We start from the raw sequence: 143,558 nt of genomic DNA, 5'->3' as shown, positions 1-143,558 counted from the left end.
CAGTAGACATTGACTGGAAACGGGCAAATGGCCAAGTATCTTGTTCAATTTGGAATAAACACAAAAAATAAACAGGAGAAGAAATGTGATTTAAAATCAGAAAGAAAGGTTTGTTTTAAATGATTTCGTAGCTCAGGTGGAGAATGCTAACTTCTAACTGCATATTTTTTTTTTGAGCGTGATTTCCTTCTTTAAGCATGTATCTCATCTCTGCTGTCGTGTGGAGTTTGGGTGAGCGCGCGTGTGTGTGCGCGCGAGCCTGTGTTCATTGCAGGCTGGCTCGAAGCCATGACAGCTTTATTGTTCATGGCTCAAGGGCTCGGAGCAATTACATAACACTCTGCAGCAAAGAAAATACAGGCTCTGTCCCCAGCACTTGACTGGCTTTCAACTTCTCATTCAGGTGCTTGGCAAAACCTCCAAACTCTTCCTTCACCGAAGCCTGACGCGGTTGGTAAAGAAGGGGTCAGGTAACCTTCCAGGCAACGGTAGCTGGGCTGCTGCAGAGATGGTTGGATTTGGGGAAGGGCTAGAGACAAGAGTAAGGAAAAACATCAAGTCATATGATAGCTGTTGAAGATAAGTAAGCCCCTGACCTGTGAATTCCTTATAGAGGGAAACCTTTTTTTTTCCCCTCCCCCATTTTCCATGCCCTGTGGTTTTTTGAATGTGTTTCTCATTACTTTTTATCTCAAAATCAGTCTCGTCCAATGAATTATTGATGTGGGGTCACTTGTATTTCTCCAGGAATTGCTTTCTTTAACCGGTGATCCCTCCTGAATCTTTTTAAGCAATCCGTTAGCTCTGCAATCCAAACAAAGTTGACGGTTTCTAATTTCAGGGTTAAATTAGACTCGGCTCTTTGAAAAGGTGAGGAAGGAAGAGGAGGGCAGAGGGGAAGGATGATAACGTTCTTTCCTATGTCAGGATATTCCCTCTGCTTGTTCTTCTCCCTCCGCCCCTTCTCTTTGAGATCAAATATCTGATTCAGCCTCAGTGGGACTTAAGCATATTCTTAATGTTAAGCACATGCTTAAATCCGTTGTTGAATTCAAGCCCTATCGACCTGCAGGCATAGTACCAAAGTATCGGGGAAGTGCTTTTCTTCTCCCTCAGATGCTCTCTTTCAGCATACCAAAATAAGAATTCAGCGGTTTGAAATGCTGCTGGAGGCTGGTTGGTCCCTTCCTGCTAGGAGGGAGACTTGATCTCCTGAAGATAGGAAACGTGTGTGTGTTGCAGATGTTTAAGCCTTGATTCAGCGAAGTTTATCAGCAATGTGTGACTATGGGATAGCGCTGAATCTGGTAAACCTGCCGCTTCCAAGCGAAGCGTGCATGCGTGTTTTACTGGCTTTTCAGCAGCGAATTTTCTTGTCTCCTGTTCATGGTAGAAGCTGCTGGGAGGGGGAGTGCTAGTATGAAGCTGCAGTCTCTCTGGGAATATTTACATTCAGGAATTTGTCCGGGTCTGACCAAAACCGAGGACATCTCTTCCTCGGCCTTGAGTGGAATTACCTGGCTCTGAGAGGTTAATGCTGCAGACTGCCTCGCTCACTCGTGCCACGCGGCAGCCGTGGCTTGCAGGAGGCGCACTTGGCTCGGAGATCCCGGAGCGCCCTCTCGGAGCCGCCGGGCCTTGGGAGCGTGTGCTTGGGTCCCAGCCAGGGCACCCTCCCAGCCCTGCGCTGGCCCTCGCAGCGGGGAGCTCTTCCGACTCTGAAGGCAGATGGGTTTCTAGCCCCTCTGTGACCCGCAGATACAAGGCTTGCCTTGCCACCATGGGTCCCCAAGCTCTGGGGGCAAGATTGGTGGCTTTGTGCCAAGCTCTCTGTGGTGCAGAGTGGTGGGCAAGCTGAATCCTACCTTCACCCCTGAAAAATTTCCCCATTTCCTTCCCCCACTTCTCTGGGGATATTTTTTTGCCCCCAAACTTTTTCCTGCGCTGCGGTTTTGATCAAGGCAAACAGGAGCCCGGTTCCTGCAGAGGGGTTTGAATGTGTATTTTACAGTGAGGCGACTGAAGCTAGCAGCAAAAAGCAAGCATAAATATAGGCTCCCTCGCAGCACTTTTATATAATCGGAGCGAATGATGTCATTGGGAGGCAGAGAGGAGAGCAGGCTGTGAAATTACAGCCCTCTGCAGCCAGGCAAAGCCAAGTGCAAGGAGGGGCTGCGTGGAGCAAGGGCCAGGCTCACCACGGTGCTACTGGCTCAGGACAGAGGGCCAAGGGGCTCAGGCTTGGAGGAGGATAGTGGCGAGGAGACAGGAGATAAATAATCCGAACACAGTCCAGCTGTCCCACAGGCATGAAGTAAAGAGAGGAGGGATGGTATATGCACAGCATGCAGCAGCAGGGCTGCCGTTTCAGAGGCTGGCACTCTCTTCTACGTGGAGGCACCTGCAGCTTGTTGCATGTCGGCCGTCAGGGCTGTGGAGCTGCTGGACTTGCCCTTCGCTCTTCTGCTCCAGTCTCCTGGCCCTGGGTGCTGAGAGGCCAGTGCAACTCTTCCCGCATCAGCCCGTGGCAGAGGGGAGAGGGGGTTCTTGCTGTGCTCTCCCTCACATCCCTGAGGAACTTGCATCTAGGCTCCTTTTGGCCCCTCATCAGGGAAGAAGCAGTGAAGGCAGAGAGCCCCTGTCCTAGACAGTCCCTTTAACTCAAGAGTGGCTGGGCTGGACAGGATAAAAGGTGGTCCTCAGCTCTGTGTAGCAGAAAGGTGTGCGTCAGGCTCTGGTTTCCCTCAGCCGTTTCAGGAGCTTCACTCCGTTTCTGCCCACCCTGATGCCCCACGTGGGAACCTCAGCAGGAGCCTTCCCCCTCCCCAGGCTGAACAGAAGCAAAGGCACCGGGCTGACTCCTTGGGAGAGGAGCCCTGCTCATCAGAAGTACTCCCTGCGTCCTCTGTATGTGAGGCCGACGCTTCAGCATATCCAGTACTGTCACGTGCTCAGGATAGCATGTGGAAGCCTGTTTTTCCTGAAGCCCCTTAGACATGAGGAAGGGCTCTGGCTTCTCCCATCTCCCCTGCAGCAAGTGTACAAAGCTATGGCCTCGGCTAAAACTGGAATTCTCCTTCTGTGTTGCCCTCTATCTTCCCTGGGATCAAGACAGTGAGGCGTGTCAGCCCCTTGCACCAAGCCCACGTTGTTTCTCTGTTATATAACAACATGGGCATTTAGACTTGTTTTTCCAGATATTGGCAGGTGTGTCAAATATTGGCATAATCCAGTGGTTTACAGGGAAAGCTGTCTGGCTCTGTCTGGAGCCTGCACAATGGTGGTATTTTCATTGAATACAAGAGCCTGCAGCATCGTCAAAACCACATTGCAACAGAGTCCAGGTTAAGAAGGGGAAAAGACATTTGCATCATGGCCTGACCTGTGGGATTACAGCTGTCCAGGTAGAGCTCCAGGACTTGATAAGAAAGAGCAATAGGTTTGTGATTCCTGTCTCTCTGGAACAGTGTGTTTTAGCTCTGTTAAATTTCTGGTGATGCTTTTGAGTTCTGATAGAGTTTTATTTCTGTGTTTTACTTAAGCCCCGATCAGTGAGTCAGACCTGCCTTTTCAGTCTTTGGTTTAAGAATGCATAATGGTCAGCTTGGGTCGCTGGAAGTTGAGAGAGGTTAGGGACTGTGGTCATGTCACATTGTGAAAGGAAAAAAAAAAAAGTATTATTTGAGGAGATGGGTCTTGAACATAGTGTTCTGTGCTGACTTAGGAGAGAGCTGAGGAGGGTGTTTGGTTTGATTCTGGTAAAGGAAGGCAACGTGCTCATGTGCTGGGTCAGTCTGCAGGCTAGGTAGCTCTCTGCTAACCTGACAGCATTGGATCAGGGAGTGACTGAGCAGCTCTGCCAGCATGGAGTCCTCCAGGAGCAGGAGGTGAGTAGGGCTGAAGGCCTGGCAGTGCCCAGTCTGGACCAGCCTGCACTGAGCTTAGGTCCACAGAGGTTGACCTGTGCGCAGTGTAAAGCCCTGTACCTGTCGCTGGGCTGCTGGGGTTGGAGATGTGCATGGGCTCGTGTTTGCAGTGGCAGGAACACTTGCTGTGGATCAACCCACAGCTGATGCAGCACCAAGTGTGTGGAAAGTCCAACAGTTTCTCCCAGTGGGGCAGATGTTCCCTTTGGGACCACACGTGCTGGGGAAGTAACTCTGCCTGTGTTTCCAGGGTGCTTATGAGGACAGGCTTTTTAACTCTTATGCCATCTCTGCCCTTGTCAGGGTTTGCAGAGTGCAGCTGCTTTCCTTGGTCTGCCATGGTCCTTGAGCGGAAGGGGAAGTGTTTCACTTGGTGTTTTAGTGTCTGTGATTTTTATTGTGTGGCTGGATTTTTGCATGTAGCTTTCAGCTGCTTAGCATGGTTGCTCTCACCAAGTGTATGCATGACCTAACTTTTGACATGGCAGATCCTAGTGCCGTCCTTTCAACCCAGAGCATCTCTTATGCCCTTTTGGTTGTCTTGGCAATCCAGTCTGCACTCCTTCCTGCTCAAAGCTGATCACTGGTCCCAGAAATCACTGTTCCTGGTGCAAGGCCTGTCCCTGTTCTTGATGACCATAAAAACGCCAATGCTGAGACTCAGCCCAAGGATTAGGCTGGAAATGCCTTATGCATTTCTTTCTGCATTGAGGAGGGTGCTGTGAAACGTCTGACATCAGTCATTTTATTTTCTGTTGCACACGTGATGCAGTTGCCACCATGGATTGGGAGCTACATCTTGCCCAGTGGGGTAGGGGAGGGTCTGCAGCACCTACCTCTAGCTAATGCTATATAGCAAGTCCCTTCTGAGCACAGAGCTTGGTGGATCACAGGTCAAGAAGTGCTTATGTGGAATCAGCCCTGCCCCTAAATCCCCAAATCTATGCACAGCATCCCTAACTCTGTTCAAGCTGCGTTTTTAACTTGGGCTCATCCCATAGAGGCAATGAAGCGTGGTTAGTGGTTGTACTCATGCTGTGAAGAGAGAGATGCAGCTCTGTGCTGCTTCTTGATGACTGCGCAGTGACAGCTCTGACTTGGTGAATGCTGCAGTGAAGACAAGCACCAAATGACTTGCCAGTGGCCATTCGGGGAATCTGTGGCATAATGAATAATCAGTTCTAAGACCGAGAATGGCCTTAACTGCAAGACCCTCCTCTTCCTCTCTAGATGCTAGAAGTCAGCATCCGGTCTCCCATGGGATGACATGAACTGTAGTGCCACTGCCAACTGGCAGCGCTCTTCCCTTGCTGTCCCTACAGGTCCTCCTGAGGCGTTGGGCAAAGCACCTCTAGGGGGTGTGCCCAGCTCCTGTTGATGCCTGGGAAAGAGCTGTCGGTTGAAAATGAGTCTGCAGGTAGTACAAAGACCCCATGTCAGCTCTGCGGATTAAATGTCAGTGGAGTTTGGCTGAGAATGAGCTGATGGAGGAAGAGATGAAATTGATATGGCGGTTGGGTTGTTGTTTGTTTTTGTTGTTTGTTTTTACCCAGTTTGATTTTTCTTTTTTTTTGATTATGGTTCCCTCCTCCCCCCGGCAAGTTATTAAACGTTTAATGAAAACCACGCGTTCCTCAAGGCTCTTCCTATGTCTGTTCCAGACAGGATGATGGTCCCTTTGTAAAGAGATTTATAATAGAAACACTGAGGAGCTTAGAGCTACGGCACTGCTAGTGAACGCTCCTCTGCACTGACAGTTCATCAGCAAAACCCCTGACCCTTCCACCCTTAATCATCCTTGCTTGTCACTGACATAATTGCCTGATTACAGACTCCTCTCCCCCAGCCCTTTCAAACGGGGAGTAATAGTGAATTTGAAAAACAAGATGGAAATGAACTGTCCATGCACCTTTCCCTCCCCCCCCCCCTTCTCTCTTGGCATTGAGATGGATCAGGCTAAGATTCAGTTTCTTTGTGCATAAACAGGGGCTGGGATAGGCTTTAAGGACGCTTTTGCACCGGTGTTTCTTGCACCGTGAGTGGCTGGGGGTGATGTCATTGTTATTGACTGGGATGACAAGTTTGGACATAAATCATTAATGTCTGGGAAAGAGAGGGGGGGAGGGAGAAAGGCAGCTCACACTTGATAGTTTTGCATAGATCTGCTGATCGTTCCTGCATGCATGATACAAACCAGGAGAAAGCAGGCGCAGTTTTCCTGTATGTGAGCATAACACGCTTTGCCACTGCTGCCTGAACCATTTTCCCCAGGACGTGTTGCCATATTCTGTAGAAATGATGGCTCAGAGCATCAGCAGTGCTGAAATACTTGACTGTCTTTGTAGATGTGCTCCAGGGTCAAAATTTTTCCTGTGGTTAGAAGACAGCTTAGGAAAGAAACATTGCTTAGATCAGTTTGTAGCAAATGTCCCTGAACCAGCAATGCACGCACATGCACAGGGTATTAGTCATTCAAAACCCTTTCATGTATGCTCTTCTCAACACAGCAGACAACAATGATGTGAAGCCAAGGAGACTGTGTACCATTTATCTCTGTGCCTTGTCCTGCCCAAAGTTCATCCAGTTGAGTCAGATTATCAGTTCAGAGGGCAAGGATATAAACAGTGTCTGTCAGAGGTCAGCAATAGTGCTAGTATTGGTGAGCCCTTGGTGTTTGCAGAGCAAACAGTTGAATGGCAGTCTGTCCTGGTACCTGTGGGAGTCCTGTGATGTGTGGGAAGGGAGGGAAGCATGAAAAGCGTCTGGTGGGAGGGAAGCAGAAAAGGAAACGAATTCCCTTTCTGAAAACATAGCTCTGATGCTCTGCCTCTCGCCTTGCAGCCGAGCTCACCTCCGCCTGTGTCTAGAGCGCTTAAAAGTTCTGATACCGCTAGGACCAGACTGCACCAGGCACACAACGCTGGGGCTGCTGAACAAAGCCAAAGCACATATCAAGGTAAGAGCTGCTTTTCCCAGCTGCTTTCTGGGCTGTTGGAATTGCCACTCCATCACTCACTCTTGCTGCCTAGTGGTAAATCTGAGTTGAAGGAGACTAACACCTCTTTTTTTTTTTTTTTTTTTTTTTAAACAAAGGGAGGAGGCAAAGAAAGCATTGCCCCCTTAGTAATGGTAAAATGATTAACCACAAGCCGCACTGTTAGAGTCTATAATGAAGTCTGTTAACGACAGAAATGATTGATTGGAGAGCAGGGGTCTTGTTCTTTCTTGTGATCGGTTGTTGACGGCAGCAGCTCTTTAAAGATAAACGTGTCTGCTGTGGTTGACACGTCTGTGCGTTTTGATGTGGTTGTGCGTTTTGATGGGAAATGCAGCTTTTTCTGATGTGCTAGTGAGTTTCCACTGCCGAAGTGTTAATCCAGACCGCAAGAGTGGTTGGCTTCTTGGGGTTTCATCTATGATCCTGCTAGCTACATTCTTTTTGATTCACTTCTGGCAAAGTGAAGCATTAAGAGAATGCAGCATAGTCTGTATCGGGAAAAGGCTGAAATCCTTTGTCACAGCTCGGGATAGTGGGAGGGAGGGAGGATGGTGAAAGAGAGAGAGCACTGCCGAAGGGAGACAGGGTTAGCCTGAAATGACTCCCTTCTTATGCAATGTGCTTGCCATAGAAAACAAAGAACAGTGCCCTGGTAGATTTCCCAGCTGTGATCAAAGAAATCTGTAGTATGTTACATAAATAACTTTAAAAAAAACCTGTTTCTGAGAAGTCCTACTAAACCATGCAGCAAGGAACGCACAGCTCCCAGGACATGTTTTTGTGTTACGGTGGATCATAACAAATACTGAATCAGTTTGCATGAGGGAATTGAGGGCCCCTTTGTGGACAGATTTGGTATCGCAGCTGGCTAACCCACGTGGAACAACCCATGTACTGCTACAATTCAAGTAGTTTACATTAGAGATGCTGTGTCCTCAAAGCCTTTTTATGCCAATGCGTATGACTTAGCAGGACTTGTGGAACTGGCAAAGCTATGAGGAGATGGCATGGTCACTGGACACTGGAAGGCGGCTTGGTTCAGTGATCTTTTGCAGCATAAATCCTTCTGGAACCTGGGAAGGTCTAAGCAAAGCATGTGGCTGGGCAACGGAGGTGGGAGGGAAGGAGAAAAGGATGAAAATAATTCTTGAAACATATTTGGTCACGTCAGAAACTTGAAGAGGCTGAGAGGAAAAGCCAACACCAGCTTGAGAACCTGGAACGAGAACAAAGGTTCCTAAAGAGAAGACTGGAGCAGCTACAGGGTCCTCAGGAGATAGAGCGAATACGAATGGACAGCATTGGATCTACCATTTCCTCTGACCGCTCAGACTCGGAGCGAGGTGGGTATCACTGAACTAGCAGCGAGTCTGCAAGACTCTGGGAAGTGGGAGCATGAGATCCGTCCATTTTCTGTCTTTCAGCTACCCCCTTCTCTGTGGACTTTAATTACTATTTAAGTCACTGATTTTTATGTATGCACACCCATATATTTTATTCTTATTTTGCATCAGTTCTGATTAAGTCTGGAGGAAGTGTTATTGTTGACTCAAGCTTATTCCTGTGGCATTTAAAGTGACAGATTCTCTGAACAGCTCTCTAAAATACCAAAATGTAAGATAAGAAAAATAACTACCTGTGATCACGAGTTGGTAACTAAATACCTAATAGTATCCAGGTATTCATTATCTGGTATCTGTTATGCTCTTTTGTCTACTATATCTCTCTGCAATATAAAGAGAAAGCAAGAAGATATTACTAGTTTCTAGCTCGAAAATAAAGGGCGTATCTACATAAGTGTTTTAGTACTGATCAAGAGTACGCTTTTGAAATGAATCTCCTGATCACCGCCGCTTTGGCTGACAGCATGGAGGGGTTGTAAAGCCATTAGAGGGGGTTCTTTGTGGCCGAAACTAAATTAGACATGCTCAATGTGCTGAGGTACTTTCAGTCCACAAGACCAGAACAGAATCAGTCCAAAGTAAAACCCTCTGAACTGGGGACACTGGGATCATGGCACCAGTCGTTTCAGCAGGTAGAGCCGTGCTACTTGCTAATGCAGGCATGGCTGGGATGTGGTGTTCCTCATCCTGGATACCCTCTGTAGAGGGTTTAGATGGGAGTGGAGCGGATAGCGCAAAGCAATATCCAGCTCTCCATTCTGTCCAGTTAGTTTCATGTATTGGGCCTACCATGGTATAACCAAGCGAACAGAATCAAGCAAATTGCCTTTTAAAATTCCTGGAGTCTTTCTGAACTCCCCCGTCCCTCCCCAAGCTTCCCAGACAATTGTTCTCAGTTAAAACCAGATAAAGATGGTCTGGACAGCTAGTAATGAATTCAGATTAGTTTCTCCTTTTGAAACATCTCCACTGTAGATCCCAGTTAGGCACAATAGATGATTTGATATTTACTAATAGATGCAAGGGTGTTCCAGGGTTTGGGTTTGAGTCTGCAGGTTTAAAAAAAATCTTTTTGGAAAGTTCCTAAGTGCCATAGGAACCAAGATACATTGACTGAATAGATCTCTGCTTTCTAAGTTTTGCTTGAAAGTAAAATTTAGGCTCTTAAGTCCACTTAGCATCTCTTGCAAGTAGTCCCATTTCCCCATGGTAATGCATTTTAACGCCCCATATGAGTGATCCCAGCTTTGGCAAAGTGGTACCACGCCAGTAGCATGTTACAAGCATAACTTCATGCTGTGTTTTCTCTACTCGCTGTTTTATGAATCTCTTCTTGTTTCCATCACTGGGGTAATGGAGCTCCAAAGAAAGAGGTAGAGTGACAAGTTCAGTGCGTGGTGTGGCACACCCATGCTGGCAATGTGGACTGCATGCTGGAGGAGTCAAAACCCTTAGCCGAGTCCCTAAGAGAATCTCTGAGCTGGTATCTTGTCTCTTTATAAAGCGTGTCCACAGTTTATCCTGCTTCAAGGGAGATTGCTGAAAGCCGTTTTGCCTGTTTGCTGCTTCGTTCCTGACCGGGGGAGTCATGGCAGCTCAGTGGCTTGAAGGGGGCAGTTGGGTTTGGTGGTACTAACCTCTGTGTGTTTCTCTTATTTCTCTTTTTAGAAGAGATTGAAGTGGACGTTGAAAGCACAGAGTTCTCCCATGGAGAAGTGGACAATATCAGCACAACCAGCATCAGTGACATTGACGATCACAGCAGCTTGCAGAGTATTGGGAGTGACGAGGGTTACTCCAGCGCCAGTGTCAAGCTCTCGTTCGCTTCCTAGAACCAAGTGAGATGACAGTGCAGGGTGAATGATTTCACTGGGGTGATCGAGCTGGGTCCTAGATGCCGGTATCCTCTTTCAGAAACGACATATTGGCCGCTAGTCCTGGAGAGACCTGTAAATAAAGCCTCCTGGGTAAAGGAAGCCTCCACAGAAACCCAAATACGTGTTCATTTGGTCATGTTACCAATCCCAATTCCTGCTGGCAAAAAGTTAGACCAAACCCTAAGTCCCTTTGAAGTCAGTGATGAGCTATCCATTTGTTTCTGTGGGACCTGGATTTAGACCTTAGTGATGAAACACTTTGTTTTGACTTTATTTGTTTGAAAGAGGATACTAGAGACTCATCCCTCTCTTTCTGTCATGAGATCTGAGAAATGTCACAATTTCTTGTATTGCATTCAGATTGAACAACCTAGTTTAGGCCCTTCTGAAGAGTTTTTGTGGTCCTAAAAGGACCGTGTCCTACAGTTTATCGCAATCCAACGCTGTTGTAATTTGTTAGGAAGTCTATGAAGGCTTATGTAGCCTAGGAGTAATAACAGTAATGACTATGGTCTTGTTTTGTGCCCAGAGAGAGGGGCAGCAAAGAAGTATGTTCAGGAGAGAACACCATTCAGCTCAGCTTTCTGTTGGACATCACTTAAAAAGCAAGTACCTCTGATGCGTGGCTAAAGCAAGGGGTACAAACTTGTAATCTACCAGCACATCGTGGGCTGTGTCATGGCTCAGACTGACACCGACAGCAGATCTCCCGGTAGACGCGTGCTCATACGCAGGCACACAAAGAACGGAGGGCAGAAAGAAACCAGCACATAGGAGAGTTGATATGCCAGAAAGAAAATGCCCAGATACTGAGCCACTATGACCTTTTTATTTGAAGACATGTTTTGATAAAATGTTTGTAAATGTGTTGGGAGGGAAAACACCCCAAGTCTGATGCATCTTTTTAGAGCTCGTCCATACAAAACCGTAGATGTCTTTTATATGAATTAACGCCATGAAAAGATCTTTGTTTTGATGAAGCACTTGACCCAATGAAACGCAAAGATGTTTTGCCATACACGCAATGGATGAAGGCTCTGCTAGCTGGAAAAGGCCGAGTTTTGTGGGGGTTTCTTCAGTTTTCTTTTTAGAGTCATTCCCTTTGCTGACTTTTGAAGTTCCAGTCCAGTAGTTAACCTAGTGAAGCTCAGCACGTCTCTCACGTTAATGTAATGTTTAGACTGCACGTCCTGTTCCCAAGGGCCTTGTCATCTTACCTGTGCAGGTGGTGTTAAGAGCTATTGTATCGAATGTTTGCTAATTTTCTTGGAGACGAGCGTTCTAACCTGCACTTTGAGGGCTTTGCTTTTTTATTTTTGTCTTTTTAATGGCCAGGATTATTTTGTTTTCCAAGTTTTAAAAACCTTAATAGAGTCCTCAGCTATGGCATTGTTTGAAACTTTGTATATCTTTTAAGTAATTTAACTACCCCTCATTACTAAGGAAAAAAGAGGAAAAAATGCTTTATAAAGTTCATAACTTATTGCTGATCTGAATGGGTTGTTAATTTCAGTCCTGTAGATTTTATTTTATTGTTTTAGGTAAGGTTGGGCAAAAAGAGGTTTAAAAAAAAAAAAAGAGAGACAACCATATTTAGCAGTGCAGTGGAATTGTGTTTAAATGTTAGCCGATGGTTCCCCATTAAAAGTAGCACTTTAACGCCATTAAACATTTCTGTATCTGAAATGAGTTGTGTTCTTCCATCTTGGTCATTCGTATCACTCTAGCCGACGCTTGTTCTTCTTGTGCCTGGAAAAATGTGTTGCACTTGGATCCTGTGATGAGAAGATCCTGAATGATTCTGGTGTGGAGTTTTGCACTGTGATAAGTTAACTATGTTTAAGTATTCTGATGTTACTGAATCTCCCTCCCCACACTGTCCTCCAAAATGTGTCTTTCCCCATGAAAGACAACAGATAACCATGGAGTAGAGGAATAATGTTTCCATGGTTGTGATGAACTATTTCTGTTTTTCGTTTTGTTTGTTTTTAATTTGTTTCTTAAGCTTGGATCAGGTTGCCGCTGTTTTCACTTGTGCGTATGTAATACAGTGGTTCAGTACATCTCTTCTCCTCCCTTCTGGGAGGTGACCTAGCAGGAACAGGAGCCTGCCGCAGACTGTCCGCGGTTTGCCTCACTCAACCACTAGGGCCTGAGGGTTTTGGAGGAAGAAATGCCCTGGGTTTGATCTTTTCTAGCAAGGAGGGAGCTCGTATGTGTGGAGCTGTAGCTTGCTGCGCACATTGTCAGTGACTGCTGCCCTGAGTAAGAAGTGCCCTGGCTAAGGGATGAGCGCTGGTAGCATGACTGTCTCCATAGCTACCAGCTTTGTTAGTTCAAGGGTTTTAAGCTGCTTGGATTTATTTTTTTTTTGGGTCCAATCTGGATGACTCAGGCTTGGGAGGTCTTCTACTGCAGCAGTGAAATATGGAACACTTTACCTCTAGCAAGGTCTGACTGACTTACTGTTGTTGTTCTCCTCGAAAGTGTTGACCACTGGCAGCCCTGGTGCTGAGCAGTTGAATACCAGTGGGACTTTTTTGTTTTCTTCTTTCCCCCTGCTCTTCTGCAGCTGTCCCAGCACTGCCTCTTTCCTGTCATTCCTGTCTGTTTTAAATGGCCTCTTGAGAAAGAAATAACACAACTGTGAAATACTTAGATTCGTGGAGTGGGGAATGGCTCTGTTCTCCTGGTTGGTATGTAAATCATGTGTATGTGGTTGGAATAAATGTGTCTGAAAGGAGTCTAGGAGTCCAAAATGCAATCATTTTTATGCTCCAAGACCAGTTTGAGATCTTCTACCTTTTCTAAGATAAGGAACTTGAAGGTTCTGGAAACATCAAGTCCAGATACTAGAGGAAGCTGTTGCAGGGAGAGAGATGAGCTTCCACGATAAGCCACTTCCCTACTGGAGCACTGATGCTAGTGGGGCGGTAAGGCAAGAGGACTAGAATTAAAACAAATTTAATTAAGAGCCTTTGTAATAAATCTTAAAGAGAAAAGAGTGGTTGGTCTGGCGCTGGGGGGTTTCTTTGTGGTTTCTTGTATGATGGAAGCCCTTCTCCAGCTTTTTGAGGTTGTTCTACACTGCTTTATTACTACATTGTATTCTCTGACCTTTCCGATCAGCTCACACCTCCGCGCAGTCTGAAATGCTAGTCACGTTTCCATTTGTTAGTCTAGACTGTTGCACTGGAATGGTCAAGATGACTAATTGGCTCCAAGAAGTCGCTTTAAATTGCGCTTAGATGAAAGTACAGGCCAATTAGTTAGGGTTATGCAGAACATCAGTTAGATGATCATAATAGTTCCTTCTGGTTAAAAATGTATGAATCTTGTGAATTGTCCCCATTGTGACAAGCCAGAACAGTCCTATGTACCAGATCTGCTTTAAGAATCGCATCAGCTTTCAAAGTTGCATCAAAGTTTTTGCTAGCCTCTCTGAAATTTTGCAGAACAGAATGAGCCTCCAAAGATGCAAATCTTAAACCCTTAAGGGCCAAGTCTTGTTTATCCTTTGGAAGCTGAGATGGTCCCTCGTGCTCTGTAACTCAAAAGAAGCAGTAAAGCAAGTCAAATTTACTCTTTCGTTTCGTGGAACTGAAAAGCGCTCACAGAAGCTTTCTCTCTCCCTCCTATGTCTTGCTCTGATGCTACTCTGGGAAAGAAGTAACTTTTCCAGTAGTAATGGAAGTCTTTTTCATTGTTAACTGGGAGTGTTGTCTACACGTGTTTAGTTTTACCCAGAGGGGAAACCTTTAGATGGGCATGTAAAGAACATAAACTGAACACATTGGGAATCTTGGCATACACATATGGGCCACCACTGGGTGAGGATCTAATAAGAAGACACAACCTGGGTCAGAGGCGTATACCTGGATACCAGCACACCTTGCTCCTTTATCTTGTTCCACCTCCCCATCCTTCTGCCTCTCTTTAGGGGGGTTAAAAGTGGAAGATGTTCCAAAAATATTGTGTGCATTTATAAGAACAAGAGAGCAATGTAGAGAATGATTGCATAGTTTTTATGGATTCGTTGAGCCTGTAGGTATAGTCTAAGGCAGAAGGCTAGAGAGAATCCATGCTTGTATGAGTTTCCATAACCCAAAATTTAGGATTATTTTGTCTCAGTGTTGTCCGAAGAAGATAAAATAAAAACCAATTCTGAAGGCGATTTATAATGTTGGGGGGTTGTTTTTTGTTTGTTTTTTAAATCCACTCTGAAAGATACTGGAAGAATGTTGCTGTTTAGTGCCTGACTCTGGAAATTTTTTAATATGCAGCTCATTGAGTTGAGATCAAGCCTAGATTTCCGTGCTAGTCACGGTAGCCTGAAAAATGTCAGGGTGTACTGGGCAAGTGTAGTTTCATGATAAGGCCTAGGTCCTTACCTCATCAGAGCATCTCACAGAGACAGCTTTGAATTTGCTGAAGAACCTTCTCTTTTGCACCCGTGTGGCCCAGGCTGTGTGCCTGTGGGCAGGGATGTTTTTTGGAGGGGACACACATTTCAGCATTGCCCCTGGAACTGGGAAAAGCAGGAAGTCCTGACGGGCAGCTTAGTTTCAGAGACTGAAAGCTTACCTAGCTCATGAGAGGTTGGAGACCAGCCCTTGCTACATCTGATTATTCAGCCGGAAAGCCCTTTCTGCTGCCATAAGTCCAATGAAAGTGCAGCTTTGAGCAGATGGCTGTTACCTTGGGGATGTTCTCCTGTGGTGCCCTTCAAGGTACCCTGCAATCCCTGTGAAGGAACTGTGCAGGGCATTTGTGCTGCTGCAGCCTCGTTCCACTCTTCTGCAACTGAAACAGTTCACTTTTGTCTTCTCTGCTGTGGCCTTAGATGTGTGCCCCATGAGATCAGCTCTAATTTCATCTAGAATAACGTTTGTTCTCACCGTGTGGTAATTTGAGCTTGGAACCACTTTTTTGGTTTTTCTTTGCAAAATAGTGAGTGAGATGTGATTTTTTTTTTTTTTTTCCCCCTCTCCCCCCTTCCCAGGTTTGCTTTGTGCACGCTATTATTTTTGCGGTTTATTTTTGTGTTTGTAGCATAACAAAAGCCCTAAATCTATCTTCTGCTTAATTTTACAAGAATGCGGTGACTTTTCTTGTAAATAGAATCTGATGTTCTTCCTTTAGGCAGTTTGGCCCTATAATAAACACACACACACACACGCACACACGAATGCGCTCATGCACCCACAGCTCCCTCATGAGCTCATTCTGGCAAAACCTCCCTCTCTGTAAATTAGATCTCTGATGGGCCCTTTTGCTACGGGCAAACCCATTAAAAAGACCATCCAGCATTTTCCTTCTTTTGACACGAGTGTATTACAGTATGTCATCTTGCGTCTGCAGACAAGGTGGAGATGACTATCTGGCTGCATTTGTCATGCTTATCCTTTGGCGAGTTGTCACTTGAAGGTCATTTTAACGTCCATTCTATTAGAGGCATGTCATTGACGGAAGGTGGTCGCAAATTGGTCTGTCTCATGAAATCTGTAGGTCACTAGAAATGGGGTTAACTGTACATACATAGTTTTTTTCCCAGATTCTGTCATTGGTTTTTCATGTTGTTTGTTTGTTTTCATCTGTTTGTGGACTGTGAGCTCCAACCTGCTGGCTTTTCTGCCCTTTGTCCTCCTCTGCTTGCTGCTTCCTATTTGTACTCTGTTTTCATGTTACCCCATTGAAATGGATGAAATATTTGCTTTTGACTTCAGTGGAAGTGGCATCAGTTGTGTGCACTAAATGCAGAAGGGTGGGTGTTTTTTTTGTTTTCTTTTTTTTTTTTTTTTTTTTCCTCCTCCAGAATCATAAGTTCTTGTTCCATGTTTCCTGGCACCAGCCCTAGGCTATCAGAAAGAGAAACTTGGGTAACTTCCTGGAAGATAATGGTAAAAGCCAAGACTTCCTTCTGAAGGTTAGGGAGGTGGTAAAAAAAAAAATATATATATATATATATATTTTAAATAATTCTATATGTCTGGTACACAGGTTCTCTGGTGAGTGATAAACTGAGCTCTAAGTAGTGACTGAAACTTCTCAGCATCTGGAAGGTGTTCCCTGAGCTGTCCTGTGGGACCCCCAGGAAAGAGGAGCACGTCTCTCTTCCTCTCTGTGTTCACCAATCTGCACAAAACATGTGGAAAACTACTGACTTGGAAACTGCTGACCCACTGTCGGGTTTGCTTGAAATTTGCTGACGGATCTGAGTGATTTGGGGGAGGACGATCACAGGGAGGAGAGCGTGGCGTTATACGCTGTGTCTTCCTCTGGAGCTGCGTGTTACAGAAAGGCAAGCTAATTGCGAATAATGCACGAGGCCTGACCCCTGCTGCTCTGCTCCTTTCCTCCTGCCAAGCGGATTGATCCATTTAACTATTGGGCAGAAGCAGGAATAGAGAGGGTATCGGGTACTATGGCTGTGCTACTAAATACTTGGTATTTAGGGTTCCTGTTGTGATGACGCTGCGTTCGACCAAAGCTGAAGTCGCATCACAGCTCCGAGGATGCACTTGGGAGCACGTTCACCCATCAAAGAGCGGCTTTGCCGCTAATGCCGAAGGGGCTCGGCAGAGACGAGCGATGGTCACCTTAAGGCCCCTCCAAAAGGTGCCAGGGTGAGGAACTGCTGAGCAGCCTCTCTGAAGGGTGGAGGTGTCCTTTACAGCGTGCCCACTTACAGAATCACAGAATGGTTGAGGTTGGAAGGGACCTCTGGAGATCATCTAGTCCAACCTCCCTGCTCCAGCAGGGTCACCTAGAGCATATTGCCCAGGATCACATCCAGACGGGTTTTGAGTATCTCCAGGGAAGGAGACTCCACCACCTCTCTGGGCAACCTGTTCCAATGCTCTGTCACCCTCACAGTGAAGAAGTTTTTTCTCAGGTTCAGGTGGAACTTCCTGTGGTTCAGTTTGTGCCCATTGCCATTACGGCGCTGAGAGATTGAGCCGGCCTGACTGACGCAAAGGAAGGGGCCTTTTCTGGATGGGATCTGCAGGCTGGCGAAAGGTTGCGTTCGACCGGGTGAAGGAGGGGCGTCTGGGAGGCAAGAGTATGCTGATGTTGCCTGTAGCGCTTGGCTAGTTGGGTCTGTAAGAGATGTTTTGGTAGGGCAAAGGTGCAAAACGTCACTTTCTTTCAGAAATGCTTTCGGTGTTAAGCACGCTAAAAGGGCCGTTGGTAGCATTTACATTACTTCCTCCTACAGCGCTGGCAAAATTCCACCCCAGCGGTGGTGGCGGCACCCACGTGAGGCGCAGAGGGAGGGCTGCCGCGGGAGGAGGCAGCCGCTCCCTCCCTTCGGCGCTCAGGGAGGCAGACGGAGCTTCAGGCTTTGCAGGCCGCTTTCGTGCGGCTCCGTAGTGCTGCGCTTTTCCCCCGTGCTGCTGGATGTTGCCCTCCTGGAGCGCAGCAGGGGAGCTGAAGTGTGAGCGTGTGAAGGGAAGGAGGAGCGGGGTCTGGCAACTGAGCTCAGACTGCAGGGCATCGTTTGGTAAATACTGGCTTACCGAGGAAGGGGCTTACATGAACTCTTGTCTATTGGGATTCTCTGCTCTTAAGTAATTAGGCCAAATGCTAATCCATGCAGCTGCTTAATGGGACTCTGCGTTGACTTCACTGGGACCACACAGGCAGCAGAACATTTCAAAACGTGGCCTGTTGCAAACCAGGGTATTCGAAAGCGAAGCAGGCTTAGTGGGGTGAGCTGATTAATTTGTCTTGAACAAGTCACTCCACCTCTTGGTGCCCCTATTTCCTTACACCAGACTACAGTCCACATTTTACAGGTGCTACAGCCATGTGGCAAGGCTTCCTGTTAATATGGCACTTTCAGCAAGGCACAGGATTAAATTTGGTTTGTTTTCAGCTAGCCAAGGGAAGGTAGGTGGCTTCAGGACACTTCTAAGGAGTGTAGAATGGCCCTGGCCAGGGCTTTTAAGGCCATGAAGGTGCTCACATGTTGGAAGCAGTGTCAACTGAGCAAAGAAATCAAGCAGAGAGAGGAATGAGGAGTCAGTGGCTCTGAGCACTAGTAATAATGCTAGATCTCACCTCAAGGGTGCTCCCAGCATGGAGTTTTCTGTCTACGATTATCTGGGATACTCCATCATATTGAGCTGAGTGTAGCATCTGTGGATCTGGAGGGCACTATGGCACTTCCTGCTTCCTTCCAGCAAGCAGTGGCTCAAGCCTGCCTCCTCCACAAGGTGTTAATTACAGAGGTAGTTTGAGAGAAGCCAGATTTAGCATTCATCTGTTCTTCCCCCTGTGTTTCCCAGTGAAAGAAATGTTGGCCAGAGAAGCCACTCTTTGCATGCACAGTTAGCTGTAGGCCAAATTCACCCCTTTTGTAACGTCCCATTGAGTTCATGAACATTACAACAGGGCTGCATTTCAGCAGGGATTAGTTTTTCTCTTGAGGGACACTGCAGCAAAACAGGCTAAGCCAGCAAAGTAATTTAAATCATTTTATGGTGGTTTTAACATTGTGGTTGCTAGTCAGAATGTATACAAAGTTGTATCACATTAAGGAATACACTTGGGCTACCAGGGATTTAGCTAGTATTCAGTGTAGCTAAGGCTAGGAAACTTTCCGTTTAACTCCTTTCCCCCCCCCCCCCCCCCCAAAAGACTTGTGTTAATGAGTTTGGAGATCTCCTCCTCTCCCCTTGGATGGACTTGATTGGGAAACTAAAAGCTGTCACCCCCCCCCCCCCGAAGCAATGGGCAACTGTACAATATAGCACTTACTTACTACCTTACAGAGCACATGTTAAAAATGTAGTATTTAAAACATAGCATGAATTGTGACATCTTCCAATCTAGGCCAGAACAAGACATTTCCAGGCATATTCTGTCAGCATGCATCCTAGGAAAGCTTTGTACTTCTCAGTGACCTGGGGAATCCTTGTGAAGTAAGTTCAGCTTAAAAGGATGATTGTTTTACAAAAGGGAATAATTTGAATGCTTTTGTGTAGCACAGCCTTCAGCTTGACTCTAGGTTTTGACATTTCAGTCAAAAGCTGCTTAAACAGATCTTAATGGGTAGCTAGTCCAGTTCTGTGCATTAATGTTTACTGTAGTTCTGATGCAACTGCCTCTCCCTTGTTATACTCCGAGTTGAAATGAAGCTTTGTAGAGCTCAGATAAAGTCTGGACAAATCACAATTGAAAGAGCGACACCAGCTGCAAGGTACTGATACTTCAAAAGTTGGGCCTGGCTGGAGCACGTTCCCTGGTATCCCATGCTTGTTGTGAGCATAAGCAAAAAGCTGCCAAGTACTGATTCAAGCTAGTAGAAGAACATCAATGGGAAATGTATGTTTGCACGTTTGATTTTTTTTTTTTTTTTTTTCCCCTCTGGCCTTCTAAACATCTCCGGCATTGAATTGTAATCTTGTAAATTTGAAATCCTATGTATTTACAAATCTCTTGGGTGTCAAGCAGCTACAGAAATGCAAGTTAAACAACAATCTGAACTCTGGTTAAGAGAAGGCAAAGGAGAAATGGATTTTTATGCCATGAAACGTGTACTTGCCAGTATAGTTCCTCTTTCCTGTTTGTATACAGTGCCTGAAGCATCTGATAAAAGCTAGTAATCTGTTTGGAGCAAGGACAGATGTGACAGCATGATTCCAGCACTTACAGTTGTTACTCTTAAGACTGTTCAGATGTAAATACTTGAGAGTTTTACCAGTTACTGAGCAATCTCAGATTTGTGAGTCAAGTTTGTGCTGTTACAGTTTTCCCAACAGATTACAATTTGTGTGATTGCTGCAGGAACTGGATCATCTAGTACAGCCTCCATCTGCTTTGAGGAGGAAACAGGCCTCACTTGCTCCCTATCTTGCATAGCCCCCTTCTCTGAAATAAATTCTGTATTCTTTGACAAAAGAAATATTTTTTCTAAAGTGTTTCTAGCTTAGTGTGAATTTATTTTTGTTTTTTTCCTCTCTTCCGTATCAGTCTTTTGTAAGCATCCTTGGTGTTTTCCTGTAGTGAACCCCCCCCCCCCCCATACATGCTGCAGCTACTTGCTGCTTTGAGAAGCAGAGTAAGACACATACTGATTAGCACTCTACCTGGCAGAAACTTTTTTTTTTTGGGGGGGGGGGGAGGGGGGCCACAAAAGTCTTGGGCAAGTAAAGTACTCAGAGATGATGGCTCATTTTTCCATCATTTGAAGATGAGTGTTTCCTGCTGTGGATAACTGTAATTTTGTCAAAAATATACAAATAAATTTTATGAAATCTTATATAGATCAAGTAGGTTTTATTCCTCTGTATTTATCTGATTTCTGAGATACTGAACACTTCCCCCTTCATTTCAGTGTTTCTGCTGTACTGTCTGCTTTCTAATGCAGTTTTGCTAGCACTGTGGTAATGTTTATTTTGCTTGCAGAGGGAACCCAGAATCAATGCAAAGTGTGATTTCTAGAGAATGAACTCTCTTGTTTAGACCAGCTAATAAAAGTGGGAAAGAAGGGGGGAGGAACTCAATCCCATACTTCAGGTTCCTTCAGCTGTTGTAAAATATGGCTTGTTGTTGTTGTTGTTTTGGCAATCACCAGTAGTGCTTAGTACTCGCATGTTATATCTTATGTGACTTTCCTAAGACACCTTACTAAGGCAGTGCTCCAAAGCCAGACTACACAGTGACCTCCCCCCTCCTCAAATGACATGAGGAATAGCTGCATAAACAAGTTCATCAATCAGTTGGGGTTTTTATTATTATTATTAAACAGTGGTCTAAAAATAGTCCTTCCCATAGATTAGACCACCACAGTTACAGTGGTTTTACAGTGTCACAACCTATTCCAGGTAAGAAAAAAAAAATCTTGTATCAAAGGTTTCTTGCAGCAGTGTCCAACAGAAAATTACAGCTGTGTTCATTAGGCAGTCCAGTTTAGGAGAGAGGTCACTAATAGATTAGTCAAAAGAAATAGCACTCTTCCTTCAAAAAGCCAAAACAATCAGCTGTGTACTAGTTTAGCAAAACTTTGATCCCTTCCCAAAACAGAGCCCCAGGAGACCAGCTATTTTTACCTAGGGCTAGACTGAAGGCTCCCCTATCCAGTTCTGTTCTGGCAGCTCACTGTACCTAAGTTCTTTCCAGGACTAGTGAATGAGCAGTCCTGTGATAGACCGCTTATGACAGTGAAAGATGAGCCAGCCTAAGTGCATGTAATGCACGGTTTAAGTAAGTCTTTCTCAGAAGGCTGTGGTGGTGGTGGTGGTGGTGTTGTTTTAACACAACTCCTGTCACATGAAGTTAAGGGACGTCTCACCCATCTTTCTCAAATTCCAGTTTTGTATACTTCCAACGTGTTTCCTGTTCCAACTTTGAAAAGATACTGCTTTTGGTTAGTGACAGTGCTACAGTCCCTCAGCCTTCTGCCAAAAACAAATACTTTCCTCAACACACAGCTGCATGTGTTGCCAAACTCGCACCTATTTGATGCCGCTGCTGAGTTACGTCTCTGTAGGGTGCAGGCTGTAGTACAAACTCCTTTCAAAATGCAGTGGGGTCTTACAGTGAGCTAGTCTGAGGAAAGTTCGAGTCGGTCTTTGCAAAAGAAAGTTTAAACCCCCTGCTACCAGTGAAGATCCAGGACTCAGGCAAAAATCTATTTAATTTTGCAATGACAGTGAAGAACTTTTGCTTCATTTTGAGTATCTCATTCTATATATCCAGCATTTTCTGTCTTTTATCCCATCAGAAAACTCTGTACTTACTTACCCTTATCCTGATCACTTACTGTACCAAGCCACGTGCACTTTTACTTTGCCAAATATATCCAGGAGATTTTAAACACTTTTATTTAATAAAAGTTAAACATACAAAACTGAAATTAACACACTTTGTATTCATAAAAATCACCTTCTCCCATTAATAGGGAGAACCATTTTCTATGTATGGATTCTAAACTACCAGTTGCAGAGTTTAGCTTGAGTTGTGACTCAGGTAACTGATGGATATTTCCACCAATCAGTGCATCAACAATTGCTGACGTGACCTGATCTAGTTAACAAATTACAAAATGAGCTACATTAACATAATATACAGGGAAATAATGGTCAGGGTTAATGGACAAGAAACACTCTTCAATTACTTAATGGGGGTATATAGCCAACGTACTCTTGTCCATTAACTCAGCCCTAGATTTTACAAAAATAATATCTACATTGTATACAGGGCTACCCATTAACTTTTTTTAAACACATTACGGATTCAGAGATGGCACCGCTACCGTAAGTGAGAGACAAGTAGTAACAAAGGAAAGCAGATCACATATATAAAATACAAAAATGCAAGAGCTTTTACACGTGGTTTCCTGAATAAAATTGAAGGGGCTCAGCAGCGCTTTAATACAGCTGAAATTACAATGAACACTAGGGCCAATCAATTATTTTAGGACAGACACTTCAGACTAACCTTTACTTACTCACAACTACGTAGTATCTAGGCATTCTTATCAGCTATGCTTCAGTTCTACTTTACTGGGTGGAAAAAGCCCAGACACAAGACTTTGTGTTCAAGATCTGAAACCACACCAAACCTACCGGTTCAAGACCTACAAGAGGTGAGATGATGACTCATGTCCAAAGCATAGTCACCTGAACTTTCCCAACTCTCTGATCCTCGTGTTTTTGATTTTGTTTTTTAAGTACAATTCTCTACTTTGAAATTGGACTTTAAATACCTTGTCCTATGGTCTTCTGATTACATTTCAATAACCTCCTGTTAAAGTTTGATGAGTATAAAAAAAAGATATATCCTCTGTTTAACTTCTAGCACAGGAAATTCAGACTGGAATTAAAAGTCAGATTTATTGTTTCTAGCACATGAATCATCATTAGTAATAAAGATTATCGGCCCTGTTCTGCCCTCATTCACAGCTGTACAAATCTATCTTCAGTGGATTTGTAAGGGAGTAATTTAGAACTTCCTTAGCAATTCCATTTGACATATAAGCTATGATGGAGTCCAGCTCTCTCTCCCAGAGCTGTACCAGCTCTGTAATGCTAAATTTGTCACTGAGGTGAGCAGACAGGACTGTGACTACAGAAACAAGAGAGAGGCTGTTAAGGTGCCATTTTTATACCACCACTTTTCTTAAAGATAAGGAAAAAAAAAATTCACTACCAGTATGAATGGAAGATTCTGGAGAGCAAAGTTTCAGGTAACTACTGCTTTCAGAGTAACAGGTAACTGCAGTTCACGAAAGCATTTACCTGCAGAATGTATTCTAATGCAACTACAAAAAGTTTAACAATTAGGGGAGTCAAATCAATAGTTGGAGATTTAAGGCTCGTATCAGCTGAAGCCAAAGTGATGGTGACAAAATGGACTACTCACGATGTGTCAACAAATAATTTACTTTTAGAAAAATATAATGATAAAAAGATAAGTGTAAAGCCCTGCAGAGATGAAGTTTCACCTTTTCCCCTCTGTTACTGTGGCATCAAATGCCTGACATTATATTTAGAGGTATCTTGATATTGTGTCATAGGTTTGTCTGCAATTCCGCATGTTCCAACTCCAACCTTGCCAGTTACACTCTCAGGGGAAGCAAAAATACTCCTCTTTACCTGCAAATGAAACAGAAGACAACACTCCTAGTTAATTACTAGCTTGCTTTTAAAAACGAGCAAATATTAATGTTTAAAAACTTTCAAAATCCTCAACATCTTACTCTATAGACAGGCAGGCTTTCGCAAGGCTAACTTATCCGTGGCACATTATCAGCAGGTGAGACAACAGAATTGAGAAGTTCCTGGCACCCAAGTACTGGCTGTGATTGTAGCACTCAGGACTTTGCTTAGGCCCAGTGATCTGTGATAATGAATAAAATTCACATTCCTCATACAATGATCTGTGGTAATTGTTCAAGAGGAGGACTGAAGTTTTAGCACCATCTCCAGCAGACCTTGTTCAATCCATGACAAAATGATGAAGTAATGCTTTAAAATGTCTCTGCTACCTTTTTTGCAATGTGCTTACTATTCCAGGGCAATAATTTAGTGTTGCATCTACATCATGAACACAGCCAAAAGCTGGGCCTGTTGGTCCAGACAGGCTTTCCAGATCTAAGCCCCAACAAACACTACCCTGCAACTCCAACAGCAGACCCAGTTCGCCAAGGTAAGTGCAAGCTCAGACTCATTAAAAAAAAAAAAAAAAAAATTTCTCCCAAGCCATGCAGTGCAAAACCAGGCCTTTAAAGCGCACAAAATACCAACATGCGCACTTCAAAATCCTGAAGGTGAACGTGTTACTTTTAAAAACTACTTTCTCCTCTCCCTCAAGTCACCAGACAAAATTCCGTATCTCGCTATTATTCACATGTTGACAAAACATACAAACCTGGCCTTTTTTGTTTTTAGAGTAGGCTCTGTTGTTGAATTGTTGCCACTTGACTTTCTGGTCCTCTCGTTCCTGTTCAAGTTCTTTAATTCTCTGAGCTTTTTTCAAAGCTTTCTTCTTTTTATACTCTCGTTGCTGGGCTATCATTTCTTTTCTGGAGGAAGGAAAGGAGACATTCTATGTTTGTGCTTTTTTCCTTCTCACTAATTAGTTTTGAAATTTACAGAATCATGCAAGAAACAAAAATCCCTGTAAGACAGAGACATGTACAATGGTTTTTCATAGGTGACAAAAATCAAAGCTTGTAAATATTCTCCACTTCTAGGGAGGGAAAAAAAAAACCCAAGTCTTTCCATGCATAAGCATTACATTGCTCTTTTATACATCTGAGCATAGTAATAAAACTGATTGAGTCCGTGTCAAATGCAGCAAGCCACGGGCTTGCAGATAATTCATTTCTGAAACTCAGAACGTACCTATCAGCACTTCTAAGTTTCAGAAATTTCTCTTTTTCAAGCAAACATTTGAAGATATTAAAGAGATGCATAATTTGTAAAAAGAGATTCTATTTCATTAACCAGTTTTTATATAGTTGTAAAGAAAGAAAAAAAAAAGCTTTCAGGTACATAGCTGTATATCACTTACTTGGACATGGGTTTGTTGCCACTGTCCTCTTTTGCTTTCCTTCCCTCTTCCACAGGCTTGAGGTTGAACAAAGGTGTAACTTCAGCATTGCCATATCCAGCAAATGTGACTGCAGCTGTTCCATTCTCCTCATCTATTTCTTCGATTTCAGCTTCATAGCACCTGTAAAGATATCATGGCTGTAAGCATGTGAGTAAAGGTTTAATAAATACTCAGCCCTCCAACACCTACACTTGACAGCCAGTTAATGGCATTAAGTAAAAAAAAAAAAAAAACAAAATTGCAAATATCAACCTCCAGTTTTAGGGACAATATACAAATCAAACCAAGAGATTATGTTTTAAGGTCAGGAGTACACAAGTACAAAGACTGGAATCTGTCACATTTGGCCTTTATCATCAAGAAATAGTGGTCTTACAGTATCAAGACTAATAATAAATACTTGAGCAATCTAATTGGAAATCCTGATTATGTTTCTATGTTTCTATGTTTCTGGCAGGTCTATGGGATTGATAAATGCTCTCATCAAGATACTGCATTCACAGAATGCAGCTTTCAGGGAAGTCAGTGAGGGGTTTTACAAAACGTCTGTCTGTGACGGGAAAGGTTTGGTCCTTTTTCTCCATAGGAGAAAGAGTTAGGAAAACAAGCTGAAGCATTCAAAATATTCTCCTTGTAACATGTACAAATAAGACATTTTATTTTCTGATTCAATATGGCAATTCTGAAATTTCAATGTAACAGAAATCAGTCCATGTTTCATATTTATGCATAAAACATTTTAATCAACAAAACTGGCCTCATATTGAGAAAAGGGCAAAAAAGACAAATGGCATGCACTGCCAAAAAAATGTAATTGTTTTGAGTCTTGAACTGAGAGGAAGAGGACAAAGCTCTCTACCTCTGAGGGGAATAAAATTAGCTTTTTACAGACAATACTCCAATTAGCATCTAGTAAATTAGTTTCTTGTGTAATTTTAGAAGCCAACCCCTTGAGCTGAGCTAGATGTTAATGCTTTGCACTGTATGAAAATAGACAAAAGCCCAGCTTGAATGTGGCATGAGGCATTAATCTCTGACTAGCTGTTCATGAAATACTTGTCATTTTAGAAATGTTATAGCTGAAGCAGGGAAACGAAAACAAACGCATATCACCACCACCACCAAAAAGATGCACTACAAGCGAAGTCCAGTACCACATGCCTGATCTGCCAAAATTAGAGGCACTTCAGTGGACACTCCATTATGTCCTTTCCTAAGCTCTGGTTCTCTAACGTGGTGATCAGAGTAAGAAGAATGACCCAATAGTGATTTAAGATAGTAAGATTTATTTTGAAATTCTTACAAAAAAGCATTTTATTTATTAATAATCAGTGGCAGAAAAACTGTTCCACCTTCAGCTTTGTTTTCTATTACGGCATCAACAGTTACGTCAAATTTCTACATGGTACTACTGTGTTAGTAGAATGTTCTTGAACAATAAAACTCTTCTGCCAGTGGTACTGCATGAGGTATTAACCCAGTGTGAACACTGTAATTAAAAAACTTGGGATACTTATAAATTTTGCAATAGGGAAAATAATTTTAGAATATTTATTTCAAACATTATGAATTCAGAATGAGCTCCTTTGGTTCTCACAAATTCCACAGGTTAATGCAATTAAGACTAAATCCAAAAGGTTCATTAACTTCATAGTTACATTAGATAGCCAGCTCATTCACCCAAAAAAACCGTTTCCAATTAGAAGCTAACTTCCCATTCGTGTCACAAACTGAGATGCTGCAGGCGTTTTTCTTGAAAGTGATCAGCTACAAATATAGGAATATAATGATGAATTATTCTATGTTCTGAAACCTTTAAGAAACACTGCCTGAACAGATCAATTCGTGAAAGCCTGCTATTTATTACATTAGTAAATGTTAATTTACCAAAGCTACCCTAGTTTTATAAGGTTAGTGACTAATAAGACACTTCCAGAAAGTGACCCCAGATCTCTTTAGTTTTCATCTACAATACTGACCTTTAATAAAGGGAATACAATGATAGCTACTATCGTATTTTTTGCCTCATTTCCTTTTGCTGTCAAGTTGCCCTAGTGGGCGGTTCAAGCTGAATGAAAGTCTCTTACCATTGTACTATTTCATGTAACTGTTAGAGAAGTTTTCTACACTTACTGTCCATCTTCACTCCATATTGCCATGCATCTATCCCCAACCTTCCAGGAGTGGCTGGGCAGAGCAGAAGCAGAACTGTCAGAACTGGCAAGAGTCTCTGAAGGTTGTGTTGAAAGGAGATCTTTGGTTAATTCTATGACTTCCTAAAAAAGACAAACAAAACACAAAGAATAATCTTTCAAACTGTTACTGTGCATATTTTTACCCAAGTTTTTTGAAGTTACTGTACTAAATACATAGCTGATGTAGACTTTTAAGCTTTTTAATCATTTAACTAAACTTGCTCATTGCTGATATAGATTAAAAAAAAAAGTATGCTGTTCACTGTATTTCAGTGAAGTTAGCTGTACCCCCACAAAAATTTTTTTAAAGTTGTTCATTATTTCTATAGAATATCTTCCTAGATGAATTGTTTATCCACAGGCACAGAAACACAGCTAGATAGTCGCGGGGGGATGGAAGGGAGGCAGGGAATCAATGATGCGACTCTTTGTACATGCCTGCATCCGATGCTTTGTTACTAGCCAGAAAACATACAAGAAGCGGCAGAGCAAGTAATCGGTGGTATAGTGCTCTGAGGAAGACAAAAGGTAAGAGGACATAACAATTTTTGTTCTCTGTCTGTCTGGCAGCTTCTTGCATCTCTTCCCATTTGGGACTGGCTGGCAATATTTATACATAATAACCTACAAAACGCACAATAGCTGCAAGTATAATTGGAGCGTCAAAGCGAGGAAACATTTTTCAGTTTACTCAAAAAGCATGCATTGGTGAAGCACCTAGAGACAGGGTGGTAGAACACCTCCCTCTTCCAAGACCCCCCGCTTGGTAAAGCGCTCTTCTCTAAAGAGCATTCAGATGCATATGAAAGAAATTGACTTCCTTAGTCATTTTGATTTAAGCGCTTGTTTTTGCCTGAATCCTCTCAAAATTTCAGGTCAGGTCTTCCCTTGCTATTCCAATAAGGCAAATGAGAATAAAAAACGCCTTTTTTTTTTCCGAATGCTAAACAAATTCCTCCAGTTCTTTTGAACGTTATTCATTCATAGACAGGAGCATGCAAAAAGCCCACTGCAAAGGTCTCATCCACGTTATATTCCTATCTTCCAACATCAACACCACTGATTTTGACTACTGAAAAAAGGCAAAATATGTAGGTGCCAGTACCTAAAAGGACATTTGAACTTTCTGCATAAGGCAAAGCAACTCTGCAGTTCTCCAAGAAGAAAAATTTTTCAGTGCTTAAAGAGTATCTCAGTATGAATTGTCATCACTCTCGTAACTAAAGATCAATATTTAAATCAAAGGACGACTACAGATAACCAGTGTTCAACTGCAGCTCAGTGGAGCCTGAACTTTTCTCACAGCCTCACCTCTTAGTTCAGCTAGGGGCTTACAAAGGCAAGACAAGCTCAGGAAAAGAAGGTGGTAAGTCTTCATTCCCCAAGAACCTAAAGGATCACAAGCAGTTCCCAGACAGCAAGCTAATACAATGTGCACTTATAATGTGTTTGTATTTGACAACTATGCTACTGAGACAAGCGGCCTAACGATTTGTTTCTCTTGCAGTAGTTAACATCCAAATTTATCAACAGCTTCATAAGAAAAGTTCTGCACATGCTTTGTTCTAGAGGAGCTGCCAGTGACTGCACAGTAGGTTTGGGAACCATGGGTTTTGATCTGTCTACTGCAATACTACACGTGAATCAGAATTGATTTTGATAGCAAAGTTACTTAGTTTGAGGGAGCTCTTCAGAATACACTGCATTAGCCTAACTCTCCCTCCCAGATCTGAAATTCCAAACAATTTGTCAACATAATAATATTCTGCAAATCCAAGGGGCATCACAGTTTGAAATAGGCATCTAACTCAGCAGGTCAAATACAGCAAACCAGACAACAGCTACCTGAAAGAGAGTGTTTCAGTTATGCAGGCTACCATTGTAATATGAAACTTATTGTTGACTTATTCTTGCCTCCTTCATAAATGGTTTATTACAGAATTCAACATGAATAGTTTCAGACAAGTCTGCCAGGAGTTCTTCGGCTTTGATAAAGTCACTTAAGCAGCAAACTAGAAACAGCAAACTTCTGGTAAAAATCTTCATTTGATATCCACATATCATAATGCTAAGCACATATAAAAAGACAGAAACATTAATCTTATGGCAATTCACAAGATAATTCTAAAGAAGTCTTTAGGGGAAGCTGAGTGGCTTAGTGAAAGGAAATTTCTGAACAAGAGTTAGGCTACCAAGAAAATTCAATACAGCCAACCGAGTTATACAGTATGACTTGCTGCCACATCCCCTGTGACATGGAAGTGCAACCCACAGAGAACAGCAGTTTGAGTTTGCCAAATTTTTTCCTTGCCAACTGGACTTTTCTCGCTCAGACAGAGCTGTGCATTCTGGAATGCAATACCCACAATATCATCTCCAGTTAAAGAAGATGACAGCTAAGATCAACTCTGGTTCACACAAAAGTTAAGTTTGGCCCTGGGCTGCATGGACACTATCCTAGAAGTGTTTCAGCGAAACAAAAGAAGAAAAGCTAAGTATTCGGAAACATTTCTTGTAATGCTTATTTTGATCCTGTTACTCAGGAATAAGCTGAGTATACTAAATGCACCTCTAGTGCATCATTTCTGACACCTGCATAGTGCATCACTTATTTCTGATTAGAAAAAAAAAGTTTCAGTTACATAGTAACGTTCTTTTTGAGCAGACAAAAAGCTATGTAACTGGGAGGCTAAAGACTTAGAAACATTTTTACAATAGGTTGGTTGGCATACATTAACTTTGCAAAACATTTTCTATGTCATTTTCAAGGTGGAACATACAGATATAGCAAACCTTTTGGGGACGAAAGTGTAAACATCTTCCCCATTCTGCGCAGAGAGCTTTTATAAAAAAGTTTGCAAGTTGTCCTTTCACATCAATGATCTCTGTATATCAAAGCCGAGATCGTGCTGGTATCGGAAATGTGATCCCATATGGGTTTTGCTGTGTATTTTAAAAATATAAAAATATACACATGCTTTTAACAGTGTACAGCGAAGTACATTAGATGATCTACAAGGTGCCCTATGGGCACAAAGCCTTTACAATTTAAAAGGAATTCTAAAGATGACTGATTTGAAGCACTTGTATTTTGGTTGAAGTATCATTTCTATTGCTGTTATTTCCATTCTGAATAGTGGTTACGGAATTTTGTACTGGGCAGTTTTATATATATTTTTTAATTCTGATACCTAAAGCAACCCACAATAGAAAAGCAGCAGCATTTTTGCACTGACATGCCAAATTTGTACTGTACTGCTGTTTTCTTATATGCCAATGTGTCTAGTATACACATAAGAATATAAAAGACTACATATCACCTTATAATTAGCCTGGCAGTCTTCCTATCACTGAACAATATCCTAAGGACCAGAAATGAGTTTTACTTCTTGACAATGCAGTAAGTTCGAATGGTTAGGAGCTGCAGATACCAAATGAAGGACAAATCTGATTCTCCCTTCTCATATAAAAATCTTAACACAATCAAGGCTTAGATATACAAGGAATACAGAATTACACTCCAGAGCTTGTATAATTGTAAACGCATGTAACAAATAAACAGATTCCGGATCAAATGAATTTGACAACTCAAGAATAAGTAGAAAGGTAAAATGTTAAGCCCAACCATTAGGCTTCAACCTAGTAGAAATAACAAGAATAACAACATTGTTTAATCACTGCATAATTTTATTTGAACATTTTATCCCTCATCAATATCTAAAATTTAGTTTTCCTTATTTTTGATTTATCGCAGTTCTGATACTATCTCAGCCAAAGGTTAGCAGTTAAAGCGGAGAGAGATCATTCTAAGGAATGTTTGGAAAAAAAAAAAATAAAGAATGAGAGAGAAAGAGACAGCACTGGCATATCTTTCATCGCTCTCTCACTCCCTGGAAGCTAAAAAACACAATTGTTTCCACCAACTTTTTTCTTGTCCTACTGACTTCTAGGCAGATTTTCAGCTTTAGTGATGTTCTAAAGAGAAAAGTTATTAGCTGTATACAACCTTTGCTAAAAGTTTTAAGCAGAAGGGTTTGCTACAAATGATAGTACATCTTTTTGAGTATCCGGGGAGACAAGATTTAAAATAGGCCAAACTTTGTTTTTTAACAACCATACCACAACGCTAGCAAATTATATGAAAAGAAAGTAATAATCCCATCAGGTATTTATTTTTATTGCAGTGCGAGCATCTAGGAAAACAATCCCTAAAGACCTAGAAGTTTCAGCTACTCATGCCCTTAAAGTCTCACCTGTAAGTCTTTCTTCAGTTTTAGCAGGTCTTCATTTTCGGCATTCCCAGATAAGGCAGCCTCCACTTGCTGAAGCTGAGCTTTGTAGCTCGCTAACTGCTTAGCGAGGTCTTCCGACATCTGCAAGAAACACGCATCGCGAACAGGTTTACCCTTTCCTAACCCACGGTCCGGCAGTGCCAGGGAAACGGCGCCGAGCGGACGCAGAAAGCATTGGAAACGCAACTCGCCGAGTTTGGATAACGCGCGGTTCAACCGCCGCAGCCCCCGCGCCGAGGCTGCCCCGCCGCAGGCCGCGGCGCCCCGGGGCCGCGAACAAAGGGGGCGGCGGAGGGCCCGGGCCGGGCGGCGGCTCCCGCCCGGCGGCAGCGGCGGGAGGGGAGGGAAAGGGGGGGGGGTCTCACCTCGGCGGGGCCGGGGCGGGGGGCGCCGCTCTCGGTCCCGTCGGGCCGCGGCCGCTTCCGTCTCGCCTGGCCTCGCCGCGTCGCCTGGGCCGCAGGGAGGGGGGGGCGGGGGGAGGGGCGAGGCGCTCCGGCGGGCGCCGACGCTCGCGAGAGCGGCCACGGGTCACGTGCCGCCGCCCCGCGCCGTTGGCCAGCGGAGCGCCTCGCTGCGTCACGCGCCTCGGTCACGTGAGGGGGGGCGGGAGGTTGCAGAGGGGGGGCATCTCGCCACCGCGTGAAGAAACGAGAGCGGGGCGGGGCCAGCGCGCAGGCGCGCCACGGTTCATCCGGGCACCTGCTTCGCCGCGGCGCAGGCGCAGTGACGCGCGGCGGGGATGGAGGGAGCCGTTGGGCCCGGCCTGGAGGGGCGCAGCGAAGGGCGCCGTTGGCCCGGGCCCGGGCCCGGCCCGGCCCGGCTCAGCCCGGCCTGGCCCGGCCCGGCAGGCGGCGGCGGTGGTGGTCCCGGTCCCTGTAGTGCCTGCCCCGCGGGGCCGCGCCCTGTTACTCGGGAGCGGCCGGACACCGGCTGAGCGTTGTTAAACCGCCGCCCGGGCGAGGGGGGGGGAAATAGGCGGGGTGTATTGCGCATGCGCGCTGCTAGCGCCTAGCGGGTGCGGGCTGAGGCCGGAGGGCGGCCCAGGGAGCGGGGCCGGGGCCGGGGTCGGGGCCCGGGCCCGGGCCCGGGCTGGGCTGGGCGCCTCGGCCTTCAAGGCCCCAGCCCGTCGCCGGGGGTCGGCACCTGGGGCCCGTGAGCGCCGCTGGGGCCTGTGAGCGGGACCTTGAGGGTTGGGGCCCGCTCCGAGGCGGCGCTGGGAGAGCCGGAAGGAGGCTTTCTGCAGCTTGGGGGGCCTGTGCTTGGCTCTCGGTTGTGCTGTTCCTGTGTAGCCAGGTTTTTCCCTAACAACGCCCCTACCGCATTCAAATCACGTGGAAAAGAAGGTCAGCAACATACATGTCCTCAGACAGAGCCGTGGCCCTCCCCGTGCTCTTTTGCTGTCTTTGTATTGTTGCAGCTGCAGTTCCTTGGCACAAGGCGTGTAATTTTCTTGGCTCCCTGTTACACACTGTAGGTGCAGCAGGAATTTTAAATGGATAAATGTCAGCTGAAAGTATGAATTTCATGAAAATCTTTTTCTTCAGGACAAGGCTCAGCTGTTTGTTCATGAACGAGTGACCTCAAATCTCAGGTCTGACCACTAGCTACTATAAGAGACAGCCTGGTATTTGAGGTTGCGTGCGCGTGATAGATATTCTGTTTTGCATCTTTATTTTAGACAGCATCAAACACATACTTTCAAGATACTTAACTGATAATTAAAGCCATGCAGAATTCAGTGCTAAACAGTCTAGAATAGGGAATCAGAGGGAATACCATATACTGTTGCTCTTTGGAAGGAGTCTGTCCCAACTTGTCCTTAATAATATGCGTAATCTGAAAGTTACTGTAGTGTATAAAAGATGCCAAAATATACTCACAGCTGCTTTTCATGTTCTCGAAGGAAGATGCTGAGATGTGCTGGGACACTGGCTCCATCAAAGGATTAAGTGAAATGCTACTACTACTATGTTGTCAAGCAGTGTACTGTACAAGCTTTCTAAAGTTTTTACAGTAAAGTATTCTTTAATCCAGTGTGAGAAGAAGCGAAGACTGAGAAATACCAGGTTAGAATGAAGCCTGCGTATTTTTAAGAGCAAGGGTGATCTTTCAAAGTATTACGGCATTTTCTCCATTTTAATGGCCATCTTAGTATTCAAAGTGGTTATTTGTCCTAAAAGAGTTGTGCTTTAACTACAGCATCTCTTAGACTAGAAGCTGAAATTAAATACGGGAAGTCTTACGGCTGACGTGAACGTTTTTCAGAGTAACGACTGCAGTCTTAAGTGAGCTCATCAGAAAATCCTTGTCAATTATGTATTTATTTTGAATAATAATGCCCAAATGAGGTTAGGAATTCGTTTCATTGGGCATTTAGGACTAGATTGGCTGGCTTTTCATCTGGTAATTGTAGATAGTCTTGCAATAGGTATTTTGCTTAACAAAGTATCCCTTCTGCTCACTGTAACTAAGAAAATGCTAAGAATAGAAGAGTATAAATACGGGAAAAGAGTCTAATTGGCCTTACAGCAGGAGAGGAAAGGGGAGATAAAACTCAGTGACCTCTTCAAGCCTGCTCCAGGAAAAAAAAATTCTTGATGGAAATCTGGTGACTAATTCAATTTTGAGCCTGTGAGCCAGACAAATTAAGCATGCGCCCCAAAATTTTCTTGGTGTTACCAGGAGGATTAGTGTCTCCTGCCAACATCCTGTCCTACGGTATGCAGTGCTTCACAGGAGGGTGGCTTGGATGCTGTTTGGGTATGCTAAGGGGGGAAATCTGTCTTCTGCGTTCTATGATGCTCGCTTTAGGTCCTCAGAGGATATCCTGACAGAATATGAAAGAGGTTTCTGTACTGTGGTGATAATTAAAATACAGAATTTATTGTATGCTCTTTGTAGATAAGACAAAGCCTAAGAGAAACAACAAAGTTAAAGTACAGTCTTTAATATTCGGGAAATATATATAAAAGCATTTGCTGATAAGACTTTGTGAACGATTTAGTAATTGTTGAAAGGTATGCGCGAGTTTGTTGATACAGAGCAATCTTAGTGACTTTTTGAGCACACCTGTCAGTTAAAATGCACATTAATACAACTGAATGCAACTTTACATCTATGAACAAGAAATATGTAGGCCATATCTTCAGGAATGAAGTGACGGAAGAGGACTGAGGAGCCATGTAATGTGCAAATATCTCCAAAGGCAACTAAGTAGGAAAAGAAGAAAATGTCCGTGGTTGTATAAGCAGAGGAGCAAGAGTAATGAGATTATTTTACTTCTATAAAGGGCGTGAGTGAGAATAAATACTGAAATACGGTATATGGTTCTAGAGTCTGGAGTTTTTTTGCAGTCTGCAGACTTCTAAAAAGGGCCACCAGCATTGTTCGGTGGCTAGAGAAAATGTCTCTCAGTGGAAGACTAAAAGTACCGAATCTGTTTAGCTGGTAATAGGACATTGAGAGGTGACTTGATTATAACACTGAAGTACTTTGAGAGGAAAATAGTGTGAAGTGCTGAAGACATGAAAGCATAACAAGGTCCAGTGACTGAAAGCTAAAGCTGTACAGAATAATTTTAGAAAATGGAAGAAATAAGGACAATTAGACCTATTTTGGAACTAATTGCTAAGGGAAGAAAGGTAAGGCAGAGGGGATGTTTTGTTTTGTTTTGCTTTGCTTGATTTCTTCAAGTCAGGATAATGCCTTTCTAGAAGCTACTTCAACACGTGTTATAATTTGAGCACATGCTATTACATCTATGAAGGCTAGGCAGATCTTGAAACCTCTGATCTTTTAACTCTTCCAAACTGGAATTGTATTCTTAAAGCTGGATTTAGCTTCACCCAGAAACACAGATATTTTTTCTGTGCTTGCCAGTAACAGAGCTTCTGTAATAATATTGATGAAAACCCTAAGCAGGACTTAACTGTACCGTGTTATAGAATCCAAATTATAAACAATAGGTTGTAGAAGAACCTTCACAAAATGGTCTATGCTTGGAGGGATAGCTGCATAATTGCATATTGGCACTATGTAAAACAGTGTGTATCCAGCTGTTGTCAAGAGTTTGTTCCTTCTGCGTTTGTTATGAGATCAAAGCAAGTTCAGGCATGTCCTTGCTATGTTTGGAAGTTTCTAACTGCATCCAGTATTTTCATCTATATATGGGCAACAGAGTAGCTACCAGAAAAAATGTATCAGTTCATAAATCCCTACTTTTTATGAGGTGTTTGTACTTTGTACTGCAGTATTACAGTGTACGTGTAGAGATAAGCCATATTCATACAGAGTCTAAAGATGCACTTCAGTTATAGTGTTACATACAAAGTAAACTAATCTAATACTATGTTACTGGGATTTTGATACAGCCTTTTGTCATATTTGTTGCATAGGATTTTGGTGTCGTTTATTGTAAAATTAAGACATGTAAATTTAAGACTATTCTTCATCACAAATGCCATAGAGATGGTTCCTTTAGTAAACAGCAGAAAGAAAAAGGAACTTAATTAGTTCTTGTCTTAGCCAAACCTACTTGCTGTTAACATTGAGGCTTTCAGCTAGGTTTCCTAATAGGAAGCTGCTGGATAAATCTTCCAGTACTTTAGGAACAGATAGGAAAATTGCTATAACTAGAGACTTCCTTGCAATGCTGGTGCTGTCTATTAGGCAGCAGTTAGCGTAGTGGTAGCGTAGATACTCTGTAAAGAATGGCATCAGACAGTTTGGGGGGATTTTACTGAGAAGATAATGTTTTTATTAACCAGCTGATGTATAGTTGGACATGCTTTTGGGCTTATAACAAAGGGCCTGTCTTCTATACATGCTAATTTATAGCTGGAAGAGACATTGCCGCTTCTTGCAACTGTGGTTCCATTGTCCAGTAGGTGGTAGTGGTGCTGCATAAAATGTCTATATTGTTGGATGTATTTAAATAGCAACACAATAAATGATTATTTTGCAAGAGCAGAATTATGTCTCTTCTTACAACCAGAGGCATTATTTTTATAGCTAGCGCTAATAGGAACATACACTTGAAAATATTTCATAAGATAAGTGGTTTCTGTCTTTTAAAACGTGTATGAACTATGTCAAATAAGTGCAGTTAAATCATCGCTATTCTGCAGTCCTTAAAGTTACACTCTAAAGCAGTTCAGGGTCAGATGGAAGGCGAGTGAAATCTGGCTGCTCCATAGCAGATAATGCTGTAAAGACAATTGTGTCCAAATAGTCTAATTTTCCTGGTTTTGAACTTCCTCTGCATGGATAGACTGTTGTGGTCAACACAGGACCTAATAACTAAAAAAAATTGGCTTTTACAAACAAAGCAGTCCAGCCTCATAATGGAAATTGCAATCCAAATCTAGGCCAAAATGGAGATACTAGACTTTTTCAGGCATATCTGGTGGGCTGCCTTCTGGCAGGCATTGTCCTGTCAGTAGGGCAGTACTTCAGGCTTGAAAGACATTAGTATATTCATTTGGATTGAACCACCAAGCGAGTATCATATGAATACTACTTTACTTTTTTAAATACTTATTTATGCAGAAGTTTGCTTGGATGCAAAGTTAGGGACTTGAGAAGGTTGTTAGACTCTACAGCTCTGGCAGCCAGCACCAATTGTGGTGGTAAGCAATGAAAATGAGAGCTCAAACATGTTCTGTGCTCTGAGTGATTACAGTAATTATGCCCCATCAGTGAAAAAGGCACAGTGACTAAAACTGAGGAGTAAAAATGACTCAGAATTGGATGAGGACTAAGAGACGGGGTGGGGCTCTAGAAGGAAGGAGAAAAAGTCAGAATTGAGAGGAGTCAAAAAGTCTGTATCCGTTAGGACATCATCCACTTCAGAAGAGTCCGAAATTCTTGGATTTCCATTCCCTTGCCAGTGACAACTTTGTGAAACAAGAAAAAATGCTGTCTGACCTAAGAGATGACAGCCTACTAATGTGACCGTTTACTTTATTGATGCAAGTGGCAGGTCTGTTGACGAATCCAAGCCAGGCCTACACAGTCTGCAGCTTGTCAGTTATTTTTTTTCAGCTTGACATGAGTCTTTGATTTGAAGGAGTATGCCGTGTCAAGGTGCAACTTCTTTGTCAGAGGCATTCTTCCATCTACGTCAGTCAGCATGTCAGTGCAGATTGCCTAGGGACTTCAGAAGTTGGCTGGAGACTCGGGTCCTTCCTCTCAGGGTGCTGGGAAGTCTGTGGCTGAGACTCTTTATGTCTAGAAGAGTTTTGAATTACAGAAAAGTTGGGAAGATGAGGGGAGCTTGGAAGGCTGGGAGGAAAGGCTATTGCAGTGGGCAGTGGGGCCTGGGGTGATTAGGAGAGGAACTTGAACTAGTGAGCCAGAGGTGTGGGAGGTCTGGGAAGCAGGAACTCAAAAGTTAGTATGGGAACAGCGTGGGGGTATTTTATGTTTGCATGTGACCTGGGAAGTAAGGAACAGGGAGTACTGCTCTGATGAGTGGGATCATTGTGGGATTGGTATGGGAGAGAGGAGATAAGTACTGCAATAGTGAGAGTAGACAGAAGGGGCAGTATTTGTGTAGGGGAGAGGGAAAGTTGTAAGGAGTAAGTGAGTGGGGGGAGAAGGCGATCTTAGGCACAGCTGACAGCAGTGATGGCTCTGAAGATAACTAACTGCCTTTTCCCCAGTAAGGAGTTAGTGCCAGCCAGGTGCCACGTGCTAGCTGGCTTTGCAGCAGCTGATGAGCCTCTGCAGATGGCAGCTGCTCAGAAGCAGCAGGCTGGGCTGCTAGGCGGCCATACTGCACCAATGAGCCCCAGCAGTTGCAGCTCAGTGCTAGCAGCCAGTGTGGTGATCCACCCGGACGGGAGCTGCACGCTCCTGGTTGAAATGTTCCAAGCCCTGCTGATGGGAACGTCAGAATGATTTCATTTGGTAACTTTGCTTTCACTTTATCGCCTACTTCGCTTTGTTGTCTTTTATTAGAACAATCTGCACGTTATATTACAAGAATAGTGTGAAGCCAGGCCCCTGAAATCCCAGCATTACAGTTGCCTATGTTGCCCTAGTCTGACCGCTTCTGCTTGTGCATTAGGTTACGGTCGTTAATTACATTGTCGCATGCTTTCTTCCTCCTCCTCTTAATCTCTATTCTATTTGGAACACAGGATTTACAGCAATCAAGGTTGTGTAATCAAAAAAGACTGTTGTTTGCAGATCCTGCATCTCTTTTTGCTGAATTTAAAAGGAAAGTAAATTGAAAGAAGAGAAAGATAACTTTGCAAGAGGGCAATTGAATGCCACCAGAAAGATCTGTATTTGGTCATCTGTACAGAAGCGTGTTCACAGTGTGACTGCAAGGGACGTATGTATGGAAAAAGAAAGCTCAGGATGCATACTTAGAGCAAATTGCACAACAGCACTTGGCACTGAAAACTGACCAGGGAAGGTCTGATTCAGCTGCAGGTAATTTTGCTGCTACTGGGGCATGGCTAGATTGCTCTTAGGAACTGTGTCATGCATTGGTAGATGTTGAAAAACCGTAGCATTACTACAACTTGCTACAGCTGCTGCTCCTGATCAGTGTTCTTTAAATCGTAAGGATAGTTGTTGTGGGACAGTCAAAAACAGAAAGAAACCAACTGAGGCAGTGACACTTACTTACAAAGAGGGTACTGAGTACTTGCTGCCACTTTAGAAGTTAGTGAGATCAGAACTTTAGTCACTCAGATACCTTTGGAACTTGTCTCTACTCTCCTGTAGCATAAGGGATAACTAAGCTACCTTATGTTGTGGAATGAATATTTAAAAAGTGCTGCGATACAGTAGTGGTGAGCATCGAATAAAAGCCAGTAAGAAAATGAGGAGTTATCTCTTTAAAGTAGCATTAGAATGCTTTGTGGCAAAGATTGTATGTGAACAGAAAAGATACAAATGTTCAAGTTGTTCTGGTGGGTTCTGCTGACTTCACAGCAGATTGCGAATATCTGGCGTCAGGACAGTATCGGAGGACTATTGAAGTCTGACTTCTGTTGTGCCATGTTTTACTTCCATCCTATTAACCTAGAAGGTGCACAAGGTTAATGTTTTTAATGCTAAACTAGGAAAACTTTTTTTTTCTTTTTAATTCACATAAGAGCAGAATTCACATGTATGAATGTACTTTCTTTACTGATATGAACAACGCGTACAATCTACATGAAATCCAAAATATGCATATTCCTGTTCCAAACTCTTCCGTCTTTCATTTACTGACAGTCTTTCAGACGCATTCTTCTGAAGTGAGAGAATTTCTGAAGTACGCATGTAGCGGTGAGATATGGCAACCACCCCTCCTGTTGCGTGAATGAACTTGCTAAATGTTCTCTTCTACATCATGATAGTCGCTACTTCAGCAGCGAGACCACTTCCATGCAGTTTAGCATCCTGTTGCTAGCAATCAGAACGTCATGTCATTTCTTGCACCTGATCTGATACGAGCAGAAACTGAAAGTCCTTTTACAGATGTTTCCTCTGAAAATGAAACTGAATTTTCTCTTGCATTAGTTGTCTTGAATGTCCCTGCACCTGTCTCCAGATGAAGTTGTTTTGAATTCTTTGCAGGCAAGTAGATGTCAATATGCAGAAGCTAATGATAAAGAAGGGTTTATCCGATGAGCGCTTAGAACTCTTTAGCAATGTTTTCATTGAAAGGAAAAAGAAAAAAAAATTGCACAGCTGGTGATTGATAAGCCTTTAAATGCTAAATTCCGTATAAGAATACTGTGGTATCTATCTTAATATGATGGGGGAAAACGGGTGACTATATGTTTATAAAGAGTATATTGAGATATAGGAGCTTTGGAAGCCTAGTTGAATGATTCTTGTTCACACAGAGGTATCATCACCATGTCTGGGCTCTGGGGTAAATTTTACTCATTGTATAGTGCCTAAAAATCGAAGAGAGGTTTTGGTTTTTTTTTTAATCTTCTTTCAAGGTTTTTAGCAATTTCATCTAATTCTCAAGTGAAGTGCTATCTATGTCCTTTACTTAGGAAGGAAAGAAGATACAGTTGATACATTAGCCTGTTTCATCCACTGTATTTTTTTTTTTCATGAGGATTTTGATTCCCCATGCCACGCGTCCATTGTGAGAAGGCTTCAGTTCTTCAGTATTTGTAAATCCAAAGCCTTTCTAAAGCTTTAAGGCTACAGGAGGATTTGCCACTTGGCTTAGTCCTTTATTGCCTCAGGGATAGATAATAGATTCTGATTCTGATTCGATACCCTGAAATTTTGGGAATGCTTGTCCTCTTCTTGGTCAGGCCTATTCACAATTGTTTATTGAGAGGGGAAAATGCGCTATGTGATGGCATTGGACCCTGTGCTGTTACCAGAGGAGAGAGCCTAAAATGAAAAGAAATCAGTGTCTGTGGGAACAAAAATAGGATAATTTTTGTCAGTGACCACTTTAATGGGTCATATCCGTCGTCATAATATTTCATGTTGTGTTCTTGGGATTTGGGATTTTTTTTCCAAGAAAAAGAAAAGGTTGGTACAGGGCGGACTGTATTCAATAATGGGCAAAATGCTGTCTCGCATAGATACATGCTGTCGGCAGAGAGAATCTCTCCTTATTTCTACAAAAGGTCTCTGCGTCTCTGGTGCCACCCTTTAATTCCTTTAGCGTGGAAAGCTGTTTTGTTCCAAAACTTCATTTGCAGCGACTTCCTGATTTGATGCTATTGTAGTGTCTTTTGAATTAAGCAACTGGCTCTACAATCATACAAATTATTCAAATGCAGCTTGCTTTTTTTTTGAGTTTTCAGTTCTGTACCAGGTCAGTAGCATACTGAATTTTACAGGACACGTGTGGGCCAGAGCGTGGGTAGACAAACACCTGTTCTTGTGTTAGGCAGGATGATTTGATGTGCAGTTTTTAACTGAGTAATGGGAAGGCATATAATGTTCTACTGTATAGATAGCAGTGGACAGCTAATCAGATAAAATGCAGCTGAGAGTTGAACCTTCTGAGTTTTAACGCTTAGTTCTTTTTTGTTTTGTTTGGGATTTTTTTTTTTTTTTTTTTTTTAAGCATCAGTTTAAGATTCTCTTTGGGATTTGCCAGTCAGGCAAATAAACAAGAAAAGCGATGCATGGATCCCAACCATCCGCAAGCAGCTCTCATCTATAGATTTTATCTAGAGCCATCAAGCAGATGTTTCATACGTTTAGCTTTTTTTCTTCTTTGTACCCTCCCTCCCACACCTGATGAAACTATTTAACTTTGAAATGTCAGAAGGCCGCATACCAGGAAGTGGGTAAACAAGCCCACTGCTGCTTCAGGTATTAGTTTTATGGATTCAGATATGACTAATAAGGAAGTTTTTTCATTCAGTGTTGGTGGATGACCAATTTGTACTAATATGAGGAACAAAGCCAGAGGAGGTCGTGTCGCCCAGGGAGCAGCTCGGTCCCTGGAGTGAGTCATGACACTGATCTTTTAAGACACAGAGGAGAAAAAACGGTAGTAAAATTCAAACACAGGTTTTTTTTTTTTTTCTGCCTTTTTTTCGAGGTATTTCCAAGCAGACTTATTTCATTAACACCCATGAGGTAAATATTTCTAGAGTTAGGGGAGTCACTTGGGCTAGCCATCTCCCTTTTATCGTAATAAAACGAGGACAGTAACTGCCAGCTAAATCGGAAGGAATCGTGAGCATAGGAGATGCCCATTTACATTTCTCTAGATGAGTTGTCATAGTACATTACTCTCTCCTGTTTTTAATCACTTTTGAGACTCAAATATATGTTAAAGCAGTGGAGAAAGTAGGATTTTTGCTTTTTTTTCTTTCGTTTCTCTCTGTTTATACCTGAATGGTAATGTACAAACGAGTGATCCGTTGTGCTAGGCTGTGGTGCCGAATTTGGTTTTTCTTCCAGAGAATAGTATTGCATTTGGAGCCAGAGAGCAACACAGTAGAATTATTGTAACTAAATTGTTGCACATCCTAAAATCATACTGACAACATTAGCGAGTCTAAAGGCAGCAGCTGCAGCCCTTGCTCTACTTTACGTACGCAGACCAGGTCTGTATCGCAGACTTCCCTGCAGTAGAGCTGCTTTGCGCACGAACAGTGATTGTTTGCCAGGCGCCCTCCTCCCCAGGATCACCGCTGAAACCAAACGGGCAGTTTCTTTCCAATTGACAAATGCCTTTAGTAGCAGCTTTGAGCAAGTCAGTAGATCTTTTTCAGTTCCATTTCCCACTGTACTAAAAACTGCCTGTAAGTAGATGATGATGCCTGTCAAACCATGAAACCACCTTAAAAATTTCATCTACATAGCATGTAAAACCCGTAAAAGGATCGGAGTTCAGTAAAATATAGACATGGTTTCCGACTCATAAAACAAAGCTTAGAGTCAAGGCCAAATTAGGGTGTGATATAATTTTAAAGTTAACATTGTGTGATTTATTCTCAGGGACTGTGGTTCAGAGTGGTTGAAATATTAGATCAACAATGTTAGTAATTTTTTTTTAATGAAACCTCTTGGAAAATAATCTTATTAGGCTTCTTTGATGCATCCAAACAGGAAAACAATTGTTTTTTAAATGGTTTAAATTGCTGGATATGTGTGTCTGTGGACTGCTCCTATCATCAGTTGTTTTAATAATATAAATAATTTTAGTATGCGGTGTTCGGTATATATTGATTCGCTTCCCTTCTGAAGCCAATCAAGCTTTCAGACCATAAATTTCCATTTACATGGCATTAAAATACAGTGTGTCTAATAAGACCAGGCAAAAACCTTCTAAAACAGTCTTTTTGGTTGGAGGAATTACTGAATGCGAGAAGGAAATTTTGTATTAAGTACATGTCAATATTCTTAACGTGGAAACGGGAACAGAGGAAGAAGAATATAAAATAATAGGAGGAAGGAAATTAGGGGTGGTTTATCTACAAATGAGAATTAATAGTTTGGGTTCTGCTGCAGGAAGAAATTCATAACCGAGTCAATGTGTAGCGCATACCACATAGATGTACTGAGCCGAATAAAAAGCATGTTCACCCTGCAAGAAACAGTTGTCTTCTGGAGCTGTTTGTTTTTGTTAGGCAAATTTGCCTCAGTCTGTATGCATCTTTGAAGCTATGAACAGTGTAAACCAATGCAGAGCAGCCAAGTGCCATCGTTTAGACTTTACTATCTTCATCTTTTGTTTTTGTCTAGAATTTAAGTGAGTGTGTTTAGGGGTTGTTACTGTAATAACATGCTCTTTAAGTGTAATTTTGAATAATTTTTACTTTGTGATTTTCTATCGTCTTATGTTTTACTATTAAGATAGGATTCCATTGGAGGTAACAATTTGAAGCGTGTCTGTAGTTCCCTTGACTGGGGACAAGTCCCTGAGATGTCCCTTGAGAAGAAACTGAGCTGCATATTGAGAAAACAGGATCAGCATGCGCAGGAAGCGTAAGGATGTGGGCGCCAGGGGGACGACTGTCCGCATCTGAATAGTGCCGTGTTTACGGTATATGTAAAATGTTTAGGTAAGGGGCAGGAAAGCCGGGTGCCTTAAGGTCTCAAAGGCCTGCTGCAGCGTTCAGCCGTTTTGGAACGTTAAGTTTCTGGTCTTATACCGTTGTCAGTATGGTCAGATTTGATCTTCCTTTTGATTCCTGCAGGCCTCTAAAAACAGAGAACATGCAGCTAACTTGTGCATGTGCCTATATTCAAATTTTGTTCAAGCTTGTAGTAAAAGATAGCTCAGATAACTGCCTATATCGGATTACCAACAGAACACCAGGGAGCTTCTTTCCATCTCTCGTTGTACAGCCTGATTTTGCAAGATCACATCTTCCAGACAGAGAACTCTTAGGGGTTTTGTGTAGAGGGGGATTTAAAACATGGAGCCCTGAGGTATTGATATGGGTTGTGATATCCTGTGATTTGCTGTTTAACCTCGGTCAAGTTACTTACCGCTTGCCCATCTTCCACATCTGCACAGTGGGAGTAACCCAAGGTAGAAGCTAATACGTGCAGAACTACTGCTATATGTTCATACTTCTTAGCTGGAACATATAACGAAGGGGGTGCTTAGTTGCTCATCTAAGTCATTTAGTTCGCCCGTTGCCGCTTAAAATAGAGTCAAGTCAGCATGACGCATGCTCTGCTCTGCTCTGTTGTGGCCCACATAACATATGGTGATGTACAAGCTGTGGGCCCTCTGTTCTTTTTCTCTAACTCGGCCAGCAGACATTGCCCTTCTTGCATGCTATTGCAGCCTGACCCTCGTGTTCAATCCGTGCAGATGGAGTGTATGTCACTTAAATAGTCTGAGCCGTAGCCGGTGACGTTGAGATGACATAGCCAGAAGGTTCTGAAGCACATAACTTCAGATAATTTTAACTGACAGAAGAAATGAATATACATCAGTTAAATCTGTCCATGTAAATGAAACCTTGGGACACTTCTGCAGCCATGACTAATCCTATGCACGTTGTGACTCAGCTAGTGAGGCATGTTATCAGGAAAGGTCCTAGAGCTCCCAGTTATAAACCAGTAAATAAAAGCAGCATATTTTCTGTAACAGCCAGAATCTTTGAATCTAATTTTGTTACCTGTTCTGTACCCCTTCAAAAAATACACCACCCAAATGTTTATAGCTGTGTAACAGAGGGAACATCGTTTATAGTAAACGTGCCCTTTGCCTTGAATTCACATTTGCCTCCCGATTCTTGCTCTGTTTCTGAGTTCAGAATCAAAATCTCAAAACACAACTCTGAAACCTGATTGACTCCAAATTATTTTGTAATGACCAGTTTTTAGTCTGCCTTGTGGTTTATGAGCTGCATCACGATGCAACCACATGTAATTCATCAGGTTTTCATCACTAGTAAGCTGTATATATTGGCCGAAGGTAACTACAAAGGACTGTAAGACACACACAGTCTTTTTTGATGGACCTGATAGCAGAATTCTTAATATAAGTACATTATGCATAGCTTGATTTCCCCATATTAAAAACGCTGCAAGTTTCTAGCCTGAATTTCCAACTTGACCTCTGGTTTGTTTTAAAACATGAACCAAAAGGCAGGCAGATCCCGTTGTGGATTTAGGCAACTAAATTAGGCAAAAGCTTATTACCCTCTTCCATACTTTGATTTTGAAAGATTGCACTGCGACACTTCGGTGTCCTATTTAGTCTGCCACTCATGCACTTACCTTCCTTGCCTCTTCTTCTCCCTCTGTCCCTCAACAGCAATTACTGTATTCGCTGCTATCCACTTTTCAGATACATGGCTTTTTACAAGGCAGGCAAGCTGAGAGATTTGGCTCAAAGTAGAATTCCATTGGATAGTGAAGAGATTAGGGGCTACCTGAAAATTAACTTTTATTAATGCAAGAGGAGAAAAAGCCTTTTTTTCCCCTCCAGAATGTCACGTCATTCTTGCTGTTTGCTTCTTGAATAGAACAGTATGTCGTATGAGAATGGCATCTGCCAAATGCTAACCGAGGCTTTTGAGTTTTTTGTGTCGTCATTCTCTATGGAATAAATGGAAGGGTTTTGAATGAAAGCATGCAAGGCAGTCTTCACACAGCAGCCTGTCACTTTGCAAAGCAGCTGTGAGTTTAATAGGAGTACAAATGAAAAGCAGCTGATAATTAGGCTGCTGGGAGTTTTAGAATTATTATTGTTAATTTTTAACAATCAATTTGGTAATTGAGAGTGTGCTATTGAGAGGCATGTATTTTTGTTTTTTGAATATCGTAAGCAGCATTCCAGCTGGGTGACATGGTAAGTTACAGCTTCTGATAAGAATTTGATATCAGAAGAGCCTCAAGAGTCCTGATAGGCTATAAAAGGAAGAGGATAATGGTGGACAAGATTGTATAGTGAAGTATGGTGTTTATTTGTAGTAAAGGGACAGTGTGGCTTAACTAAGTTTTTTTTGTTTTTCTTTTTGAACTTTGCATAGTGTTAGAGTACCGTCTCTGTCACCTGGCAGGTACAAATGTTGAGGTGCAGATTTTTACCATCTATAGATCATCTAGCGATTTGAGTTGTCTTGGACTTAGGAAAAAAAAAATCATTCCCAATTACAAAGTCCAGTGCTAGCTAAGCAGAAAATTAGGATTTCAGGAATCAGCGGTGACTTCAGGCGAGTATAAAGGTGAATTTGTGAAAGAACTTCAGTGCTTTGGAAAACTTTTTGCACTGGGAGAAGCTGGGGCTTCTCTGTCATTGGCGTACTTTTGAAAATTCAATCTTTGATCTGCAACTCTGATTGTTTTATGATTATTTTAGAACTCTTTTCAAATCATATGAGTCTATGAAAGAGCAAATTTACGAAATATACATATTCCTCAGTTTCTGCAGTTAAGTGCGTACTAGCCAAAGCATTTATCAGTGATTTGGACTTAGAGCTGTCACGCGTCGTGACAGAAGGCATGATGAAGTCTGTTCTTGGAATCGATGAGTAATTATTCAACTACTGTAACTCCTCTGTGCAATCTAGAGGCGAGGATATGTCTTGGTATAAATCAAACTATAGTATGTATTATCTGCATCTGAATTGAAAACCCTAAAGCAAGAAGAGAGAGTCTGAACTTGACGTTAATTCACGACAAAATAGCAGTTCTTTACGTTCTGCTTGTTTTACATTGGTATGTGAATTTCATGGAATTCAGTTTTGAATTCGATTCACATTTGATTTACGTGCTTATGTTGAGTCACATGACTTACATCTTCATGTCTGTACTTAAAGTAAGGGCTCATGAAAACATGGGCTCCCAAGCAGCCCCTTTTTACTCAGGGACTTCAATCTCCTGCAGACACCATGCTGAGTTTTCCCTTTACTCTGTCAGGCTCCAATCATGCAGCTATGAAATTTGATTTCAGTGGTGATATACTCTTACTTGTGCTTGATGATAGACTTTTGCACCGTTCTAGTTTCTCTCAGTCTTCTCTGTTTTTTAGGCTGCCTCTGTTGTCTTCCTCTGACTGCAGAACAACATTCCAGATAATGCTCTGCCTCCCATAACCTCTCTCCAAATACCTTAGCCTTTTCTAAAGTGCTTGTAATTGAATGTTAACAATGAGTTGCATGGGAAAATAGTTCTGTTATTAAAGCTGTACGTTATGCCAGGTCAGCAAGTTTCTGAATGGCTGCCTGCATATCCTTCCTGTGCCAAAACAACAGTCATTCTCTCTTTCTCTAACTTGTGAAATACAGAGGTGGCTAAGTGCACTTAACTACTGAGTCTTTTGATTAGGGGAGGGAGATGGCGTTCTGCTAGAGCAGAATTTAAATTGTCTCAGGGGGCTCAGGAGCCGTAATGGTATGAAAGAGTCTCCTGCCTTTCGCACTGTGCTTAGAAGGAACAAACCCTCCCTACCTTTGGTGCTCGGAAAGCAGCATCAGCATCCGAACTGCCATACTGGGGACGCTGCTTTTACAGCTTTCCCTGAGATGAAGGAGTGTTAAAACAGAGAGTAGTTCTTTGAGATTTGCCCTGCTTCAGCTGTGAATATAGCCTGTGTGTACGTGTGTGTCTCTAATGGTAGATCCAACTTGGCACGTGAACATGGCACTAAGTGACAGCTCTATACCAAACGCTGTCCAGATGGTGAGCTCTTATAAAGCTTTGTGCTTGTTCCTCTCAAACCTAGTTATTAGGATGTTTTGTATCTTCACGTGATCAGACATGAGAGCAAGAGCTAACTGCCAGCAAGGTGAGGGACGGAAGGAGGGAAGGATCTACAAATGACGGAAAAAGTGGCTGATTCTTTCGGTCTTTCTCAGGTACATGCCAGTATCCGCTGTCAAAAAAGAGAATCCTGGTGTAGGTGATCTTTGTCTGTTATGACTGGAGCAGAGGCACAGGCATGAGGAGAGGCATCGCATCATAAGCAGGGAAAGCGGGAGAGATTAGTGAGGTGGGAGAGGGTGCTAAGGGTGGGCACAATGTAGATCACAGATAACAGGCTGTCTACATCCTGTTATGGCTGGGTAATGGTAGCACATCCGTTTTGAGCTGAATGTTGCCTCCGTTATTTTCATAATCTTCTTTCTACTACAGTACTGTAAATCATGCGGATGAGCCAGGTGCATGCTGGGTGCAGGATGCTATACAGAGTTTTTTATGAGCATGCAAGTCTAATAGGCAGCTCTAGTCCAAAGCGTAGATCTTCTTGTGGCTCAGAATACTAGTTATTGTCATAAAATCTAGCAGTCTGACATCTGCCAGACTGTTTTGTTTCACCAGTACTTACCCGATAGCTAAAGTAATCTAGTAGGATCTTCATGCAAAGCATTCCAGAACTGATGCGGAGTTGCGCCTGGCTGAAGAGCCAGGCCTTATTTTCCTTTAATCATCCTCCTGATCTAATGCTGTGTGACTTGATGTGGTGGGGAAGAGTGATCCCAGTACTAATGCAAGGATGGAGATCCAGGAGGATGAAATCTCAGCTGGCATGGCTACGAATCACAGATTCGCTTTGTCGAGTCATGACAACTTGTTTGACTAGTTATACGGTGGGGTCATGCTTTATTTTAGTGGCTCCCTTTCCATCAATGGTTTATTACCCCTAAGAGCATAACAAAACCATGACACCTCAAATGTTGCTTACTGTTAGCATGACAGATGCTGTTACTTTTGTGGTAATCAGCATGACATGTAGGGGTGGTGCTAGCTCACTAAAATTAGAAAGACCTGAAGGCTCAGCCTAAAGTACGAACGTTGCTGTTATGCTTCTTTTTGGCTTTTAGTTCACAACTGTCCCATCAGAATAAGGATAATACATGGGAGATGAAGAGCAGTTATTTTATGCCAGTTATTATGCCAGAGAAAGAAATGTGGAAGCACAATGGCACAGAAGTCTTTTTGCTTTCTTTCCAAATGTTCACTTACATGCATGTATTCGGGTTGGTTTGGTTTAAGGGGTTGACTTTTCCTCAGCCTCATAGCTGATTTACTCACAGCAAAGATGAGAGGCATTCAGCTCCTCTATTTCTCTGCTTCTCTGTTCTCAGTGAGTAACTCCGTGTTTCTCTGGTTAATTAAAGTTTACTGCAGGAGTAGCAGGAGTGGGTTGGAGTACTGATGGAGATGACTAACAAAGTAATCGGCAAGTGATTAGAGTGTGGGCTGCCAGGCACCGATTAGCCTTCCCTGGACTCTGCTTTTATCTTAGCTGCATGTTTTGAAATAATTCTCTTAATAATATATAGGATTTCTATCCCATTTAACTTATCGCAAACTAGACAAAATGACTCAATTTCAAAAGGCTCTGATTCAACTCAGGCTGCAGCCATTCAGTTGAAATATGAGGTGAGGTGATTTACTCTTTTGTTTCTCTCAAATTCTTGCCCTGTGGAAAGTTTAAGGGGCAGAGAGTTGGTCAGAGTGGAAAATTAAGGTTACATTAGAAAGCCTCATAAGATGCATCAATGAGAATCATGTCTCAAAACTCCTTGTGAAGTGGCAGCCACCAAAGGGGTGGGGAGGACGTGGAGGTTTGAGTTTTGGATAAATCGCCAAGAGAAAAATAAAACTTTGTCCAGAGGGTAAGCTTCCACATATGCTTGCACAGGAAGTTGTTTGCTGCCCACAGTGTTTTTTACAGTTTTTTTTTTTTTTTTTACAAAGCTTGAAAATAGTTTTTTCTTTTAAAATAAAACATGTTATTGGGTTACTGACACATACCTGATGCAAAAAGGCAGACCTGCTTTAAATATGCTGTATCAGCACTTCCTGTTGTGCTCATATCCCTTTCCTCCAATGTAATTTTAATATCCCATGAGCCTAATGCTGAGGCATTCTCTTAACTGCTATGCAGTTAACAACATAATGGTTTGGGAAGAGTATTGACGTGTAGATAGAGTTGCGAGATGTTCACTTCCCCTAGAATTCCTACATCTGTTGTTATGGCCACAATGGGCAAACTATTTGGAAAGATAGAGCATACAAGCTGAAGATAATTGAGGACAGGGAAGGGAAGGAGGAAGTCCCATGAAGAGATGATGTGTGTGGCACGCCAATGACATGGACACTTCTAAAGCTATGACTGCCATAAAAACGCAGCGCTTAGGTAGTCATCCCATCGGAGAGAGGGAGCAGCATCATCTGAGTTGCCTGACCAACTGCTGTTAAGCAGCACACTTGGAAACGTGAACATTGGTAACTAAGAACAAAAGAGAACAAATACTCTTGACTGTGAAATAAACCTATGATGGTCAAGAGAGGGAACCTAAATCACTGAATAAGTTACTCATGGATTATTTGTGGAATCTGAGAATAAGGAATTAAAAAGGCAATCCCATAGGACAGTTTTTAGTATGCTGTTTTTCTCTCAGTATAGCTCACAGTGGCACATCACTGCCAGTTCTTTCTACCAGAAGGTGCAAAGTTGTCACTTCCAGCTGCTGTGTACTTTGAGGAGCGTCAGGAGACTGTCTGTTTACTGCCGTCTTATTTGATGGTAGTGGAATAACTTGAATAGCTCTCCCAAAGAATGGCTAGTGCTTCTGAATAACTCGTTTGCACATCGCTTCTTAAGACAATTGTGACCATATGCATTTCTTTATTGAGCGCTTTATGGAGTGAGTGTATATCAAACTGGTCTTATGACTCGTCAATTTTTCTTCCTGCAGAATAAAATTTGTTTACCTCTTTGATTTTAAAATGCTCCTTACAAGGAGCTTGTTTGTGTTCCACCTTGGGCTATCAATTGCATGTTTGTTTTAGAAGAATTTACAAGTTAGAATGGTGTCTTAATCAGGTGTCTAAACCCTTGAGTCTCCCCCTTCCTTCTTTTCAGTGCTTGTTTACCTAAATATGGGACTTCAAAGAAATGACCAGATAAAGTAGGTGTTAAGCACTGTGATGCTTTCCGCTTCTTCATTTTGATAGAAATTAGCATGTGAATAATATACCACAGTGAGAGGGTGTTTTGACCGTCTCCCTCCTGCCTTGTTCTTGACCAGGGGTAGGGAGGGAGCAACCATAGGTTTTAGAAATAAGTTGAGGAGCTGTGGATTGCTGTGGGCTGTTGTTTGTGAGATTCTGAACTCAGCAGTGAATAAGTCTCTCTAAATGCTTGTGGAATTAGTTAGACTCTCTGAACTGTTTTTTCTATTGTTTGGGTTTTTTTGTTTTGTTTTAAAGCTAGTTTCAAGACCATTAGTGGCATGCTCTCATTTTGATCTGAAAGCCAGATGAGTGTTAAAAAAAAATAAGGTATGAGATACTGCCTAATACAAGGTTTAAATTGCAGCTGTAACTACTTTGAAAATTAGCTTAAAAATAACTTACTTGTTAAGACAGATCGTTTGGCTGTGGATTTGCTTTTTATGGCAATGTCACTGAAGTCATCTTAAGAAGCTTTTATGCCAGGTTCCCCATTGTGCTGGCACAGCAAAAAATACTTTTTTGGGGGTTTTTTTTGCATCTGGATCTGTTACCCGACCTGGTTGCCAGTGTGGGTGTGCACGTAGCCATGCCAGCTCAGTAGTGGGAACGATGTGGGATGCAGACCACTATTAAAGAAATTCTCAGGGCACCACATTCTCAGTGACTTTTGAGCCAGTAACTCAGAACTCTGATCGTCTTGGGTCTGGCCATCCTGATGGTTGACTGAATAATTGGCCTCCTGGGAATGAGGAAGGGAAATGGTGCCTGGCCTACTGTTATCAGCTGACAGCTGTAATAGGCAGGTGGCATGAGTTCCTTCTTTGTATGGGTTTTTTATAGCAAAAGAGCACCAAGCCACCAAATAAAACTAGTGTGGCAGGCACTGACCTGAAAGCCAAACTACTCTCCTTTTTATCTGATCTTCCAGAAGTTTTTCATGGTCTCTTGAAATTGAAATGTGATTGGGGGCTTAGCAAGTATCTAGATTCAGTTTTACCTGTCACCCAGCTTAATGGTCACCCATATTTCCTATTTCTTCAGTCCTGGCTGTAAAATGAATGCTGCTTTTCTTAATGGCAGTGAGTGTGAAACCATCTATTTGTCTATACAGCTGTCTTCAAAGGTGTCGATTTTAGTTGTCGTTTTTAATGTTGTGGCGTACGCACTTTTGAAACCAGTTGGTCTCTGTGTGTTCCTTTACAGTGTAGTGAAAACCAGTAAAGAGAACTGGAAATATCACCGATTATATCACCCAGGCAGACAATGAAACTACTCCTAAGAACAAATTAAAGGAGCTGAAAGTTGTTTTCAAGCTTCCCCTTGCTTGTCCTGAGTGAGAGGAGGGGGAGAGGAAGGACCTGCCTTTTGCAGATGGTAGAATGATTCACCAGTTAATGGGATCTTAATGCCTGGCAAGAAAAGATGTCATTAGCCGTGCTGAATCTCTGTGTGACATGCACATTTGGTCCAGAGTATAGCACACTTCTGTGTGCTCATTCAGCCTGCTGCTTGCTGAGTTCCTTTCTTACTCCTCTGTAAGCACGTCAAATGTTGCTTTTGATAAGCTCTGATTTATGGGCAAGTGACTTATTTAATGGAAAAGTGCTCTCATCTGCTAGGATGACGAAAAGCTGTTCTTTGCTTATTAATAATGGCTTAAGAGACAAACTGCTGGTTAATCGGTGGTGAGATACGCAATTGGGTTGAATTTTTTTTTTTTTCATTTAAATCCTCTTCATTTAAAATACCTGATAACATGAGACATCATTATGGCAACTACTCTAGTCAGAAATTCTTGAAGTGAGTTGCAAAATACCGTTCTTGTTAGTACCTTCAATATTCATTAGCCTTTTGCTGCTAACTAACTTTCAGGCTTCGAGTGTTCCAGGAATACTGGCACAATGGGGATTATTTCTTTATCTTTCATGCTAAAACTAATGTGCAGTGGTCAGGCATTGCAGTATATTAGTAGCTGCTTTCCTCATTATCCCAGTTCATGAGAAGGGCCTCCACTTAACTCATGGGAAGTTGCACAAAGGGGAAAAAAGGTTTTAAATTTGAAACAAATCGGGCTTTCACAGAAGGTGATGTTTGTTTTCAGGTTCCAAGTTGATCATTATCTAAGAAAAGAATTTCACTATTTATATTACAACACTTAGACTACACAGCTTTAAGCTCTTGGTACTCCTAAGAGGAGCAATATGTTTAAAAAAAAAAAAAAAAAAAGAGGGGGGAAACTTTCTGTGTTTAATGGGAAAGGCTTAGGTTCTTCAGTGGGAGAACTCGGTTTGCCTGCGTCAGTCAGCTGAGTGACTCAGAATTGTGATGCTAATGTAGGTCTGATTCTGGATTGGAAGCCTAAATATATATAGCAGAAAAAAAATCATCATAGTTTAGGTTGAGAGAAGTGGGGAATTTTGTTTCCTTACACATAGGCAGATTTAAAAGTTTTTCTCCATTATATTTCCCTTCTCATCCCCTGCCCTTGCATATTGCTACTAGGCCTTTGTTCTGACATGTTACCTTAGAAGTGGTTGTTCCTCTCTTTTCTGTAGTAAAGGGTTGTGGGTTTTTTTTTTGAAAATCTGAGGGTTTATCTGTACAGTATTCCAGAATAATTTCACTTGTGGCCTTGCTGATTTTAGAAAAGCAGTGCCTCCTTTGCTTTATCTTTTTTTACTTGGAAGGCAAATCTTTGAAGAAGGTAAATCACAGCAGTCGTTCTTTTATTTTGGAGTAAGTGGGAACACCACGTTGTTCAAGGATAGCTATTGTCTTTAAATTCTCACCACCTTAATCTAAATACGCTTTCAGTGGTAGGTAAGTCCTTGATTTCTTCTGCATTGTTTTAAATGATAAAAGGGAGGCTATTACTATCTACCTTCCTTGTGGAATTACACACAGCTAAGATTTGCTCTCTTTAGCCAGCTACCCTACCTGCTCAGTGTATGTATTGCATCAGGAAAGTCAGTGATTCATAAGAGAGGAGAAAATAAAGTGGTAGAAATGATAACAGGTGTTGAACGCTAGACAAAAATTTGTAAGGTGCCACTGTGACATCTCGAAGGTTTTTATAGCTGCTGTTTGACTTCCAGCTGTCTACTCCTATATATTTGATAATGTATTTGAAGACCATGTTATATATCTCTAAGGTGAAATTTTCTAACAGGGTGTCCCTGTAGTGAACTCTCAGATCTGAGTGTGCCTCTAATTTATTTACTCTTAGGCACTTGAATTGGTATACAGTGAGCAATATTAGGCTGGCAAGGAACGTGCTTTTTAATGAGATCTATTCTGAACTAAAAAAATCTATGTTATATTGCAGCCTCTCACATTGCTGTGTACTCTCAGTGGCAGCCTCTGAAAACGTGTCTACTTACTAGGAAGCCACAGACCTCTGCAGTTGCAAGATAAGGCTAAAAAGAGATTTCACTAGTGCTATCATTTGACACTCTGGGGTTATTCGTTCATTCTGTTCTGGAGAATTTGTACCCAAAAATGGGGGGAGAGAAACCTTTGAGTTAAACTTAAAAAAACAAACAAACAAACAAAAAAAAACTTGTAAATTATCTTTCAGGAAGCATCTCTATGCTATCTAGATAACTAGGCTGACAGTGATGAAGTGGCATAATTGCCAGGGTGCTTAACAAAGGAGTACGTTACATTTGAATAATATTAAAGTACTTCCCTTCTTTTTCTTTTTACTGACTGTACCAACATGATTACAAAAAGAACTTAGCAGCAAATAAGATTACTTTGTACAACACCGCTCTTTAGTACTTTATGGCAAAAAAAAAAACTTTTCACAAACACCATCAAATTCTTGTAACATTGTAGACACAAAACATCACTTTACACACAAGTCTAATGGACCCGAGCAAAGCAACAGACTAATGGATTTGGGGTAGCTGGAATTGGGAGGAGAACTTCTAGGTCTTGGTTGTGTTTCAGAGTAAGCTGCCTGGACCAAAGGTATGTCTGGAACGTAGCAGGAGCAGCCTAGGCACGCGAGCGCAAGCTTTCTCTTGACTCACTTTTTCATATGCCAACAAATGAAAGGGACCAGAAATACAAATGGTGGCTCAGCAAAATGGGGAGAGGTTAGTGCGTGCCCAAACTGGCTGTCAATCCAGGATATCTGCCTGGAAGCCCTAACCAGAGATGTCAAAAAAGTTGGATGGATGAGACGAAGCCAGACAGCAGTTCTGCTATCCTGGTCTCGGTTGAAACAACTGATCTCTGGTACCTTTTGAGAATAGGTATACAAAGCTGAGGACAGGCTGGCCAGGTTTTGCTTCTGCAATGAGGGCATCGTCTGATTTCTTTGTTTCTGGCATTCTCGGCTACCTTTCTAAATTGTGTAATTTGAGGGGAGATAAGGAGAAAAAATGTAGTTTTGCTGCAGTGCAGTATAATAAACATATTGTTATGTGTAATACACCCCGCTCACCCCCCCCCCCCAAAAAAAAAAAACAAATAACCAAAAAACTCCAACTCGCCCAACCTTGGAATGTAAGCAATTCTCCTCTGCTATTACCCAGAACCAGTCACCTCGGGAGCCGATTATGTGTAATGCCCCAGTCATAAAGCAGTGGGAGTATGTTAAAAATCAAGGAATGGAATGGAAGGGGGGCTGGGGGTTAGTCTTGGAAATGAATAGTCCTCTCCCACTCAGCAAGCCAGTTCTATTATCTGAATTAGTGTAAAAATATCCACCCACCCCAAGGAATGCACTAAGTCACTCCCTCCATGCCAGATATCTCTGATTGAGAGTAATTGCTTGTATTTGACAGAACCCAGAATGGATCTGTACGGAGTATTTGAGTAGGAGGTGAAAATTCAGCAGCTAATGTGATGGCTTCTGTTTTTGTTTTATTTATTCTGAAACTATTTTTCAAGCCCAAACAGCAGCCTGCCAGGGAAGGTGTCTCTGCTTGAGACTCAGTATGGTTATGATCAGTAACAACGTGCCTCTAGTAATTGCACTTGGTTTGTGAGTGACGGCCTTTGATTGGACAGTATTGCTTCCCCCTCTTGGGGAATGGGATACTTTTCAGGTCAAAGATTAAATCATTGCTAAATAGATGATTTTTTCACAATGTGTTATTGCAGCATATGCCCAACTTAAAGATTGCCACTATTCAACTCTATCAGGCTTTTTCACACATCTGCTGGAAATAGGAGACACGGCCCAAATCTTGCATCTGCATATCTGCCAATTTATAGCAACATGAACCTCTACATATGCCACTGCAAGCCCACCTCTGATAGGAGCTGGATATAAAGTCTGTTGACTTGATGGAATGATGTCCAGGTTGTTACCAGCAGGCCTTCTCTCCACTCGGCTGCAGGGACTGTAGAGACAGACGTACGGATGGGAGCATCAAGATGAGGCGTCAAGAGAGGGGCTACCCTGGGCAGTCTATGGGCTTTGGTTGCAGTTTCCAGAAGCCTAGGTGCTGTTATGAGAAGTGGCTGCTGTCGGTAATAATAAAACGCTCTCCTTTGTTCCTCAGCGTGCTGGACGATACTTTTGATAATACTATTCCTGCAGATCCTACACCACCTTTGAAACTAAGTACGGGGCACCGGTCAAAGACCTCTGTGTTCATTCATTATTTTGGTCCTTGGTCTTAACTGAGGCCAGTCCTTTGGAAATGGCTGGATGAACGTGCCATTCCTGTTGCATTTAATAGGTACTGTTTGAAATGAGCTGCTTGAGGAATTTATGCAGCATTTTGCTATCCAGCAGGTTTTAACTACTGTCTGAAACTGTTAACGAACACTCTTTCTCTCTGCTTGACCTGGCGTTTTTCATAGCTCTCATTCTGCACTACCACTAATAATGAACAATAATGTAGACAACCTGCCATCATTTTTTTACTCTCTCTGCTAACTTTGAAAAGTCATTGTTGGCTATGAAGAATGCCTTCGCTCTTGCAGCTGAGTACAACACTCAAAATGAAGGCATTTTTAAGGCATCTGTTTTCAATTGCATCGGCTGCTCTACTGATCTGAAAGTCTTGCTTTCCTTTGGTTAGGGAAAACCTAACACTGCCTAAATAATTAAGCAAATGATATACCCTTAAAGAAATGAGAAAATACTGTTTGTTAGAGACAACTCCTTTAAAATCACCACCTGAAACCACAGTCGCGTGTGTGTAAGGCTCACAGCAGTCGTCAGTGGCATGATGGTCAACACAGCAGTGGTTTTCCTGAATTCCTCAAAGGAAAACAAGAGTAGGAGTGGAGCAGTTGTGCGAAGTAGTAGCAATATATATCCAGCAAAACAGAGATTTCCCTAAACTGTTGTGGAGAAATGTCTCAACTTTGTTACATTGTTAGGTTTCTCCAGTACAAAGGAAGCGATACTCTGAGGTCAATTGGGTAGCTTGGGTGGTGTAATCACTCCTGAACTTCCTCTTCTGGGCATATCACTTGTTAGAGACAGACTAGCTGTTCCGCAGAGTCAAAAGAGAGTCATATCTTTCTTCCTGGAGGGTATATGGGTTAGGGGGAGGCGAGAGAGGAAGGAAGGCAGGGGAAACAACTGGCCTCTTCATTCCTTTTCTTTATTCGTGTTTTCAATGGGGCTATAAATGTCAGTTCCTTCCTAATGGATCTGGAGATTGAAGCACTCCTGCTACTGAAAAGGTTGATATGGCTCGAGCAGCAATGTAAGTTTTCTTTGTGCTGTACTCCATCTCTCTTCTTGAAGGAGGCATCTAAGGGCAGGATAGGTAGGAGTGTATATACTTTCCCTGTAAGAAAGCCTGCTTGAATGTCTCCTGTTTTGGGGGTGCTTTTTTTTTTTCCCCCCCCCTTAAGATCACCTTCAGTCACATAATGGGCGACTTCAAGCGTATAGTAGGCAGGTACCTGCCTTACACACGGTTTTTCTCCTCTTCCCCCTTCCCCCACTATATCTCATTAGTTTTTAGGCTTGGGACAGAAAATGAATGAATGCGTTCTTTCTTGACTTTCCTAGAAGGTTCCTCAGGTTGACATATATTGTGTAGGAGGAAAATTGGCTTTGTGTTTGCCCTCAGACTGCTTTGTTGTAACCCAGGGAGTTCAGCTTATGGAGACGTCAATCTGTTTTGGTTCCTTTCGCTTGCAAAAATTCACTCAGCTTTTGTTAGAGAAATATTTATGAAGCTTCAGTTAAATGTTTCTTGTGCACCTTGAAGTCCTCTGGTGAGCAGAGCCCTGAACGCAAAGAATTAAGTGGGCTCTGTGGCAAATGATACTGCATTATGCTTAAAACAGCATTTGCAAAATCTGCAAAATGCTTTGTGAAACGATGAACTTTGCTTCCCATGCACACCTCCCTCTAACGTATCATGCTGCATCTTGCTAATGAACTGTGTGGTGGATTGGAGCAGAGCTGGCTCTGTAAAGGTGCGTTACAGAAGTAGGAGACTCCGACAAAGGATAGTTTTCTGGTTCTTTCTCAGAGTGCTGGCTTGTTTTAAGGATTTATCTATCTCAATTTATTTGCTGTAGGGGATTCTGATTTCCGTTCAGCCTCAACATGACAGATAGCAGAGCTTGCCACCAGCTCACGTACTCTTATAGACATGATATAAACTGGTGAGAGATAGGAAACCGAGATGCCTGTATGCAGTACAGGTAAAAATACAGCAGAAGCAATATATGCTTTACAGCCTCTTGCTTCCCCTGCCCGTAATGGAGATTGTTGACTATAGACAATGATGTCTTGTCTGCCAAACTTGTATTGCTGTTTGATGCTCTCTTCGCTCTTGAGTAATTTTTAAAGTAAAATCCTGTATGAGTTCCAAATGAAAACTGTGACTCTAACTGTAGCAGAACAATGCAATCCGTATTGTATCCCAGTCTGCATATTGGCCATACCTTTGCGACTGCATGTCTAGGTACGAGGAGTGTCTGAGATTTTATATATGTTTTACAGCTTGAACTCAAATGCAGTGGTACTGCAGCATTCAAAACATGTAGAGGTTTTGCATATAAAGACTTTGTCGTATGCTAATGCTCAAGCATCCAAGCATGCTCACATGCAGTGATGAATTAAATTCTTGTATAGTCTCTCTTCTACCGGAGGAACGATTACAAAGTTTAGAGCACCCACGGTCACAGAGGAAGCTGCAAGTAGATTATGATTCTCAGTCCACTTAACCACAGAATTGTTCTTCCTCTCCGATGATATTTGTGTTCAGATAAGCTCAAGGAGTTTGACATGGCTGTTTCTCTGCAACATCAGTATTTGGTTTCTGGCCAGAAGGTCAGAGGTGGGGAAAAATAGTTCAAAAATATAACTGAAATCTATCAATCTAAAAAAAAAAATAGAGTGAGTTTTGCAAGACTTTTTCTCTTCTGCTGGCCTGAATTTCCCCTGGGTCGGTTCATCTGCCTCATAAATGCAACAATTCCAGGCTTTTGGTAGAAAAGCCATTTGCTGCTTATGGCTGATGTGCATATAACCTGTTGTTCTTTGAAGAGTAAGAGTAGTGAAGTGATGTCTTTCTAATATGGGTGTCAGAATTTTCTATCTTTCTTCCAGAACTGTCTTCTACCTGTACGACTGTACCCTTCTGTCATGTCAGGTTACTGTTTATTTTATACAGAAGTTTTTTGCAGTTCATTATCGCTGCATCCCTACAAAAATAGTAATTTATATGTACATTTAGTATCTGAAGTTAATCCATTATTCTGCACCTGGCTTCCATATTCTCTCTCTTCTTTTTTATTGGAATAAATAGGTATAGCTCAAAGGAATGACATCAGTTTATTAAAAATAAGAATCTAACCCTTTATGAGGGAAAATTTTAGAACAGATCTGGGAACGAAGTCGCCACTAATAGTGTATATCATGATCACGTGTTGTTTCTTTTTTGTCTTAATTTTCTCACCCGTAAAATAAGGATGATAGTATTAAAAAATCCTGAGGTTCTTGGATTAAAGGTATCACAAATCTACATTTTATACTGCACAAGTATATTTATCACAAATATATATTTGTGATATATATATAAAATCTGTTTTCATACTACAACAAAGCTCTGGAGTGTTTTAGCCATAAAATCGGTCATCTTGTGTTCTAGATCCCTTTTCTGCCCTAAGGGCAATGCATTTCGTGATATTGAGTAGATTTCATCAGTGCTTCATGTTCTTCCCCACATGAAGAAAAGAAAGAATTGTGTTATAGCAGTAATCTGTTGCTAGGGCTTGTGCTAGAGCTGCCCCGTTTTTAAGAATTTAAAGCTGTTTTAGCCAGTTTCTATTCCTTTCAGTTTCCCACTGGAGACAGCAGAGAGGGTCTCATTCTCATCTCCACGAAGAGAGGAAGATGATGTCTCTGTGAATGTGACGCTGATCATTAATCAGGAGATTCACTGCTGGCCTCTCGATTTCTTTTGACTTTAGCAGGTCAGGGTTTTGCAGAGCTGGATTTCACAGAGGATAACCGTATCAATTGAACCAAACTAGCATTTCTAGTGTTTCTCCAAATTTGAGGTTGCCATTGCAAATAACAACTGCTAGTAGACCTAAATGCAACATTGCATTAAATTTTGTGATTTTAATTTCTATGTTTAAAAAGCAATTTGTTATCTGGTACTCAGGTTAATTCTGGCCTTCAGCGTGTTCCAGGAAATCAAATGTTTTATGGGAGAGCTGAATGAAGGATAAAGAGATCCAGCCAAGTGTCTAGTAGAATTTGGTGGGAATTTGGGTTCCAGAATGACTTTTAAAACTTTGAAGTTTTAATGTGCTCAGCTACGACTTTTGATGAAAAACTTTTCTTTGTGCAAGTAAAGTTCAAGCTGTAATTTAATTTAGAACTTAGATTAAATTAAGGGATATGTTGACAGCATGGGTGAAAATAGAGGAAAAGAGTTCAGTTGCATCAGTGAAAAGGTGGTTCATCCCTTAGCCTAGGCTTGGTTAGTCCTGAGTTGCACACCCTGCACTATCGCTTCAGCGGTCTTTGGGCAGACTATCTGATCGCTCAGCAGTTCAGCCCACCCTGGTGAGAGGGGGTGAGGGGGTGACAATACTACTTCCTACCTCAGCAGCGCTTGTGGTAATAAATAGTTTTAGAGATTATGAGATGCCAGAGCTGGGTTAATGTTGCACAAAATCTCTTACAACTAGAAACCACTGCAGAGTTTTCAGCAGCAGTGTTTTGTCTCTCCTTCCTGCTGCTCCCAATTCCAGGACCAAGCAGAGGGGAAAAATTATTTTCAGAAGCACCAGCAGAGTGTTGGGAACTAAGCAGCACGTAAAGCAGCCTAGTGGGACTATCACTCGTGTCAGCTAAAGAAGTGTAAATTATATCAGCTTATCTTCCCTGCATCATCAAGGGCAGTGGGTCTGAGGAGGGGGAGGGTGTGGTGGTGGTGGGTTTTTTTCCGAAGGTATAGCTTCAGTTTTCAGTTGTGACCTCCACTGCAAATTAGGAATGAGCCTATGCCTTTTCCGTTTTCTTTTTCCCCACTCATACAAAAAAATCCTGACAATCTTTAATCCAATGATGCGTTTCCATCTAGTGAATATCTAGTGAGATCAAAGATATGACTCCATACTGGTCACGGATCTCCAGTAGTTTCTCTACCAGTGGCCACTATAACAAGCAAACTATATGCTCCAGGGAGCCTTTAATTCCACGTGTAGTTGCTTAACTCCTTTTGCCTTCCAAACATATTTCTAAACCTTTACCATCACCACCTTTTCTGCAGGCAATGTGACAGGAGACCAGTGATAAAGATTCTCGTGTACTGGCTCTGTGGTAGTATGCCTCAGAGTATTGAGAACCCCACCTCGCTAGGCTCTAATAAATTCAGACCAGAGGCCTTAACCAGTAGTAGAAGATCTCATGGGATGAATCCAGCGGCAAAGCAATTTGAAATTGTGTTGCGTGGTTCCTGCTACTGTCTGCAAGATTAACATATACTGTAATCTCTAGAATAGCTAAGTAGAAGAAGATGGTGAGGGAAGGAGTGCAGTAGTCATTGCTAGAGAGATGTTTGAGAGGTTTTAGAGCAAGATCATAGTTAGCATATTTCTCTCCTGCCCAGTATGACCTGTACCAGTTAAAGGGGTGCACACAGTACTGCGTAAGAGTCACGTACAAGTAATTTCCTAATCTCCTTCAGGAAGGGAAAGAGACTTTTTCAGTATAGTTTTTATTGTATCTATAGGAAAAAATAGCGCAGTAGCCCTTCTTTGTGTAATGTCTTTGCAGGCCTTCTGATCTTTGCACAGTCATCTTTCCTGTGTTTTAACTGCATATCAAAAATAGCCACGTTAGGAGTGACATTCTTAATGAAAGCCTCACTGAAATTACTGTAATTTGTTATCGTAAACTGATCTGTGTATCTTAAATTACTTTTCAGGCAAGCAATCTCTGAAAATGCAAATATGTGGTATGGCACAGCATGGGCTGCAAGGAGGGGGAAGATATGCGTAGGAGGGCATCTTACTATTGCTTGATTTCCTGCTGCAGATAGTAATTAGAAGGGGAAAGTATTGTTTATTAAAATGCAGGTTGTAGGAGACAGTATCAGCTAGGAACAGTAGTTGGGTTTAACAAATGCAGAACTTCTCACCACCCGGTTTACAGGTTCAAATCTAGCCCAGGGTGGTGGCTGGATACTGTTGACTGTTAGGTTTCATATTACAGTAGCGACAAGAGACCATTGCCAAGATGACAACTCAAGGTGTTAAGCACAAGAATGTACTGAACAGTACTCATTTTCCAGAAAGTCTTAGTACATTAGAAGAAAATTCGGTTCAGGGAACCAAATGCTAATTTTGGCCTTTGTAGCTGGCCTCTCTAGGCTTCCCCTATATTCTTGTAGCTCCTCAGAGAAACTCTGAGGATGCTTCTTGGGATTCTCATGATCCCCATGGACACCAGTCTGTGTAATTAACTGGCATCCGTACTGCATGCCAGGTCTGAGAAGTAAGCTGCATTTCTTGATAGTGGTTCTCATGGCTGAAGACTTGTGTTCACCCTCTGACTTTTCCTGCTCTTTCTCAGTAACTCCATCAAGGCATTAGGTGGGCTGAACTGAAAGGCCATGGTTCCCCTTGCCCTTAGATCAGATCCTCAGACTCTAATACCACGTGCTCTGATCGGGTTAGCTGTGTGGTGGGGAAACTACCTGACGTTCTTGCCTTTGGCAGCTGTGATCAGTGGTCTGGAATGACAAAAATCTTGAACTTTTCAAATTAAACATAGCACAATTTTTAAAATATTACAAGACAACAGCTTTACAAGTAGAGATTTCTAAAGCTAAGTCTACAAAACCAGAAAGCATATTTTCACACCTGTGTCTCTGGGACCTCAGGTTCAGTCTGTTCTCGGGCACATTTTATTATGCCCCCCACTTCATTCAGTCTCTACACTTTTATCCTTTTCAAATTTTTGTTCCAGATTATTTTCTACAAAGGATCTTTTCAGTGCTTGGAAGGTGGGGGCTGTTGCCTTTCAATTCTTACTACATCAGTAAAAGGAAGGACTATCTTTAGACTGTCACCTCCTTTACCCCACTAGTTTAGCAAATCTGTAATACAGGGAGCAGCCCAATAGTAATGGGACAAACAGATGGAGAAACAGCATCCATAAAACATCAGTGTAATACAGTATTTCTTGCCTCTTCCTCATATCTGGTACCCTACCATATCTGGTAGATGCAATTAAAGGCAAGATACTGAAGTCAATGAATTTCAGGTCTAATTCAAAATACAGAAATTTCCCTGTGCATTTCTTTTGTTGTTTTTAGTTTTGTCTTCTTTGTTTTATAGGTTTATTTCACCCATTATACTTCAAAAGAAAAGAACATACTATTCAAGGCAGGTTCAGTAACGAAAATACGTCAATATCAAATCCAAACAATATTGTAGAACTCAGACTGAGGCTTCTCCATATGGTATGTTGATATTGCCAGCCAAAAACACAACATGCAACTTCCAGAGCTGGGTTTGATGAACTTTAAAATCTGTACAAAAATAACTGGCAACAGCTTTGCTCAACGCAAAATCCTTTCTACTCTCTCCCAGAAAGAACTGTTCCCCCTGCCGTTTTTCAGCACCTCCTCCTCCCCTTCTGCTTGTTCCTTCCTCCCTCTGTTCTGCTTTTTCCCACGTTTGTATGAATAGCCTCCATGCCCAATTCTTGCTCTTATGACAGAGAGAGGATGCATCAGAGTTCGCTGTCTGTCTTGCTTTCCAGAGACGTGACATCACCTGCTTCTGAGGAAAGTTGATTCCCTGCAGTTTTCCTGTTTCTAAACACTGTCTGTCTTGGATCAGTCCAGTTGTCTGGGTGTATGAATCAATTTTCCTGACCAGTCTCCAAAGGCTCCCTTGCTCTCCAACTTCCGAAACAGCAAGCAAATACCCGGTCCTAGTGCAAAACACAAACGTGTGGCTAAACCCTTGATTCCATTCAAGCTGAGGAGAGAGAGCAGTCTGCGCAGTGATGTGGGCTGATCGCGTGCCACGTGAGATAGGATAGCTTCCTCCTTTGGGCCTGCCCTTCTGTAGGACGACATCTATCATTTGTGGACTACGTGTCAGCAGTATTCCCCTTGACTAGTTTTGGGGAGCTGCTCCCACTATATTTGTCAAAGAGAGCCAAACACAGTGTTAGTCTCACGGTAGTTTACCTTCCTGGTGTTGTAGGCCAGTGAGAACTGGGGGCTGTGGCTGTAGACTTGCATTGTAGGTCACCAAGTTTTGCTTGTTTTTTTTTTTTTTTTAACCAGGAATTCTTGCACTATTATATCTATGGGTATGATATCCAGGAGAACTGTGTGAAAGTCCTGCCCATCAAAAATGTTTGTGAGAGCGGTGTACCTCCTTACTGAATAATCATCAGAGCATTGAAGTACTTGTTGCATTGAAATGGGAAAATAGAGCAGTGTGCTGAGATAGCAGCAGTGTTATTAATAGCTGCACAAGTCACTAATGATGATAGTGAGATGAAACCATAAGGAGATTATATGAACAATAGGTGGCAACTTAAAATGTTTTTTTTCCTATTATTTCTTGGTCCGTGTATCTGTCCTCACACTGTTACTGTCAATGATTTGATTAGTGTTGTTTCTGTGTCTCTAAATAACACTTTTATTGTCACATCCTACTCTCTCACTTCTCACTTCATGTCTATCAAGTACTACCTATTATCCACTTATCTATCAGTATAGAGAAACATCTTGTGTTAATGTATTGTGTTCGTTAAGACAGAATCTACTAGTTTAGTCTGTTTTCTGGTAACAGCGATGCAACCATGGGTATTTGGACGGTTTCTTCCAAAAACCGTGAATCTAGCAAGTGGTTAGCACAGGTAGATTCTGTCATGCATGTTTATGTAGATAGCTATCTGCTGTGTTCTTTGATTCATTACAGAGATCTGTGACTCAGGAGCTCATAACTAGGAAGAATTTTTATTGGGAAGGCAAGATGCAAGTCAGAAAGGACTCTTGCATGTTGTCAGCACCAACTGACTCTAGTAGCCACTGTTTCAAAGCAGAATGTGCAAATCAGCCCAGTGGAGAACGAGGTCAGTTATCCCTAAAGCATCCAGTCACAAAAGCCACTCTCAGTTTCTGCCTGTCCTTTCTAGAAGTGATACAGGAAAAGGACGGCAAAATTTGGATTAAAGAAACAGAGCAGTCCTCTTTGTTTCATGAGGAATGGGCAGAAGTGTGAGAGAAGTTTAGGAAAGAAATATCTTCCATGAAGGGCTGTTACAGAAGACAGAAAAACATGAAAAATGTCTGATGACATCATGAAGAGTGTGGCTCAGGACATGGAGTTCAAGTGACACTTGTTCAGTGCTCAGTCTTACAGGGGAGGAGTAGGCTCACAGTTTGCTTATTTACAGCGTTGCTAATAATGCTATAAATTATTAGTGTTCCAGGAGGGCTCAGAGGCAGAAATGGCACATGTCATAAACTTGTGCCTGGTCTACACACAGCATCTGTGCCGAAGTAGCTGTGCTTGTTTACACATGGGAATATTTACACAGTATAACCCTGCTAGTATGGATGCAGCTGCATAGGAGTGGAGGTGCTTATATCATTAAATCTTATTCCTGATAAATAAGCACCTTTTTAAAGCTTATATTTTATAAAAACTGTGAAGAGAAATGCCTGAGCTTTAACCACTAACTGAAGTTGCACACATACAGGAAAGTGTGGGAATGTAGCGAATTAACATGACGATGAGGAAAGTCCAGCTAAAGGAAGACACGTTTTTGGGGAACAGAGGTCTCATCTGGTTTTGGTTGGGGTTCTGATGAAAGATGTGTCATCATGGAGTAACCCAGCTGACATGAGATCAGTAGGAAAACCCTTTATATTCTCTCACTTCTCTTTTCAAACTATATCTTTCCACCAGTACTTTCCAGCATTATAATCCTGTAAGGCATGTATTAGAAATGACAGGACAGATAATAGTGGACTTCACATACATGAGCCAGTGTTGAAAGAGGTGGGTGAACACTATGAGCACCAGAAGATGTTCTGACTTGTTAGTGTCAGAAAGAAGTGTTTTTATGCTGTGGGAAGAGTATGAAGTGGCAAGGGTGGGGAAAAAAGTAGGTTAGAATGAAACCTCAAAAAAGAGATGTAAAATCCAGGGTAAATCAGGAAGTTAAAGGCTCATGTGGGAATTCTAATCAAACTAAAATGCAAGAAGTGGAAAGATCTTAAGTTAGCTTTAGTTAGTCAGAAAATATTTATAGCATCATAAAGAGAGAGAGGGGAAAAAAAAAAAAAAAAAAAGGAAAGATATATGTGCTTCTTCCAGAATCTGATAGTTTTTGTGTCCCAACAGATAACTCTAGACCCCAGTTCTAGGTAATCCAAAAAAGTAGCCACCACACTCATGTTAATTATTTTTAATTTTACAGAAATTTCATAAGAATATACAAGAGAAAACAAAACCTATCACTGACCATAGATTTTTTTTCCACTTATTTTTCTATGAAAAAGTAATTACTTTTAAATAGGTGCCTAAGGTTTCTTTACTAAGATACCAATGCAGTGGAGCTGCAGTACTGTGAAATCAGTGGAAAGTTGGTTGTAATTTTACTCTTTGTGAATAATAACGCCACAGAACAGCTTTATTTTGGTTAATCAGAGGTAGGTTGTGATGCAACAATTTGTGAATATTTCTGTAGTTTTGGAGTACATCTTAGTGGTGATGCGAAGCAAGTTATTTGTATTCTATTTCAATTTTTTTTATCTGTCTTTCTGAAAGGTTCTGAATGCTAATGAAGCTCAAGAAGACAATTTCCTTAGGACACTAAGCTTGAAAGAGCAATTCTTCAGCAAAAGGACTAGTAACTTAAAACAGAAGTATATCATAACCAATGTACTTTGGGTGCGTCAATGGGTATAAAATATCCAAGGGAAATGGATAGAGGTGGAGGAGTCGTGGTACTGGATAACCTGAGTCATAGCCAGGCCAAAGGACTGAAAGCCATGGATAGATGCATAATTTTCCTTCTGATGCCCCCTAAATGTTGATGGCTTTATGGGCGCAAGGGAGGAGAATTTTTAGGCCGTTATGCTTTAGTAGCTCTATTCAAAATAAGGGGAAGGGAAGCCAATGAAAGGAAGGAAAAGGCCCAGCTCTGACTTTCTTCTAGGGAGAGAGCAGTTTTAGGATTAGCACAGTGGGAAGAAAATGAAGGTTGTAACTAATACATGTTGTCTAACTTGTGAGTCATCTGTGGGGATTCCCTGCTGAACTGTTGCAGTACCTACACTGTCAGTGCAGGAAGGGCCCTGGTTAGGACCTAGGTCCTCTGTTCCCTTCTCTCTCAGCTCTGTGGCACCATGCTGGAAACTTTCCACAGTAAAGGCCATAATTTAAAGATCCGTGTACTAAACATTCAAGTCACTGGACTGTGGAATTCCCGTGATGTGCTTGAGGCCCCTTCTGGTTTTGAATACCATGTGCTCCTCCCCGTACACCTTCTCAAGAAAAAAGGGGAGGGAGGAAGGGAAGGAGATCAGTTAGAGTGGTATAACTTTCAATGCAATGTATTTGAAATATCTCTCAAGCTCCTCCATCATGTTACCTTGCTTCATGCTGTATCAGACTCTGTCAGGTTAGTCAGTGCTGTGACAATAAAAAAAACTGTGAAAGGATGCTAAGCCGAGCTAGCATGATAGCAATGTCACTCCATTGTTGCATGCCCACTACTCACTAGCATTTAAGGCAGAGCCTGAAAATATACCTCACCCAGTGTTGTACACAGCCATTTCTTAGAGCCAAGCCTTGAATGATCTTATTGGAGCTCAAAGGTGCTGACCAGAACAGGAGTAGCGTCAGGGTTGGTTGGATGCTGACACTGGTGTCCTGAGTGCAAAACCCCAGCCTCAGCATCGTGGAGGCTCTTCTTGCCCAGGAGATTTTGACAGCAGGTGTAGGTCAAGAGTACCTAATACCAGATCAAAGGCTGAATTAACTCAATCCACTCATCATCTTCCTGATTTGAAGAAACTGATTTTTTTCAAATTTCTGCTGTCATTAAGGAGGACTTCCCTGACTGACTGCTACGCAACCAGAAAGCCTTAGATTTTTATCTGAGGTGGCTATTTTACTGCCACAGAGTTTGAAACAATCTTGTGTACATCAGTGATTCAGAGAACAGGGTTTTCTCTCCAAGCAGATATGGAAACCTAAATAAGACAAAGTACTTAAGAAGTTTGCCTACTTTATAGTCTACAAGGTTGATTTTTAATGCCCTGTTGCGTGTGGAGCAACAAATCTTTATTCATGCATATTTTTTTGTAGGATGCTCTGAGCCTATTTCTTGTTCTCATGGGCATCTCCTACAGACAAGACCCTCTTTGTTGGCGCTCGCTGCTATTCTCTCATAAGAGAGTAAGTAGACAAGCCAATAGTGAAAGGAGCCGTGAAAATTGAAACTCTCCCTTTACTCTTACAAGCTGTGTCTCTAGGGCAGGTAGCAGTAAATACAGTAGCTGAAGAAGCTATCGCGCAAACCTTTTTTCTGATAAAGGCAGGCCGGAAAGTCTTTCTCAGTGGTGTGTTTTGTTAAGGATTTAGGCATGTAATTACTGTTATGTTAGGTGTCTACTGTAGATGCAAATCCTGTATGAATCACTGAGAAAACAATTTGGTTTGTCACATGCAACTTCCACTATAACATCCAGGAATGTCTATAGAGAACGTATTTCCTGTGGACCGTGCTGGCCCTTGGACGGTGCCCTGGGCTCATCTGGTGCTTAGCTGGGATTTTAAAATGTTATTCTGTCTTGAGCAAAAAAAAAAAAAAAAAAAAAAAAAAATCAACAGCTGATGGTGGTAGCACAGGAAATACTTTATGACAGCCAGTGTTGACGAAAGGGACTACAAGTAGATTTAAGAAGATTTAAAAACCTGGACAGAAAACAAAAAAGAGATTTGGCTGGGAAAGACTTCTACATCTGGAATAATTCAGAACCCATGTTGTGAGAAAGAGACATCTAGGAAACAGTAGTTGTTAGAGAGAGCTAAAAACCAGACCAGGGAGATCAAACTGGCAACGGTATGAAAGCAGAAGGATCATGTCAAACTGGAAAGTGTTTGGAAGAGTAGTAGGCCTTGGTCATGATGGAGAGAAACAGTTGATTTAGATGAGGCTAAGCTAGCGCATGGTCACTAACTTCCTTGGCCAGCACCACGAGGCAGTCCACAGGGACTAATGTGGGACAAGATTAAAGACTGATCTATGCAAAACGTTACTCTGGTGCCGTGGGGAGACTATTATCTGTGCCTAGACGAGCTCATTTATAGCTAACTCAGGCAAATAAAATAAGTGTCGTTTGTTCTTATTTCTTTAAACTTACCTATCTAAGCAAAGGATGATGGCAATAATTGTTAACAACTTTTGTAGACATTTTTGATTAGCTTGAGTGGTCATTTTTGGTTTTCCAAAAGACTAGATAGCTGTTTTCTTTTTGGTTCTTTAGGTTTAGTGGGGGGTGGAGGAACATAAGTATTCATATTTCCTTCCCCTTTCCACTGCTTCAGTGCTGTCACGGTCCTATGCATGAGAAGCAATTTCCAATTTTGTTCCTGCAATCAGCTGTGTTTGCAGTGTATGTTCTCTGGAGATCTAGCTACCTGATGCTCTGTGCATGTTAGGCAGATAATTAAGAATTCTCATTTGTGACTTTAATTATTTACGCATACAGAAGAAGGTAGCTGCAATGTTAGAATTTTGGGGGCTTTTGGAAAAACGTGACCCTAAAATTGTGAGCATTTATATTTCTTGTTCATAAAGTATATTTGAAGTGAATCTGAAGTCAGAGATGAAGATCTAAAATTAGCTCACTGGGCCAATTAAGCAGGTTGGTCTTATGTAGATTGATTAAAATGCACTCTCCAGAAAGACAGAGGAAATTGCATCTCACTGAGGATTAGAAAGAAGTGGCTCTGAAGTTTTTCTGAGAGGCACAATCAAGAACACAGCTTCAGTAAAGGGTAATGAATAAAAAGCACTTTGCACAATTACCACTGACCCTGCCTCATGCTGAGGACATTGTGATGACTGCGCTGGCATCCGTTTGTTCAGGAGAGGCTTCTTCCAAGGCTGCGCACAGCCCCAGTCACCTTCTGTCACCTTTATAATTTCAGCTGGGTCGATTTCCTCCACGGAAACACCCACGCAGATGAGTAGCGTGTGTAGTCATTTAACCCCAAATGGAGTGGTTTTAAAAAAAAAAAAAAAAAAAAAAAAAAAACCACGCTCCTTCTGCATGTGCGTGTATGTCCCTTCTCTGCATGGACTGCATTGCAGGTTTATCTTGGAAACTTAGCCCAAATCTTTTCATCACTTACACAAAGAACCCTCATGCCAGTGCTCACTCACTTTTAACGCGTTTTATTGTCCATCTAGTGAGGTAGAACAGAGCCCAGGCTTCCTTTAAAGCTAGGCTTTGGCCTGCTCCCTTTGCAGGAGGTAGTGAGGAGGTAGCTAAAGCCAAAGGAATGGAGCTCAGGCTCCTACAGGTTACTGGTCTTGTGTCTTCTAGCCACAGCAGCACTCCCTTCATGTATGCCCCAAGCTGTCTGCTGCTTCTATATTATCACTGTCAAAGTTTAACTCAGTGTCGTGTGATCTTTTGTGTTTTCAGTACTTGATTCATTTCAATCAAATGACCTTAAATAAAATCACTGTAAAAATAAATTTCCTCAGGCAGTCATCTTTTCGTCTAGGTGAGTATTTTATTCAGGAGGATTTAGAGGACTTTGGATATTTGTCCAGGATTTCTGGATATCTCACAGCCCAGCTGGAACAGTGAGACATCAGAAAGTCCTGGGAGAACTATCTCTAGAGCATAAACAAAATGAGGCTGAAGTCCAGTATCCAAAGCCCAGGACCTGACATTAGTATCCTATAGTGGATTTGCTTTGTCTCTGAAAGTCACGTCCTCTGTTTTCAGATGAAAGCTGGGGAGCAGAGCATTCACACAGGCCATAGAGCAGGCCTTAAACAGCTACGTGCTGTTGGGGCTTTGGGCTGAGGATCTGTTGTGGGATTGGCCTCAGGGTAGTGCTGAAGTTAAAGGCTGGTGTGATGTAGCAGCTGTTCCAGTGGATTCCAAGTCAGAGAAGAAATTTCTGATACCTATAAAATTTGCACTGATTACTTAACACACCAAAACAAAAAAAAAAAAATCAAAGCTGGATTTACTGCCGTAAATTAATATTTAGTGCATACTATTCCCTTTGTAACTTTGTCCTGATAGTTGATTCTTACACAGCTATCAAGCATTGGCCCAAATGAATTGTAAATCCTAAGGGTTGTTTTGAATAGCATATTTCCATTGAACTGGAAACATATGATCTTCTCGCATTCTTCATTGTTTGCCTATAGTCCGGAGGACAGAAATGAGGACGTTGTGCTATTCTGAGTTGATACCAAATCTCTGGAAATGGTACATGGAGAGGCTGGCTGCACAGAGCTGGAGGTGAACGGGCAGTGCGTATTCAGCTGATGTGCCCCCAAGGCTTTGTGGGTCTCGTTTGTATCACAAGACTATTCTTGGATATGACATTTTGCAGTGGTCTCATCCACCTTCTACTAGGGCTCCAACTTGAGTAATGGTGCTGTGGAAGACCCTGTTCAGGATATGGGGATGCCAGACTCCTGTAGAGAGGAGTTTCTGAGTGCACAGCATGCACCACAGTTGCTGTCCTCAGATTTCTGATTTTAAATGCTCCTCTCCCCGCTCTGCCTCACGCGACCCACTGGCCAGAGCAAGAGTTGCCCCACAGTCTGTATCCTCGGTGAAAAACTTCCACGGCATAGCCTCTCATATTTCTGTTGCTGTTTCGATACCTGTCTACACACCTGGAGAAGCTCACATGGAAGTGTTGGATCTCACACAACTGATTGCACGTTCAAATAGAGCTTCCTGTGCACGTTGTGTCTGAGTCTTCTGCGCTGGTGTGATGTAACTGTCCGAGTTCCTCATCAGTCCTCCAAAATTTTTGAGACAGCACGCTACCCAATCTCACAGGAACTGCAGTAGATGGAAAGGACAGATGTTCTGGGAATGACTCTAGCAAAAAGGCTGGGGAGCAAAGAATGACATTTTTGGAAACTTCTCTTGAGACTGTGAAGGAAATCTTTATCTTTTAAAATTCTCGTTCCTGCTTTTTCCTCTTTCTTTATTTGATAAATTGTTTTCTATTTACAGCCAGCACTTTTTAATGCATTCTCCCTCCCCCCCAGTCTAATGGGTTCCTATTTTCTCCTTCTGATAATGTTACCATATGGTTCTATTATGCAGAGATTCCCAAACATCTATTACAACAGTCCTGAAAAGTAATTAGGTGCTACTGTGGTGTAAAAGCACATCTGTGATGAAAGGCTCGCAATGGAAATAATGGGATAAAAATGTCCCAAGACATTTTTCTATCCTTTTTCTTCCTCTGCTCCTTTTTTCCTCCCCTGCTCCCTGCTGCCCTCCATGAAAATGTAAGTGGTGGTATAATAGAGGAAAAAAGTCTGTGAACAGTTATTTTCGTTTTCTTTCTCAAAAACAATGCACAGTACATTGGTATTTTTTGAGATATGATTAGGGGAAGAGATCTCCAGGGAGAAAAAGCTATATATTTAGATTGTGTACATTTAGAATAGAACTTAATTCTGTGCTGATAACCAATAATATACACTCTTTCATCCAAAAGCCCTCCTGTGCCCTGTGGGGAATACAACATATGTCCAGCAAATTGGAAACCATGTGCTTCTGTGAACGCGTAGTCCCTCAGCTGTTCTCCTGTTCCCTTCTCATTAATGGTTCCCTGTTAAAGCAGTTTGGTCTCAGGATTCACTCAGCCTTCAGTGAAAGCTTGGCCAGGGCAGAAAGTCAACAGCATTGTGTCTAGCTGCTAAAATCGAGGGAAGGGTTATTTCCGTATTCCTTTTAATATTGCATGTTCTGTGTTTTGAAGGGTTTCGGGCAGTTGATTTTGCTGGAGAATTTCTCAGAGGGCAAGTGAATGGGTGAGTAAAAGTTTTCTCAGCTCCTGATAAAAACAGGTAGGGATGTCTCCCACACATCATCTTCTCCCTGTTGTATATTGGGAAAATAAATGAAAATCAGGATTATCAAAAAGAAATTTCATGGAGGCTTTTCAAAACCCATTTGCTCCCAAGCCCTCTGTTTCATCCTGTCATGATATCAGCCCTCTGGTACTGCTGCTGAAATTGAGCAGATACTGTGTTTGTAATGAAATAAGCCTTCATGTCTCCTTTGTGCATCAGAAAATAGAAACCAAAAGGGCCCCAAAGCATGTTTTTTTTTCCTCTCCGCTGTCACCTTTGAGCAGAAGCACTATAATACAGCAGGATCACTGGCTAGAATATAAAAGCAGTTCATGCAAAGGGGACCAAGAGAGTTAACATGCTGCTGCCTTCCTCCAGCAGGAAAGATTATCCCAGATAAGGAAGAGCAGGGTAATGTTGGACAAATTAGTTTGACTCATGAACCCTGAGCTCTTGTCAGTATTAATGCTTGCCAAGTTAAGCAGGCCCAGGCTTTATTATGAGGACTTATCCTCAGAGGCCAATGCAATGCAGCCTATTTTGTCTTACAGATCCCATTTATGAGAGGCTCTTGATCTTCTTCAAAGATCCCAGCAGGTTACTACAAATGGATTTTTTTCCTAACTTGAGCAAGTCAGTGTCTTGACAGCGACTGGAGGTAAGTGGCTTTAGTGGTGCCTGTGGGTTGGAGGCATGCACAGCGTATCTTTTCCTAAGCTTTTTGCATAGGGATAGACTTTGTTCTGTGTTTGCACAGTGTTTAGGAGCACAGAGGGGTTCAGCCCAGGATGGGTGTTTCTAGGCACCGCTTCAACAGTAATAATCCAGACAAGGCCTAGATGGTCTTGATTAATCACTTAACAGCACGGTGTCTAGCAGTTCACAAGCATTTCCACATTTAGTTATTTATTTCCTCCCACTGCCTATCCTCATCTCCTCCCAAATTTAGACCTGAAAAACCAGTGTAGCTATACCAGTCAGTTGTCTGTCAAATGATGCTTCTGGGCAAATACAATAATTATTAAGGTTTACTAGCCTGCTCTTTCTCTCATCAGCCAGGTGCAACTTGTTCTTTTTTTTATTTTTATTTTTTTCCTTTTTTTTTCTTTTTTTCTCCAGAGAGAGGTGTTTTAAAAAAAAAACAGCCTTCCAAGCTCATTGTGGCCATGGAGTCAGCCATCTGTCACGCAGAGCCCCCAGTATCACGTAGCATTCGTAAACCGTAGGTGATTGCTGGGTTGTCACAGTTGCCATAACGACTTCTCCGGAGGCTCAGAAGCGTGGAGTCGGCTGTGCTGGAGCAACGGTGAGGCTTCCTGATTGTGCAAGGTGGGAAGCCTCTTTTCCGCTCATATGAGCTTCCTCACGAAAGCCACCCTCCTTTTTAGCACTGCTTTGTATCGCAGGGGGCTCTACCGAGCTGCAGCGTGAGCAGAAACGAAGGGGAAGGTGGCGAGGGTTGTCGGCGTGACACAGCCAGCCAGACGCACGTGAGAACCTCGGGCAATGCGTGCCAGCTGCTGTGGTTGACGGGCCGGACACGCTGAGGGGACACGGTCAGGTAGTTAAAGCCTGGAGTCAAGCTTTGCTTTAACACGTTCTACTGCGTTCAAAAATTGTTCCCCAGTTAAAATCTTGAAACGAGTAGAGAGGTGAGGTGTGGGAGCAAATTGCACACTCTTCTGACTTTCTTCTGCTGATTGGCTCTCTTGTCCATTCATTAAGGGACGTTTCTTTAAGCAGTAAAGAAAAGTGGTTCTTAAAAAGAAAAAAACACACCTTAAGTATTTGCTGATACATGTTTGAAAACTATCTGGAGTGAGCAGAATAATTGCCATCAGATGTGAACACCCCTGGGATGTCAGTGAAGTGATAGAAAATGCCGGTGTCTGCTTTTATGACTTGTCGGTGGGCTTCTTGCGCTTCTGAGGTAAGAAAACAAAGATCAGCCTTTTCTTTGAGCTCTAGCGTACGCTAGAAGGGGCGTAAGAGATACAGTTCCCATGAGGAAGACAATATTTGTCCTGTCACAATGTCAAATTCTCTTTTTCTCCTCTTCTGATTTGGTGTAGAGTTCACATATATCCATCCCCAGGGAACCTGATTGGTTGCAGTTGCCTGAAGGGTAGATTGGGAGACAAGAAATGAAGATTTTTTTTCTTGCCTCTACCAGAATATTCTTCTATGACCTTGGGCAGTTCCTTTCTCTTTGCAAGACTAAAATAAATCTTTTACATAATGCAGACAGTTGTTACCTGTCTCACAGCAGTACGGAGAAGTTTGTTTTGTTCAGGCTTACAAGATTCAGACTTGAGATGAATATACTTAGGCTGGTTGGGCGAATCTGAGGTTGAGACTTGAATTCAATCTGTTCAGTTAATTTTTGAGATTCTTCTGTGGAAAGCACTGACTGTTTAACCGGAAGAGTTTTCCCAGGAGACAGGCAAAAATAAAAAATATCTATGTTTATTCTGGAGGAGTACATATATATAGATAAATAGATAGATATTCTCCAGAAATGTGTACTCTTAAGTGGAAAAAATATTTTTGTTACAGAAAAAGATTCAAAGAAAATATCCCTGGAGAGAGCTGTGCTGTGTTCATTCATTAAATAATGTGTGTCTTTGCTTCTCATCTGCTAGCTGGAAAGAAGCTCCAAACAAAAGCTTTTTTGTCATGAAAATCGTCCACCAACCTTTGCCAACTGTCAGTCAGAGAAACAATACGTTTGAGAGCCAGATGTGCCACCCACCAAAAGTGTGTATGTGAGCTTGGGTTAAAGGATGGAGAAAGAAATTTGCTCTCATAATAGGCCAGCACAACAGTGCAAAAGCAGCTCTGCCAGCACAGCTCCTCTCTCCCATCCAGAGAGTCGATGGGACCATCTGGCTTTCTCTGGGTTCAAGTTTTCATGGGCACGGTTCCCATCAATACCGCAAAACGGAAATCATTTGTTCCCAGACCTGATTGCAACACAAGTTGTAACTGAGTCCTTGACTCTTGCAGTCTCGATTGGGCCATAGGCTGATTTAGGATGAGTCAAGTAAAGACATGGGATATACATGAAGTATAGATGGGAACAAATATGACAAAGGAATGTCATAGGTCGCAACTAAATCCCCTTATATCTCATAAATGAAAAATTGAAATCACAAATTGCCAGGCTGGCACAAAAGGTTTTATGAGGCAGTTCTTGTTTGCCTGATGCAATCTCAAGGGTTAATACCACTAGCAGGAGTGACTTTTCACCACTTCCTTTCTCCTTCCTGCTATCAGCTGGCGTGCTTGGGGACTGCAGAGTCCCTGATGGCACTGCACCCTGCGCATGAATCAGTACAAGAGCTTCAAACAAGAGGGTTGAAGTGGTGGCCAGCGCACTGGATTAAGCTGAAGGTGAATTTGAAAGGGCCCATCCAGGAAAGCAGCTGGTTGCTTTAGGTATATCCTGGAATCATAGGAATAATATAATTTGACAATAACGCTGAAGGTATTTGAGAGAGGCTATTCAAATCAGTCATCCGCTCAGTAAGCCCAGAATTAGTCTCTTGTGCTTAGTTTGCCTGAGTGAACAGGTGAAGGTAGTAATCATCTTTAAACACAGTGATAGTCAGTGGTTTATCACACCAGAGCAGATTTAACAGTGTAAATTATTGACAGGTGCATCTATAGTGACTTTTTAGCCTTTACTGCAATGCTGCAGGGTAGGTAGTTTTGAAGCAGGAGAAGTATTTCAGTACTGAAGAACTTCCCCCTTCTCTGTTGGTAAATATGTAAGCCATACAGAAGGCTACAGACGTTATGTAACGATGGGGTGTTTTTGTCTCTAGTAGTCAGCATACACTGAGCTCAGAGTTCTTGCTATATCCAGTAATTTCAAATTACTTTGAGTCTGCAGGTCACAGGACACCCTGCAAGGTGGATGCTTATCTGACCAGGTCTGGTATACGGTTGTAGTTGGGGGGAAATCAGAGAGGGAGGGATGTTTTACCGGTGCAACTACACTGATTGGAAATGTGGGTCACTTCTGTTTTATTTTTAAACAGGAGAGTTGTAATATTGTAAAGCTTTTTACAACTATGCTGCTATTCTAGTAACAGAAAACTTTTATGCAACAGAATGCTTTTTCCTTCCCACTCTGGAGAAACTGCCTCTGTGCCAGTACAGGTTGGACTCCTCCAACTGTACCAGTGGGACCGGTTAAGGTAAAGTATTATCTTCTTATGTAGACATGCCCTTGGTGCCCCTTAGGATTCTTAGCCATCACAGCGTTCAGTCATATTTTTACCATACATAGCTAGGAAAGATTCACTGACAAATTCACTTTCCCAAGGGCTGCCTTTAGAAGCTGTATCTCTAGGCTGCAGCTTTAACTACACCACCTATGTCTGTCATTTCATCACCTATAGATATCGGATATATTCAGATCTGCTCCTACTTTCCAAAAACATTGACCAAAACAGTTCTGTGAGGCTGAGCTGGCCGTTGCCCAGCAGTGGAATATGAGAGCTGTACAGCTACTGATAAAAATAGCAGAACATTTCTCTCAAGCCCCTAACAAGCTACAGACTCCCTTTCTCCCAATGCAATTCATCTCTGAAATGTCTCAATTTTTCCTGATGGCAGAAGAATAATGTACCATTCTTTAAAGAGCCAAAAAACCTGCTCGTGTTCGACTATAGCACAAAAAGCCACAAGCCAGGCTTTCAAAAGCTAATAATGCTTTAGTCATTTTAAGTACATACAAGACAAAAATCGTTTGAGAGAAGCAAGATGCCAGAATTAGAAATTCAATGCCGGAAAGCAGCCTGCATTTCCTGTCACTGTGATATTATTATATAGTAAAGGCTGCTGCCAGGCCAACTCTTCTGTATCTCTCTTTGCTATGTAGAGAGAATCTACCCAAATATCAGCCTTTTTCTGCATCTGTTCACCTACCTTCTTAGTAACTTTCAAATACCTGGCCATAATTGATTTGCTCTGCAGTAGACCACTTATAAATAAATGCCTTCCTAAATAAACCTCTGTCTGATTCATGGAGTAACACTGAATCACTCGTTAATTTGCTATGTTGCTCCCTGAAGTGATGAGAAGGGTCCATTGGTAACTAAATGGGTGACCAGGAATGATTTCCTAGCACTCTTGATGTTGCAGACCAGAGTGACTCAAAAATTCGTGGCAAAATCAGGGGTAGAGCTCTTCTCTTTCTCTTCTCCTCCGAAGGCACAAGCTTGGATCACTCACAGAAGCAACTCCATTTGTGTTCCCATTACCAGAGTTTATGACGCAGAGATGATCTGTTACTGTTCAGGCTTGAAACATGCTTTTAGACTCACAGATTTTAAAGCCAGAAAGAATCATTAGGTTATCTCTCCGGACCACCTCTGTCATATATAAACTGCAGAATTTCATCTTGTTTATCCTTGCGCTGATCTTAGTAACTTCTGGTGTTTTTTTCTTTTTTAAGCATATCTTTCAGAAATACACCCTTGCTTTCATTTAGAATATCCACAGATGGAAAGTCCAGCCCTACCATTTGTTGCTGTAGTTAATGTAGGAGCAGTGCTTAGAACCAAACACGTTTGATTGATGTAGGAGTGACACAGAAAGTTCTGCAGTTCAGCTCTCACCTTCTCTGTGCTCGTTCAACCTGTGTCCTTCGAACTGAAACAGCTATATCAAAGTTCATGCATATGCAAGATGGCAGGAACTTTATTGTCAATGTTTGATTCCAAAAAACGAGAAACACTGAGTCCTGTCAGTAGTTTCCTCACCGAGCTGGATGTAGGCCAGAACTGAAGCTCTGAGCCTTGTGTTTTCCCAATGTTTAGGAAAGCACATAGTCCAAATTCCACTCAGATCCTTTCCAAATAAAAATAATAGCCACTTACAAATCAAAAGGCCAAATTCTCAAATGTGTGCTGGGTTTAGCCAAAGGAAGTAATATCACACCGTTGCTTTCTGCCAGTCCAGTGAATTTTCTGAGTAGGGTGACTCAAACAGCAGGTAAAAGTTGAACTGTTACCTCCTCTCTCTGGAGAGGTTTGGCAGAAGTAGTCTTGTCTACATGCTGCAGTTAGGAAACTGTGGCCTTAGGGACAAGCAAAGATTGCCATTTCAAGTCACTCTCCCATGACTTGGCAGTGCCTGGTAAGATGTGAAATGAGCAAGTGGTCCCGGCACAGTTCCTTGGCAGTTGCGTTTCCACATTGCAGGAAACCGTCCTTGCCCTTTGCACTGATTGGCATCTGCATTAGCAGTCTGAAATGAAATGTCTGGATGGCTCATGCCTAAGTGAAGTCTGTGCTAGGAGAGATCATCCAGCCAGTGCTGAGATATTTGCTAAGAGGACATCACATTTGTTCAACATCAGCAGTGCTTATGCTGATGGACAGTGAACCCCGTAGGTAGAAGGCATCAGGCTCAAGTTTGTGAAGTGAGTGCTTAAAGTATTTCTTTATATTTTCAGGAGGCAGGAGAAAGCCAGCTGTTTTGCTTACCTTTCTACATTCCTTTCTTAAGAGGATGAACTACTCATTTGGGAACCAAACGTATGTGTCAGTTTAACGTGCAGCTTCAGGCTACAGTCTTCCATGGCAATTTCTGGTGACTAGTGAATCAAGCTGGACCAACTTGAAGTTGATATTTCTTTCCAAAAGTACAAAACACTCATAAGATAAATTGATATCCTTCAGGCAAGTGGAATATGGTACTGCTCCCACGTTTTCTGCATTTAGGCATTCACCAGTCGGTAACCCCAGAAACCCATTTTTGGGATGTTCTGGGCTTCACATCAGCTTAGCTTTACAGCAATGCCCACAATTACATCCACTGTAGTGTTTGCTACAGAGGAAAAATCTGCCGTCACTGATCATCTTCCACTAAGCTGTAGTCGCCTTTGCTCACATAAGGTCAGAGGACTTGTGCAGGGTACTGATTTGCTATATATCTGTATGTATATCTCTTTATTTAGTTTTCAAAATGAATATTGACTCACTTAGTTACTTCTTTAAAAGTAAATCACTTTTTTTTAAGTATCATTGAATGCCGGGGATTCTCTGTACACACAAAACACATTGGTTTCCATTTGATGAAGCAAACATCTATTTTTATTTTCTTGTGTGATGCATGCAGAATGGACTTTCAGTATAGAATGTCAGCATTCAAGGACATAGCTTTACAGGTGTTGCTGTTATGCTGCTACCAAATTTCAGTTTCTTTTATGTCATCTTGTAATGTTTCCCATAAAAGTTTACCTCTGAGGTATGTTTACTCAGTGGGGACTAGCCAAGAGTATGTACTATAGCCAGCTGTTATGAATTAAGTGATTTATCTGGGGCGCAAAGAGCGTGGAGTCATGCTTTAGGTCTGCACTCTTGCTGAAGGAAGCGGTCCTGTCCTCCCCTGAACATCTGGCCACGTCTTCCTGCTGCCTCCCTTGTCAGTGCTGGCATTTTAGGTTAGTGAGGAGGATCAGCTTGCTGTCTGTCTGTAGACTTCTCAGGGTTGGTTTTCAGCTGGATCAGCAAGCCAGTCTGGCACTTTACCCAACCCTGTGATTGCCAGTACCCACACAAGAGAGCTGTTGGAAATGTATGGCAAGGAGGAAACAGACTCAAATTGGCTTAAACTGATGATGAAAGCAAACCTTTTAATGAAAGCTGCTACTCCATGCTAGTACCGGCTCTTCTTCCATGCGTGTCACAGCCATCCTGTCTCCAAGTGCTGCTTGGTTTTTCTGCTTAAAGTTGTTTACAAAAATCTCGCAATAAGGTCTAGCTTTGATGTAGGTCGAGTCGCATTTTATAAAGATAAATGGAGATTCTGATTTTCATTTAATTAGATCTATCTGGGGATTTACACTGCATCCTCACCATAAGGTTTCATTTCCTGCTTCTGATTCAAAGGAACTGCAAAACCTGAAATGAAAGTTGGTTGAAGCCATGATATCTCCGTCATTATTTTTTTCCTTCTGATAGCAAAGGCATATGAAATGTAATCTTTGGGTAGCACTGAAATAATTGGACAGGCCAGTTTGGCTCAAGAGGCCTTTAAAAAACTTACCAAGCCAAGGTATTGTCCCAGGTTGGGAGTAGATCTGGCCGGGTGACATTATGGGTTGGATCTGGTGGCAAGAGGTTTGTACCCGTTCAATGGCAGCATCTTTCTACATTGGATTTTGTGTTTCGAGTGTTGCTGTGTATTGCTAACGCAGTTGGCTAGATGGCGCTGGAACATACGTGTCCCTATGTGAATGTGACCATCTTATGATCAAGTGAGGGGACTCGGTCAGCTCATCCTCAAGTTTCAGGGTGAGCTAAGGAAAAAAAAAGCTGTCTGCTTCAGTGCAGACATGGCTTAATGAGTTTCGTGTGCAGAGTTGGAGAGAGTATATGTCATTTGCTGTATCTTCCAAGCTGTGAGCACTTAGACCTGAGACAAGGCTCCTGTAGGGTGCTTGCTGAACTGGGGAGGGGGTCTACTAGCATGACTGTACAGGATGTCCCTGACAGGGTCACCTGGTGGGAAATGGCTCTGCTTTTCGTCTCTTCTGCGCAAGAAGCTTAAACAAAAATGAGCAATATGTCTTCAGTGAGGCTGCCCTTTTCTGTGAAGAACGAGGAAGCAGGATTTAGGGTAATTACTAGACTTACAATGTTCCTGACATGCAGGGTGTCTCAAGGTCTGAGCCCTGCAATATTCATGCAGCCTGATAGCTAAGATGGGAAACATTTATCCCATGGTGGCTTTTATGAGAAGAGTACTTTAAGGCTTTTTCACCTACTGGAGCTATGTGAAGTTGCAGTAACTATATAGAAAAGACTCTCTACCTCTGCTCTAAGGGTGTTAAGTGATTATTTTAAAATCTATACATATTTTGTTGTTTTTCTTGGTTGACTGATGAAAGTCCCAATCTCATCTGGTAGTTGAACTCCAGCACTGGTTATCTGCATGGATCTCAGCCACTCTGTGAGGTCCCATGTGGTTCCTGAATGTTCCAGCAGGTTTCCTGCATCAGACAGCACCACTTAAGGCAAGAGTCTCTGTCTAGGATGCTATAAAGCCCTCAAAAATGTGATAGAGCCTCTAAAGCCCTATCACTGCAAGGTGTCTCAGGTTCTTTGCATGTCACCAGTCATCCATTGTGAATGCTCATTATGTCACATGATGCTGGTCCTGAGACACAAACAGGTTGGTTGCATGGCATTACCAGAGGAAGGGTTTCAGCCCTGGGGATTTTTCCTCCCCTGAGAATTGGGTGACGTCTGTAGCCTGCAGAGAGTCCCTCTGGTGATTCCGTTCTTCTCTCCTGAACTGTTTCCACTAGTAGATTCACTACATTTTGTTTTAAGTGGCTGTGACCAGTAACTCAAAGTATTACTTTTTAGGCCTCTTTCACTTGCTGTGTCCTGCCGCACCTGATTTCCGGCAGCTATGTGCAGGCAGCAGAGCTGCTGCAAAGGTAACTCCAGCAGGCAGAAAACTCCCTCAGCCAGAGGCTCTTTCCTGTACCTGTGCAGTATCTTTAAGTTCCTCTGGTCAGTTACAACTCTGAGCACAAATTATACCAAAATCTCAAAAACTTTGAATTTTAGGCAGCTGCTCCTTTCCATCAGAAAGCTGATCAAATAAGCTGTAGGAACTGTAGGACTGAGTGGAGACTTCAGTGAACAGATTTGACTCTGGTCTGTATCCAGGCTGTGACCATTCTGATTTGTTTCAAAAGCCCTCTGTGACAGACAAGTAGTGGAAAGTCTGGAGGGCAAGAGACAGCACTGCTTTCCTTGCTATTAATAGTTGTTAGTGGATTTGGTACACGATATACTTGGGACTTAAAAGCCTGTAACAATTAGGTTTTCATGTCTGAATGCTGAACTCCTCCTAAGAGTGCTTTCTGGCACCTGCCTCTATTAGAAGCTTAATGTCTTCAAAGGCTGAATATGTCAGACGAGAGAATAGCTACATGGGTCTGACTAGAAATAACGTGAAAAACTTAGCAAAGGGAAATATAATTCTTATTGGGGAGAACTATTAAGTAGTGTTGCAGAGGAAGTGGTTGAAACCCGTCTCTTGTGTCACTGCAGACTGAGCTGAGCAAAGCTCTGAGGCAGGAAACAGTCATGGACTGCTCACAGATGACCTTCATGATTACCGTGTCGAATTCCAGTGGCTGGGATCTTCCTTTTCAGTGGGAGACTGGGCAGAAACCCCTGCAGCTGACCAGCCCCATAAATCCCCACCTTTTCACTGGCCTGAGCAAGATTCTCAAGCAGGAACTTTCTTCAGTGTTTGTATAGAGCTTAAATTTATCACTATTTGACTCTTTTGGACCCATCAGCAGTAATTTCTGCTGCCTCTGCCTCAGTTCAGCCCACTCTCAAGCCAGAAGGCTTAGGGTCAATCGTTAACCTCTTCCAGCCCTGACTCCTGCAGAAGGCTGCGAGGCATGGACTTCTTTGTGTACTAAATTCCATGTCTCTTGAGGGAAATGCACTGCCCAGACCGACCATGCCCACATCTTTTCCACCCCCAGTTATCCCACAACTTTGTTCCCACGTTGTAGCTGTGAAGAGGAAACAGTGAGCTAAACCAAAGACATTGGACTTAGTCACTTTGGCCACCAACCTCCTCCTTTCAGACTTCTGTGGAGAGCTGCATTTTTCTGTAAGTCTCAGCTCTTTAGTTCTAGCCTGGCAGAGAAGCACACAGGCTTTGTGACCTGTCTTTTGGGCCGGCATGTTCTTTTTTTTTTTTTTTTTTTTTCTGTGGATCTGAGATTGCTTCTAAAATCAATGCAAACAATGACCCAGACCAATTTTTTTTTTTTCCTTAGGGTTTGTCTGTACAGGGACGTTGACCTGTATAATTATACCCTTATGTTATACCAGTGTTGCCACCCTATATGAGCGTTCTTATTTTGGAATAAGCGTGTCCAAACAAAGCTATACTGGTGTTTTTAGTAGCGTAGTTATGCTAGTAATTTCTGAGTGTAAACAAACCTTTGGACACAAGTGTTATGTTTTAGGGTGAATAAGCATTGTTACAGACAACTCTTATTTTCTGATTGCTAGCAATGCTATGTTGACTTATGCTGTTGCTTATTTTCACAGTCTGATCTTAACTCTTTCGGAGTCATCTTTAACTTGAGAACCTCTTTCCCATCACATCTCAAATGCACACCTTTCTTTTATAGTCTGGATTTGATGACAGTCACAAATGCAGCTTGAAAGCCTAACGGTTCTGAAAAGCAAGTGCAGAATTTCATTACACACAAACCCCTTCAAAAATGGCCTTTACAACTTGTGGTTCTTCTCCCAAGTAGCAGTGCACTTAATAATTTAGGCCAGGCATTACTGTCAATATCTTTTGCAGATGGCAACAGCTTGTTCCGTGTGAGAAGGAAGGGAAATTTCCTAGCAAACCATCCTCATGTACAAGCTTAATTGAGAAACCTTTAGAAGGACTCTGTCATTAATTAGAGTTACAGTTCCCCCAAGGATATTGATGCAGGCTCTGCTTTCAGCGTGTGCAAAACCACAACTCTCAGAAATACCTGTTTGGCAGAGCAAACAAGAGACACAAGGCATCCTGAAATCCTCCACCTGAGGAAAAATCGGTGTTGCTTTCCTTGAAGTGCTTATGAACATCGGCAGCCAGGAAACCTCACAAAAGGAAAGAGCAATGATTTAACAGATCATTATCTGTATTCTGTTATGGACAGAGGGCCCATTTGCCTGGGCACTATATGCATGAAGTAGTACTGGAGGCCCAAGTCAAGGGTATGTCTGCACAGCCACGTTGCCTCGCTGAGGCTTCAGTGATGTGAGACAGTCCCCACTAATGCATCTAAGCAGTTTCAAGAATGGAGCAGCCTCCATCTCTCCAGCGAGGCTGAACTACCATATGACTGTCTGCATCTGACCACGTAGACGTTTCCTGTGATAAGGGACCGGCTGTGCTGACATCTGTATGTTTGTAGAGACTGTGATGATTGCAGCCAGAACAGACAAGCAAAGATCTACAACCTTTTTCTTGAGAGACAAAGGCTTGCATGTTGTCTCACAATTGTCTTATTTCCTATTCATCCCTGAAGGTGAACCCAGAGCCCTAGGTTGGGGCCTGCATGTCCCATCCTGTTGGTTCCCAGACTCATGTCTATGGAACCATATTTTTAGTGAGAGGAGAGGCGGTTCATAGAAAACCTGCAGAGTCAGTTGTTGAGTGCTGCTAAAAATCTTGTGAAACGGGGATCTAAAAAAGGGTTCATGCACCCAAAGTTTATCTGCTTTTTTCCAGCTGCATCCACTGGCCCCTCATTACTTCTCTCCAAAATCTGGCTCCCCAAAGGGCATAGGAAGAGTCAGTATCTCTGAAGGAGATCTACTAAAGCCAACACCAAAGAAAGAGACTTTGAGAGCCAGTAGGATACGCTAAGCAGAATGATTTGAATCTTATGCCACTCCATGGGCTGAGTGGATTGAAGGAGGCTGCTGGGCTTCATACCTCTAAATTACTGCTTGAAGGTAAGTGCTCATGTCATGAACATGTGTTCAAGAGCTGAGCAAGAGGCGTTGCTTTCCAGCAAAGGTCAACAGGAGGAGGGAAGTGACTCCACCTAGAAGTAAGAGAGTGCCTGAACTTTGACCTTTGCATGTAAGGCTCTTCTCTGGGCTGGGAAGAATGGAGCTCACCCTGTTTCTTCTCTCCAAGGGTTGTCCCAACCAGTGGACTAGAATCTGCTTTAGGGAGGAAGGGGGTGTGCAAGCTGTGCTGTTGATCAGTCTTGTTGAGAGTATGTCATTGCATAAACTAATTAATTGCTGAGCCAGAGGAGATGCGATTCTGCAGCCTCATTCAGGTGCTCACATGAGGGCCAGAAGCACAGGTTTTGTTGACTACTTCAGTCACACCCTTACACAGGGCTGAGAGGAGTGGTGGGGCCATTTATACCTGAGCTTACCTGCTCTTCTCGCCACTCAGGAGAGGGGCATGCAATTTCAATGGTAGTTGGAAGGTTGAGAGTGAAAGATGTACTGTACCAAAATGCCTGACTTTCAGTGAATGCACCATTTGATATAAAATCACTGCTGGATAATTTAAGATGTGGCTGAGCTTTTACAGGGAAATCAATATTCCCTGCATCATGTGGTAGAGCTCTTTCCTTTGGCAGATGTCTGGGCAATCTGGAAGTGGAAGCTGAAGTCCTGAGTAAGTCAAAGGATCTCTGGACTCCAGGAGTAGACTGTAGCTGGGCAAGTGAAGACTGAAGCTTTTGGGATCTACGTGTCTAGATGGAGAGCAAGACTAGAACTGGGCACCTTCAGGCCTTCTCTGGGTAAAATTAATAAAACAGGCTAACTTCAGGTCTTTGCATCATGTGAAAAGACTGCATGCGCACATAAACAGGTGAGCCATATCTGCCAGTTTTGTTCCCAGTTTGATTCACTGTTTTAGTATCACACCTATTCAGACCTTTTTTCTTCTCTGATTACTGCTGAAAAAAAGCAGATCTTAGCCCCAGTCCATACTGAGGATCCCAGGGCTTTTGGATCTCGGATTTGGCCCCCTTGTATCTCTGGAAACACAGAGATGGATTCAAAGTGAAAGGCAAGAACAGTTGTAAGGGGAGCTCACCATCTCAGCAATAGAAATTACAATAAACAATAGTTATTTCTTCCCTGTTACAGGTTTTGCAGGATGTCCTAATTACCTTGACATTATTACTACGGAAGCTGTGCTCTGTCCACCCACTAAGTACAGGAAATATGCCCAGTGTGTAATTCTATCCTTCACCTCACATGCCTCCGATAGGATGGAGTCTGAAAGGAAACTGAATAGCCATGGAAAGGTTAACCAGAGACAGAGAGAAATTAACCCTTTCATTTGCATTCACCTCCTATTACTCTTGGAAAGGGGAGTTCGTGGGCAGAACATAGGGTGGTGCCGTATAGTTTGTTTACTTGCAGACTTAGAGGAGTCTTGGAGTATTAAATTAGCTGGTTTCAGGCAGTCATGAGGGGTGCTGTTATGCAGCCTATATCCTTCAGATGTAGTCAGTACAGACGTACAGAAGTAGAATATGGTTTATTTGTTACTGATCATTTATTAACTTGTCACTCAGACTGAAAACAAGCTAGGAACCTCATCATATCAAACTGCAGAAAACTGGGAATAGAGACCTTTCATGTGGCAAACAGTTTGCGATCTAATACGTGACATGTAATACATTAAATAGAAAGAGGTACAGAAAAGGGGGATGTGATATTGCAACTTCAGGTTTGTGCATTATTTCCTAGATATGCCAATTTGCAAGGAGCGTTAGCAGTCAGAACTGCCCCTGGCCTTGCTATTGTCCCCTGATTGTTTCCTCTCTGTGCCCTGTTTGGAAAGAGTGTTCAGCAGAGCAGCAGCTCTGTGGAGCAGGGGTGCTCTGCTGTTGATAGTAAGCGGGGAGGTACAAATAAATTCAGAGTTCAGGGTGTTCTGTGTATAAATGCTCAAAGGTATTTGCACAGTGAAACGGGGATGGAGTCTGGGTAAGTTGTAGAAGACCAGACATAGCAAGAGATGGAAATCCAGAGGGGTACAGTACAAGAACAGATCGGTGGTAAAGGGCCATATAGACATGGATGTGATGCTTTAGTTCTGGAAAGGGAAGCAACGGGAAGATTTTCATAAGACAAGGGAGGCCACAGGCACCTCAAGCAGCAAAGGATCTGGAAGTTAACCACGCAGGTTGAGTAGACCTATGTACATTTCAAACGCTGCTCTAATTTGTTTCTATAGGACAATGAGGATTAAATGGAGATAATCTCTTGACAATGGTTTAATCGGTACAGGTGAGTCATTTAGCATCTGGATTGTAGAAGTGTAGAAATAATTGTTTAAGCAAGCTATAGCAAAGGGATGGGAAGAAGTACTGGAGAGCAGAGCAAAGCATACTCATAGAAATGTTTATTGTAGCCACTGGGTAAAAGATAAAGACTAACTGAGAATAACATCGTACTGTCTTATTTGCCCACCAAGTACAGGTATGCAAGAGACCCCGCATGAGAAGAAAAGGATTCACTGTGTTTATATTTGTAATACAGGGTGAAATACAGCTTTACCTTTCATGGTTCACGCATCCTCTATTACGTCTGTGAATGAAGAGATTGATTTATAGTACATTTAGTATGTTTAACTGTGGAATGTCTTTTAAAAAGTTATTGCAGGACTGTAAATCTTTCCATCTGTAAGGAATCTGTAGGAGCAAGAGCACTTTTTATATTTGGTTCTGAAGGCTGGCACAGGAGAGACCTACTATGCAGGAGGCTTGACTTTTGCTCTCATTTGTTCTGTGTGTTTCCCATTCAGACGTAAAAATCATTTTGCTTGAAATTACCCATCTGGTCTTTGAGACTGAGGACAAAACGACAAAAAATCAGGATGGATTCCCCTCCCCTCCCCACTCAATACCATATATTTGAAAATTATAGTCAGAACTAAAAGCAGATTTTTATTCTCGTTTAAACGCGGCCCTGCAATATTTGCTGTAGTGAGGTGGAGGATGAAGGAGGGGGGAAATGCAAATGCCCAAAAGCAGGATAAATCCTGAGGACTTGAGATTTGAAATGTTATAATTGAGTTATTTGTGAGTTAGAGACTTCTTTCAGGAGGAATTTCACAAAACTAGAAATTAAATGTATATTAAATGCTTACTTTGCAACCATGGCTTTTTAGTTTTTACGTGTTTCATAAATTTCTCTTCATCCCACTTTGAAAAGATTCGTGATGGAAAATTCAGATCTCAGTAGAAAAAAAATGCAATATTTCTGAGCTTCTTAAATTCCCTCAGTTGTGCTTTCTATATCTCTGCTGATAGTGCAGGTAAGGACACTTAGAGAAAGGGAGGAAGAAGGGGCCTGTAGGTATTGTTTCCTGTTGTATCCCTGTTGTTTAACTTTTAAAAATCCCAGCCCTCAATATTGTGTTTTGAGAAACTTGCAAACTAAGCACCTCAGGATGATTCAGCTGACGAATTTATTTCTGTTTCAGAACTTATTACTAAGAAAAGAAAAAATGCAGTTCCCTGGCTGGAAACTTTTTTCAAGGACAAGTGACTCTCACTCACTCGTTTGGTAACATTTTTGTTTGCATTTGAGATCAATTGTTTCTGTCATCAGATGACTGGCAGAACTGGAATAACAGGCTCCTTTCTGCCGATTTCTTTTTCTAATTTGACAGAGCTGCTTCAAGTGTGTCCTGGAGAAGCACAGGTCACATTTCTTTTCCTACTCCTCCCTTCCAGCAGAATGGGAAGCGTAGGAACAAGCGCCAAGAAAGTTATGTGAGGAAGTGAGCTAGATGTTACACGGTGACTTCTCGGTGGATTCATATAAATAGTCTGGGATGATTCTCTAACTGACACCTCTGGGCTGTTGGGGGATGACCTGTGATGCAGGAACCTAAACAGAGAAGAGGAACGTGGAAGGGTTTGAAGGCTGATAGCGCTTTCATGAAGCTGGAGAGCAGGTGTAGTAGATTTCAACCAGAGAAGTAACAATTTGAAGCCAAACCAGCAAACAGTCCAGGACGGATAACTAGCAAAGCTGAACAAGAGCAAGGTGCGCTGAGTCCCAGTTTGTATGATGTTTTGATAGAGACCAACTTAAATTTCTCCTCTTCAAACTGTGTTTTGTTTTTCTGCTCTTGGGCCTCGCTATTCTGCATTGTACCTAGCTCAAACGCACCTAGTTAGTACATTTGAACTCCCCATCAAATGAAATGAACTAGTTAGGATGTTTTAGCACAGGTCAAATAAAGTTCCCTCCTTCCCTCCCATGAGCATTGCTGTGACATTTTCTTTCTTTTTGGAAGAAATTGTTATTTTGTTTGAGCTTTCTCATTATTTCCGTGGAACCCAGCAAGGGGAGGGGATCTCTATGCTGGGAAAGAAGAGAAAAAAAAGTTAACTTTCCAGTAAAGCCACAGAGTGTCAAGTCACTCCAGATTGTTATTAGTCACCTCAAGATACAGGATCAGCTGGTGGCCGTTTTGGGAGTTAGCATGGGATTTTTTCCAGCTCTCTCCCGCCCGCCTGCAGTGGTTAAGTGGGCGGCTTGCTTGCTGCCTGCCTTTGGCCCTGGGCAGCCAGCCTCAGCCCTGACTCCTTAAAATCCAACAAATAAACAAAGGTGGTGAGATTTCACTAATTCCAAACCAAAACTAGACCCTTCCTTCCCTCTTCATAGCTGCCAAATACTTGAAAAGATTGGAGGGGGGGAGAAAAAAAGCCTTGGCATACGTGTTGGTTATTTACTAGCAATTTGCTTCCCGGGCAGTAGCCCTCCCATGCATGCAGCGGTGCAGAGAGGCCCTGGCATTTCCACTTGTGGTAGAGAATTCCCCCCAGCAGGATTTGCCCTTGCTCAATGCAAAGTGCTCCCTGGCGTAGTGGTTCTTTGTTGCTGTGTGGACCTCCAAAAGGCTCGATTCTGCCGGTGGCTGTCAGGATCTCCAAGGGGAATCCTCTGAAGTTGGCACTTGCGTAGAGCCTTGGCCCAGGCCATGCCTTAGGGTGGCAGCCAAAGGGAGATGCGTAGCAGCGGCAAAGCCATTTTCTCGCTCGCTCCTGGGGGCTAAACTGCAGAACGTCACTTAACTCTGCATCAGCCGCCCAACGGCGGCTGATCTGCTTCGGGGTGGTTTGGCACACTAGAAATCTGCTGGATCCCATCCCCTACCTCCCGCAGCCACGATGATGCCTTGTCCAGGCTATCAGTTTATATCAGTCACCTGCATGCAGACACCTGATAATGGAGCTAACTGTACATGCTCCTAATTTTCTCACATTAATTAATTCCTGCCTCCTGCTCCAGCATCAACTTTTCCTTTGTCAGCATCAACTTTCCCCACTCTGTGCATCCTTTTCCCAGCCCTCCATGGATCAATATTGTGCTGGTACTGGGTGGCCCAGAGATGCACGCATGCTCTAGGGGCGGTACCGCTAGAGCTGCAGGATGTATTCTTCTGTGGCGTTGACCTCCTTTCCATTTATGCTGTGAAAATGTACTGAAGCATCACCCTCATATTCTCTGGAGCTTTCCATCTGTAATGCTGCCAGGGCAGGAAGATCATCTTTCACCCTGCTTTTGGCTGGTTCCTTTTGTCTGCCTTTAGGAAGGATTGCTTTGGCTTAGCAATGAGGGCAGGAAAAGCCGAAGTGGATTCTTATGCCTAGTTTATAGTGTCTGAAGCAAATCAGGGTTTTCAGAGCAGGCTTAGCTGAGCAGCCTGGCTTCTAAGTAAACTGGTCTTGAAGCCGGAAGCTAGAAGTAATTGTGTTTGTGCTAACATGTCATGTTACGTTGGCTGCCTTAAGGGTGGGCTAATCCCGTGTGGCTCAGGGGATTATACTGTGAGAGTGGAGGACGGATGTGCAGCCTTGATTAAACTGTCACTGAGGCAGAGGTATTTTCAGTCCTTTTTTATAAAAGGATACACAGAGTATTTGGTTTCTTTACCTGTGCTCTTAAGGACAGCTGAGATCAGAGCAATTATTTTTAAGCTGACCGTATGGTCACTTTTATATCTGACTGTAGTTCTGTCACCTTCTCTGTTTTGCTCAGTCTAGTGAATTTTGCTCTCAAATTCTCACACAGTCAGGGTTAGCAGTGCTGTGCCGGTTGTTTAGATAGGTTAGTTGTTAAAAGCTCCCCTTACAGCCTTCTCTGTTTGGAAGAGTTACTTTCACACAGGAGATTGGCCACTGGAAGCAGGGGTGGAGGCGAAGTATTTGCTGCCTGGCCTGGCAGGCTAAACGCCAGGCATCGCCAACGCTGTTGTTTGGAACTTTTCTCTCATCGTGTTTTTGTGATCCTGTTCTGTTTCAAAATGCGTCTGTAAAGAATTATTTGTGTTTGGGGCTTTCCTAAACTAGGGATGTTTCACAGACCTAATCATATCTCTTCTGTCAGCTGTTTTCGGACAGAAAATTGCTTTTCAATTTTACCGAGAAGTCCACGGACATAACTGGCATTCAGTAAAGTTCTTTACAAACCTGCAAGTGAACAAAGGAGGAAAAAAAAAAAAAAACTTGAAAACCTATGGTGTCCCCAGAGGGAAGTTTGACGAAACTTCAAGCACTTCTAAAAAGTGTTTCTCAGCAAGGGGTGAATCTCTCTTCCTTGCTGGTGTTAGACTCCTGCCGTAACGTAACCACACGGACCTGGCGGCCCTTTGATCTGGTATAAATCTAGCCGCCTCTCAAGAGGAGGGAGCCCTGCCCGGTGGCTTGCTCGGGGTCCTGCGCCGTGCCAGCGCTAGTCCTGGTGCAGCGGGGGGCGAACGGACTGCGGCCCGGCTGGCTGGAGGGCAGGCGCGCGCCGCCGGGTTCGCTCCCTGGGGCCGGGAGGGCTGGAGCCAAGGAGCAAGGGAGGGGGGCAGGCACTGCCTTTCTTCAGCTCAAATATCTGCCGGTTTAAAGGGACTCTTCCCCCAATATAGCCCAACGGTGTTGTTCTTGTGATGGTGTAAGGCATTTTAGCAGCTGCCCATCGCCAGAAGGGAAATGTTGCTTTCTTCCACAACCCTGGTCCTTGTAACCTGCTCCCACTATTTGCAACAGCTCTGGTGCTCCTTGAACCCTTTGGATGAGCTGATTTAATTTGCTAAGCTAGAAAACATTCATCCCTTCTGTATTTGTCTTTTGCAGGGCTCGCAAGCTGGTTTGGCTGCAGCACGTGGCTGAGAGCAGTGGCTGCAGGAGGTGGCAGAGGGGAGCGGGGCCCTTTCTGTTGGGGCTCACCCCATGCTGTGGGGCCCCGCTCCTCGGCTTCTCCTCCCGAATCCATCTGGCTGGGTGAGCGGCAAGCTCCGCGCTGCTGTGGCTGCCACGGTGGCTCCTGGGTCGCTGCAGGAGCAAAGCGGAGGCTGGCTTGGGTAGATACCTCAGCAGGGTTTAGCTATGCTTCACAGTTCCTCTCTCTGTCAGTGTGAGTCAGTCTCTAGTGTGTTTGTGCCTGCCCCTCCGAGTCCGGGTCCGGGGGAGGGCTGTGGCCCCAGGAGAGCTCACAGCTGGGAGGTTTCCCAGCACTCTGGTCCCCATAAGCCTGTTGACACTGCCTTTGATCACGATGAATAATCACTCTCCCTGTGTGATACTAGCACCCTTCCTGTAAACCTGTAAGACTCCCTAATGACCCAAATTAACGTCACTTTTCTCAGATGCGTGCTTTGCGCTCTTCTCATCTTTCCTCTGCAGTCCCTCACGTCAGCCCTCTGGGCACGTGTCACTCTTCTGCATTCCTCTGGCCTCTTTCTCTCCTGCCTTGGCTCGGCGTGGGTTCACCGCGCGCTCGGCGGCACCCGACTCCTCTGTGCGCGAGCCTCCAAAGCACGCCCGACAGGAATGAAAAGCTGTCACTTGGTCACTGGCTCGGAGTGACATGCCTTACGAGCCAGCCGACTGTGCAGCTGAAGGAGGTTAAAAATTAGCCCTGTGATAACGCACGTGGTTAATTGGCTTTCTGCTGTTTTTGCAAGTGGTGCTGCTGTCATTCAAAGTGACCTGAAGCGGGGTGGGAGACACAGACAGGAGCTGGAAATATTTGTGCTTTATGATATAAAACAAAGCAAAAAAGCCTTTGAACGCTAATTTTGATAAAGGGGAAAGGAGAGTTTGGCGTATGTTCCTCTGTATAGCCCCATCGAGAGGGATGTGCGTATGTTTTCATCCATTACACTGAAGTTATATTTACCTGCTTCTTTCTGAGTGCCGAGAACATCAAGCCTTTTCTTCACTGTTTACCCACCGAACTTCCTCCGAGAACACAGACATGCAAAGAGGGCATCTCTGCCATTTAGGGAAGAAGATCCCTTTTCCTTATTTCCAGGGTGCTTAACAGGCACTAGCAAAACCATCAGAGGCTGAATGCAAAAATCAGTTCTCCCACCAAGCTTTGTGTTCACTGCCCAGTAACCTGGCTCAATCTCAAGCACCGGCCTGCCTGTGTTTCTGTGACCTTGCTGAATCTATGCTTATCCACGCGTGTCTGGTCACATAGCCCTATTTTTCTTGTGCTCGGAGGCTGTGGGATTCTTTCCCCACCACTTGGGGAGTGGGAATTATGGGAGGTGTGTTGGAGAACCACCAGAACTGAAGTGATTTTTATTTTATTTAGTCTTTGCATCTGCAAGCACGTTGCAGAATAGGTAGGTTCCAGTTCTAGGCTCTGCCTTGTACAGCCAACCAGGTAAACTGGCCTGGACTTTGAGCCAGGCCCAGGCCAGGTCAGAGATTTCTCCTGTTTATATGACAAGAGACGCTGATTTTTAATTTGAGTCAGAACATGAGTTAACTATGCAGTGGGGAAGTATCCCCTGAGTGGTTTCTGTAATCTGTGGTGTCATCATAAGTCTTCAGTTGTGGAAAAACACACAGACAGATGAGACCTGAATTTCTAGTGTTAAAGTAGGAGAGGAAAACTATTGCAGTATTTCTTTTAATTTGTCAAAAAATGTAAAGAAATACTCGCCTCCTCTCGCAAAAGACGAATACTTTGAAGGTAACCTTTTAAGAATTCCTTGTTTTTTTCCTGACCAGTAGGTATATGAGGAAAAAAAAAAAGTTTACAGAGCTCTGAAAACAGCTCTGTAGGAAGAGAGCACTTTGTTTTCACAGCAAAAAAAAGAAACACAAGTCCTTGCCCTGAAAGGTCTGATTATGCTGGACCAAGCACAAAAGACATTACAGAGGTATTTCTTGCCTGCGTGTTTATGTAGTCACAGGTTACACTTGCTGTTTCCTTTGGGAGTCTAAAACCAGTGATGTTTTCCACCCCAAACTGGATATGATGCTGAAATGCCACAGAGAAGAGGAATTTACGAGGAACAGCCACGAGTTGTGTTAAACCCATGATTTAACGACTTAAAAAAAACACCGAGGAAAACCAGATGATGAAATTTACCACCGTTCAATTTAAAAGTCATCCTTTTCTGTCATTCAGTGAGTGCCGGGCTTTCCAAGTTCACTAGTCTTTGCTGGGGTGAGCGACTCAGGAATCTGATAGGGAAATGCACCTGTTTTAAGCCAGAGGTTAAAGCAGCTCTCCTGTTACCTGAGTAAACAAAGGTTTTTTTCTGTGCTTAACAGTTACCTGCAAAGTCGAGGAGCACAGAAAGGTTCGTAGGAGTGCTTAGGTTTGAGCCAAGTCTGCTGAACTCAACAGAAGGTCTGTGAAGTCCATGTGAAGATGTCCACTCAGAAGTGTTAGTGGGATTTGGCTGAAGTCTTTTGCTAGAGGGAAAATGGAACAGAAAAGTTGGTGTGGTGATTGGGCTGGTTGCCTAGAGCTCCAGAGACCAAGAACCGATGCTGTTCTCCAACACGATTTGTCCGAGGTGTTGGGCAAGTGGTCTGGTCTCTGGCCCTGAGTTCTCTATCTATAGATTTGGAATAAGAGCAGTTGTCGATCACAGAGAGATGTGATGAGTGTGTATGCATATATATATTAGATTGTGAGACTGGTCAGAGAGTGTAGTAATGGCAACCATGAAAGTGGCTAAAATATTTGGAAATCAGAGTGTTGGATGTATTGGAATCCCGGAAGCGGAGAGGTTCATTCACTTCTTTATTAATCCTAAAAAGAGAAATGGGATGTGTGTGATCTTTACTGTGTAATGCTGAAAAGTGCAAAAGCAGCCTCAGCTTGTTTCAGGCCGGTACTCCAGACAGCGTAGGGGCAAGACGGATTTTAGCTTTTATACGACTGCACTTAATTACATGCCTGAGCTTCAAAGTGCCTAAAGCCTAATGGATGGCGACTTAAGGTCTAATTTAAAAAATGACAACAACCTAAACCTTAAACTTATTTGTTAGAGCATATGGCATGACTAGACCAGATGATACTTCAGGTAGAGCTGTAAGGAATAAAGCACCTAGTGCGTCCAAAGTATTTGCCAAGAATTTCAGCTTCACTCCAGAATCTTAATATCAGCCTTGCTTGCCCTCCATGCCATGAACTCAGGAGTTTGGCTGGGACAGATGGGAGAAAGGATTTCCTACCACATCTCTGTGATAACTCTCTACTGCCAACCCCTCAGGTAGACCATGCTGAGACTTGCAGAAGAAGAACGCTTGTATTTTCAGTTTGGAGAATCCATGTGGCCAGGAAACTCCAATTAATCAATTTTATGGAAAAGAAGCAATATTTAAAGGCTCGCTACGCTTCATTTAATTTTGTTTTAATTGGTGTGAGCATGTCAAATATTGGGAAAGCCATCTATTTGTACTTCTGGCTGCGCTTGGCTTTGGAGAATCCTGTTCTTCGTTCTGGATAAAGTATGAAGTCTCTCCTTCTGCTTTGTACAGCACAACATGTTCCAAATAAAGTCTTGGAGAGCTACTATTAAAAAAGTAGAAATGATCATAAAAAAACTGCTCTTGGAACTGAGACCTGCTGAGGCATGGCTAAACGTTATTGCTTGTGGCAGATGTTTATGGAAAAACTGAAAGCTTTAAAATTGCTTAATTTGTGAATAAGCAGAAGTGTTCAGAAAGGGAAATAATCCAATTTTAGTATGCCACTATTTTAAATTATTGCAACATGGTTCTGTCCATCACAGGAAGTCTGTGCCATATTGATTCATAGCCTCAACTAGCTTAAACGAAAAAGGTCGATGCAACAAATCACCAGTTGGAATGTTTTGAATTTCCAATGCCTGTACGATATTTGGCATCCACCCAGAACAGCCACCCCAGGTGCTCCGACTTTGAAGATGATCAGATCCAGACCCTTGCTTTCATCTCGGTCATACATCCAATTGAAAGGACCTTGACGTAACTATGTCTGTTTCACGTTTAAAAGAGAACTGCCTAAAAGCTGCTTAAATAATTTGTGTGTGCGTCTATGAATCTCAAAGCTTTGGCCGTTTCAATTAATTCTTGAAGTAACTGCATGAGGGAGGTATTATCTTAATTTATATACGAGTTCAATGAGGCACAGAGAGTGAATGTTTTGCTTTCTGTCAGTTCTGTGTCAGGTAAAGCATACCAGTCCTTAACCAACCTCTGTGAATCATCTTAGTGGGCTGAGTAACATCCAGCTGATTTGTCTCTGAGCCGTGCAGCTCGGAAACTGTAATATTCTCATCTTCCACATGCTGCTTTTCCTTGCCCACAGAGTGCTACGCAGACACAAAGAGGTAAGGAAATCTGATGGGCCTCGCTATTCTGTGGTCCACTGGGATGAGAATTGTTGGCTCCTGTATGGAGCAGCAGAACCAGACAGGTTTATGGCATAGTCGTAGGGTTCCTCCAACATAGGCCCATTTTCTGGCAAGGAGGAGACCCGTCGTTTACATTAATGTACAAGGTTTCAGCCCCTCTCTTCAGTTCCTTCAGCATCTCTTTTTGTTGTTGCTCGTTAGGCTGAGGTTCTAGGTGATTGCTTTTCCCTCCACATCCCCAAGTCATGGAAGTCCTTCATCAGGTTTCTCCCTGGAGGTAGTTCGCAACACTAACACTCTGGAACCTGTCTCTAGTTCCTTCTATCCCACATTGTGTACAGCATCGCCTATCGTCTTGGTGACTAGCTTGGGTCTATCTGAGCTGAACTGCCTCAGCATAGGATCAGACAAAGACCAGTACAAGGAAGGGAAGGGGGAAGGAGACCCTGACCAAGGAGAAGGGAGAAATCACAGCAGCTTCAACCTGGGCTGGTTTAAGGTGTCATGAAACTGCCCCCCTAAGACTGATCTTCTTTAAACTGTTATTCCAGCATGTGAAATCTACATGGAGCACTAATGCCAAGAGTTCATTTCAGCTTTTTTACTATGGCCTTATCTTTCTTAAGTGCTCCTTTTACTTACGGATCATCGCCCCACCAACTCTCTGGCAGGCTTACTGATTTTGTTGTGCTTGAAAAATTCTTATTAAGTTTTATGTCTTTAGCACCTTGCTTTTCATTTTCTTGTACTTTATTGTAGTTCTATACCCGCTTTGCCAGGCTAGCTTCTTTTCCATCTTCCTTTACTCCCCATTTTTTGAAGAATTTCCTTTTACAGCTCAGAAGTGTTACATTGTTTAATCACATTTGCTTACTTTTTCTTTTCCTTTAGAAGTTTTTTATTTGATGCTAAGCCTGCTATACAGTGTCTTTAAACAGTATGTAAGAGTATATCATCTGCAAGTGTTTTATCCCTTTTTAGCTGTTCATTTCAAGAAATTTTCTCACTTTTATGTGATTTCCCCTTTTTAAAACTCAATGATGAATTTGATAAATTCTTATGACAAGTAGAGTGATTCTTCCTCAGTTGCAGCTTAAACCGGATCTTGCGTGCCAGTCAGGACAAAATCAAGTGTCATTGATCCTCTTCCTGTAGGTTCTCCCAGTTTCACAAAAAACAGGCATTTAAGTTGTCTAAAAACTGAGTTGATATGTCATATCCGGATGAAACATCTAGAGGTACAGCTATATATAGGTAAACAGAGTCACCTGTGGCAATTCTATTCCTATTTCATTCTCTAATATTTTTGTATGTTACTTTCACCGCTCCAGTTTGGCAGTCGGTAGTATATCCCGAATACACTATTCTTTCTCTTTCTCCATGGAATTTCAATCCATGTAGAACTTTTTTGAGAGAAACTGAGTCACTTATTTGCTTTATTTGACTTAATGCTTTTTTTAATATGTATCGAGTGCTTTCCTTCCCCCACTGGCTTGAACTATTCTGTTATTTGTGTTGTTTAAGTGCATTTTATTCATTACTTTCTTTGTAGCAAGTTTCCAAGATGCATGTGTTGTCAATATCCTTATTTAAAGCCAGGCATTCTAGTTCGTCTCTCTTCAGAACACTGCCATTTGCACAGAAATGGCTGTGAATGTGATCTTGGTCTAGCTACCTATCTTTTTGTGGGGTGTGTGTGTGTGTGCGTGCACGCACACTTTACTTAGCTGGGACTTCACTTATTAAGACTGATCTTCTCTGTTTGCCACCTTACTTCCGTTGCCTTGTGTCCTATCCTTTTTCTTAATAAAGAGGTTTTAGGATCTCACTCAGCCTGAGTTTACTTCCATACCTCTTAGCTTCTCCACAGTCTTTAATTTAAAAACTCTGCTGTAACTCTTTATAACTTCATAACTCCCACCTCCTTTCTGTCTTGTTTACAGAATGGTTGAGGTTGGAAGGGACCTCTGGAGATCATCTAGTCCAACCTCCCTGCTCAAGCAGGGTCACCTAGAGCACATTGCCCAGGATCACATCCAGACGGCTTTTGAATATCTCCAGCGAAGGAGACTCCACCACCTCTCTGGGCAACCTGTTCCAATGCTCTGTCACCCTCACAGTGAAGAAGTTTTTTCTCAGGTTCAGGTGGAACTTCCTGTGGTTCAGTTTCTGCCCATTGCCTCTTGTCCTGTTGCTGGGCACCACGGAGAAGAGGCTGGCCTCATCCTCTTGACACTCCCCCTTCAGATCCCCTTTACGTAGATCTTATTATTCCTGCGTAGGCTCCACTATTCTAAATACTTTCCCCTTTTGTAATAAACCCAGCAATATCTGTAACAGCATTCTTGCAAGTTTCAAACATGTATTATGCATACATAGAAGTATTTAATATCACTTATCATTCATCTCCAGGATTTGAAACGTTCTCCCTTGCCTGTCCACTTGTGCTCTTCCCTTTGCCACAGTTAATAGCACAATCAGTCATGCTGGAGAGTTACACCCAGGCAATATTAGGAAGTGTTCCCTGCTGTCTTGTAAATCTCTGATGCCACCAATAATAGCTGAGGGGAGAAATTCCAGGCCAATGTATTCTCAGGCAAGCAAAATGAAAAGGGGTAGGTCACACATACCATGTCATGGTCACATTTGCTAGTGATGAAATCTTGCCCCCTCAAAGTCAGTTGGGAATGTTGCCATTTGCTATTCTAGTGGGAATTTTGACTACTCTAGAGATTTCAGCTGCACGATGCAGTTTGACAGTACATCAGAGGCAGTTGACCAGCCAGCTCCCCCCCACCACCCCAGCTGCTCTTTTCTTCCATTCCCTCCTTTGTGTGGGCACAGATGCTCATCCAACTCATGAACAGCAAAAAGCAAGGTACCACGTCAGCCTGGCTGTACTGTCATCCACACCTCTTCACTTGCACTCTGAGTGTGAGATGGGGTCTTCAATATACAAAGGCTTTGTATTAACAGTATTCTCCTGTCGTCTAGATGTGTTTGCTACAGCAATGCACAGGAACCCGCCAAAGCTGGAGTGCAAGAGCCTCCTATCTCAGTAAACAAGAAGGGCATAGGCTCAGGGAAAGGGATGTGATATATGAACAAAGGGAACAAGCATGATGTTAGTCATATTTCTGTCTTTAGGTACTCCTCAGAAGCTCTGCACTGCAGCGTGTGTGCTTGTGGGGACGCAGGGACTGCCTCTGATCCACTACCACAACTCTGCGCTTCAGGAAGTCACTGGAGAGCAGCACAGCTCTTTCCCAGGAGATAAGTGAGGGGTTTTTGCCTACACAACAGCCTGCCTGAGCTTTCCCATGCTGGGAGGGAGGGAGGAACCCGATCTGGCTTCCACCCTGTTGGAGCGGCAGCCACGTGGGCCTGCCATGGCACTGCTGGCAACATCCAGGGGGTATTATGTAATTTGCAGAGGCGGTTTCTCATGCAGCGTGGCAAGGCAGCATTTGATACTGGCTCTCCCTTTGTACCGCACAATCGAGCTCGTGATCTTCTCTCCAGTACAGGCAGCCCACGGTGTTATGTCCTCTGCTGCTGTGTTACGAGAACAGAGCTGTGCATAAGACAGGGAGCCATGCAGTGCTTTAATCAATGAATCACCTACTTCGGGTGTTAGGCACAAATCATTAATGGTCTAAAAGGGCTGGAATAAGTAAGCTCAGCTCCATTTTCATGGAAGTACAGATCGTGTCTTTTTCAGGAGGCATGGGAAACCCTTCTTAAGTTTAAAAACAAACTTCTCAACTTTGACTTCTGAGTAATGTCACTGATTTCATTTTCCAAAGGTCACAGGGGAATTCTCTTCTGCCATCTCTAAAGAGCATGACAAATGTTACTCTAGCAAAGAAACGAATTGTTCAGTGCAAATCTACTTGGCAATTGCCTTGCCATAAAGGTATTTACAGCAGGTACAGTAAGATAAGCCAGTTTGTTTCCTATTGTTTTTCTAAGGGGGGAAAAGAAAGAAAAAAGCTCTAGTCATTTTGTGGTGAGTTTGGGTGATAAATGTAACGTTATTGTCTTCACTGAATGTTTGAATGGATCTTGAAAAATATTTATAGACTACCCTCTTAGAGGTCAGAAAGCATATTCAATTCTATGCTGTGTGTACCTGTATGAATTGCATCCAGAAACTGACCTTAAAATATACTAGAGTTGCAGAGCTGGAAAACACTGGTTAAAGTTGTCCATGATGTATTCATTCAACACCTTTTGTGCATGCTCATTCCAATGCAGTCTTTTATTACAAGAATCTGTGCTATTTTCTCTGGTTTCATTCTGCCTCTTAGGTGACAGGATGCTCTTTTACATTTTGGACCCAAGTTAGCTTCTAACATGGAGGGGAAAGGAATCAGCAATGTCAGAGATTAGAAGTGAAAGATTTTATAGCATGTTACTGAATGAACATCTGTTACCAGGGCAAATCTAGACAGGAGGAAAACCAAACCTGAACCAGAGTATTCACTGGTCTGTGGGTCACAAGGGTGGTGTCACTGCAAAGCTGGTTATACAAGTATGCATCTACCTCCCTGACCTTTTCTACTTGGCAGTCTTTTCTTTGCGTTTTCGACTGAGGCGCCAATGTGGGAGTGAACAATGGAAACTAAACTGCTCTTTCAGCCCTTGAGGTGGCCCCAGTACATCATGGTGCAGGTGCTTTGGCTGGACAAGGTGAAAGAGAGCTTTCATCGCTCTGGCAGGTGCATAAATAGAGCCCATGCCCAGTACAATCATCCCAGTATTTTTCACTGGCATGATATAAAACAATGGAGAACAGGGAGGCACAGCCACATTTGGTGTAAAGACTCTCTATGGCTACACAATGGGCAAGTGAAAGTGTCTACTTTCACAGCAGAAGAGGAGCTAGCATAACAACTCCTTCAAGTGAGTATCCCAGGAGAACAGCTATTTGCATGGGACTGTGGGCTCTCGGACAGAGCCCCAGGCCAGAGACAGCATGTCCATGCAGGATTTCCCGCTTTTGTTTGGAAAGTCTAGGTGACCTTGAGAACTGCTGCCATGCTTGTGCAAGCAGTCCCCCCTCGCTGAACTTTCTTTGGGTTCACACACCGCTAGTAATAGGGAAGATCTTGTAGGAAAAGCGTCAAGAAATTAGTATAAAGGAGAGAGGACCTGTGGCTTTGCCACCAAGTTCTTGAGCAATCTCGGTCAGGTAATTTCTTTTATCTGTGCATCAATTTTCAATCTGTAATGTGGAAATAGCAGTACTTTATCTCACTCATGCACAATTGTCCTAAATTACAAAATTTTCCAAGGAAAGACTGCCTGTTCCCAAGTTAATGTACAGAATTTAGCCCTATAGGGCGCGCTTTCCCCTAACTCTGTTTCCTCATGTCCTGTATGCGCTTTACAATGACTATCAGGTGGGGTAAACAGTGACATCTTTGTGTTATGTGCATTTATGCCCAGCTTTGGGATATTATTTCATTCCCTAAGGTGTGTGCTGTTATCAGATGAATGAACTGTCCCAGCCCCTTAATGAGTATTTATTAGGTAATATTTAGTGTGCGTGTCTGTGTTTGCGCATGCGTGCAGGGCTGGCACTTACAAGTGGATCCCACAGGAGAGGTCTATGAGCTAAGCTTATTTCAGCTTTAGAGCAGAGATGGGTAAGCAATCGGAAGAATAACAACAAAATAAAACAGCACTTTGCCCAAAACTTGAACCAAAACCTTTTTTTTTTTTTTAAATCACGGGGCCTAATTTACCATTCCGATCACCTTGTAGAAGCCTATGAGACTTGGGGCAGATTTGCACTCGCATCTAGAACAAATCAAAGATCTGGACTGATTCAAAGCAAGATTCATGACCCCAGAACTCTTGCACTTTAGATCAAATCAGCTGCCACCTTTGGCTATTTGTTCTTCCTATACTTGACTGAGGTCTGGGAGACGTTTTCAGCTGCTTGTTTCTTACACGCTCGTTGTTCCCTGTTTGGTACCAGGATTACTGTTTTTCTATTCAGAAGACAACCTCTGCAATATTTCCTGACTGAGTTAGGGAGGCAGTCTTGGCCATAGCAGTTTAGACTAAAGACCATCTATAAATCTAGGTTAATGGAGGCACAAGCTATGGAATCACAAACAAACACACAGCAAACATTATGCCACAGAAATCAAGTGAGTGGAAAGTTGCTCTTTGGCCCCATCACTTGTAGTGAGCTGACGGTTAAGAGCAAGGTATTGATGAGATGCACAAAGCTCAGACAAAGCCTCATTTCTGTGGGAGTCCAAGCCTAACCTGATTGATTTAAGAAGTCGATATTGGTTGAATAGGCTGGACTTTGGAGCTTATCTGAAATGCATCTGATGTGGGACTAGAGTTGTGGAAAAGTGCTTCTGGGGAGTTGTGGGGAGAAAGCTTTTTCTTGCATACTGTAGCTGCAGGGATGTGCTGAAGTGGTCAAGTATTAGTGATATTATATCTCTCTGGACTTTGGAAATTTTACGGGTTTTGCTTTTTTCTGGATTTGGTTTCTGCCATCTTCTGTTCTGTTTGTCTCTGTTGTTCACTCACATAATTACATAAGATATCACCAGATAAAACTGTATCTGCCTGCTTAATAGATGGCTCATTCTCTAGGGAGGAAAACAGAAAGGGCAAAAGCTTTTACATGCCAAGAGCGTAGCTGAGATGCTCCTCCGCATTACAGGAGAAAGAAAGGGCGTAACCTGTCTGTCCTAATTTATAGCCACATGGGCTGAAAGAGTCAAGGTGTAATGAAGGTCAGTGTGCCTGGGAATGAGGTGAAGGCCGTGCAAGGATTACTCTCTTGACATAAGAGTAATTAATTCTCTAACAATATCTCTGTCTCAGAGAGAGATCTCTCTCTCTCTCTCGGCAGAACAGAGTGAGAGAGTTCTTCCAGGATTTAAAAGTACTCCCACAGCTTTGATCTTTTCCTCTTTTCTGGATGTGTAAACTTGAAAAGGGGGTCTGGCCTTGTTTGGGATGATGTACTGGGCCCGTGTGGTGCTGGCTGTGCAAGGCAACGTAGGCAAACCTACTGTTCTCCATACTGCCATGTTCCAGAAAAGTCTCCTAATGTTCTAGTCACTACAGTAATGCTGACACTGCTGTAATATCTGAGTACTCTGTCTGCTAAGAAATGCCATGAGATCAGTCCCTTTCATGACAATATTTTTTGTCTAGTTTCAGCCACACACAGGGTATCTAACTATGAGTGAAAATGAAGAAGTAAATGAGAGAGAACAAGGGCTCCTTCCAGAACTCCATCTCCAAAGACCTTGAATTGCGGGAGTGTGTAACCATACTAGCTTGAAATCAGTCCTGCATACCCTTTGATGCCAGATATGTCCCATTCTGACCAGTGTATTGTGGCAGCCAGCTGTAGACAGGTTTTTCTTCCATTGAAGTTTAAAATAAACACTTGTTTTGAACTCAGGACAGAGCAGTATTAGTACCAGGTATCTGGCCCAGTTTCAGTATGAGTTTGTGGCAGATATGTACTGACATAGCCATACGGTGGTGGGTTTCCTGCTGTTGCCTGTGCTGGGCAGGAGACCAAGATTTTGCTGTGGGCTCCCCTTGCCATATAGATCCATGAAGTCTTGCAGCTGTGGTTTCATTTCACTTTACTGTCTAAGTAACCACCTTCTTACTTGATCTTCTTTTATTTTCTCTATATATTTCCCACCTAGAAAGTCTAAGATTCCAAGCTGCGTTTTGAAAAAGTTTTAAAATGAATTTCTCCATTATGTGAGATGATGTAGGTTTTGGTAATAAAATGTACTGATACGGAAGGAGAGGAAAGAGGAGTCTTCTCATTAGGGGGTGAGTGCTGATAAGTCTAACAAAGTCACAGTGTAATATTCTGTTCTGCTGACTTGTGCCTCCTTTAATTACTTTCCGAATCCAGAGAAGCTGAGCTGTGCCTTGCCGGTTCATTATGTCCCCTGGGTTAGCCTCCCAGCAAATAGGTGCTATCTCTTGCTGTCCCTGGAGGCTCTTTGTTGCTGCTCTGGTACATCACATCATCAGATCTGTTTGTTTTGTGTGTTGACGTTTGTGTTTTCCGCACTGCTTGTGTTTTCCAATTCCTTGGAGGAGTGAGGATGCTGCTGCATTGTCAGAATCGCAATAGGATGCTGACTTGAGGTTACTGTCAATGACCTCATTACATTAACAAGGGATATTTTAAGAAATACAAATGATGTGGCATTTGCTTTTTGGGGGAGGGAGGAGAGAGAGAGAGAAAATGTATGCGAATGAATGGACTTACCCTGTAGTGTTTTTTATTACACTCTTCCCCCCACCATTGTTTAGTTTAGAAATGACTGACTCTTTCTCGCTCCCACTGTTCACTAGCTAGAGCGATGATGGTTTGTGATTTGTATTCCAGGGCTGCTCGCAGTGTGCTTGACTCACTCATGCGGGGCAATGCAGCGCTTCTTCCTGAAGAGCTCCTGATCTCAGTCCCAGGGCATCTGGGCATCTGAGATGGGTGCAGCATTTAGAGGTGCAGCATCTCATGCTGATGTAAGTGAAGGCTGCTGTGGTCCTGTTCCCTCCTTTGAGCCAGCACTAGCATTGGTGTGGCTGGAAAATGAGTCAGTTTGGGAAGCTGAGCTGGCAGAAAAGTAATATTATGAGAAAAAGTAATTAATGCCGTATTTGCTTGCTTTCTAGAGGATCAAGCAACAATGTCAGCTTGGGGGACAAGCAGCCAGGGCAAAGGAGAAGATCGGACCTTGGCCTCTTCAACTCAGATGTGCTCTGTCCCTCCAGCAGTGAGGGAGAATATCAAAGGGGAGGATATAGCCTGCAAATCTTCTGTCTTGATCGAAATGAAGACCTTTCCACAGCCCACACCTCTGAATCAAAGGGGGCAAGTTCATCCCCTTCCTCCCAGTTGTCAGGCTGTTGGGAATTAGTTGGGATAGCCCTTATCAAAGGAAATGTGTCCCTTTCCTTAAGCTTGTCTGCTCGGTGTTGTCGTGTAAACACAGATCAATAAGGTGACATAAATCCTATCCTATTACCAGTATTCAGCGGCAAATGAAGTACCCTTAAGCTTAACATATTATCATTTCATGCATTTAACAATTAAAGACATCGATAGAATTAATTACTTCTGAGGTGAGTCTTTATAATTATCTCCTTCTAATGAAGTTTGCAACCAGTCCAGCATGGCTTTATGTCACTAGCAGAAATCAAAGATAATTTCACAGTTGGATAGAAAAGGTTTATTTAACAGGCCTTGTGTTTCTTCTCTTAAGTTTCCCTTAAGAGGGAAGAGCTCGTGAGGAAAGAGCTCATCAAGCTCTGATACGAGAACTTGATAAAGAACTGTCTACAACTGGGGTTCTGGCTATGTTTTAGTTGCTCCAAGTATAAATATTTTAGGCATTGTGGGGTGTTATTTTTGTTTGTTTTTTGTTTTGTTGGCGTGTTTTGTTTTGTTTTGTTTGGAAGGAAGGCTCTCTGTTCCACCACAAAACATGTCAACTGCATATTTATTTATTTGTTGCTCTGCATTATGACCACCTGAAAGAAACCAGCTGGGTCAATCAAAAGTGCTGGACGTTCAAGTGATAGTGGGATTGCAAAGGAAAACTCAGCATGCCACAAGGAACAGAGTACAAATGGCGTTGGACAGAGTTTGTCTAGAGGAGATGCCACTGAGAAAGAGCCCTGTGACTCCTGCTCAGGCAAAGCACTGAGTTTAGTATGCAAAGAAGTGGGTAGGTTCTTCAGTTTGCTACCACCCTTACACCTCAACCACAACTCGACCAGAATGACCAGAATGACCAGAATGAATTTATGGTCATGCCTGGCCTTACAATATATGGACCTGGAAAGATTTCCTTTAGGGGTAAGTGCTAATTTATCCCACATGGCCCAGTGATTTTTATTTTTCTTTCCCAAGGCAGTGTACAGGGAAGTTTACTAGTACCAGCCGTAACTCCACTCACAGTACTTGGGTGATAAAACACAAGTCCTAAAAAGCCATCAGTGCGGCCCTCTAGAAACAACAGCAAAAGGCAAAGATTTCAAAATGGGTTGTTTTTGATGGGTGGCCTGTTTCTGAATCTTGAGGTTTCCTACTGCCTACATTTTTCTCAGTTCTGTGAACTAGAAATTTGTGCTTTTATTCTTGGTATTAACTCTTGAGGGCTTTAGGTATCGCTCTCACTCCAAGCCAGGCTTCCTGGAAAACGTCTTGTATCACAAGATCTGTGGTAGAAGCCCTGTTTAAGTTACTGAATTCTAATGCAAAAAAAACCCCCAGGAGTTAGGTGGGAAGCGTGCAACTCCCCCGCAATCCTTTCCCATTTTGCGATGAGCTCTCGTTTGCTCCCTAGTTACAAGATCACGAAGCAGTTGTCTTCTCATTTCTGAAATATCAGCAAACCCTCCTCTGCAAAACTGAAAATGTTTTGAATACTAAAATGAAGGGTGAGATTTTTCAAGCTTGGCTGGGGGAACAGAATGTCTCGTTCCCACTACAATGAGAAGGGAATGGATGTCTCCATCTTCTGCACAACCGTGCTTGGGACATCGGGGCTGGGATTTTAGTCTATCACTTGCCAAGAAGTGACAGCAATGCAGGACCTGTGCTGTGCCCACGTGCAACTGGAGAAGGATCTTTTTCAAAAACACAGCTCCTGAGCTGGTCTTCTGTGAGTGTCTGACTGCAGCTTGTTCGGATGTAGTTCAGACCTTAGTCAACAGCTCTAGCTGAGAAGCATCTGTAAGATTGATCCGTAATAGGACTACGTAATGCATTGGCAGCATTGTTTTTTATTGCAGAGAGTACTTACGTGGCTTCCTATCGCAGGAGGTGTTTATCTCATGGGTGAGGATTAGCACAGTGCTGTACCACAAAGCCTGGTGTGGCTGAGTAAGTGGTTTAGTGTAATCCCTCCTGAGAAGGACTGCTGTCCTGAAGGGATTCCCGAGAAGACTCTCTGCTTGTACCAGGCTTTCAAATGGCTTTCAAGCAGTTTTCTTTCGTTTGGAGTTTGTGTAGCTTTTCTGTGATGCAGTCTCTCTCCAATACATCTGGGCAGTGTTTGAGCTTAAAGACAATAAACTGGTCTTACTGTACCAGGAAGACCCCACTGGGTCATCAGAAGATATCATCTTGCAAGTGGGCGCTCTGGTGTAGACAGGGACCTGCCTGGACAGCCCTGGGTTCTGCTTATGTCTCATGCAGATTTGATTCTCAGCATACTCTTGTTTTGCATTAAGGCACCTTCAGAATTGCAAATCGAGTTAAGCACCACGCCAGAGGTGCTTTGCAGTAACAGGGTAAGCATGCCTTCAATGCAGTGTCCAGTCATGTGGAAATCTGTTTTCTAGTGTTTGGAATAAAGGGCAGGCAGGAGCTCCTTAAACTCACAGTGGATTGGAGGAGGGGGGAGCCCTATATCCTCTCTACTTCTTTCTACCCTTCTGTAAAGTAAGGCTGATAATTTCTGTTTTCAAAATACCCTAGTCTGGCAGGATCTTATTTTGTTATTAACGACTTAGTGAAAGTTTCTCGTCTGGGTTATGTAGGAAATATGATTCCAGTTCACACTCAAGTCTAGAGAAAAAAAGAAAGGAAGCAGTATTGGTCCATCTTAGAGTGATATTGCCAGATGAAGAAGGAGGACACACACAATGACAAAATAGAAATGATGGCAGTTGCAACAGGAGCCTTGATGGTGAAGGAGATTTTAAACAGTCCAGATATAAAGCAGATCCTTGGGGCCCTGGCAAAGATGCAAACATCTCTCCCACACAACCTCAGTGGCTCTTGAAAAGCCAAGTCCTGGAATTTTAAAAAGCAAAAATGTTATAGCAATAGAAACAACAAACACGAAAATCAGATGTTAAATGATTACTAATTGATTACTAATGATCTTATCAATGTGTTGTGTAAATGGGAGGAGGAGGAGGGGGTAAGAGGCACTTAATATTCTTAAGAGTTTTTTTAATTTTTCAACAATTATTGATGGAAGGAAAGCAATCTGTAACATCAGGGTTTTGCAGGGAGCTTTCAATTTCATAATGGAAAAGACAGACATTGTGGTGTTTGGCAGAGGAGGGGAAATGGATTCCTGCAACACAAAAAAAGCCAAGGGAAGAATAAAGGACCAAGATCCTGTGGGAGGGCTGGGTTTTTGTCTGGACAGCTAATTTCAGCTTTTTTCAGGCCCAGCTGCACCCAAAAGCCCAGGAGTGCCTACAGCAAATTAGAAATGTGGGGTTACCCGGTGTGTATTGATAGGTGTCCCACCATAATGCCAGCCAGGCAGTCAGCCCATCCAGTCCTTCATGCTAGCTGCGCTCCAGCTCAGGTACATGGCATATGCTGTGCTGGGGTGAATAGAGATGTGACAACCAAATGAACATGTTGCAGGGACCGTGCCCGTTTGGCTTTCCAGCTCAGAAATAACCCAGACAAATGATCAGACAATTGAGACACGTAATTGCTCTGGCAGCCCAGCTGGGCCACAGGATATTTGTAGGAAATTGAGCTGCAGCAAGGAAATCGGGACAGTTGGAGCTTCCCTTATGCAAAAGGACCAGGGTACAAATGCCAGCTGCTGTGTGTAACATTCCTCCTTTCCTTTCTGGAGCAAGATGCAAAGAGCGCTGAGCCTAGTCAATTATTTAACTGACATGTCATGAACTTTAGCCTTTACCTTTCCAGCAACTCTGTATTTTCATGCTGCGTTGAGAGTCCTGAGAAATAAACATTCCTTTATGTCACAGCATTGCAAGTCTCTCTGTGGCTCACTCTGATATGGTATTCAGCCCAGCTCCCAACCATTAAGATCTCAGGCCTTTTATCCTATCTCTTTGATAGTTTTAGCAGTGAAAAGGTTTTCGTTTTTTTTGTTTTTTCTTTTCTTTTTTTTTTTTTTTTGCTGAAGGCACTTGAAGGTTTGGAAAGAAGATGGGACTGTCCAGGCTTTTCAGTGTAACTTGCTAAATGACTTTCACAATTGTTCCTGAACTGTGGTGTTTGGAGAACATCGTAAATGGCCGACAAGCCTTATTAAACTGTTTAGCTGACAGACTCATTGGTTTTGTGCGGGGATATGCTGATCCTGTGGGAAATCTGAGGCCTGGCCCTCAGAGTCAAAAAGCTAGAGAACCAGTGGCTTACCAGGCAAGCCGCTCACCGTGTCTAAATCTCTGTATTTAAACAGTGACATATGTAATCTTTCAGAGTTCAGGTTGTTTTGCAGTATTATCTGTGCTTTTCTAGGTGTGGTTGGTTTTCTTCCACTGTTAACAGCAGAACACATCATATTTGCCGCAGAAAACAAAAACTTGGTTGGGGTAAGTACAGCTAATGTTGCATGCAGGCTGCTGTTCACCTCTGTCCTCTTTGAAAATGAAGCTGGTTTGAGAGGATGCTGCCCTGACCTCAGCTCTTCCTGCAGCCAGGGCAGCAGCAGGTGGGCTGTAGTATGACCCCAGTCACTGACATTGCTTGAGTTATTTTTTAGAGGTTACAAAGGACATTTTAACTTGGATTCATAGAGCGTCCTAGCTTGCAACACAGCTCTACGAACAAAACTCGGAGGCCCTAAACAAGGGCCACCAGCCTCTCAACCACGCTTTGACCATGATGGGGCATCACACCTCCATGCTAGTATGTGACACTAGGGGGGCTTCAAAGGGAGCGCTCTGTTGAGGAGCACCCTGCTCTGTGCTACAGCCCTGGAAGGAATCCACCAAAGCCCTGGTGGACTCTTGCCATGCTGTGCCGCGGCCTCCGTCCAACTCCGTGAGCCAAGTCAGCTAACTAAACTGTCAAAAAAAAAAAAACTAGCAAGAAAAAATAGACATTTTCTTTTGGATCAATGAGTTGAAATGCATCTTATAAGCACCAACGCCAACACAAGGCAGTGGGAACTCACATCTAGGAGTAGGCATGCAGGCAGGTAAGAGCAGGGATGGGAGGAGAAGGGAGGAGGAAGAGCGTTTCCCCCTTTCAGTTGCAGCAGGCTGCTAGATCAGCTCAGCCATGATGTGTCATTTCACTTTCTGTTGTGCTGTAGGGATTGAAAATTGCCCTGCTGAAAAAACAGGCTGTGGTTGGGGTTTGGATGGATTTTTTGTGTGTGTAAACTTGGATCAGTTCCAGAGCGCGGCCCCATGAACGCTTGCGCTGGCATAACAGAGGAAGCAGTATTGGGCTGGGGGGAAGCAAAGAGGGAGGGAATGAGCTGGCAAGGGGGGCGGTGAGCTGCAGGGGAGGGTTAAGAGAGAGGGAGGGGGATTCCTTAAACCCCATGTCAGTAAATCGTGACATCAGCCATATCACACAGCACAACTCTCTCTCTCTTTCCACACTGTGGAGATGTGCAATAGCCCTTGCCCTACTCCAGCCGATGAGACGTATGCTTTCTCTTTGAAGCCACAGGATCTGACGCACTCGGAGCGCTCCGCTGGCCCAATCGGGCTGCTGCCTTGCGCTGCAGGGTACCGTATTCAGGAGTCGGCTAAGCACGCCTGTCTGACAGATCTCCCCTGCTGTTGCCGTGACAAAGATAACGTAGGCGCTGATGTGAGCAGAACAGCAAAATACAGTGTGTGATTTCCTCTGGAAAGTGGAGGCAGTTGCCTCCTCCTCATGTGACAAGTGTGACGGTTTGAGCCAGGCCTCATCCTCATTCACATGTAGGGTGGCTGACCTCTGGGACCAACCATCCAGAGAAGTGGTAGGTTCTCCTTCAGCTGATTTCTCGTTTAAGCTGAGACTTTTTGGAGGTCGTGGTTTAGCCAATCTCAAGTTAGAAGACATGAGAGGAGTCGCTGGGTGAAATGTTAAAGCTTACACCATATAGAGGGCCAGAATAAGTGATGTGGTAGTCCTCTGGCCTTCCACTCTAACATGAGAGCAAGTTCAGGTTTCATGTCACTGATGGTTGCCGTGATGAATGGAATAGCTCCCAAAATGCAGAGTTTACTTTCATGACTAGGCCTCATTTCTATCACCACCCTCATTGCAATCCAGACCTTGATGCAATTGAACTTTGAAGAGATACTTTCCCTGCTTACAGTTTTATAGTAATTGGTATTCCTGATTTATGATTCTGACTACTGCTGCTAGCCCCTTGTCCTTCCATATGTTTCTGTAATATCTGAACAATGGATAACCTGAAAGCATTTAGCTTCAACTCATGCCTGTGAGATAGTGGAGTCCTTTTTGTAACCTATTTGCTAGCTTGTGAAATGGAGCCACAGACGGATCTTTTTTAAAAATAAGTTGGACATTAACTAGAGGCATGGGTTTGGTTCCCTGCTCAGCTGCAGACATGCTTTGAAACTCTGCTTATATGCAATTTTTTAAATTTGGCCTTAAGTACCTACATATTTTTTAAGGTACCAAATTCTCACTGGAATTAATCTGAAGACCTAGGATCCCAAGTAGCTTTTAGTGGTACGTAGGCACTTTGGACAGAGCATCAAGTTACTTTTTTGTGTTCTGAGGTCAGAAACCAAGCTTTCTCAGGAAATTTGTGGCCCAGACAGGAGACAGAACCCAGGTTTTCCGAGCCTCTGGTTTTAGCCGTTAAGCCATGCTATCCCCAAAGCTATCTGAGAGTGCACGTCTTGAAGGACACCTGCCTGCTGTTTAGATACAGTGTAGACCTTTATTTTTCTGTTCTCCTAAGTGTAACTTGGAGGGGATCCATATATGTTTGGCAGAAAAGTCACATAACATACCAGCTTTGTATACATAGACAAACCTCAGAACCAAGATTTAACGTGTGGATCTGAGAAGAGAATTCCCATCTGTGCAGTAGAGAAGGAGCTTGATTTTAGTTATGATTCTTCCCCACCAGCTGGTCCTAGTAATTATGTAACATATCAAGCCAAGTAGTCGGGCTTTGTGTAGTATATGAATTCATTTACAACCATCTCTTAAGGAAAAGAAGATATACGTTGTGTCCTCCTTTAATTGTACTTCTTTTAAGAATGCAGTCAATAAACTATTAATTAGCCTGTTGCTGTAACAGCCTGTGTCTGTTTTCATTCTTCCTAAACATATGCATCCTGCCCATTAGGAACTACTGAGCTCTCGTGTCAGGAAGTGATGATGGGGTAAATCCCTTCTGCTGCACGCCTGACATTTCCCAAGACATGAGTCACAGCTGAAGCGTTCCTGAGGCGTCTCACATTTACCACGGGAAGTTGTACCTGCTGCGCAGTGGGGCAGGGAGGACACGGGTGCCAACTGGGCCAAGCCGGTCTGCGGAAAAACAGGGGTAAGCGTGTCCAAGCAACATTTGTTCCTGGTGGTATTTGTGCGGTTTCTCACTTGCTGATTGGGAAATATGCAGGTACAGAAAAGCCTCTGGGGGAACAGTTTGTGGATCTCTATGGGCATTTATCATTGCTGCCAAGGAAAGATAAGATATTCTCCCTCCTCTCCTCTTGAATGAGACAAGGTTTCACTGTAAGACGGAAAGGGTAAAAAGGTCAGCCCTAAGCAGGGATGTCATGTGGATCGTCTCTCCGTAGACCTAAGGGGGACCATGTCTGTTTTTGAGGCTCATCCCTTATGAGCAAAAGCAGCCTGCAGGACATGTCCTTCAAAGACTCCTGTGCACCACAGCCACTGTTAGATGCTCTTCCTTGCAAATAAACAAATCCACATCTTAAGTTAGGAAGACAAAACCACAGGGAAGGGAAGATGCCATGAGAAGGGGGAGCAGGTGGAAGAAACATAAAATACACCCCAGCAAAGCTCTTATAGATAAGTATTAGCCCTTCATCTGTAACGCATGACCTTGCATCAGTGTTCCAACTGCTGAATCTTTGAACTATCTTTTGAAACATGCTCAAAACCCTGGAGGAGGACGTAGCTTCTAAAGCTCGCGTACCAATTTCAGCAGGTGGGCTTGTGGGTAGTAAATGATTATTTGCAGGACAGGGCTGAAGATGCCTGTGCTAGCATGAAGGAGACAAGCTGAGGTTTTCATTTAGGCCTCTTTTTAGGAACTATTAGCAAAGGAGAGCCTGTCTGTCCTGTTCCGTTTATCTCAAAAACATGGCAAGGATGCAAACCAACCCCCACCTCCCACCCCGCCGTGGGTGATTGACTCGTTTGGCTGTCGTTGCCTTATCCTGGGTACCTGCTTCTGTAGCTGTGACACCCAGAGGGGCCTTTGGGATTTCATGTACTGCAAAGACATTTCGTGTATTGTGTGGTATCCTTGAAAACCACAGTGCTAAGCAGATCAAATGCAAAGCTAAAGAGTAGATGATGGTGGAAATGAAGAAGCCAGTAGGCAAAAAAGAGAAAAGAAGGGAAAAGCTTCTGGATGCCATTCAAAGTAAGATGGCTGAACAGAGATACCATGGGACTATTTCAGAAGAGGTAGAGGAAGGCTGGAGGAGACCAGTAATGTTGTGACAGAAAAGCAGTGCTATTTGTGAGCATAGAAAAGGAAGTATAAGAAGTATAAGGATCTTCTCCTTGTAGAAGAGAATTGCCCTTCGTTAGCAGCACTATAACCTCCCTCCCACTCAGTCCCCAGACATTAGGCAACTGAGTGGTCTGTGCAATTGATTATTATAGAAGGTTTTATCTGATACTTGCAAAGCAAGAGGGAGGCATATCCTAAAGGTAAGCAGCTAGATGGCCATGCTGGGCTTAGCATGTCCTGTGAACCCAAGTGCTTCAGGCTGAAATTACATGGGAGCTTGCAGGTCTGTGGCTGTAAGAGAGGGGAGAAGAAGCCTCAGTACTCTGCTCTGGGAGGGAAGCATCTCAGGTAAGCCCACGAGCACAGGGCACAGCTATTCAGCAGAGTGGGATGATGCGCTGCACTGCCTGCAGTGAAGTCACGAAATCCCGGAGGATTGCCAGCTGCCAGGAAACATACTTGCAATAACATTAGAGTCATCCAGTCTGTGACTAAAATCTCCAGCTAATCATTCTTTCACTGACAGAATTCAGCATACATAACATTGGGGGATTCCTGTTTTAATAGATCAGCATATAAATTGTTTAATCATGTTTGATTTCCTGGGCTGAGACACAACCTAATTTCCTGGAATATGTGCCTGGCTGTATTCTGTAGATAGCTACTCTTGATATGCTTTGCTCCCTCGATTTATTCCAATAGGATGCTTTATAGTAGGGATAAAAAGAAACCAGATTCCATTCTACTGACATCTGCTTTTGTTTTAAATAGTAACTAATTTAATTACGATCTAATTTTAATTCTCTTCTTAGAGAAAATTTCTTTAAAAAAATGGGAGAGGTAGCTATTTTGTTTTATTATCTGGAAACCTGAAGAGGCCTACCACTCATGGTATAAAATATATAAATGCAGGAAAAACATTTTAAAGTAAAGAGAAAATTAATCTAAATAAGAAAATTGAAATTTAACACTTAAATTTCACTGATACGCAGTGTTTCATTTGGGATGAGATTTCTTTTTTTTTCCTTGCAAAAAAATTACTTTGTCAGGTTTCAAAATAAGTATTTTCTATTGTTTAAAGAAGTCAGGAAGGGTCAGAGAAAGAAAGAGAGACCTTGAATCAGCAGCAGTCCTTCATTCCGTTTTCATTGCATTGGTCCCTGCATCTCTCACCTGGATTGACCTAAAATCCCAGTTGTTTGTACTAGGGATTCTTGTTGGAGGCAGATCGGGATTAATCCTTCCCAGCATGAACCTGTTCTAAAATAACATTGAAACCTGAGGAGAGGAAACAATCTCCAGTTTCATCAACGGTCTCCAAGTTGCGGCGCGTGGCAGAGAGACGAGGTAGTGAACAAAGACACACTTGGAGCCAAGACTCTGCAATGTGCTTGTGTAGGTTAGAGAAGAGCCAGCCACTCCAGGTCTCAAACAGACTTGAACTCATCTGAAAATCTGACTGTTTGCATTCTTCAATGACAGCTGCCAGCTGCTGGAGTCATTGTTGAAAAGCCATCCTAAGGTGTCAAAACTGCATTTTAACATCTCTAGTAGAAGTAACTGCTTTTCAGATGCGCTGATTTTGCATGATGAACAAAACCATGGATGGATGACAACTGGGAATGTGTAGTAGAAGGGGGTCCTTACATCAGCATATTTGTCACAGAAAAGAGCAGGATGTGAGCCGCTGAAGCTCGTTGGGTTTGAGTGAAGAATAGCAGCCAAAGACTTCTTGATGCTTTCTTTCCTAGCAGTTGGTTAGGCAGGCCTGTGCTGTCTGAGGGAGACACAGGGTGGCTGGCTAGGTTTCTAGCCAAAGGAGAGAGAACAGCCAAAGGACAAGGGCTGGCTTGCAAACAAACTAATGCCCCCAAAGAAGGAGTACGCATCCTCTCTTCCTCTCTTCCCGTCTCCTCTCACACATGTGCCGGCTCCTTGCCCTAAGAGCCCCACACAGCAGAAAATCATCCAGAGTCTCTCAGCCAGGGAAGGCCTGTCCTCAGCTGCTCAGGATGCTTCCAGATCTGTGCACAGTACACACTGAGCAGTTTGTGTCCCCTGTGTGAACTGTAAGGAGTTCAAATGGCTGGGGGCGAGAAGGCAGTCATGTCTTGGGCAGACAACCCAGCCATACAGTACGTGTGCCCTAAGATGGGAGCTATCCCATGTTAGAGATTGGCAGTACGATATTCCCTAGGGCTGGACTCCCAGGAACACAAGCAATAGCAGGGATGGGTCTGTGACTCCTTCTCTATATTATATCTACCCTGCTTGCTGCATATTCACTTCCCTCATCCTTTTCTTCCCAGTTCCCAAAGCTCAGTTCCCAAACCCCAATTTTGTCCTGCGCTGTTCACATTGTGCCTCACTCACACGTGCCCTTTGTATCTTCTGCATCGCCCATGTGATTCTGCACGTGCAGCTGCAAGCATAGGACAGGCTAGTCCTGCTGCTGGGGAGAGCAGGCAGCTCCCATTAGCTGTGCACTAGCCCATTGGTGTGGTCCACTAGTACTGTCCTCTGTGATAGGGACTGTCTTTCATAAACACTGCTTGGTCACAGGTCAGCTTTGTTTTTGTAACCGCTCGTGGAAATATGGCTCAGATCCCACCTGTCTACCCCTTGGGCTGACTTTCACTAGAGAAGCAAGTAGTACCTCTGATGCTGGAAAAAAAATTTCCTCTTAAGTGAAGCTGTTTAAATACTGCTGCTCATTAATTGCTTTTCTAGTGTCACACAAGTACAGGCATGGGGAGCAAGTAAGATCATTCATGCTAGTATTAATAGAAACCCCATTCTTCTGGGTCTAAATGATTCAGCTGGTGATGTGCCCCCAGCTGTGCAAAGCCTTGAATAGAGAAAGGCAGCTAAGGCAGCTTCAATGGCAAACTCTGCCTGCTCATAACAATATTGGAAAGAAAACATTTAACTAAAAGACAAAATTCCACCATCTAAATAAAAGCTGCTCTGGGTTAGTGCAACTTGTGTTGTAGCTGCGTATTTGTTTAACATGCGACTTAATGCTACGGTATTCATTAAGCATGGTATTGCCACAAGAAAAGCAGTAGCATATGCCATGTTTGCTGCCTTTTGAAGTGCAGAGCCCTGCTTAACAGCAACTTACAGAGGCCCTGGCTGATGGGAACTGCATCCTTTTGCACGTTAGTTTAAAAATAACACACGCACATGCAGAGAGGGCTCAAGCAACAGGACATGCTTTCCCCTATTTCTACGGTTTCCTGAGAGCACAGCCGGATGTTTTTAGCCCATTTTAGGAACATCCCAAGGAAAGGAGCTGTGGAAGGGGTAGCAGAGGTGAGGCTGATCCTGAGAGGTGGAGAAAGAAATAACTAACGGCAGATATCACCTGTAGGAGGCAGTTCCAGTATCCATTTATTATTACACATTTGATCGTCTGCTGCAGGTCTCTGTGTCATCGTTCTGGTGCTCAGTGATTATATCTCTACTTGCTAAAAAAAGAAGGGAAGAGGTAATGCTGATTTGAAGCCTAACTCAGTGTTTTTAACGCCTGACCAAAGTCAGAAGAAACAAAAGATGGTTGCCTGCATCTGAAGCAAGTATTGCCTTGGTTACAACAGACAAGGTTCTTCTGTTGTGGAGGATCTTTGCAACTGTCTATGATTTGAGACACTGGTGACTTGATCTGTCTCTTTTGTTTCTAATTGCAGAAAATTGGTAGATCCTTTTAGAGCTTGACCTTCATGAGCTTCAGTGTCAGAGATCTCATTTGCAGTCTTTGTAGGAAAAAAGTTTTAAAAATCAGTGTTATATGTGGTAACACAGAATTTGCTGTGCACAGTCTCAGCCAAAATTATTTTGAGAAGCACTGATCTATAGTGTGTTCCTTGCTGCTTTGTGCGCCTCGTGCAAGACATCACCAGCCGGGGTACCTTCCTTGGCTTCCTTGGGGAGTCTGGTCCACAGTTTACCAGATTTGAGAACATAAAAGGAAGAAGCATTTCTCCTTGCTCATCTTCTCACCTTCTTTTGTATTTAAGTTCAATTCTGCTGCAAGGCAGCTGGTAAAAGCCTTATAGAGAAATAAGCCGATAGCAGACAGTTTGTAGCTGCTGAGTCTCTCTTAGCTCACAAATGATTTGAGTGTGGCTGCCGGTTAGCAGAGCTAAATGCAGTCTGAATGTGGGGTAATGGAGAGAGCAGGACAGGAGGGGCTGCCAAGGCCAATATTCCTGGCCAATCTCAGCATGGTCAGGACCACCCCGTCTTGTAACACAGCAGAAGGAACCTTGCGGAGGCACTGTTGTCTCTCACCTGAGTGACTGCTGGAGCTCCTCTCGCCTCTGAGATGTGCCACACAACTGTTGGCTGTGTGAAGGCAGCCAATCGGAGACAACGGAAAACTAGGAAGAGCGGCTGATACAAGCAGTGGTTGTTCTGCTATTCAGAGGGACCTTGATAGGCTGGAGAAATGGGCAGAGAAGAACCTCATGAAGTTCAGCAAAGGAAAATGCAAAATCCTGCACCTGGGAAGGAATAACACCATGCACCAGTACAGGCTGGGGGCTGACTAGCTGAAGAACAGCTTTGCAGAGAAGAACCCGGGAGTCCTGGTGGACAATAAGTTGAACGTGGGCCAGCAATGCACCCTCACGACTAATAAGGCCAACGGCATCCTGGCCTGCTTTAAGAAGAGCGTTGTCAGCAGGTCAAGGGAGGTGATCCTTTCCCTCTATTCAGCGCTGGTGAGATACATCTGGAGTGCTGTGTCCAATGCTGGCCTCCCCAGTACAGGAAAGACATGGATATCCTGGAGGAAGTCCAGTGAAGGGGCACAAAGACGATTAAGGGACTGGAGCATCTCTCATATGAGGAGAGGCTGAGAGAGCTGGGACTAGTTAGCCTGGAGAAGAGAAGGTTCGGGAGAGATCTTATCAATGTGTATAAATTTTTGATGGGGGCACATGTCATTTTTTGCCTTATAATAGAACCGGCAAAGGTACAGAGAGGGGTGGCAGGGTGGTCGAAGCAGCTTCTGTGCAAAGAACCAAGTAGGCGAGGGCCAACCATCTAGGATGGGACTAAGGCCTGTCACGCTGGATGAAGGTGAAGGTGTGACAAAGGTCTGTCAAATCTGGGGTGGCATAGGAACAGTGACAAGAGAGCGCGCGTTATATAGGAACTAGGGAGACTCAGGTAAAATACCAAGTAGCAGTTCTAGAACAAACAATAGGAAATGCTTTTTCACACAACTTGTCAGTCAAACAGTGGTGAACAGAAAATCCACTGAGAACTATTAAATGAAAAGATACTATTGGTGGTCCAGGAAGTCTCTAGTATTTCTGGAGAAGTGTCACTAAACACTTTCTTGGAGTTTATATCTTCCCTTGGCATCTGTTATTGGCTGCTCTCAGAGACAGGATGCCGGGCTATGGCCTTTCTCACATTTTCATGTAAGAACAAACAGGTTGGCTGCTCTTGGAGCAGCGTTATCCCTGACACAGGTATAAGAACACCTTGCTTCAAAAATTGCTGTCTTCCACCAACACGTTTACGGTTCCCTGTTTTGAAGTGGAAGTAAGGTTTGCATTTTCAGTATAGAATTTTGCTCCACGTTGGCTAGGAAGCCCGTCCCTCGCTGAAATCTTCATGCCATTGGAGTGGAATTGTATTTTAGAGGGGGGAAATCTGGCTGGACTGCACTGTGGACTATTCCTCTGTGACCTGGTCCTGAGTAGGTACTAGGCACCCAGCCTGGCCCATAACCTATTAATTGAGCGAGGTTTTGCTACCATATCTCTTTTTAGATGTTAACATAGTACTGGCATTTTCTGACAATGTGAGAAAAAAGCCCCTACCTGTTTTGTGGAGGGCCACACGAGGGTCTCCGGGACAGTGTTTGAAAATTCGCTGGAAGATTTTCCAAGCAAAACTTGCAGGTCATTCAAAACGGCAACATGGTACTTGCATCACCAGTGCTAGATGTGACCAATTCTGACTGATTTTCAAAATGAAACCGGTAAAGGTATTCAGAGAACTTAAAATGGGTCGTCTTAGCTGTCCTCCAGCCTTTTTGGTCTTACATCATAAAAAAGAGTACATAGAAAGGGGAAAGAGCTGTAACAGAAAGCCGTCTGCTGTTTTGTGATGGTGCTGCATATCAAACATGGCCAAGAGGTGCACCATTTTCCTCAGCTGCTGGTGTCCATGTCTGGCTTTCTAGAAGTGCAGCTACATCAACCTCCACTCTTTTCACTACCGCCCTTCCAAGCCTGTCCTTTGGAAGCTCTAGCCAGAAGATTTTCCTGCTGAACAAGAAAAGACTTACTTTCTGATGAAAAGAATAGGAATTTGTATGGGCAGAATATTATGATAGTACCCCAGCAGAAATAGAGGGTATTTCCCTAGGGGATTTCTGTTTCTGAAGGATCTGTGAAATTTGTGTTAGTAACAGCAGGCTAAGGACCATGAGGGTACCACATGCCCTCCCCACCGTCTCCAAGCAGGAGGTGCAAAACAGCACAGCTTGTGCAGAGGTGCTGCGGGGCACTCTCACATGCTCAGTGCTTCATTTTCCCACTGTGGCCATAATCTCAGAGAGGAAACCTCATCAGTAGCACAAAAGGTTTCCAAGTGCCTTAGGGCCGTTTGGGGTGAACTCTCATTCTGGAGGGAAAATATTATTTCCGTTCTCTCCTATCATATAGACATCAGAGGTAAGACTTAACATTACACGAGCTGAGTTGTACAACCATAAAAAGGCAGGCAATATGGTTTTCATTAGAGCTAGATACTCCTCCCCAGGTAGTAAAATTAGTGTCTCTGCTTTAAAGAACTGAGAACCCCCCTTGATGTTATTTTATTTTGATTTCTCCTCCAGGCTCTCGAAGCTGTTGCTTGCAGGACTGGTGCTTTACTCCATGATAACTTTATTTCTGGAGCAGCAATAGGACAATGACTAATTCTGTAGGTAATCTAGAAATAAGTTTTCTTTTACAAGAAGACAAACTGCACAATGGAAAGACTCACCCTCCCCAGAAGCCATGTGCACTTTAATATAAATGCAAAATCTCCTGGGCCCTCATGGTTTTGGATTCAGAGAGCACAGTTTGGTGCACACAAACGCAAATTCAGTGACAGTAACACATCCCTTCTAACCTGACTGTTTCCCCTGGACTTCTCTGATTTGCTCTGTTCTTCACAAGCTTTTGGGACTTGATTTTCACCCCTGGTCTCCCTCACCAGTTCCCTGCATTTTGGGACTCCTGAAATATGGGCTTTTGAAAAGGAAACCAGCTGCTCCATTACCAGTGTAAGCTGCCATTATTGGCCAAGGAGCGGCAGCAGAGGAGGTGCTGGTATAGACAAACTACTGGTGATTTTAGACCAGCACCTACACAAGGTCCTGCACACGTTACTCCACCACTCACAAGACTGCAGCGTGTGTCAGTATAGCAGTGGATGTTTTAAGAAAAGTGGCATGATACCCCATGAACCAAGGCCAGATGCTGTGGAGATTGACGTCTGCTCACAGCCTTAATTGACAGCACAACTCCATCCCGAGTCATTTATATCTGATTTCCTGGCAAGGTGAAAAAGATAGACTTTCTTTACAGTGATGATTTTTTTCTTTCTTTTTTTTTTTTTTGTAATTTAATTTAACAAGGAGGAAATAAGTCCCACATAGCCAGTTGAAAACCTGCTTTAAACATCTACAGAAATGAAGAGAACACCTAAAAGCCAAAATGTATGCTGATACTCTTTCCAGTACACTTGGCCATCAAGCTGACCAGCATCAGTCCATCGACATTCAGCATTCCCAGACATCTCAAAGATGTTTACAAGTGCCCATGGATGTCCATTTGATTGACTACTGAATGGCAACCAAGCCAGAAAAGCTCTGTCACTATGAACTGTTGTTTTTCTCATGCAGGGCTCTTCTTAAGAGAATTAGTCTTTAAAACATATCCTTTTTAAAAACAGAAGGAAGCAAGAGAGAGTATTGGGAGGCAATGAACGAACAGGAAGCCAAGTTTCAATCACAGCTGTGCAGCATTAATTTGACTTTTTGCTGTTGGTGGTCAAACAGAAGCACGGACCAGATTTCTGGATTAGCTGAACATGGATGAGCTGAGGACTGTTACTGACAAATGCCCTGTGTAAAAGTGATGGCTGGTCAGCACAGCAGCATGTGAGCACAGGAAGGGAGCTGATAGTGGGTTGCTCTGGGGAGCTGAGTGCTCCCTTTCTCCTGACTTCTGCAGGGGATGAGGAAATGAGCAGAGTTAAGGTGAGTGTGGCACTGAGGGGGTTGCATTTGGCATAACCCAAACTGGCCAGTGGTGCATGCAGCCCACTCTTCCTTAGCAAGCAGTGGAGCTGGCTCCTCTGACCAAGGGACCACGACAGGCTGTCTGGGCACACATGCAGCAGCCAGTCCTGTGCTACCATGCTTACACTCGGCTGTCCTCCATCCACCAGTACCCAGGAGGCCCTGGTACCTCACTGCAAATCACAGCCCTGTCTCTTCTCTTCAAAGTCCAGCTGCAAAGCTATGGAGGGCAGACAGGAGCAGATCTGCTTCCCCTTCTTCCATAAGTCAAACAGTTTCTGCGTGCGCCACTGCAGCAGGAAAACTGGATTTGTCTTTGCAAATGTCATCATGCGGCATGATCCCTTTGAGCCCTCCTGCTCTCTGCTCCAATGCCCTGACTGCTCTGGGTTGGAAATGCAGGAGTTTTAGAGCTGCAGCCGTGATCTGCCTCATGTGACCTGAGAAAATTCCCCAAGATCATGTCCTCAAGAGACAAAGGAAACAAGAGGCTCCTTAAGCCTGTATGCATAAGACGAAGTTAATTAAAGTTGCTTAATATATGCCTGGTGCTCTGTTTTAGTGCTGCTTTGAGAGAGTCCTTCTCTGTTGTGAAAATGGAAACAAGTGTTTGCTTTCAGCTTGGCATAGCCGCTCCTGCATGGAGTCACCTTTCTTCCAGCACTGAGAGTCAGGTAGGGCATGGCTAGGAGCCAAACTGGCCTATTGGGCAAGGAAGGGGAGGAAGAAGAAGATCAGTGAGGAAGGGGCGAAGAAGGGGGTTCAGAGTCCTGCCAACATTGCAGGAGTCAATCTGACTGGGACAAGGCTTGTGTCTCCAGGATGGTTTTGGCCTGATGATGCAGTGTGCTGTGTATCTGCAGGAAGATAAACGAGAAATGTGATATATTTACCTTATTGGGGGAAGAAATAGGTTTGCTCAGGTCTCCAGATGAGCTCCCTTCCACCCTTGGCTCTGCCCCTCTCAGTGAAACTGGAGAAGATGAAATGGTTGGCCATTGATGAAGCCACCAGGGAATTTCAGTCTCTGGTGGGTTGGCTCTCCCGTAGTGCATTAATTCCCGGGGAGTGTCACATGTCAGGAACCAATGTCAGAGGAAGAAAACAGGCAAAGGTAGTTGAAAATGCTGCTTCAGCCTGAGTTGGGGTCAAAGCCCATTGCTTTGGTTGCACCAAATCTTCTCTGTGACTGCACTCAATGCTTCTTTCTCTACCACATCAAACATAGACTACTCGGGCTCATTTCTGAAGCGCATCTTCCCCTTCCTCATCTCTCTCTCTTCCTCCTGCAGTGGCAGCTCCCACCTTCCATTGGCCTGTGACCCCAAGTCCATTACTCACTGGTTAATCCTTAGACTAGCAGTAACTAGCAGATCTTTCTCAAGGTGTCTTTAATGCTCTGGAGCTATTCCACAAACTATCCTCTTCAAAATGCTCCGTTAAATTTCTCCTTGGCTGGGAAACCTCCAAAACCCTTGCTAATGTAGTACCATCAGTAGCTGATACCACTGCCCTGAAGGTTGCCTAGCGTTATCTTGCTGCCTTCTGGCACTTCCCAGTGCATTTGTCTGTCTGCATCTATCTATTGTCTTTTATCCTAAATTGTAAGCTCATTGAGACAGGGACTTTCTGCTTGTTCTGCATTTAGAAAACCCTGAAGATAGAGGGTTCCCAGCTTGATTCAAATCCTGCTTCTGGTAACAGGTGATTTAGATTTCACGGCAGTAGAGTGAGTTGGCTTCTTAAGCAAGCGTCTTCACTGCAGTAAAGGCCAAGTCCTTGTCACCTCACAACAAAAAACCAGCGAGTAAACAAATCTGAAATTTATGCTTCTAATCAGAGCTTTTCCTGAGTGAGTTTAGCCCTGGTTTCCTTTCCTAAAGTAGAATTAGAAGCGCAGTTCTGCAGTGGGTGTTTTGCCACCTGCCCCAGACAAGAAGGAGTTGCTGCAGCTCTGCAGCAACTGTCCTCTTCTGTTTTACGCCTCCCGTTTCCCAGGGTGAGCGGTTAGCACAGCCTTGCCCCTGGCTGCGGGGCCGTAAGCCCTACTACTGACACAGCACCTGCAATGGCTGACGTTTACCTGATCTCAGCGTTGCGCAGGGGCTCCAAATCTCAGCCGTCCTGCCGCATAACAGGCACTTCAGGGTGCTCAGCTAAAGGCCTGTGAGACCTTCCTGTAAAGGCAGTGGCCATCGCTGCACTCTCTGCGTGGGGAAAGCAGGTTGATGTCTTTGAAGGTAACAGCTGCTAGAAGGGTATTATCCTGGTTTCAGTGTCCTGGTTTTATTCGTTCGTCCAGTGATTCCACCCTGTGCTCCACCCCAACAGTGGTTAGAGCAGCGTTAATTAACGCAGTCACAGCCGTTCTGATGAGGATTGCGTTAAACCGAACGAGTTACGGATTGGACCGGTGTGGGTCACTCTGGCAGGACAGGTGAGCGGTGGTTAGTAGCACGTTGTGACACACTAGTGCTGAGCAGCAGCAGGCAGGATTGTGCCGTTGCCGAGGGTACAGAGCTGTGCAAGGACAGTTTGGACAAGATTAACACAGGACTGAAAGGCTTGGCTGAGGGATGGGTACATGTGCTCAGCACACATGCAGCAGCAAGCAGTTACAGCACAGGCAAGACATTAGACTGTTAAAAAAAATAACGCCGCAGGGCGTACTTGTCTAAACAAGCCTTAAGGGCATAGCTTTCTTAGAAGCCCACAAACAAAGCCAATCTCCCCCTTGCCGGGAAAGCCTAACTACGTAATGGTGATGTTTTTTGTGGCTAAAGCGCAGGACAGGGATTCACATGATCTAGGTGTGGTACCATCCTTGCCACTATCTTCTTCTGTGCAAGCTCAGGCGAAACCCTTGTCCTGTTTGTGCATCAGTCTCCATATGTACACCATTAGGTCTGGTTACATGAGGGGCCCGGGGGCCATGAAGCATTTGGGGATCACCGGGAGGAAAGTGCCACACACATGCTCAGAGAGTTAGCTAGTAGTCAGTTCTTATCTGTTTCCTGGTGATGGGCTCATTTTCTTCTTTTAAATATCGAATCTGGCTGCCTGGGTTGCTGCTGCTGGTACAGCACAGCCCATCTGTGTGAGCTGTAGATCACTTTATGCAGGCCTGCCAGCCCACAGGCCTTGCCCCTCACCTGGGGAGATCACCATTAGAGCTGAGTGGGTGACTCTGGTTCACAGCCCAGCACAAGGCAACTGCAAAGCTCTTCCTTTTCTTTTCAAAATTAATGTAAAAAATGATGATAAGCTAAATCTAGATATATGCAGCAATTATGTGGGATTCCAGACCTTGCACCTGTAGGGTAATACATAGCAGAGCCAGTTAACTATCTCATCTAATGATTGCTCTGAACAGTATACAAATCACATTATGCAGGGTGAGCAGAAAACCATTTTTCAGTCTAAGCTGATGAGCTTGCAAAGACTTTCTTTGCCCAACTCTCTCTTACTGCAGGTTTGTCCTCTTCTCCTTGGAATCTTTCCTGTTATTTTTCTACCTTCCTGTCGCAGGATGCAACATGCATTACAATAATAGATCAAACTTTGAGTGGAAAAACTCTGCTTTACAGTTGTCTTCAAGAGTTCCCAGTTTCGTTCCTGTTTACTGATCTGCAGCCCTGACCCTTCTGCTCACCCTGCCAGGTACAACGTTGTAATAACATAGCAAAAACAAACCCAACAGTCCTGTGTATGTACCCATAATTAGCAGGCAGAGTATTTATTTCCACAAGATAGTTTGATGAGCAGAAGATGGAGCATAAATTTTTTTTTAACTGTCCAATAGTTTCCAATTATAATGTATCAAGGCCTTAACATAATTAGATTTTCAAAGAGAGGGATGTGAAACGATCTTACTCTCGGAGGTGACGGCAGCTAAGAATAACCTAGGCAGCCCTCCTGCATGTCAAGGCAGCCTTCTCTGATGGAGTTAGGCTTTTTACGCAACACAGGCAGTCAGACACTGGAACAGTGGCTTACAGGTTGTGTGATATCTGTCCTTGGGAATACTCAAAACTTAACGGGACAAGGCCCCAAAACGCAAACGTTATCTCTGCCTTGAGCAGGGGTTTGGACCACAGACCTCCTGAGGTCCCTTCTGACCTGAAGTACTGTGAGGTGCTGTGCTCTGTGAGAGCAGCATAACCTATTGATTGCAACAGGGCTCCCTGCAGAAATCTTTCCTGGGGGAAGATCAGCTGGGCCTTGGCATCCTGATACTGACTGCGCTAGAGATAGGAAGCTCAGCGGCATATGACGCTATCACTTTGCTTGCCCACAGTGCCATCCCTGTGAGGAATTCAATATAGCTTGCAAATGTTCAGACATCTCGTAGTACCTTGTAAAGTTTGAAAGTTTGTGTCACACTGAGGAGGAACACAAGGCCCTGGGTGGTCATGCAGTTTGCTGAAACACACGCAGACAATTCCTCAGCAGAACTGCGGAGGAAATAGTGCCCTGCTGCTTCCCCTCACTCCCAACTGTCATAAGTTGAGACATATTTAGAGGAATATTTTCAAAAGCATCTAACAAGTCTTAAAACCTAAGTCCTGTTTCCTGGCAGCAAGCTTGAAGTTCCCAGTACCTAAATCATACCTAAAATACAAATATGGGTGGCTAATAATGAGGGCACTGAGATTCTTCTCACGTAATAGTAATCATCCAAATACCAGGTGTCTTTAATAAATCAGTTGTATAATTCCTATAGTTAATGGAGAGAAACACTTGTGGAAGTCAGTTCACCTTATCCTCTTAGCTACCTATCTTAAAATGGCATAAACCATACTCTAGAGGTACAATTGCTTAGAAGTTCAGGTAGGTGGAAAAGACCAAGCTCCTGAATATCAAACAGGCAAGGATGGGGGCGGGGATGAACCCTACCCTAATGACATAGATTGTCTGGGAATTTAACCAAAGCTTTGTCACTGGAAGGTTACTTAAAAATTTCTGTATCAATTTCTTAAACTGAAAAAATCAAGGGCTTTAGAAACCCTGACTAGACAGCTTTCTTTGTCTCTCCATGTCTAAATGCTTTGAAATCTGATCAGGGATCCTACCAACAAGTGCTGTGGATTCTCTTGTGAAATACATAGGAGGAATTTCTAAATGGAAGAGCAAAATCGGTGCCAATTTGTTTGGAAGGGTTTTTACTGACTGAATTTTTGTGGGTTTTTTTGTTTGTTTCCTGTTATTCTTATGTTATCAGCATGAAAATATTAAATTATGTGACCAGTGTAGACAGTAAGACTAGCCACAATTATTATATAATGTCTAGCTGCAGTAAACATCTCAATGATTATTTCTTTGATTGCAGTGCAAATGTATCCTGTGTACAATATGTGGGTTACTGGGTAGGGTTATGTCATGACTCAGGATGAGTTAATATCATAAGCAAATGTTAATGAAGGGTGGGATTTTCATTAGTTTCTCAGTATTGACCTACTTCAGTTCCCTGAAGGTAGCAGCTGAAGAGGGAGGTCTTAGTGAAGGGAAATCAGATTATTTACGTTTACTGGGGACTTGTTCATGTCAGAAGATTGTGAGAGCAGTGTGAGTGGGACATTTATCACAAGCACAGGCTGAGCTGCATCTTATGGATGTGAGGAGTCCTGCTCTCGCACGAAGGGTTTGCTCTGCTCAGCAGCCCCACGTGGCTGTTCACGCCAGCGAGACTTGCCAGGAGTCGGTCCTTGCACACATGCATCCGAGTCCTGCATCTCTCCATCCTGAGGGACTTGAAGGCAACAGATATAGGACAACTTCTTTTGCCCCATCACAGGCAGGTTCCTTACACATGCCAGGCATCCCAGCCTGGGGAAGTCCCAGTGTTACCGTCACAGGCCAGGCACACTACCTTCTGAGTCACTCTCCCTTGGCCTTGCTCTTTTACCTCTTCTCCAGTCAGCAGCTGGCTGCTATATCCCTAACAAAACAGCAGCTCCTCTTCTCACCGCAGGCACCTCTTTGCTAACAGCAGGGGGTAAGAGAAGAGGTCCTTTTCCAGATAATTAACTGATGCGAAGAGAGAAACAAAAGGCAGGCATAAACAGTTGGTTCTCTCTTTGGGGAGAGTTATGGAGCAGGTCCTCTATGGACCACTAGACAAACTGAGGCTGTGCAGCCTAAAAAAGATGTGGTATGAGAAGTGGCTGAAAGAGGTCTAGAGCTGTGAGTGGTTATTTGTGGATCCTCATCATTCAAGAACATGGGGCATTAATAGTACTATCAAGTGGCAAGTTCAAAGCAAACAGAGGGGCTTTCTCATACAGCTTGTAGCTTAGCTGTGGAAACCATGTCAGTTGATGGAATCCATCAGGTATAAAGTGACCTGTCCAGGTCTGTAACACTTAAGGACAATGTTTCTGGCTCAGGAAATCCCATAGCCACAGAAGAGGAACGTGGGGAGGGTGTGCTGGCGAAGTTTCTCTGCCTCTTTAACCTTCCACTTTTTCCTCAGGTACCTGCTGTGGGCCACTGCTGGAGACAGGATACTGGGTTAGAGGGATCTTTAGTCTCTCCCAGGGTGGCTCTTTTTATGTTACATTGCGTTAGATAGTCCTAGACTCCTCTTCTATATTAAAAATAAAAGCCTTGAACTCACATATTTCCGTATGGAAAAAATAGCTATCTTGGGATCCTGCTTATATAACTGGAATAACTTTTGTTCTCCACCCTACCAAAAGAAAAGCAAAAGGCTTTTATGTCCTATATGATATTAATGAACAGAGTTTCCTCTGAACAGAGGATGTTTGGAACGCTTTTAAAATCTCCATTCAGGAAAGATTCAGTCCCTCACACTAGGGAAAAGTGATTTTATGCAGCCTTTCTAGATAATTCTAAATCATTACAAAACCACGTCATTCTGATCTTAATGATGACTTTTACCTATTTATCCTCTGGCTGTGCCTATTTTATGATATTAGTCTTTATAGAAAGTAGCACCCAGCTTTCAAAGGAGTAGAATTAAAAGGCTTTTCAACATATGAAAGGGAGCAGCATTAAATTGTTCTCCCTGTTGTACCTTGCATTTCAAAAGGGAAAGTAGGTGAGCAGCTTCCAGGGACAATTGCCCAGCCCCCTTATACAGAAGGACATTGTGTGAGACAATCTAATTAATCTAAAAAGAAAAATTAGACAAAGGTGACAGAAACTGAGAGGCAGTAAGTGACTTGCTCGCAGGGAGATAAAAATTATACCAAGTCAAAAGCAGATTTAGGAACAAAGCACTGGTCTCCTCACAGCCAGTCCACTCTCTCTGCAAATATTATTCATGAGATAACAGAATTATTCTCATGAGACATCGCCATGTAAAAATGCAAAATTGTCACTAAAGTGATGGTGTGATTGACCAGATTTTAAACTTGCCTGCGCATCCCTGGGAAAGCCCTGTACAACGGAAAGGGAGTTACTACCCAAACGGCATGAAATGCCATGCAAATAAATGAAGAGCGTGAAAGGCGGACAGTGCACTAGTTCTGGGTTTTTTTTTAAAGAGTCTAAGAGATTTTTCAAGAGTGCCTCTGCAACTGAGAAGCAGAAGTGGTTTGGATTTTCCTATTTTGAAGCCTTCCTGTCTACATTCTATTTTAGGATATAATTAAGGGATTTTTTTTTTTTAAGAAAGTTCACCAAGAAAGAAAACCAACAAAAAATAATCTCTGTTGTGTCTAATGCTGTAACGAATCCAGACAATGCTACAGATGAAATAAGTTTTCTATCTGTAGATGTCTGCTGTACATGTTTATTTGTGGCAGCAGTCATGTAGCTGCCTAGTTCACCACTGTAGCTCACGTACTGGTGGCCTGACCTGGAGCTGGCAGGAGCACGTGGCATGCATTGCTGTACGTGGACCTCATCTGCAACAGCATATGGGCTGAGAGGAGCTCCCATTGCTCTGCCCTGCTGGGCAGGGGGCAGCATCACGTTTTCACTAAGCCAAGGCCAGTGGGAAGCAGCTGGCTGTTAAATTAGTGCAGCTGTGTTGTCAAATTGCCCCCTGAGGTACTGTCTCCTGCCTCAGCAGCCCTTCTCGGTGGAAAGGACAGCTCTACATGCTTAGCTCAGGGCCAGCTAGGGTAGAAGGGGATGGTGCAGAAGCAGTATGAGGGTAGATTGCCTGGTTGTGTATGTTCTGCACGAGGTAGATGTTAACCAGGGTTAATTGAAGGGCGAACCAGAGCTTTATGTTCTGAATATCCTGGGGATCCTGGCCTGCACAGCCCAGCTTGGGAAGGATCCTGGATCCATCCTACATAGGCATCGCAAACTACCATTAACTTTATCACCCCGAAATTCCTCACCGTGGTATGCAAAGTAGACTTGGCAACAGGCCAGAATATATTCCACGTTCAGATGTAACTACTTCACTTTCCCTTTGGATTCTCCTCTACTGCACGTAAGATGCCTATATAACATCTGAGGTTGTAGATACCTTGAGACAGAAATGGTCTTTTGGGTCTCTGTTTATCCAGCATCTGGCTCCCTGCCAGCCTGGCCAAAGGCTAGAGTCCCTCTGCAGTTCCACAACACAGAGAAAGATTAATCATAGCAATTCATGGCCTTTTACATGTCTAGGTGATGAATCCTTCCCCACACCTCTGTAGGACCCATGCAGACAGTAGACCAGACGGCAGGATGAGACTTTACAGTGCCCCAGTACAAAAAGTCCACAGACACATAAAGCGCACGCGAAGTATTGGGTATTATGTGCCATTTTTAAAGCACAGTAAACTCTCTCCTATGCTATGCTGAATCTTTCCACAAGAAGCACATCTACAGAAGGTGCCAGTACAAAGTGGTTTGTGCTCATTGGCCCCTTTGAACAGATAGAGAAACTGAGGCATGGGTATAGGAGAAGACTACGCGCCCTTGCTCATATAACCAGCTAGCAACAGAGGAAAAAAATGCATTGTGCAGACTTTTATGCTCCATTCAGATCCTGCTGGCTCCCCTGTGGCTCCCCAACATGGTCTCCCAGGTCCTAGAAGCCCCGGGACATTGTCCTGCATGCAGATTCAGATGCAATGTAGTCCTTTGCTGCTGCAAGTGAGCTACGAGCTGGATAGCAGGATTTGTGCTGCTGGAGGTGTCAGGCTTTGACACCCCTAAAGCTCCACTGCCCCAGCAGTGATAAGACCCTATTGGTGAGGCAAGCAGCAGCAGTGTTAACGGAGAATTAGAGGACTCAAGGAATGAGAGAGAAGAGGCCTTTTATTGGAGATGCTTTACATATGGACTGACTTTCTTATAGGATGGAGTTGTCGATGTGGGTATTGCAGAGGAGCCAGGTCTGTTTTGTACTGCTTGAGTCACAAGGGATCAGTGCTTGCAGGAATAAACGTGCCAGTAGCAGCAAGAGTGGATGGGAGAGGAAAACCATTTGGAGTTGCTGCCTTCTACCCTGCTGCTCTCAGCAGCCCTGTCACCTCCTCCTGTTGTTCCTCCCTTCACAGCAAAAGCTGCTTGGCTGCTTTCAAGGGGGAGTAGTTGGAGGCCTTATCTCAACGCATTGCTCGTGTGCAAATTGAGAAGCAGCATAAGCAGAGCGGTGGCAGTACCTGTGCTTTAGCTCCCCACGAAGGGAGGCCAGCCGCCAGTGGCAGTAGATAAACGCTCTGGGCTCGAGCTGGCCATCTGGTATTTCTGGCCCAGGGACTCAGCCTGGAACGTGCATCTTGCTAATTTGGGTTAATAGAGTCAGTGTAATATCAAGGCTTAATGTCTGGTTATGATCTTCCCATTCACTGTTTCCTATACCTCCTTCTAGGGTATGTCTGGACCGAGAGAAGCCAACATAAGAACAAAGAGGGCTAAGTAGGGATTTTGGCTGAATGAAACCTTTGGTCATCATGCGGGTCCTTACATTGGTTTAATGCATTCCCAGGCCAATTTTCTGCCAGATGCACCGTTTTATTCTAGTCCATCTGCATTCATTTCTCCCCTGTAGGATGTGGGGATTGCTGAGGCACCATTCTGTAGTGCCCCCAAGACAGCAGGGAGAAGGGGCTGTGTTAGGGAAATCACCAGGCATTGCGTTAGGGGATGTAGTTAGGAGCCACAGCCAAACCGGTGCGGCTGCAGTAGCTCCCTGTCCACCCTAGTGAGGAGCAGCGGCTATCTTTATGTAAGGATGTGGGTGTCACTGGGAAATCAAAGGTCATCCCCTATTTTAGAAGGTGGAGGCTCTGCTGGAGGAAGCAGAGGCTTACAGCCAACACCTAACTCTGGTTGTATCTAATTATGTAATGTGTCAATAATGTGATTGCCAGCCTCAAACATGCAAAAATCCTGAGTGAGCCTACTTCCCCTGGCCCCCAGGACAGGATTTCCATGCAAAGAGAATACCCTGGCTTCTGGTTTCCTTCTTATGTTGGAGTCTTCAGTGGACATGGTTTGCATTTGTCTTTAATCAAAGCAGGTGCCTTGAGGTAACCTGTAAGACCGAAGGAGCTGGCCTTGGAGAGCATCTCACAAGCTAATTAGAAAACTCTGTGTCAGGCCCTGCCAGCTGGGGGTCACAGGGATTTTGTTGTTAAATACAGGTTCCCCCAAACCCCCCAAGAGCAAGAGGGCTGGGGAATAAATTACTGAAATGTACAAGTACAGGTGTAAGTAGGGAGATGGTGATGAGTGGGTTAGATACAGGGGTTTACCAGGGTGCTGAGTGACTCCCTGATAAGACTGCAGCCTTTTCCATCTTGTGATTCTGCCACGGTGCCTCCAAGGAGGATGGATGAGCTATTAATACCCATGGATAGGACTACAGGAATGGGGTCAGGATTTGAATGTACTTTTTTTCTGAGCAAGGATTCTTAGCATTTAAAATGGTTTAGAAAGGGCTGGTCCTGGTCAGAAAATTATCTCAAAAGATCTGAGGACTCCTTTGATAAATGAGCAGCAGGAGTTTGTGGTAATGTTGAGAAATTCTCTATAGAGCAATCACCTTCACAGAGAGCATCTTGAAAATTTAAATTGGCCTGGTGCTTGACAGGGATTCCAGATGGTCAAGTCTCGATTAGAGGCTGCAACATGTATGATGCCCTGTGGCCCAGGTGACAGAGGGACCTAAAGCCTACCTCAGGGTGTTAGCATGGACACTGAGAGTTTCCAGTCTTACTCCACTGTGGGGATTTTTCCTGTGGGGTTTTTTGTTTTTATTCTTAAGTGTAACTTTATTTTTACATTTCCTTTTGTAGTTTTGGGTAAAGTTCAATTTTTGCTTACATGCAAAGTGGCTCTGGCACGGCTGCACTGCAGTTAGTATTTGCTCTTTGGGGACTTCTAAAGATCCTCTGAAACTTTATCTCCCTGCCCCTCAATGTATTCGTCTGTATTTGCCAGTTTAACAATACGTTTGATCTGCAAGTTCCAGCTTAGCTTGAGTTTTACAACTGACACCAAGTTCATGTTGCTGATGATTTTAGAAAGAGCCACGAGCCCTTTGAGAGAAAGGGAATTTGTCAAGGTGCAGTCTTTGCGTTCAGCTCTGTTGAGACTCTGTTCTGTGTTAACCTGTCTGCAGTTGAACTGCAGCCTTTTTATTTCCATTGCCCTTTCATTGTGGGATTGCTCCTACACTCATGGATCAATAGAGCCTTTGTAACCTGCCACCTTCCCCAGGTGCTCCCCTTTATTTATTGCCAGCTAAAAAGTTTTAAACAAAACAGAGACCCAGCCCACTTGTACTGGTTGGTTAGGTGCTGTGAATTAGTTGGCAGGTTTTAATCCAGTAAAGCCTAGTTAACGCTGTCCTTGTGCAGTAAGCTGATTATGATAAATAGGCATGCTGTGTCTTAGCAGACGCCTGAAATCAGATCAACCAAATGCAGTTAGACTGGCCAGGCGACTCTTTTTTTTTTTTTTTTTTTTGTTCCTTCTTCTTCTTAGCTCCCACAGTGGTAACTCTCTCTGCATTGGCTTTGCAGAGAGGTCTAGTTAGGATGCAGTGATGGCAACTGGCTGCCATCCACCCACTGAGGTCTGCTGAGATTAGAGGAGCTTCTGGAGGAATGCTGTGAGCTCACGTGAACCCTTGGCAGCTGCTGGCTCTCTGCCCCTTTGGCAGCAGCCGTCATGCATCCCTGGCTGAGGAAGAGATCAGGGGACAGCGGAGAGTGAGATGTATAAGAACCACCGGAGGAGGTGGCTGCAGAGAACTGAGATTCCTTCCTGTCACCACCAGTGGCAATACACCCTCCACCCGCATGCATGAGACCAGGGGTCAGCAGGGTGGTTTGCCCTGGATTTCCTGTTCTGCAAGCTCGGGGAAGCCTCTGGCTTCCTAGATAGTGATACGCACTGGGACAGTGAAGGGTCCTTGTGTCAGATTTTCCTGTGGGGCCTGGGAATGGCTGTGTGTTGCCAACCACGCGCACAGGAGGCAGCTCAGGACGCAAATGCTTCCAGTGCACTGGAAGATCCTAGCAAATGGGGGGAGTCAGAGGCATTAGGGAGTCTAGGGCTGAAATTCTTTCTTGGTCCCTTTAAAGACTTTGTGGGAGCTTTCTGGGTCAGAGCATCTTGCCTCTCTGTCCTTTCCAGCTCAGGTCAGTGTGAGAGTATTTTCTGCAATGTTTCTGGAGAGTGATCTGGAAGACCCCTAGGCCTGCAGGGAGGTTTTCCAGCCCCAAGTGGGGGTTCATAGCAAATATTTCAGCATTTCCCATCTGAATACCAGCTCTGTTGAGCAGTGTGCAGAATAAAGCTCTCATTTAGAATATTGCTGCTGCCTAAGAGGCTTTAGGGATTGTTAAAACTCTTGTGTCTCAGGAAATAGTCTCTCTTCATCTGTTGCCAGTTAGAGCCACGGGGCAACGCTGTGGCCTAGGGTGAGGGTTTGCAGCTTGCTCATGTCACTGTCTGCTTTCGGAGGTGTTTGTAGGGGAACGTAAAAGGCAGTTAAGCCCCCCAACTGCAAGGAAAAGTGGAGGAGGAGGAGGCCAGGCCTGCCAAGGCCCAGTAGCAGCCATGGAGAAATAGAGATGTGGAGACAGCACCCAGTGCTGTTGCACTTGGCATGGGTCTGAATTAGGGCTTTGCGTGCATTTTGCTGAAGTTGTAGCTGTCCGCAGTTGCCTCTCGTCCCTGTTGGAGCAGCCGCAGAGCAGGCAGCGGCACAGCCCCCACGGGAGCTGAAGCACCCTTAGAGGGTCGCACAAGTGCCCTGGGTTGGCCGTCCCAGAAGTTCCCCCAAGCCCTTGACGTATGGACAAAACCTTGCCAACTCCTGGCGGTTTTCTGTCCTTCCATCGTTTAGAAGATGGAAGTGTGAGGAAACCCACTTTGGGCCATAAGGCCAAAAGGAGAGGAAAAAAACTGAAATTGCATCTCACTTTTCAGGTCTGTTTGTCACAGGGGGTGTAAAACAGTCTTGAAATAGGGCAGCAGCAGGACAGAAAGCGAAATGAGGCTGTGTTTCTCCTCGAGTCCCCTCCCTGGTGTGGGGGGGACCGGCTGGGAAGCCCCATGGGCCACCTCCTGCAGTGCTGCTCGGGGGCATCCCCGAGGCAAAGGGCCCCGGGCAGGTCGGGCGGAAAGGAGACTAACTTGTTTTCAGGGTTTCAAACAGACGGCAGTGTTATTGTAAGAGGGCGGCTGTAACCTCTCAGCACGAAGGAGTGCAGAAGACTCACCAAACAGGAAACGTATAATAAATTCAGTCTTCTGCGAGTCTCCAGAGGAAATCTTGTGTGAAGTGGTTGTAATCCTGCTCCGGGTTATTATACAACATGGTTGTGGCTGTGCTCCTGCCAGCAGGAGAGGGAGGAAGCCAGGGCGTTATGCACCGCGCGGCCACGGTTGGAAGGACGGGACAGCTCTCGGACCAAGAGTTGTGTAGAAAGCAGAATATCTTTAAAACTTGGTTTCTGCCCAGCTTAGCCCCTTGGGTGTAGGTGCTCGGCCTTTGGGAGCTGCAGCCCGAGCTGCTGTGAGAGATGGGAAGAGTTTGGTGGAGGACTGCTGCCCCGTGGCCCATCCTCGCGAGGGCCGCATACGCGTGGGGAGGGTCATCGTGGGGTGCCCCACGAGCCCGGTGCTTGGCGCACTGCAAGCCCCAGGTGCAGGTTCACTTCCTCCCATTACAAAGCAAACAGCTGGATTCAGCTTCCGAAGCCTTTCATTAACTGAATCCTGCAGTGTTTGCACAGCGCTGACCTAAATTAGCATTAAGCTCTCCCGTAGTGCTGCTGAATGCATTATTAGTTTGTAGATACGACTGCCTAGAAACCAGGTACCCACAGCAGCTTGTTGACTTTGCTTTATTGTTCACTTTAGATGCTGAGTGCGAAAGGCAACCTGTGGCTTTGTTCTTCCAACTTCTGTTGATTTACCACATTCTTCCCGCTCCAAGAGCCTGCGTTTTTTCCACCTCTCCTAAGTCCATCTTGATCTATCAGTCCTCAGGTGACAGCCTTGGCTTCTGCTAGACGGCTTCCCCCTCCATCAAAGCAGCCCTTCCTCTGCAGCTGCTTGTCTGCCCTGTCACATCTGGTTTCAGAGTCAAGTCCCCAGTTCAGCTCCCCTGGGTGCTATTCAGGTAAAGTGTTGACTCATGTGGTTTCACTCCTCTGATTTTCTTAGCTCTCTACAAAATCAGGACACGCACAAGTCTAGACCAGCAGCAAAATCTACAGGCTGCCCTTACTGGTTTAAGATGTGTTCAGAGAGAGCTATCGGTACAAAACAGAGACAATACAGAGATCCCAAAACATCTCATTTCTGCATGTAGTTTTGTGAGGGAGAGCCTCTTGGAGGGACATGGCCTTTATAGTGCTTCCCAGCTCCTTTTCTTCCACTCTGCCGTTTCCGTTATGCTTTACTGGGGAGGCAATGGAGAGGGAGAGAACCTTCAAACCAGGGAAGATACCTAATGCCAGACATCAGGGAACTAATTTTTCTAAGGTCCATCTGCATAAAAACATCCTGTCATGCCGTGCAGCCTGTGAAGCCTACAGTGGATTTTCATAGAGACCTAAATGGAAGTGGACTCAGCAAGTCCTCACTTGCTGGGGCCTGTCACTTCTCAGCCTTGTTTCTAGGTACGTCTATGGAAGATCGGTAGCCGATGGAGAAACTGGCAGTGGAGAATCACACACAATAGAAAAAGCTCAAATCTCAACAAAACCTAACTCCTAATACAGAAATTACTAAAAGGGAACATAAGGCTTGCTTGGGTTTTGGGTTCTTTGGTGCTGTGCTTCTCAGCCTAATTAATTGCGCTAATGAGGGTGGAGCTCTTGTCAGATCCAGGAGGGAGTCCACCACAGGGAGACCAAGAGTAAGTGGAAAATGAAGGGTAGATTAATATTTAAAGAGTGGCAGTGAAAGGTAAAGCTTTCTGTTGACCATAAGAAAATTCAGTCAAACTATTTTCTTTCTTCATAACTTTGATGTTGAGAGGCAAACATTGAAAACCATTTGTTTGCTCCAAAGTCGCTTGGAGCATTACTGAAAGCCGAGGAGGTAAACAGCATGCACAGCTTCCTCCTACACTCGTATGATGTCATACGGATCAGAGAGATCGCCCGAGAATGCTCTGTCTGCACTGTCTCCTGACTAACGCTGACTTCGTTACCACATCTTTGCTCAGTGGAAACAGGAGCAAAATCCAGAGAGCTGAGGCTGTCTGGCAGTTCATGTTGATAAACAGGCATGAGGAATCTTTCTAGGCCTGTGCTGTGAAAACAAAAATAATGATGCACAGCCTATTCCTCTGGTGTGTATGCCCTGCACACACAAACAATCTACCCTGCTTGTCTTTCCCCTGCAAGCATGTCCATTGATTCAGTGTGACTTCTTAGGCAACAGAGAGCAAGAATTAATGCTCTTTCAGCCCTGAGAGATGCAAAGCCCAGTTACGAGTGGCTATAGAAGACTCAGTCTGTTTCCTGCCTCCTAACTATCTTTTTTTAAGAAGCATAATCTTATGGCCACAGCACTGTCTGGATACAGATCTGTGTAATGCTAAGAGATACAGCGGTGGGTGCTGAGCGCTCCCAAACTTGCTGATGTTTGTCGGTGCTGCAGGTGTTCTGCATCTCAGCAGGTCGGGGTCAGAAAATGTGGGTGCTGAGTGGGTGTATAATGAAATCACTGCACCCTCACTCTGCTAGCAGATTACATCACACTCAAAATTACACAGTCGATTGACCGGGACGGCCATGGAGCCCAGCTGTTCTATCTGCTGACTAATTTCCCCTCCCTACACCGTTGTCTGATTCCTGCCATAGATTTTCTGCCCAGGTGAGCCCTGTGCCTTGGTTTGGAAGGTGGTCAAGGTGGCTTGAATGGTAAGTGGAAGTCCAAAGCTGGACCTCACATCAAAGCTTTACAGCCACACTGTTTCAAGGTGAGCGTAACAGCAGCGAGCGACTCTCTAGAATATGTGATGGTATAGAATAAAAGTGTGGGTGGCAGGGGATGTTAACATGTTGGCAGGAAGTCCCAGCTCTGTGACAATGAACCACTGATAGCATCACCCATGCTGGGTCCCAGATCCTGCATTCCTCCTCTTGCCTGACACCCTGATGAAAGCAATGGGAACTGCCATTCAAGATAACGACTGCAGGATCAGGAGGCGCACGGCAACACCCTGCTTTTCTTATCTTGCTAGGGCTGTTTTCTCCATGTCTCTGTCTCTCTGTGTCTTTCCACTGTTTGAAATGTTTCATTCTGTGCTCGCAAAGTGTAAGAAGCCCCCACTGGGAACTCCCTGGGCTTAAAGGGAAAACACACTTCTGCGTTGTTTACTGCAGTCAAATTGCGTGAGAAGAAGCCCAAATCCACGCAATCTTTTGCTACTGTTCCTTGTAATTTTCCAGTGCTAAGCAATTTCTGGATGGTCTTTTGTTAGGAAAAGCCTAACTTTTTGGGCTGTGTAGCACTGAGTGGGAAGGCGGTCCAGGAGACCCTTTGCAGTAAGATGCCCCTGAGATCCCCCTGTTAACACCTTTGAGATCCTGCTGTTGACAAGGTCTGGTACACGTCACACGCCGAAGAAATCTTATCAAGGGTGTTCTGCTGATTCAAATGCCCATATGATTTCTGCTGCTCCCCTTTTTATGCCTTGGTAGGACTTCCAGCAGTGCAAGCTCTGGATCTCTACAAGTTTAGCTACTTTGATTTTTTCCTAGTGGATGGCAGAGTGAAATCATCTCTCTTTCTGTGCACCAAGAAGTGTGGGCCAGTGCTGGAGGACCTCCATATTCACTGTTTAGCCTCCAGCCTTTCTGCAAACTGTGGTTTTGATGATAGCAAAATACTTCCCCTCCACAGTGGGGCAGCTCTCCCCAGGTGCCAGGCACCTTGAGTTTAATGGAGAAGGGTTGGTGTGCAGAGCAGATGGTAGGTTGTGTAGACACAACCCCAGAAACAGCCTAGAAGGCTGTTGCAGCTCTTTAAGTAACTTTGAGCACTACCTGAACAATGAAATACTTCTTAACTTGCTACAACGAATTCAAAAGTAATTGAAGTATCAGTCATGGCCTAAATTTGAAAATCTAGTCAAAGCTGCTAGTATTGAGAGGCCCACATGCTGCCATCCCTCAAGGCTGTGTTTCCTTCATGCTCCCTGAGCTCATTGTGCGGTAGGAGAAAGTCACAAGCTTGGCTGCTGACCGGGAGAGCGAACGGGAGCACAGCGGCCCCGGGGCTGAGGCCACGTGTTTCCATTCATGACAGACTCAGCGTATGTAGTGCCTTTCATGACGAGCTGGATCCTGTTGGGGAGACTACCTGCTGGGGAGGGATGAAGGGGGCAGAACAGTGGAGATGTCTTGCTGCAAGGAAGGATGAGTTTGGCACCCAGCCGGGCTGCTCCAGCCCCGTCTGATAAAGGAAGTCCAAGGTGAGCCTACGTGATGTCAGCCATGTCCAGCCTAACCTACTGGTCTTGGGTCTCCTAGGTAAAAGGCACACTGCTGATCTTTGGGAAGGTATTAGTCAAAGCAAAGTTACCTCTTTATCCCAGCTGCTGTCTAATGCTTAATTGGAAGTATAAGCACAACCCTGAAGGGTTTTTTATGTATCTATAGTATAGCAGAGGCAGAGTTTCTCCTACTCAGTTAGGAGAGAAATCGCTGAAGGATTTTACCTTGGATCAACCTGAAGGGCTGAAAAAAGAAAGTGAATTCAGCTTCAGTTAACAGCGATTCAAAGTTAACTTGTCCAGGAGTCTCAGTTCAGACCCTAGTGGATACATGCTTCTGACGCAAAGAGCTCAGCTTCAGCTACAGCCTTACTGAAAACCTCAGCGGAGTGCCCGAGGCCACAACGAGCGTGGGGAATTTCTAACTTCTGAAAGAGGTCCTTGCAGTTCAGGGTGAGCTTTGAACTGTTGCTGTTTGTGCCGTGCCTGTTATGCACAGGAATAATTTTGTTCTCAAAGTCTTGGAAACCAAATACTCGTAAAACTTGTAGAAGACGGAAGAAAAATAGCAGGTTTTCTCTTTGTATTGGTTGTATCTCTGCCGCAGGACTGGCAGGAGACATATGTATTCCCCGTTTCAAAACTCTTCACGCTAGATTCAAAAGAAGTAAAGAGAAGTTGGAGAGTGACATCCTTGTAAAGTCAACCAGATCCTAGGTTTGGGTGGAACTGCAACCACAGATACTGTTTTAACATCTGCTAGTATCAAATGGGCTGTAGCCAAGGCAGCTATAAATAGATACTCAGCTTTCTCCCCCCCCCCCCCCCCTTTTCTGTGTTGTCCAAGGATCCTACTACACAGCATTCCTACTGCTGTGGTCTTAAGACTGCAGAGGCCTGGGTGTACTGACCACAGCAGGTCCAAGGGACCTGCTCTGACTGGGACTTGCCAAGAGCAAATCCTCCACGGCCCTGCCCTTGACAGAGATATGCTGAAGCTGAAAACGTGTTTCGAGTCTATCGGGCCAGCTGTGTGTGCGTCTCGTCCTCTGAGCGACTGCAGCGGTACTGAGATGAAAGCTGGCTATGTGGTGGCTTTGAGCAGAGACCATTGTTCCTGCTGTGAGGGCTGGGGAGGCCACTGCTCTGCTAGACAAGGGCTAATGGTGCGATCCTGCCGCTGTGATCGGTGCAGAGCCTGGGATCAGGAGGTCTGGGGTCTCTGCCGCTAGCCTAGCACATGATCGCATCAGACAGCTGTGCTTCCCGTTCTCTCTCTTCGTGCCATCTTTTTTTCTCTTATTTCTTTTCTATAAGCACTTTGATCTTTATGTGGATTCAGTGTAAAAGCCCAGTATTCCTGTACACCTTTCTTTTTCACTTACTGTTTCAAATGTTGCTTTGATGATGTTATGAGTTTGTGTTTAAAATATTCAGTTACTTTATGGTTGGTGCTGTAAGTACGCAGGAAGACGTCCTTGTCAGTTTTTAAGTAGTTATAACTGTAAAATAGCTGCTTTCCCAG

General features: G+C 43.6%; 2 protein-coding genes and 1 long non-coding RNA gene across 4 annotated transcripts in view; 2 read left to right on the top strand and 1 right to left on the bottom strand.

Moving 5' to 3' along the window:
* Positions 1-11,890, top strand: part of MXI1 (MAX interactor 1, dimerization protein) — a 57,097-nt gene extending 45,207 nt beyond the window's left edge. For both annotated transcript variants that reach the window (XM_068949648.1, XM_068949649.1), the window contains exons 4-6: positions 6,768-6,882; positions 8,096-8,267; positions 9,996-11,890. In XM_068949648.1, the coding sequence (XP_068805749.1) occupies positions 6,768-6,882; positions 8,096-8,267; positions 9,996-10,159 (451 nt within the window). In that variant the 3' untranslated portion in view covers positions 10,160-11,890. The remainder of the gene's footprint in view (positions 1-6,767; positions 6,883-8,095; positions 8,268-9,995) is intronic.
* Positions 11,891-22,017: 10,127 nt separating this feature from the next.
* Positions 22,018-32,222, bottom strand: SMNDC1 (survival motor neuron domain containing 1). The gene is made up of 6 exons (XM_068949650.1): positions 32,123-32,222; positions 31,719-31,838; positions 27,404-27,546; positions 25,229-25,390; positions 24,584-24,737; positions 22,018-23,808 (listed from the first exon to the last, which is right to left on the bottom strand). Exons 2-6 carry the CDS (start codon positions 31,836-31,838, stop codon positions 23,671-23,673), a joined length of 717 nt encoding a protein of 238 aa, XP_068805751.1. The 5' UTR covers positions 32,123-32,222; the 3' UTR covers positions 22,018-23,670.
* Positions 32,223-58,045: 25,823 nt separating this feature from the next.
* Positions 58,046-124,693, top strand: LOC104142433 (uncharacterized). The gene is made up of 14 exons (XR_693710.2): positions 58,046-58,303; positions 74,097-74,184; positions 74,742-74,848; positions 75,310-75,496; positions 75,597-78,125; positions 78,306-78,392; positions 80,657-80,738; positions 86,485-86,711; positions 87,359-102,326; positions 106,802-106,938; positions 107,089-111,738; positions 112,823-113,126; positions 114,477-114,677; positions 122,701-124,693. It is a non-coding gene; the product is annotated as an uncharacterized lncRNA (long non-coding RNA).
* Positions 124,694-143,558: the final 18,865 nt, after the last annotated feature.

This window comes from Struthio camelus, chromosome 7 (genome assembly GCF_040807025.1).
Source record: "Struthio camelus isolate bStrCam1 chromosome 7, bStrCam1.hap1, whole genome shotgun sequence".
NCBI lineage: Eukaryota > Metazoa > Chordata > Aves > Struthioniformes > Struthionidae > Struthio > Struthio camelus.
This window is presented reverse-complemented; position numbering and strand designations above follow the sequence as displayed.

Excerpts from the sequence above, each read along its gene's own strand:
- SMNDC1 (XM_068949650.1), bottom strand. The coding sequence starts at position 31,838 with ATGTCGGAAGACCTCGCTAAGCAGTTAGCGAGCTACAAAGCTCAGCTT. Across the intron at positions 27,547-31,718 it reads AACTGAAGAAAGACTTACAG|GAAGTCATAGAATTAACCAA; the intron begins GTGAGACTTTAA and ends TGTCTTTTTTAG. Across the intron at positions 23,809-24,583 it reads CTAAAAACAAAAAAGGCCAG|GTAAAGAGGAGTATTTTTGC; the intron begins GTTTGTATGTTT and ends TTTCATTTGCAG.